Source organism: Halichoerus grypus, chromosome 5 (genome assembly GCF_964656455.1).
Source record: "Halichoerus grypus chromosome 5, mHalGry1.hap1.1, whole genome shotgun sequence".
NCBI lineage: Eukaryota > Metazoa > Chordata > Mammalia > Carnivora > Phocidae > Halichoerus > Halichoerus grypus.
The window spans coordinates 109,728,578-109,843,427 of NC_135716.1; the positions used below are offsets into that span (position 1 = coordinate 109,728,578).

At 45.7% G+C, this 114,850-nt stretch overlaps 1 protein-coding gene, 4 long non-coding RNA genes, 1 other non-coding gene and 1 pseudogene across 8 annotated transcripts in view; 4 read left to right on the forward strand and 3 right to left on the reverse strand.

Moving 5' to 3' along the window:
• Positions 1 to 6,708: 6,708 nt before the first annotated feature.
• Positions 6,709 to 22,365, reverse strand: LOC118554840 (uncharacterized). Of its 2 annotated transcripts, XR_013448043.1 has the most exons (4): positions 22,099 to 22,365; positions 9,345 to 9,536; positions 8,844 to 9,213; positions 6,709 to 8,325 (listed from the first exon to the last, which is right to left on the reverse strand). It is a non-coding gene; the product is annotated as an uncharacterized LOC118554840 (long non-coding RNA). The 2 variants fall into 2 exon arrangements; XR_004926671.2 differs by having other exon boundaries at positions 6,709 to 9,213.
• A 2,510-nt stretch (positions 22,366 to 24,875) lies between these two features.
• On the forward strand, positions 24,876 to 33,257 carry LOC144381897 (uncharacterized). Of its 2 annotated transcripts, XR_013448045.1 has the most exons (5): positions 24,876 to 25,233; positions 29,079 to 29,211; positions 30,177 to 30,328; positions 31,225 to 31,353; positions 32,940 to 33,257. It is a non-coding gene; the product is annotated as an uncharacterized LOC144381897 (long non-coding RNA). The 2 variants fall into 2 exon arrangements; XR_013448044.1 differs by lacking the exon at positions 31,225 to 31,353.
• On the forward strand, positions 25,420 to 27,812 carry LOC118554852 (KATNB1-like protein 1 pseudogene; annotated as a pseudogene).
• On the reverse strand, positions 33,077 to 50,668 carry LOC118554842 (uncharacterized). Its single transcript, XR_013448046.1, has 3 exons — positions 50,564 to 50,668; positions 35,658 to 35,999; positions 33,077 to 33,204 (listed from the first exon to the last, which is right to left on the reverse strand). It is a non-coding gene; the product is annotated as an uncharacterized LOC118554842 (long non-coding RNA).
• A 46,232-nt stretch (positions 50,669 to 96,900) lies between these two features.
• Positions 96,901 to 97,005, forward strand: LOC118554856 (U6 spliceosomal RNA). Its single transcript, XR_004926692.1, has one exon. It is a non-coding gene; the product is annotated as a U6 spliceosomal RNA (small nuclear RNA).
• A 12,500-nt stretch (positions 97,006 to 109,505) lies between these two features.
• On the reverse strand, positions 109,506 to 110,242 carry LOC118554848 (uncharacterized). The gene is made up of 2 exons (XR_013448047.1): positions 110,034 to 110,242; positions 109,506 to 109,733 (listed from the first exon to the last, which is right to left on the reverse strand). It is a non-coding gene; the product is annotated as an uncharacterized LOC118554848 (long non-coding RNA).
• A 108-nt stretch (positions 110,243 to 110,350) lies between these two features.
• The window catches only part of F3 (coagulation factor III, tissue factor), an 11,601-nt gene continuing 7,101 nt past the window's right edge, over positions 110,351 to 114,850 (forward strand). Inside the window, exons 1-2 of the mRNA XM_036122697.2 lie at positions 110,351 to 110,644; positions 111,810 to 111,921. Coding sequence (XP_035978590.1) covers positions 110,545 to 110,644; positions 111,810 to 111,921 — 212 coding nt within the window. The 5' untranslated portion in view covers positions 110,351 to 110,544. The remainder of the gene's footprint in view (positions 110,645 to 111,809; positions 111,922 to 114,850) is intronic.

Genomic DNA, 114,850 nt, shown 5'->3' on the forward strand with positions numbered 1-114,850 from the left:
GTAGTACAGTCAACTTTGGATTACCTTCTCAAAGAGAACCAGGTTTTCTTATTGGCCAGAGCAAGGGGTGGTAGATTGAGAAGATGTTCCTTACCCCCTTTTAAAATCTAAAGATTTTCTTAAAATTACAATAATGGATATCATTTACTGTGCACCTACTATGTGCTGGCTGCTCGGCAAGCATCTCAATTCTCCTGCTAATCCTACTCCCCACTAAGTTTACTGTCAAGGGAGGGGATATTAGTGCCATCTACTTATGGGAAAACCAAGGCTCGAAGAACTGTATACTCAATGCTTACAGTACCTGAACACAGTAGGTATTCAATAAAGATTTGTTGCACAACATTAACCTTCTTGTTAAAGACCATACCACTGACCCCAGAGCCGAAGGACTTGAGGAAAAACCAGTGAGCACAGGGAAGGAAGAAAATATGTGACTTGGAATTGGGGCAAGCGGACCTCTGACAATTTATCTGACTCTTCCATGAGGTAGACCAACATGACCAACCTTGAAAAAATTCCAATAATTCCAACAGAGTTTGTCAGCCTCTAGTACAGCTCCTTGAAAATGACCTTGAGCAATTAAACCACACATTCTAGCAGATAATAGCTCTAGTTCTAGTTGACTCAGAAATTCAACAGCCCCATTCCTGGCATGCTTTTGAGCATAATTTTCTCCCCGTTATTAACTCATACTCAGAATGCTTTTGTCATAGCTGGTAAGATAGGGACAATGTACGTTTTCAGAGCTGTGTGGTTGTCCTTTGATTAACAGTGTTCATTCAGTTGGTAGGGGATGGAGGGGGAGGAGGAGGGTTGGTTATTGATTTCACAGATGTTACGTTGTTCAGCCTCAGTGAGATGTTTTTCAAGGGGCTAAGATTCTCCCTAGTAACTTATTAGCTATATTTGGAAGCATATTAAGTCTTGGAGGTCACATGATGCTATTGATGTTCCTTAGCAGTGATTCACGGCATAGAAAGGAACCTTAATCACTTTCCCGAGGGTCTTCCCAACTTTCAACCCAAGGGCGACTTTGCACCAAGAGCGTTGGACTTGAGCATTCCTGACTGCCTCTCTTCCCTTCCACTTTGTTCTACTCCCTTCCAAGGCTATGAGGAGTCTGTTTTTCATCATCAAAGAAAATAGATGGATTAATTTTAAAAGGAAATTTAGCTATTTCATCTGAGCTTGCCAGAAACTTGATAAGGAGATGTCAAAAAGGACAATTCAATTATTTTAGGCAATTGGTGAATATCAGAAAGGAGGAAAGGTGGGAGTAGTTTGAGAAAGAATATTCATCCAGGCAGAGGCCCGGGGAAATTCCCTATTGTCTAAAACCGACATGAGTCATGTTATACAAGAAAGGTCAATGGTTGCTCCAGGCAGGGACAGGTTGAGGGGTAGCCTTGTCCTTCAATCTAAAACTGGAAAGTGAAGCCAGAGCCTTTGTTTGAGGTCATATCTCTCTAGGATATCATGTCTGCCTCTTCTGACCACTGCTATCACTACCACATTCAGCCGAATTACCGTCACCTTTCCGCTGGGTTACTGCAAAAGCCTACTTCCTGATCTCCCTCCTCTCCACAAGTCTTGCTCTCCCCCTTCATGCACTCTCTTCCAGTCACACTGGTGCCATTGCTCTTTCTCTAACTCTTTAGGCTCTCTGTGCCCCAGGGCATTTGTACTTGCCGTTTTCTCTGCGTGGAATGTTCTTCCCCCAAATAATTGCATGGCATGCCCCCTCATCTTTAGGATTCTGCTCAAATGCTTCTTTCTTAGGATGCCTTCCCTGGCTATGCTCTTTACAATTGCAACTCCTGCCTACCCTCCCTCCCTTAGTCCTCCCTTTCTTGATGTATTTTTCTCACTAGCATTTGTCATGACCTAACATACCATATATTTTATTTACTATGTTTTACCAATCCATAAGGCCAGGATTTTTTGGTCTGTTTTTTTTCACAGTTGTAGCCCCAGTGCTTAAAAGCATACTTAGCACACCCTAAATGCATATTACGTATTTGTTGAGTGAAGACATGAATGAATGAAGCATTAAATGAACAACTAAAATATGCCAAGCCTTGAGCTGCATGTGCAGGATGAAGAAGGCACACTGCCTGTCCTGAAGAAATTCATAATCCATTTTGAAAGCCAGTGCTAAGAGAACTGGTAGTCAGTTGTTTTTGCTGGGAGACACAAAGACTCACTCGAAAATGCCCTCAGAAATTGAAGTTGATTTTAAGGATACCTGTGGGTTAAACTTGGCCTAAGAACGAGCAAGCCACCAGGAGCTGAAGGCAGCACAGGGAACCTCCCCCTTTCCTTTTCTCCCACAGTCTCCCTCTGTGGTAGTGTTTCTGGCCCATCTCCAAGGTACCTGGTTTGTTCTGCTCACCTGCCATGTTGCCCACCGCATTCCCAACTCTCTTGTCTAGATCCCAAAAGAGCTGCTCTGCCTGATGTTCATTATCCCCCCTGTAGGGCAGAGCCCCTCACATCTCATGGGTCACTGGGCCCACCCGAGGGTGAGCTGTCCTTGACCGGGTACCCACTCTTAGAACAGCCTAATTCTGGTTCCCTGAGAGGGACCCAGGGTCGGGTCACTCAGCCAAGAACAGGAAATGAATAGTAAAAGACAGTTTGGAATTCACTGAATTTTTACATGGATTACTTATAATTACAGAAAAATGTAAAGTATAGATAAGAAAAATAGTCTAAAATCCTAGACACTATTAACATCTGGTATACCCTTTCCCTTGTGCATACGTATTCTTATCTTTCCTATAAAACACTATACCCACTATGCATATTATTTTATGTTTTTGTTTTTATCACTTATCAGCCGTAACTCATGAACATCATTCCATGTCTTATCTAGAGGTATATTGGTATTTAATTATTGAATTGTGTTTCATTTTAAGGGTGTATTATAATTTATTCAAACAATTTCCTATTCTTGGTTACTCAGACTATACCCAGTTTTTGATGTTATGAAAAATGCTGAAGGAATAGTTTCTTTTTTTTGCTGGGGTTTTGTTTTGTTTTTTAGAGACACAGAGAGAGCACAAGCACAGGGAGGGGGAGAGGGAGAGGGAGAGAGAATCCCAGGCAGGCTACATACCCAGCATGGAGCCCAACACAGGGCCTAATTCCATAACCTGAGCCAAAATCAAGAGTCAGATGCTTAACCAACTGAGCCACCCAGGCATCCCTGAAGGAATGGATTTTTTTTATAGAAACCCGTGATAACTTTCCTAAAATGAATTCTTAGGAGCAGAATTTCTGGGTTAGAGGGCATAAATATTTAAAAAATAATAATACTTAACATTTATTGAGTAGTTGCTATATTCTGATTACACATAAGAGTAACAACACACGTGAAGTAGACACCCTTATCCCATTTGGCAGATGAGGAAACATGCGTGGAGTCACGAAATGACTTGCCTAAGACCCCACAGAAGGTAAGTGGCAGAACCAGGATTTGAACACAGGAACTCTAGCTTGGAGCCCTTAACTTCTACACGGTTTTGCCTTCCTGAGAGAGTAGGAAGGAATGTTTGTAAAAGAATAGAACCTCTTAGGGCCTTGAAGGAAGGACAGCCTACCACAAGCAGGACTTTAACCCAATAGGCCGATGGATAGACCACTTGCTATTGGTGGACAGATTCATTTATTTGACAATGACATCATGACGGCCACCAATGAACCACAGTCCCCCACTGGTGACTTTGAATGCAGCGAAGATGTTTCATTTTTGACCCTTTCAAGGTAGAATTTTCTTGCTGCCCTCTTGAGCCCAACTAAAGCTCCTTGGTTGAGAAAGTGTTGCCTTTACTCATGAAAGGATTGGTAATTTGGCTGGAGATATGACTCATTTGTCTTAGTAACCCACATTTCTGGAAAATTACTAGGCTGTACCTAACTATTATAAAAACTCACTCTTAAATTTTCAACATAAGGTATATAAGTTTTACCTCAGGTGATAGAAGGGACAAGAATCAGAAAAAAGGGGACTGGGAGTGGCTTTCAGGGAGCAGGCTGTGGGGGAGGCCAGGTGGCTTTCGGCTGGCTCTCTGGTGGCTGAGTCATACTAGACAGGTGTGTGCTTGGGTCAGGATAACAAGTCTAGACTTTACGAAATAACAGTCCTCCAGTCATCAGTGGTGGAAAGACTAGGTGTGACCCAGAAAAGCAAACATTTGCTTTCACCTGTTGACAGTTTATGACGATGTGAAAACTTCACCTGAAAGCTTTTAGCTTCCTCATTGGTGCAGGGACCACATGTTGCCAATTAAGAATTGGTGCAAATGGTCTGACATATAGTTGTCTGAGTCAGAGTAGCTAGAAGACCATTTCTGGGGAAACTAGTACAGTTAGAGAGTACCCGAGCGTTTGACACTGAGAATTCTACCCCCTCCATCTTTTTAAATCCATTTGAGATCTATACATTAAGGTACTTATACAGTTAAAAGTATAAAATTATTTTACTTTTGCAAGCATATGCGGAAAGGACATCCACCACCCAATTTCCTAGAACAGAGCTCTCCTTACCTGTGTAGGGAATGAGTACCAGACGGCAGCACCCCTGAGAAAACACTGTGCCTTGAGTTTATTGACTTGTCCATCACTTTCCATCCTACCTGGGTCTTCAAACCTGCGACACTTTCTCAGGCATGTGGCTTTCTTTGCAGTGGGCACTGTTAGGTTGCTTTCTGCCATGGACCTGGTGCCCACTGTCCTTCTCAACTAAACCACAATTCAATTCAGTATCCCCTCCTTGGTGAGGACCCTGTGCTTCTGGGGGGCTGGGACCACCCCCAGCTTCCAGAGGGGGGCTCTTGGTGCAGTTAAGCCAATCCAAGTGACCCCCATCCTTTTGCTATTCCTAGACCAAAGCCTGAACATGTGATTAAATTCTGACCAATAAGAAATGAGACGATCCTGGGGGAGGGTTCAGAGAAAGATTAGTTCCCTCTTCAAGAGAGGCAAAGGGATATTTCTTTTATTTGACATTTTTGTGTTTTCACGTGGTACTTGCAGCCATGGCTGCCATTTTATAACCACAAGTTGATAATCTGAAGACAAGCCAGTAGATTTGCAGAAAAGTGGAGAGAAGCTGGGTTCTTGATGATGCCACTAATTAGGGAGCCATTCTATCACAGAGCTTTTTGTTTTGTAAAATAAGAAATGTTCCGAGTTGTATAAGGCTTTTTGAGCTGAGATTTTCAGTTCCTTGCAGTCCAAAGTATTCTAATACAATCCCCCAATGTTTTCATACCCAAAAAGTTTCTGACGAGCACTAGGTGATGTTGGAAACATCTAGCATCTCCTCTTCCAGGGAAAACATTCTAAAAGGCATCCTGGCAGGGCACCTGGCTGGCTCAGTTGGTAGAGCATGGGACTCTTGATTTTGGTGTTGTGAGTTCAAGCCCCACGTTGGGCATAGAGCTTACTTTAAAAAAAAAAAAAACAAAAAAACTGGATTTACTTTAAAAAAAAACTTAAAAGTCATCCTGGCTAGGAGTACAAATTAGACCGAATTCCATCGCTCCCTTTTGGAGGTGAAAGAAGTGGAAGTTGATTGATACACACTCCCAAGTCACCAAAGTAGTTCTAAGAACTGTCACCAGTGACTACATAACCAGAAATCTTAAAAGCATAATTTGGAGCTCTAGACTTAAAATGTTGGTAGTAAGACCTTAAGAATGATAATTTTTGGCATACCAAACGTTTCCAGGCACCAATCTATTCCACTCTGGGAGTGCCTGGAAATTGCCAATGAATTTCACAAGTTCATTGCAATAGCACGTAGTATTTCAGCTCAAGACAAGATTAGTAATAATAGATGTAAGTGAATAATCTGGCTGTAAAGCTCACAAAATCACAAAACCAGTTCCTTTTAAGGATAGGCAAGACTGTTTGGATTAAGACATGACCCAAGTTTTATCCAAAATGATCATGAAGTTTTGAAAGCAAAGAATTTTTCCATGACTTAGAATCAAATTTTTTGTTAACTTGCAAACTTCTTTATCTTCCTTATATTTAATTCATATAGAACCTAGATATCTGATACATTGTCATCCCCTGACTAGAAGATAAAGACATATTTCCTAATTTAATGTCCAATAAAATAACCCAGAAACAGCTTTCTTCTAAAAAGCTCCAGAAATCTAGTATATTATACTCATGACCTAGAAGTAGTTTTACTTTAGAAGATAGCCAGATCTGTGACTTTTGTAGGTCAGGTGTCCAGGAAGTTCCCCAAATCCCTAAAATTAACCTCCCTTAGCCCATGTGACCTAGGACTTAAAAAGGGCAAATAGAATACAATAGCATGGATGTTGCCAAAGCCAGCAGCAGGCCATGTCCTGGGACTTGTGTATTACTGCTAGGAAAACCTGGGTGCACATACCCTCTCTGGGCATTGAGGAGAACAGATCATAGTTTGGGGGAGATAGGGGCTCAGAATTGTTATGATTTGGACATTTTAAATAAAAGAATGTGATTTTGGGGGTGCCTGGGTGGCTCAGTCAGTTAAGTGTCAGACTTGATTTCGGCTCAGGTCATGATCTCAGGATCGTGAGATTGAGCCCCGCATCAGACTCCACGTTCAGAGTCTGCCTGAGAGTCTCTCTCTTCCTCTCCCCTGCCCCTCCCCCCACTCACACGCTCTATAAATAATAAAGAAAGAAATAAAGAAATAAAATCTTTAAAAAAATGAAAGAATGTGATTTTTATTTTTTAATCAAGGGGTGATGCACTGGATAGTCTCCATTTGCCCCTTCAGATGGATCTTCCTCTCGTCCCACCATGCTCTGTGCCCCAGGAGGCGGAAGATTTGCATCAGCAGGCTCCTTTGTCCTCTGACCTCTGGTTGGGTTTGCCAAAGAGGCTCTAACAAGAGACTGGAAGGCTGGAAGACAGCGAGGTCTCTTTTATTCTATTGTAGGAGACCAGAATATGCCACCCCAAAATATATCTCTGTGGCATCGGGATTTTTTTGAGTTGATTATTTTGAAAAACAACGACACAGGCGAAGCTCTGAAAACAGAGAAGTTACCCTTTTGTAAGGGAAATGTACATTAATAAGGAGATCTCCATTTCTAAGGATGTCTCCTTCTCAGTACCAGGAAGAGAAATGTGACTAAATCACTGGAGACTCATTAGGGGTGAAAGCACCAACTTAAATGTGCATAACAAACTACTTCTGTTTATTGTCCTTTTCCTGGCCACCCCATAACTGGCCTCCCCACACCTTCTTCCTCTGGTTTAGCTGAAGAGGGTAATTTCTGAATTTAAGCCCAAATTTTAGCCACCTCTTTGAATTACTCATCCCTGAATTTCTCCTGTGTATGCATGAGACATACATGTTTAAAAAAAACAAAACACAACTTTATTTTTTTCTTGTTGATCTGTCTTTCATTATAAAGATCTCAGCTGAGAATTTAGAAGGGTAGAAGGAAAACTCTTCTGCCTCCTCTACTCTGTCATCTATCTATCCATCCCGTTGGCTGTTTCTCTGGAGAGCCCTAATACTGGTGACCTCCCTCAACCACTGAGGCCCTTGCTAAGGAGTGCGGCCAAGCCAAGGCAGGGCAGGCTGCCTCCCAGCGGCTGGACAGACTGCCATATAGTCAGGAGACCTCGTGGTGACAGGCAGGAGTCTCGTGCATAAAACCTTCCTGGTGAGTGCTCCCGGACAGAGTCTAGGCTTTCTCCGGGCACCTGGGAGGGCTTGATCACCACCCCCACCCCAGGGACTCTGCTCCCACCGGAGGGGAGTTACAAGGCTTAGATGTCACAGTGTGGTATGTGCGCGCCGAAGTGAAAGGTTGGATGTTTATTTATGGAGTTCTAGAACTGACCAAACACACCCCCCCCCCCCCAATCCCTTCATGCTTGCTTGGGTGTCTCTGAGAGGCTGAAATGGGTCCAGAGAGCAGGCACGGCATGTGTGCACCGCGTTGCGGCACCAAGGGCCCGACAAAGTCGAAAGGGAAGCAGACCAGGGCTGCGCCCCTCGCAGGAGCCCGCCGTCTCTGGAGGATGAGGCTCCGGCCCTCAGAAGGCCACAGCTGAAGAGCCCCTGGTTTCCATAGCTGATATGGGGTTGAATGTCATCGTACACAGAATTACTGCAAGTCACAACGTGGGGCTGCCATTGACGACGGGCGGAACCTTGCCGGAACCCCTTTCCTGTGCATGGGGCGGGGCCCAAGGGAGCAGCTGGGCAGAGGGGGCCGGAGGGGTGTCACAGAGCACCCTGCAAGCCAGCTGTGAAGGGGGCACACCCAGCTTGCAACCGAAGCTGAGGCAGAGGAAAGACTGTGGAAAGAATGAAAAGGGTGGAAGAAGAGAAAAAAGGGAATTTACAAAAAGAATGAAACGTCCTGCACTTGACTCTGGGCACGGCGCACGCATTTCTCACTGACCCCTCACCGCGGCACGGGCAGGTGCGCGCTGTTAGTACTCCCGAGACAGGCAGGGCGTCCATGGGAAGCACGTGGCCAAGAGACCTGCCCACAGTCACCCCGCGAGGATTCGACTGCAGGGCCTGGGTGCCGGGGGGGAGCAAGGACGCGAGGTGGGGGGACAGAGGACATGCTGAAGGCCGGGAACCCAGGATGACGAGCCCCTGCGTGCTGGTTTCTGGGGTCCAGGGCTGGGGACAGGAACAGGGGATGCAGGGGCAGCTCCTCTAGGGTTAGAGAGGGCAATTCTTTAGCATCTAGGGTGGGGACTCCAAACAACCACTTCATGTTTTCTCTGGATTCTTCTGCCTGGATACATGTGCTCTGCAAGTTGCACTCTTTCTTACTGAGGTTTGTCTTCTGTTTATTTACCTGTTCCCTTGGAGCTGCGAGGAAGGGCTGAGGCCTGTGGTTACTGAGTGAGACGAGGAACGGGAAGCAATGGAAGCAAGGAGGGAGGGGGCTGTAAGGCCTGCTGTTGTCCCAGGAGAGTCCTCAAAGCCTCATGGGAAATTGGCCCCCACCCACGGCTGCCCTTCCAGTAAGTGGAGCTTTTGCTATAAACAGCCGACCCAGAGGCCTTTCTGCAGGCCCCTTGCTGTGCAATTTCAGTGGGCTCACATGCTTCTCCTGAGGCCTGTGCCTTTGCCAAACGGACACAGGATCCTGTGGCCAGAGGGGTAACCGGAGGTGCGTGGGCCAGGCAGATTCCATCTCGGACAAGAGCAGCAGTTGGAAGAGCCTGAAGAAGATTTCAAAATCAGGCAAGGCAACGTCTGCCCAGCATCCCCCCGTCCCTGGGCCCTAACAGCCCCACCAAACACCCGGAGCCCCAGGCTGAACCCACGTGGAAACAGTCTTATCTTTACGCACTGCCTGGAACAGCCGGCTTTCGGCCCCCTGGCTGGGTATTTCGCACTCTCTCAGGGAGCAAGGAGGCTGTGATGGTGGCGCCGTGGACCAACGGCCTCTCCCTGTCCCTCTCCTTTCCTGAGTGTGAAGCACCTGGACTTCCACCACGCTGTCTTCCACGAAGGCAGGCAGGAGACGAGGGTCAGCCAGGGCCTGGGAGGAAATGCGGTCAGCCCGGCCGGGAATCAGGTGGGCGAAAATGAAAATGGATTGTCCTCTATGACCCTCTTTAGTTTCTTCTCGTGGTATTCCTGAAACCAGGGTCAGGAGGTTGTCTAGTTCATCACCCAGGACCGACCCACTCCAGAAGACTGTAGGGACCAGTGGGGGAGGGACCGTGGGCTCTTTCATGGTGGCCCGCCCTGGAGCTGAGTCATACTTTCCAACAACAATGAGGCAGGCCTCCTGTGGAGGTGGACCCTCCTGGGCAGGGTCCTTCTGCCTGCTCAAAGCTGGCTAAACACGGACTCCTGAACCTTTGCGTGTGTGGATATGCTTTCACGAGTTGCTGAGATATAATTCATATACCACACAATTTACTCTTTACAGTGTACAAGTCCATGACTTGTGGTATAGTCAACAGGGGTGCAACGATCACCGCGAATTCTGAACGTTTTCATCACCCCCAGAAGAAATCCCACACCCCTCAGCCACGACCCCCTCTAATATTCCCCATCTCCCTGCTCTAGGCAACCTTGAATGTGCTTTCTGTCTCTCAGACTTGCCGATTCTGAACATTTCCTCTAAATGGATTCATATATGTGTCTTTTGGGACTGTCTTCTTTCACTTGGTATACTTTTAAGGTTCATCCATGTTGTAGCATGTATCATTACTACATTCCTCCTTATGGTGAGTGATATTCCATTGTGTGGATGTAGCACATTAATTTAGCCACTCATCGTGGACTTTGGGTTGTTTCCACTTTTAAGCTATTATGAACAATCAGCTATGAACATTTACGTACAAGTTTTTGTGTGGACGTGTTTCTAGGTCTGCTGGGTATTAAACCTAGGAGTGGAATTGCTAGGTCATGTGGTAAGCTCTGTGTTTAACCTTTTGAGAAACTGCTGGAATGTTTTCCAGTGCACCGTTTCACCACACCATTTTGCATTTTTAGTGGGTTATATATTATCATATGTTATAAATGTGCTATAGCCAGCCTAGTGGGTGTGATTTTATATCTCACTGTGGTCTTGATTTGCATTTCCTTGATGGCTTGAAACTTGTTCTTGATAGAATAAACAATAAACCTATTTTAGAACTTTAACCTTTCATCTTTTAACCCAGACTCCAGATCTTTGCTCATTTTGTCAGTTAAAGAGGAGTAGAAACTTTTCTCTGGGCCATGAGAGCATCCACTCACTGACCACCTTGAAAAAAATGTGGGTTCGTTCCAGCATTTTCTGAGATTCCTTATCACTAATCCATTGTCAATGACTATTCTTTGAACTTCTCACATCTCTCTTTATAAAAGTAAACAGAAAAAATGAGGGAATATTGTTCTGAATTTAAAAACACAAAAATACAATTGACTTCATGGCTCAGTCAGTTAAGCATCTGATTCTTGATTTTGGCTCAGGTCATGATGTCAGGGTCATGAGATTGAGCCCAGTGTCTGGCTCCACACTGAATGTGGAGCCTGCTTAAGATTCTCTCCCTTTCCCTCTGCCCTTTCCCTGTCCCCTTGCATGCATGCTCTCTCTCTCTCAAAAACAAAAATTAAAAAAAAAAAAAAACACAAAAACACGAAAGAGACATAACCAAATCTAATGTGTACATTGTATTTGTATCACGATTTGAACAAACCAACAATAAAAAGACATTTTGGAGGCATTCTAAAAAAAACTGAGTATGCACAAAGTATATTTTGACACCATAGAATTGTTGCTAAATATGTCAGGCATGATGATGGTGCTGTGGTTAGATAAGAAAGTGTTTTTTTATCTTTATGTTTTTTAGAGGTATCTACTAAAGTAAGTAGGGATAAAAATGACACAATATCTAAAATTTGCTTTTAAATATATCAGAAAGGAAGAAAAAGAAGTAGATGAAGCATGGATGGCAAATTTGGATGATGGGATATGGAGGCTCACTCTACTTTTCTCTCGACTTTTATATGTGCTTGAAATTTTTCATAACAATAATAAAAATTATGGAGAAACTCCAAGATTGTAATGTAAACTGTGAAGTGAAAAACTCCATAAAATACTTGGGTCCTGGTCTGTAGAACGCTGCCCATCTATGTTCAGTTGAAATCTTCTTAGGTCTAATACATGAAAAGTAACAATTGATTCAAACATATCTTATGTATTGTATTTTAACTTAAAACCAACTGTGTTAGTCAGTGTTTTGATATCCCAAGCTAAGGCTTTTTTTCTTTTGAGTAGGGGTCCTTCTGTTTTTGTTTTTAAATTTTATTTATTTATTTGACAGAGAGAGAGAGAGAGAGCACAAGCAGGGGGCAAGGCAGAGGCAGAGGGAGAAGCAGACTCCCCACTGAGCAGGGAGCCTGATGAGGGGTTCAATCCTAGGACCTTGGGATCATGACCTGAGCTGAAGGCACACGCTTAACCCACTGAGCCACCCAGGCATCCCAAGTATGGGTCCTTTTGATTGGCATTTGTGTTGTTTCTTTTATAGACTACAGTCAGAATGTGTCACCTACGATTTTTAATTATGGCCTCTTCAAAGTGGAACAAGAAGATATAGACAGTACACAGCAATCAGAGTATAGAATGTTTCTGTATTTTTCTTATTTGTTACTAAACACCAACATTTATTCCATACAGCAAAATCAACTGCAAATATTTTTAGGAATTTAGTTTTGTTTATTCCTTACTGAGCATTTATTTTGTTTTTATATAATGAACAACTCTCTTCTGTGCACTCATACTTAATTGATTTATATAATATCCAAGTCAATTACATCACCTCCACGACAAGGACTGCTTTAAACAGGCTGGGGGACAAGCACGGCTGACTCTTGGTAAACACAGAGCTCAGCTGGTGGGAGCAAATTGCATGGTGCAGCCTTCTAGTGTGGGGCATCCACCAGCATATCTTACAGGAAGATGGAAAGCATGATTAATATAGTAGGCTAAAAGGAAGTCAGTTTAAAAAAAAAGCTTCTATTCTACTTGGAAAAACTGGAATTAACTGACTGAATTTTTCATTGAACATCATGTCCTTTGAGTGATGGAGAGCTGGCCAACAAGCATGCTGAGTCTGGCGAAGAGTTAGCATGGTGTTGCAGACAGCACTTCGTTCCACATGCAGGAACATGGCCAGGACTGAAAGCAGCAACCAGGGCAAAGGGAGGTGGGAGATGAAGTAAGGAGGGTGAGTTTTCAATCCAGTGGTGTTGGCTACTGTGCTTTCCTCCCCAGAGGTTAAATTTGATCCACTGATTCCCACAGCAAACTTGTACTGAGAATGGGGGCTAGTGACCACATTTCAAGCTTTCTAGACTGAGTTGCAGCCACTTTAAATGTCAACTCATCTCCCTCAAGGTTGGGAGTGGCTGAGTATATGTTCCATGCTTGGCAGCCATGTCCTTATAGAACACAATGAGCTCTTTGTGGGGGCAGAGATAGAATGATAATCAATCAAGGAACATCTGAGTTGGGAGGGGCCATAGTGGCCTCTACTGCAACTATCCCATTTTACAGATGAGGTGATTGAGGTCTAAGATAGATGCAGTGGCTTATCACTGCTCTGACCACCAGGCTGACCATGTTCAGTGAACACAGATATGCTAAGTACATATTAATTTTAAACTTCTGCCCCAAATTCTCTGAAGCTCAGAGGGACACTGTATCACTGGATGATAATAAGAGGAGCAGAGTGATCACTGGAAGTGCTGACGAGGTGACTATAGAATATAAAAAAGACCCATTGCTGAGTGAGAAAGGATCTTCAGTGACCATGTAGCCCAAAGCTTTTATTTTGTAGTTGAGGACAGCAAAGCTCTGAGCAGGTAGCAACAGAATTATCTTAAACGTGGCCTAGAAGAAGTAAATATTTTTTAAAATCATGAAAATTCATCAATTGAAATATGTAAGAGCTACTAAGAGCGCCCCTGTTGCTTGGGTTAATTTTATCTCATGCATCTCTATCTCTAGTGCCTGCCACAGCACATAGTAGGTTCTCAATAAATATCCTTGAATTGCATATACGAAGCTTATCATTCAAGTCAACACAGCTTGAGGCACAAAGATTAAAAAATAGTCTAAGATCACAGCTGGTTGAAAGGGTAGGAAAGGTTCCTGGAGGAGAGAGCCTTAGGGTGGGCCTTGAAAACGGATTGGGGGTGGGGTGGGTGGGAAGTAGAAAGAGTGTGTTCTCCGCAGAGGGAATGGCGCGTTATGGATGTAGAGGGCAGGGTGCCTAGAGTTTGGGGAACATCAGGACATCCAGTTGGCTACAGTGTAGTGCTGGGGCTGAGAAGTAGGAGTGGTGGGGCTTATCACTGAGGGCCCAGAACTCTCTGTCATTAATTCTTCATGAAGTCTGGGGAGGCTTAAGGTTTTGAGGTGGGGAAGGACATATAAGACTCATCCTTAGGAATGAGACCTTGCAAGAAGCTGATACTCAGTTCAGACACAGGAATTTTCTACATTTCATCCAAATGCTTTGGCTCTATGGAAAGGTCAGAAAAACATTGGTGACTGTCTTTCTTGGGAAATATTTCAGATCACTGAAGTTGTTAGGGAGATAAACATCCTTATGATGGTTCGGTCAGAAAAACATTAATGACTGTCTTTCTTGGGAGATATTTCCAATCACTGAAGTTATTAGGGAGATAAGCATCCTTATGATGGTTCTCATGATCCAGGCCCATTCTGGCTCAGAAAGTATAAGGACACCCAAAGATCAAATTTGTTGGAGGAACGTGTTTGCTAAACATTCTGTTTTTCAGAAAAGTTCAGACTCTGTTCAAATTGGGGGCCGAGGTTTGAGCCAATCTTGATTTTATCAGCACCCATGTGCCCCAAGACCTTAGAGAAAAGGTAGTTTGTATTAGTTCTGATGATGCCGATAGAGGAAACAATAATGATCATCTACTGAGTGTCTCCTATGAGGCACTCTATTAGGCACTCACAGTTTCAGAGGTAGACAGCATTAGAGGTATGGGGTAGGTATCGTTGTTGACAAGCTTTCCCAGCACCCTGGCATTGGTGGTCATATGACCAGGGACTGGCCAATCATAATTGCTCATCCCCCCTAGACAAAACTGATTGGACCAAGGAGTGGGCCTAGGCACCTGCACCCATCAGTCCTTTCCTGAGACGGATGCCTTTGATGCTCGGAGTAAGGAGCACGTTCTGAGGGGTTAAGCTGGGGGTACGGTGGCCATTGTGACAATGGCCCTGCGGTGCAGCCTCTACCCCTCCCTGCCCAGTCCTGCTTCCTTTTCTCGCTCACAGATGTGGCGCCGGAGCACTCGCTCAAATACCTTCCTGCTTGCTAACCACTTTCTTGGAATGGTCTTCCAGCGAGCAGACCAGAGAGGAAGAGGAGGAGGAGGAGAGGGGTGGGGATGGAGTGGTGATATCTGATTTTACAGAGAATTTTCCTTCTACTGCATAATATAACTTAAATATAAATACAAGCATTCAGGAAGCACCATCCAAAATCTTTTTCCAAGGAAGGCTCAATCCAGCCACCTTTCCATCAGCTGCAGGGAACGCCAGCGTAGTGGAGAGGTAGTTTTGCCTAAAGGCCGAGAGTGACCCAGATGGCCTCTCAAGGATGCTTCCAGCTTTGAGTTTCTATCAATTATGCCTCACATATCTAAGAGCTGTCTCGAATAGATGATTTCAGAGACATTTGCAGTTTGCATGGGTTAGATTCAATGCCCTTTTTGCTGAGTGGACACGCATGATTTATGCCTCTGAATAAGCAGGGTTAACGCAGCCTTTGGCCAGCCTGGGAGCTCCGTCACCCTCACTGCTCCGTCACTGATCACTGTCCTCAGGTCTCTGGTGGGCAAAGCTAGAGCAGGCATTCCAAGAGCTAAGGCATCAAGAATGCTCTCCAGAGCAGGACAGAGACCCTCTCCCAAAGCTGTGCGGCCAGGGGCTGAGGCTGCCTCGCACACCACGGCTGAGGGGCCAAGGTAGGGTGGAAACTGCCTGCCCTCTGCTTGCTGAGTGCCGGGACTGGGAGACGCTGTACCCCACCCGGGAGACAGGACGCCTTTGTCCAGTCTTCACATAGGCACCGCACTGATGGGTTTCTCCCTGCCAGGAGCACATCTTCCCTCCTTCCAATCCTTTTCCCACCTTAATTAAAAAGCAGCTCAGGACCCCAGCATGAAGGATTGCCAGGAACTGGGACACACCTGTACTGGGCAGGTTTATTCACAGTTCATGGGGCATAAAAACTTGATTCACTTTCACATTAAATAGGCTGATTGGATATGACAACTAAATCCCTCATTGTCATTTCAATGACAAAAATGATTTGGAGCACTAGGGGAAGAACTTACTTCATTACTTATTATTTAACTTTTCATGCAGACAGTTCACAGAGTTTACTTGCGATCTTAGCTTATAATCAGACAAAAAGATTAGAGCTGGGCACGTAGAGTTTACGGAAAAGCTTAGAGTGAGACCAAAGATGGGCAAATATAACTTTCCTTTCCTTTTTTTTTTTTTTTTAAGATTTTATTTATTTATTTGACAGAGAGAGAGAGAAAGAGAGAGAGAGGGAGAGCACAAGCAGGGGGAGCAGCAGAGGGAGAGGTAGAAGCAGACTCCCCGCTGAGCAAGGAGCCCTATGTGGGACTTGATCCGGGACCCTGAGATCATGACCTGAGCTGAAGGCAGATGCCTAACCGACTGAGCCACCCAGCTGCCCTCCTTTTCTTTTTTTTTATGCCCAGGCCAAAATGCGGGTATTAGTCAACATCTTGAAAACTTTCCTGTGGAGGTAACTCTACCTTCCTGTACTATAAGTACCTGAAGATGAACGTCAGGTCCTGCCAGAGGCATGTGGCAGCTCAGACCTCATGGCCAGAGCCTCTTGGTCACCCTGAAGGGGCAAAAAGACCTTAGTAAGGGGCAGGACAGACCATTTCTGGGAGGTGACAGACCCGGCAGTGAGACATGGGCTGGGGGTCCTGGCTGGTGAGAGCAATTAGCATATTCGTGCCCTAAATCCTGGTTCTGAGTAGGACAGGAAGAGCCTCTCTAGAGATACCAGAGTCAATGAGAAAAAGAACTGGCCTTGAGTTGTTCTCCAGACCCATTTGGCTTAATGTTAATACAAGAATGCATACAACTAAATCACAAATGAACAGGCTAGCCTGAATGACAGGCTCAGTGGATATCACTTGCTTGGTGTAATTCGAGCAACTCTTCTTTTGAGTTTAACTTGGCTTTTACTGAAGAACTTCTTTCTAACAGGAAAGGAAAGTAGTAACTCACTAATACTTGAGCAAGAGCGAGTTTGTCATGCGGAACCAACAGAACAAGAAGAGAGGTCTGAGAGTTGTAGGGAGGTTGGAATGAAGGTAGGTGGGAACTTGGAAGCAAAGGGAGAAGAGGGCCAGAAGGCAAGTTTATTCTCATCCTGCAAGCTCACCTTTTCCATGAGCTTGGTCTGGGTTAAAAGGAAGGGCCATACCCAGTCCTAGCCTGTTTTGGAGCACTGTGTTGGGACACGTGTATTTCCCTATGTTCCGCACAACAGGGGTGCCTCAGACTTCCAGACGTAAACAACAAATCCCACAGCCTGATGCTCCTGACTCAGGTCTGGGCCACCGGCCCCCACAAGGATCAGAGAAGAGCTAGTTTTACTAAAAACTGAGCCTCCCTGTGCAAATCTGTTTTGAATTCCAAAGCTAGCATGAAGCATCTAAGAAAATAAATACAGGTGGAAGTAACTGTTATTAGGAATATAGCTGCTCTATTTGTTCTGTGGGGTTAGGTACCTAGAGAAAGTCCTCCTCCTGCAAACAGAAGAGCATGTAGGATTTGGAGAAAAAAGCAACAAAACAGCCAGAGAGGGTGCAGCTCTGGATTATCTGCATTCCTTGTATTCCAAAATGTTCTTCTGCACAAAAGATCTTAGATCACATGGCAGTCCAACTATCCACCCACCTATCCATCCAACCACCCCCCATCATCCATTATCCTCCAATCCATCCATCCATCCATCCACTACCCATCCACTGTCCATCTGTCCACCCATCTATCCACCTATCCATCCATCCATCCATCCACTACCCATCCATTGTCCATCTGTCCACCTATCCATCCATCCATCCATCCATCCATCCACCAAACACTACTTGATACCCATTTCGTATGCCAGGCTAAGGACAATCAGCCACAGATACTCATGTCCTCACTGGGCAGTCAGGAAGTCAGTAGTTCTTTTCTTTAGTTAAGGGAATAACTGACAGATGTAATAAAGCCCAGTAAGATGCTGTATAATATAGATGTAAAGAGCACAGACTGTGGAGTTAGCTGTGTTTTAACCATGATTCTGGCCCTTTCTGGCCATGTAGGAAAGTCATCTAGCCTTTTAGTGCCTCAGTTCCCACCTCTGTAAAAGTTAAAACCTAGGGTTTTCTCAGTATGTTTGTCTTCATGTTCCCAGAGGTCCAGCAACAGTTCAAGCCGATGGTCCTGCCAAAATGAGGGACTAATCATAGCTCTTATCCTGCAGGCTTGCTGGAAGAACTGAACGAGACAATGAATGTAAAGTGGTTAGTACAGTGCCTGGTACATGTAATGTGCTGAATAAATTTTAGCTAGTATTATTCAAAATAGGAAGACCATAGTGAATTCTGCAGAGTCTAAAGGGTAGTGGGGGGAGGGTGCTTCCTAAGGGCAGAAAGATGTGTCAGAGACCATGACCAGGCTCTGAGGACACTTTACAAATGCCCCAGAGCAAGTTGGTTGGTGGGGAGAGGGCTAAGTTAAAACCTAGGGTTTTCTCAATACGTTTGTCTTTATGTTCCCAGAGGTCCAGCAACAGTTCAAGCCAATGCTTCTGCCAAGAAGCATCCTGGCAGGGAGAGGCAGGGGATGGAGGAATGTCCCCAGGAAGAAGGGGGGGTGGGGCAGGTCAGAAGACCTAGGTGGCAGAAATCTTGCAGGATCCCAATAAGGGCAAACCCTCAGCCAGGGAGTCTGCTGAGACTTTGAGAGACAAGACAAATGTAAGCCTGTGGGGCCCTGGCTCTTTACTATTAAATATTCGCCAAGGAAGCAGCTGATAAGGAGGAGAAGTTGGAAGGGAGAAATATGTCAGGTGTAAGGCCAAGGGGTTCCATGGTCAACATAGCAACTTCTAGAAACCCATAGAGTGTCTGGAGAAGGAAGAGACCCTGGCTAGGAATCAGACATCTGGGTGATATAGAGAGCCCAGATAATGCTGTGTCTGGCAGAGGAGAGAAGTAAACACCCTAAAGATGTCCCACATGCTTCTTTTGGCTAGCTCGTCTCTGGAACACGGGAGTCAGGGTTGGGATGGGGAGAATGCTGTGATTCATAGGAAGAGCCTCCCTCTGATACTGTGACTTGCAATTAAACTTCTCTGGAACTCTTTCTGTATATCTTGAAGGTGGAGGGGAGGTATCTGGACACCCCCTGCAGATGGCAGTGAGGGCCACCACCTGCCCACCTCCAACTCAGAGGGACACGATAGATGGAAGCCTGATGAAGGCTGGAGACCCAGAACAAAGGAAGGAGGGACTGCTGAAGAATCCTGGCTGCTGGCCCCGAATCTGCTCTGGGAGAGAGACAGGCTAGGAAGAGGGTGGTTATCTCCAAGATGATCCACTACAGAGCTCACTGCTTTAGGGGCACACCCCCCTGAGATCCTGGCAATGCTGCCCCAACGATGCTGGGACAAACTGGCCGCATTGGTCCAGGATGTGCCGCGCGCATGACACCAGGAGAATCTCACATTGTCCCTTAAGACACATCAGGCTGGGCTCAAATAGCAATTCATAGACTGATCAAAAATACAAATCACCCCCTCAGACATCTGCAAATTCTAAGGAGGCTTGTTCATGATCAGCCTTGGCTCGGAGTTTCTGTCCCCAGTGAATTCAGTTTCTAACTCTGCTTCCTGTTCTGTAGATGCTTGTCTGGTTTCACACCAAGGCAACCCATATGTGGAGCTCGGCCCTTTCCTTGGACTTCCACCAAACCTGTGTGAATGCCCGTGAAACTGGCTTTCCTGGAGGGGTGAGGGTGTGGTGGGGTCACATCACAGCAGAACAAATGATCGCAAGTTGTCAAGTAGACTGCCTTGTTCTTAGCAGTGAATTGTCCCCCCAACCATGTGGCTTGTCATCTTTTCTTGCCAGCCCCTCCACAACTAAACTTCTGCTCTCCTCCACCCCCAAGTTCCTGTTAAATCCTAATTCACAAAGATTCAATTATTAATTAGATTAATTAAACATTAATTAAGATTCAATTATTAAATAATTTTTGATGTGCCTCTCTTGAGCTAAGGCATGATTCAGGATCTCACTTTCTATCCTTAGATATTTATCAAGATTTACTCTTCAACAAAGATAGGCCCCTCTAAGAGAGAGTTAAACTAATTTTTGTTGTGCTTGCTGGGCCCCATTGAAGGTAGACCACAGAAGGGGAGGGACACTGCTTCTCTTCAGGCCCTGGAAGAGCTAAGACTTGTTTGGTCCTGTGAAATGTGTGCAGCTGATTCAGGAGGCAAAGGTGGCCTGATGAGGCCCTCCTCCTTCCTCTGCCTGGGGAAACATTCCCCGTGCAGGTAGGAAGAATTACATGTTGGCTTCATCTCCAAAGATCAAGGAGTAACCTTGGACCACAGTGACAGGTGCTCTTTCCAGATCAGATGCTCATCAAAGAAGCTAACCCAACACCTGGAGGTCACCCCTGATGAAGGTACTTCTTTTAGTAAAAATCAAACAAAACTTTAACCTCCCTGGAAAAGTAATGGGGTGGTTCAGAGTAGTTGCTATGACTACTGTCTTGCTAAGCTATCCCTAGAAAAGAGGAAGTGAGCCATCTCTCCCCTGTGCATTCACTGTCCACCCGGAGAAATACACAAGGGAACAGAAGGGACTTGATAGTTGCTGACGGGTCCAGCAACTCTTCCCTCAGCACAGACTGGTCCTGGGTGGAGTATCTTGGATGTGCAATCCCACTTAGTCTTCAGAGAGAATCTTCAAAGATTCTCTGAGAGATGTATCTCCACTATATGGATGAAGAAACCAAGGCTTGGACAGGTGAAGCGATGTACCCAAAGCCTGAAAGCCAGCAAGAGGCAGATGTTGGTTTGAAGTCTGTTCGCCTTCCTCCAAATCCCGGTGGCTTTCTATGATCATCCCCACCCCCACCCCCATCCCACAGTGACTGCTGTAGAGGGGAGCAAAGCTGAGAAGAGCACAGGAAGATGCCTGCAGTCTGCAGAATGCAGAAAGGAGCGGTAACACAGAGACCCCCAGAGGGCCTCTGCAACCACAGTCTGTGTCTTTAGCTCTTAGATTTCCTTTGGTTCTTGGTAAGATTGCCTTGGGAAAACTCTAATCTGTCTCAACTGAATGAAAGGCAAAGATACGTTGTTACTGTCTTGTCAGGAGGATGGCAGCTGGGACTTTGAATACCCTCTAACTTTTACTGCGAATGCCAAATATGATCATGCCTTTTCCCTCCGAAATTATACCTCAGAGACACCTGCTGCAGAATCTTTCTTTACAGCATACAGGGTACTTCTTCAATCGCTTTATTTTGAACAACAAAATGAAGACGTATTAGTCTTAAGCCATCTAAAGCGATGCTGATGTGGGATCCTGTGGACGACTCCTAGCAATATAGGAGAGTAGGGGAAGGAGAAATATGACACACATTTGGCTCTTATTCCTGGGGCTCTGCCCCCTCAACTGTTGGATGTTGGAGACCACAGTGAACAAACCATATAGAGATCATGTTAAAAATCGATATTACCACATACTATCTTTTAAAAATAAGTGGTTATCGTGTGAAATCACAAATAAGGATTATTGTAACTTGGAGTACATTTTCCAATGACAACATCATTCCTAGATTTAAAAAGTGCTGAAGGTCAAGCAACCTGGATGGATCTGCAGCTGATAAGCTCTGAAAGCTGGTTTGAAGACTGAGACCCCGAAGCATAAGGCACGTTGGAAGAGTTTGATTAAATGCATTGCATTGTGCGTGGCTAAAGGCCACATGTCTGTGTCACAAACATGATGTGATTTTTAAATATATCCCTTAAACTATTAACATACTAACCAGGAATAGTGAACACTACACCAAAAACTAATGATGTACTATGTGTTGGCTAATTGAGTTTAAATTTTTTAAAAAAGGAATTTTTTTTAAAAAAGCGGGGGAGGGGCAGAAGGAGAAGCAGTGGGAGAAGCAGCCCCGATGCTGGGCTCCATCCCAGGACCCTGGGATTATGACCTGAGCCCAAGGCAGACACTTAACCAACTGAGTCACCCATGCACCCCACTTAAACTATTAACATGTTAATCAGTGTTTATAAATTAACAAATAGCATATGTGATTTTAAGTATGTATAAGTAATTAAAATATATTAACTATTAACTATTATATGCAGTTTTTCTCTTTCATTTCTATCCTGACACATTTTTATATTCACAACAACAAAGTCCTCTCTTAAACGTTCACTGGGTAAACGGGGATGCTCTACTATTCGGAGTCACCTCACACGTGGTACTACTCAATGTCTTCCATCCACGACTTCACTATCATCGAAGGGATGGCGATATCCTAACTCATACCCATTTTAGCCTGACACACAGTCTGTCCTCAGTCAAACGTTGTCGAGTTGTTGCCGTCGTTTTAGAGATACAGAAATAAAGACACCCCTGGGATAGAAGACCGGGCCAAAGCCCACAGCTGATAACAAGCAGAGCTGGCTGTTTCTAGAACAGTTTCCTGACACCCCAGCCAAGGCACAAGCCACTATCTCAAGCTGGAGAGCAAGGAAACGTTTCCTCCTCGGCTGGGATCAGAGCCCCAGCACTGGGCAAAGACTGTCCAATGGCTTGGCTTGGAAGCCACAGAGCTGGAGGCCATCTGGAGACACGATGCTCTTGGATCTGGCCACTGCCCCAGGCAATGCCACACACGTATATTTGGCCTTTTGCTAATTGGTTATCCATTCTTGATGGCTGCGAAGCAGAACTGACAACATTTGGTTTAGAAATTCCCACCTTTTTTTTTTTGTCCATTTCAGACCTTATCTGTTCTCTCTCACATTCCTTTCATCGCATGATAGGAGCACTGCAAGCTGCCCGTGGGCTCATGTGAGCAGCACTGCCTGGGAACTCACTCCCAGCACTTTTCTGGAGGGGACAAGTGCCATGGAAAATTTTCAGATGTGTGGTAACGCACAAAATACTAGGAAAAGGACTTCGCAGAACAGGCATTGCGGCGAGGTTGCTAATGTTGCAAGTTGGCATGTGTTTTGGTCACTGACACTAAATTTAGTCATGTTTAGAGGAAGTTTTTTTATTTTAATCACATTTTATTGAGACATGGAGACATATTCTCCACAAGTTAAAAAAAAAATGTGGTCTCCCAATATAATTTTAAGAACAACACTTTAAAGAAAGGTTAACATTCCCTTAACTAAGAAGCGTAGGGAGCGTGTGTCTGTGTGTGTTTCGATCTTCCTCAGTTCTGGGCAAGTCAAGCTTTCAACGGCAGAACTGTCTCTTGGCGGGGTCATGCAGCAGTCGTAAGAGGTGTTCTGGCCTTGCTGCCTTCCCACCACGAGACTGATCAAAAATCCTTCTTGACATCCCAAGCTTTCCTTTCCATGCCCTCCCTCGGCCCCAGCTAGCTCTGAGTTTCCACCATAAACATTCCTCCTAGCGAGTCAGTCGGGAATGGCGTGCCTCCTTCCAGGCACTTAGGTCCCAGGAGGGTAGGGAGAGAGGAGAATTCAATGGGTCCTCTGGGGCAAGGCCTTCATTGTTGCCATGGAAAAAGGCTCAAGAACCAAAGGCCTCAGTCTTCAGTAGAGACATGTCAGTTCAGACTCTGAGAATGCTGACTGGAGGTCCCTCGATGGGCCCCAGGAAAAGACAATCCTGACCAAGGGGCCAGATCCCAGCACCACTCTACTCTTTGCCTTACCTCTCCCCCTACCCCCTGCCCCCAAATCCACCTCTCTGAATGGGCCTCAAGGGGCCCACCTCTGAGTTTGGCTAGGCAGGGAAGAGCATTCCGCTAGGCAGGGAAGAGACTGCTGGCAGGGGTGGGGGAACACTTTCACTTCCTGAGCTTAAATCACCATTGTCAGGAACAAACATTTACTATGCCCCCCTCTGAGGGACAGCCTTTAAGTTACTACAAATTTACTGTTTCAGAGAGACCAAAAGCCAAAAGATCTAGAATTTGTTGGCATACACATCATTCTTTTCTTCCCTGATTTATACACACGTATCAGTCACCACCTAAACCCTACAAAGGAGTCTCATCATTTCAAAGATAAAGTCCAGACCTATGAAGGGCCCTCAGGATCGGACCTTGCTTACCCCTCTGGCCTCACACTGTACCACTGACCCCTCTTTCTGCGCATCCAGCCATCTTGTCTTCTTCCTGGGGAGACTTTCCTTGATCCTTCAGTCCTAGCTGGACCTCTATCCCTGCCCCAATTCTGCACTCTCCTAACAACTCAGCAATCCTGGCAGGACTTATAGTATTATAGTCAAGCAATTAACTAGTTGGTTATTTATTCCTCATTCCTGAATGTCAGCTCCCAGAGGGCAGTGACCATCTCTGTCTTACCCACCCACCCACCCCAGGACCTTAGGACTGTGCCTTGCACAATTAATGAGTACAAAATATTTGTTTGCATGAATGATGAATGTGTGTTTGAATGAAGAATGGGTCGAGGTGTCGGAATGTCTGGGCAAGTGCATGGAATATGGGGGTATGTGTGACTCAGCTGACTAGCTCCAGGGGCCAGAAGCACACAGCCTGGATGGGTGGTAGTGGCAGCCAGAGGACAGGGACAGGGCAGTTCAGCCATAAAGCCTTTCATAAGACCTCAGGCTGCCCTGCTGGCTGGGCTCCTCCAATGTTGAGCAGAGAGAGCACTCAGCGATTTGTCTTTCTGGTTCCATGTTTTTCCGAGCAACCCAAGATTGGAAGGAAAAACGGTTTAAGAGGAAGTCCAACATTCTTTTATCCTTGAAAATCTGGAAGTCCTCATGAGGAATAGGACAAGTCTGAGGGGCCATCTTCATTTTTCACCCTGCACAGCCCAGAAGGGACCCTGCTCATGAATCATGCAGGGGTTTGTGGGTCTCACTGAAAGAACGTTGCTGGCTTTGGAGTCAGAAATACTTGGGCTCGAATCTCTGTTTCCACTTGCTAGCCAGGTGAACTCAGGCAAGTGACTTAACCTCTCCTTGAACTTCAATAGCCTTATCTGTAAAATGGGCATGATTACTGGGTTACTATAGGAACAAACAGATCATAAGTGAAGTGTCTGATGCAGGGGAAAGTAAAGAATAGCTAAAATTACTGTGGGCTTATTGGACGTTTGGCTTTGGGTCACTGTGAATTTTGACCTTTTTTTTTTTAAAGTTGGGGTTATATAATGATTCACTACAAGGCAGGAGTTTATATAGCTGTTTGTTTCTCAAATAATAGAAGACATTTTTTTTTTCCTTTTAACGGGTCATTGGTCGAATTTAATCCAATTACAGTGCTGCTTGGGAAACTTTACTGTTAGGATTATCTGCAGCAATCAATACTCTCTTGGCTGAGGGAGAAGAGGAGCCCACTCCATTTTGCTGTCCTGGAAACGCTGGGCTCAGGTGTGGAGGCCCACTGCCAGGTACGTTTAGAAGGAACACACACGGAGACACACATTCCTGAGCCATGAGTGTGGGGCTCTTGTCTGCTCCTTATAAGGAGCGAGTTATCATCAGTCCTGCAGAAAGGTCACTGGTATTTCTCTGTCCTCAAGTGCCTGAAATCAGTTTTCCTCCGAGGGATGGGGCGGTGAATAAGCAGGGTAAATATGTCAGCACTTCACATATCCAATTATGAGGATGTTGACAGACCCTTGCAGCAGAGCTGGGTTTGGGGTTTTTGTCTGATCCTAAGGACTCTCAGGAGACATACTTGGATGCGTCCCCAGCCCCTCCCTGCCAGGGGCAGGTGAACCTGAAGATCCGCTTTTGCAGCTAGAGAGCCAGCTGCAAAAGTGGGCCTGGTTGCAAGTGCTGGAGCTGGGGCTGTTCTCGGGGCTCCGCTGCACCATCTCGCACCCTGGGCACAGTCTGACATTCCACCGTCCTGTGTGGATCGTGGTGCTTTCCTGGGCCCACTGCTCTGGCCCCCCCGCCAAGACCACAGGCCCCTCCTAAGCAGATACAGCTTGCACCTCCTCTGCAACCCTGCAGGGCCCAGCCCAAGGGCTAGGTATTAAATGGGGAGAAGCTTGTTGATGACTTGATGGAAAGTTGATTATGTTCCATGACCCAAAAAGCCTGGATGATGCCCTCCTTTCTATTCTTTGTTGAGAATGAGCCCAAGGTTGTTGAGAGCTGCTTATCTGAAGGCATTTAGGTCTCTTCCACCTGACACTTGTTCCTAGTTATGCCTGGAGCTGACCAGGCCCCAGCATTCCACTGTCCCCTGTCCCTTCCTCTTGCGGCCGGCCACTTTTAAATCCACTTTTAGATTCTCCCCCAGACCCATGTGAGCGAGCCCTGCTGAGCGCCCAGCACTGTACTCAGACATCAGGGCAAGGGAAGTCGAGGCGCCATCCTGCCCAGGGAGGCTTTGTGTAGCTCAGGAGTGAACACCTCCATCCGTGCCCGTCCCCATCTACCTTTCTTCTATCCCTGGGGACTTTTTAAAGCTTTTAATGTATCAATTTCCTGCTGTCATTTTCCATGTACCCTTTGTGGCTCTCTGACATCTTTTACAACCTTCTTGTCTTTTATGGGTTTTACTGTCAATCGCTATAACAGCAAATAAGAGTAAGAGGCATGAGGAAGTCACAAAGGTTCTCATATCTTTCCTTTTAGCCACTGTTGGTAAAAGGTAAATTGGTGCAACTTTTATGAGCAGGAAATTGGCAGTATTGCCTTGAAAAAGTCATCTGCTTTAGCTCTTTCCCGTCCGTCAGATGTTTATGACCTGAGAAGGGTGGGGCGGGGGCGGGGGGAGGGGCGGGCAGCCGAGTGGGGCGGGGCCGGCGTAGCCCATGACTGTCCCTGCCTGCAGCTTGCTGCCCTGAAGTGGGACCTGGCCGGGAGCGAGGCGTTGCTCTAGGCTGCAGGGCGCCATTCATCAGCTCCAGGGCTGGGTTGGGGAGCCAGTATTTAAGAAATTATGGCATCTGAGCCCATAATGTTAAAAAACGGAACTTTTGTAGTAATACTGAGGATCACTCCATCGATGTTACAAAAAAAACCAATAAAACCAAAAAACAATGTCTAATCTCTCTAATAAGAACATGATGAAAGTTAAGAGATTTCCAAAATGGTTGGCTGCTTACATAAATAGAACAGTTAGGACAAGCAAAACAATGCCCAGATAAACTACATGGGTGATCTATGGCAGAAAAATAAAAGTTCATCCTTTTCCAAATCCTTGTCACAGAAAACAGTTTCCTAGAAGTGCGGTCTGGGACAAGGCAGAGAAAAGGAACTGGCTTGTGTCGGCCACCTGCCTGAACAATTACCCCATGAGAATCCAACAGATTTCGTTAATTCCAGGGATCCTTCACCGGCAGGAAGCCCATCATCAAAATATAGTGGGTGTTTTCCCCTGAGGTTTCTCAAAACTGTGAGACAATGGCCCAAACTTAGCCAGAATTTGAGACTGAATGTAGCTTTGACTTTCCAAAGAATGAGAAGTACAGGGGAACTTGTAGCTTATTTGGTGATGATAAGAGCCCTCCTGTGCTCACCAAGAACTTTCGGGAAAGAAAATACATCTCACTGGACTACTGGGTGGACTTGTTGCCTCTAATAAAGTCACTACTTAGAAGCAAATTAGAAAAATATGTGATAATTGGTTTCATGGGGCTTCAAACATCATAAAGGTGGTAGTTAGAATAATCATCCCAAACAGAAATTATAAATAGAAATATTCAGATTTTAAAACAAGAGTTAAGTAGATTGTGGGAATAGGAAAATCATTTTACTTTTGGTTTCACGATATACTGGTAGTGTCCTGAGAATGCAAAATGCTTACTTATTACAGCTGCATTCAGACACTTCCTATTTGTTATTTGAAACATCCCCGGACTATGAGACTTCCAGAAACATGTCTCAAATGAAAATTTTGATCTATGAAAGAAACCAAAACCATTGTTTTTCTTGTAAAAAAAAAACACATCAAGAAACCACTAATGAAATCTTAACAATCTTTTTCATATCGAAGTGGAAAAATATCTAAAAGGAATAGCTTCAGATTCCACGAGGAAAAGTGCCCTATGAAGATTGTTACTTTTGCAGCATTTGAGATTGATTCATATAGTTATTTGGTAACATTGTTGAAGAATTACTGGGTCTTAATACAATACTGCATATTGCTTAAGGATATAATTTATACTGTGTGAAAAAGAGTAAGACAGGACGTGTCACTAGGAACCACAAAAACCAGTCGTCAAGATTGTGCTTCAGAAGAAGGCACCGAAATGTGTGCAGAGATTTTCTCACGTTGAGAAGACTTTGAAAGTTTAAAAAGGTCATAGCAAATAATATTAAAATTTTTTTGTCCACACGGATACTGTGAATGTAAATATCTTCGTTATTAGTAAGCCAATGTGTTATGATACCAATATCTGTTTTAAAAAATTAAAACCAGCCATGCTTCTGGCACGATAAATCATGAAATTAAACTAAGGGTTTATATTTAGGTCAAATGTTGTGGTTGAAACTTAGTTCATACAATTTTTGAAAGTTAAGAATATTTTTAGTGTCTGGTTTGTTTTGTTTTGCAAGAATTATGATGTCATGTATGTATGTGTTGTCCCTATAGAAAAGAAAAAAAATACATTTGTATGATGATGATGCTTAACTGGAAATGTCTGTGAAGTCGGTTAATTTATATTCCATTTTTATTGTATATAGATTTCTAATATTTTCAGTCCTGTATTATTTAAGCTTCCTTCAAGTAAACTTACTAAGCTTTTCTTTAAAAAAAAGTTCATGTGTTTTGATCAATCCAGCTGCAAAATTGGAGATGAACAGAAAAATATGAATTAAAAACAGATTTCTATACAATATTAATGATTGAAAAAAATCTATTATTTTGAAACTTTTGAAAATGTTTTTAGGAATTTTTAATGATGTGAAAAAATGCTCAAAATATGTTAAGTGAAAAGAGAAAAGAATGAATACATTCCCAATCACAAAATGATAGGACATATATGTGTGTGTGTGCGTGTGTGTGACTGTGTGTGTTATGTTAAAGTCTACCAAGATGTCAACATGTTAACAGTAATTCTTTCTGAGTGTTGGGACCTTAGGCAATTTTTATTCTCTTTTTTATGTTTTTCTGTGTTTTCCAAAATAGCAATCATCAAATTTTCTACATGATCAGGAAAAAACTTAATTGGAAAAGAGAAAAGTGTACTTGGAAAACAATGAAGAACTTAAAACAGAGGGCTTACTTACTTACAACAGGGCTGGGGTGGGTATTGGTGTCCCTGTTTTCTAGATCTAGAAGATTCCAAGGCTCAGGGGGTTAAGTACCTTGTCCAAGGTCACACAGCTCTCATGGATGGACCAGGATCCGACAGCACCCCGTCTCATCAGAACATCTCAGGCACGAGCTGCTTACCTTCCCTTGGGTAAGATGGGCACTCACTCCCCACTTCCTGCCTCCTACAGGCTGAGCCCGCCCTGGTCCAGAGGGACCCTGCCTCCCTGGGAGCTCCCTGCCAGCAGGAGGACCAAAGATGCTTTTAGAGCAAATAAGTATGAATCTTGAACGTGCCCAGGCCCCAGCCTAACCCTGCATCGCCCCCATCTCTATCCCCTGCGTACCCTTGCCCAGCCCATGCAGGTCACAGGGGAAGGGCACCAATACCTGTATCTTTTCTCTGCCTGTGGTCACATTCTTTGGCTTTGACAGTTTTGAACTAACCAGGTGTTGGGGAGAATGTCTTCCCCAGCACTTGGCTCTCAGGAACCCCACTAGATTGTGTAGGGCCTGGGGGCTGGGAGTGGTCGCAGAGCAGCTCTGAGGGCTCCTTCCTGGCTGCCCCTGGGCTGGTTGTGGAGAAAGTGCCAGGGAGCCTCGGGGCCCCTGGAGAGGACAGTCAGGAAAACTCAGCAGGAAAGCGCCCGCCGCTCTCCCGCGGGCCCGTGGGCACCGCACCTAGCCTTTCTGAGGCCGGCCAAGGGGCCCCAGAGACCACACACGGGAAAGCACATTGTAAACCGGTAAGCTCTACGTACGCATCAGGTGTGACGAGCCAGAAAGGGACAGGAATCAAAGGAGCCGAATAGCGAGCAGTGGGCGTCTTCTCTGCTTTATTAACTGCTGGCTCCCCAGCACCTAGGAAGCTGCCTGACGCACACTTGCACTCAGTACAAACTGTTTATATGAATGAACAAAGGGTCCCTGGCGGCTCATCCCCTCTCTTTCAATCTGTGGCATTTCACTTATGTGCCAAGAAAACAGGTGCTGTGGGAAAATGGGAAAAGGCACTGGAAGGGGATGGTTTCTCGCTGTGTGAACTTGGGCCAGTGCTTTGTCACTTGGGGCCTCAGTTGCCTATCTCTCAGGTGGGAATAATAATATGATCCACAGATGTCATCCCAAGTGACCAGCGAATGAAAACACAGAGGATTAAAAACTTCGTGTATGTGGTGCTTTTTACCAGCACCCAGCAGCCCAGGCAGGACTCTTAAAAGACCCCTCTAGATCCTCACCTAGGTTCCAGTGAGAAGTCAGTCTCTGAGGTAAAGAAAATCTTTTATTTATTAGAAGTTGCTTGTATTAGAATGAGTCAAGTTATCTGTGTGGGTAGAAATGTGTTTATTTAGAGATTGAATTCCTGATTTGTGTCCAATATTTCCTAATGATCCATTTAAGGGAAGGGAAATACGCCCATACAGAACCAGTTAAAGTCTCGAGAAACCAATAAATCTCTGCAAATGGGCCAGCTCCTGACTCAGCTTCCTCAGGTCAGGAGCCTTGAGGGAACGCAGTGAGCCTCCTAAAGAGATAAAAAAGCTCTTATTTCATCACTGAAATACCTTTTCTGGAAGGCAGTGCTGAGCTGCAACATGCAAACTAGCTTGGCTGCAATCCTCAGGGTCCCAAAGTGCTTGCAGTGATGGCCTCCCTATTATGTATATCAGATTTTCCCAGGGGCTCTCTTCCCTCCTGTGCTCACTTGCACCCCTGCCCCTTCCCCCGAATCCCTCTCTGCTTGCTGGCTGGGCCTGGACTCTCTTTGATGAGGACAGAGTTTTCCACTGGTGGTTAAAGAGATAGCCTAAATAAACATACATGGTCAAGGGTCAGTAACTGAACCACATTTCTGTCCTTGGCTTCTTCATCAACATAGAGTAGCCTCCCTCATTATCTGCTTCTTGAACCCAGAGACACAAGAGGAAGGTCTACAAGAAAACCCACACCCTAATTTGCCTTTTGTCCATGAAGGCCATGGATGTAAGGTGCACAGCATGCTGTGCTGAATAGAGCCAGGAACTATCTAGGCATTATTTAGCTTTGGACAAACCCCTTAACCCCTCCAATCGTCAGTTTTCTCATCTGTAAAATGGGGTGGTTAGACTGGAAAATTTCAAGTGCCTTTCTAGTCCTCAAAGAATGCTGCCCGTACGTTCCCCAGGTCACCTGCTCCTGTGTGAATTCACTAGAACATCAGGGATTCTACCTCTTGCCCTCCTGGAGTGAAAACAGACCCAGGGACACCTGATAACAGTGCTCTGGGGCTCTCCCTGTCTACACTCGATTACATGTGAGTCACAGGAAGAGTCAGATCTATGTGGGTTCTTGGTCTTTGCTGCTTACTAGCTGTGTGTGATCTTGGAAAATCTTTGCACCTCTAGATCTTTATCTCCAGAAGTGAGTGATACACCCTATCTGGCAGAGTCCATGGGAAGTTACAGCTTTTTGTTTGTTTGTTTGTTTGTTTGCTTAGGATCATGCCTGGCTCATCACAAGGATCCTCTTGTTACTGGCTCCCTTCCTACCTTCTTGCTGAGTCTTATTGGGCTGGATGTGTTAGGAAGAGGGAAGCCAAAGAACAACCCCACAGGTGCATCAGTTAGGCTAGAGCTGAAGCTGCCATAGCAGAGAGACCCACAAATACAGTGGCCTTAACTTGCCCAAGCTTAACTTCCCTCTTACTAACAGAGGTCATAAGTAGTCAGAGGTAGGAGGTTGGTAAGCCCCTCTCCTCCATGAGACCCCAACTTTCCACATCCTGTTCTTCTTCAAGACCAACTCAGAGCCCACCTCCCTTGGAACAGCCCCCCCCCCCCCCTCCACAGGGATCATGCAGCTCAGCTCCTCCCAGGGGGCTCGGCAGGCCCTGCCTCACAGCGCCAGGTAACTTTGCACCACCAGACTGGGGGCCAGTTGTGGTCAAGGGTCATATCTACCCCGATCTCAACTCAGCTTCAGGAAAGTGCTTAGCTTAGTGCTTGGCACATGGTAGGCTCTCCAGGAGGGTTTGATAACCGAACCCCGCCTCCCCCGCCCCAGTGATTGCATTCCTGGAGCCATGAGCCAGCCACGATTATGAAAGCTGAGGTGTTTGCTTAGTCATCACTGTCTTACATATTTTTTAGCTTAATTACCATGCAATTTCTTCATATCCTCCAATAAATGAAAGACAAAATATGTGTATCTTTAGGGGGAGGGAGGATGTGTAAAATTCATTCTCATGAAAGTCCTTGACTCATCACGAAAATTCAAGAAATGTGCTTCTTACACACAGACACAGGGATATACCAATTTTCCTGTAATGTGCAAATTAGGAACCCTTGGGCGGAAGAGCTGACTGGGATGCTCAGTGGAGTGAATGTCTGAATTACTGTAAATTTTAGAGAATCAAATTTTTTAGTGGGAAAACTTACCATAGTCGTAAGTTTGGGTAACTGCTCTGATTTGAGTGGCTTATGGCTAGCAATCCCAGAGAGCAATGGAATTCAGTCATCTACCTCAATGTTTATTTCACAGTTTGTGCACTGAAGGCCAAACCACACTCCCAAGTGAGCAGATGAGTGGAAGTTCTACTGAGATGTTTTATAGCTGGCATGTGGGGAAGGACATAGTTTGTTTTACCTGCTTTAAAAGTTTTCAGACAAACATACGTGTGGCCATTCCCTGTGTTAGATCCAACTTTAAGTTATTTCTAATGCATCTTGGTCCTACCCATGGCTGCCTCTTTTAGCCTAGCTCTATAGTAAGTGAGATATGTGTTCTTTTTTGGCACTGGAACTTTTATAAATATGTGTACTTTTTATACTTTTACAAATATATCTGCTTTGGCTACTGGTTAAAGCCTATGACTCTACACTTATCCAACCTCATAAACAGGAATGCCTCGTACAGTTGTGCAGGTTGTGCACTGCATGGCTCCAAGATGTGCTATTTACGTGGACCATGATGGCACCTCCAAAGCTTATATTGGTACAACCTCCATAATACTCCAGGAAAGCCTTGTCTCATGGATTACCTGCAAATTTCTCAGCAGATGCATGCTTGAACTCTCTGCCATTTAGTGTTCAACGAAAGCTTGATTGAGAGAAGCTGTCCCAAGAGCCATGAAGCATGTCTGTTCCTGGGTACTGAAGATTTGTTCCTGGAACAATCCAGATTAATAAAAAGCTGTGACTCTGGACCACATTGTTCTGACCCTCTGTGCAATTGCTTTTACTTAATTAGGCTCTGGCATAAGGCATCAGCCACATCAGAGAATGTAATGAGAGATATCATGAGCCTTGCTGTAGTTCTCTAAATGTTCTGGTGGAGGAAATTGCTCACAGTATACAACCTCTTCAGAAAGGCTCATGGGAGAAATTTCTCTCCAGTCCCAGTATCAGGAAGAGTTATGATTTTCCTGAACTGTTTGATCTGATAGACAGGCGTTCTGACTCATGTAACTGAACTGTTTTCATATGTGTTACTGAATGTTGGAAAGCTGAGGGGCAAGTTGGTGGCCCAATATTAACTAGTGTAAAGACCTCACAGCATGGGTTTTATGTTCTTGCCTCATTCCTGGCTTCATCAACATTAATAGGTTCAACAAAAGCTTTTGAGTGCCTACCACACACCAACCACTCTTCTAGATCCTACCCTGAACAAAACAGACAGAAGTTCCCATAAGGAAACTTACATTCTAGTGGAGGGATACCTGGTGAACAAATTACAAATGGATATTGGTAATATTGTCTATGTATTACATATATAATTACCTATACATGCCCATGTATATAGGTAATATTACATATATGCTCATGCAATATTATATATGTATTATAAAGAATTATCTAGGGCGCCTGGGTGGCTCAGTTGGTTAAGCGACTGCCTTCGGCTCAGGTCATGATCCTGGAGTCCCAGGATCGAGTCCTGCATCGGGCTCCCTGCTCGGCAGGGAGTCTGCTTCTCCCTCTGACCCTCCTCCCTCTCATGCTCTCTGTCTCTCATTCTCTCTCTCTCAAATAAATAAATAAAATCTTTAAAAAAAAAAAAGAATTATCTATGTGTTAAAAAAAAGTATTATCTATTATACACATATATGTAATATCATATATATTATATATGCATATAGGTAGTATAATATTAGTATGGTAAAGAAGTAGAAAATAAATCAGGGAAGGGGAGATGGTGGGAGAGGTGAATTTTAAATAGAGTGGAGATCTGAGAAAAATGCTCTGAGAAGATACCATTTGAGCAAAGCCTGAGGAGGTGAGGGAGTGTGCTGTGTGGATCCCGGGGGAAGAACATTCCAGACAGAGGGAACAGTAAGTTCAAAATTCCTGAGGCAGGAGTGTGCTGGGCATGTTGAAGAAACAGCAAGGGGGCTGTTGTGGCTGGAGAGCAGTGAGTGAGGAGCGAGGTGGGACCCTGAAGAAGAACCGCGGCAGGCCTGGGCGGGCTCTGATGCACTTGGACCCTGCGCCACATAAGATGAAAAGCATCCGAGGGTTCTCAGTGGAGGAGTGACTAATTCCCAAGGGTCACTCTAGCTAATGAGCTGAGGGCAGACAGAGGAGACAAAGGCAGACCCAGGAGGCCAGTTAGGAGATAACTGTAGGAGTTCAGAGGTGATGGGGCCTGAGTCACCTGGTAGGGGGCAGGTGAGAAAGGGGCATATTGTCAGTGTATAGTCAACCCTTCAATATGGTAGTGGAATAGGGGCATAGTAGGTTCGGACATGCTAAGTTGGAGGGGCTGGCTAGACACCAAGTGAGGATGAGTGAGCTGGAGTTTCAGGCAGATATCCGGGCTGGGTGTAAGCAAGTGGGGGGTGCTTGGAGCCATGACACTGGAGGGGGAGATCACAGGGTGAGTGCGGGTAGAGAGGAGGCGCCCCAAGGACAGAGCCCTGGGGTACTGCAAAGCTAAGAGTTCACCTAAGTGTCCTATCCTCATTTTTTTTAGGCTGATATTCAACAAATTGTATTATTTTTAGTTCTATAAACCTCCTTACATTCTACTCAGAACAAAACAAACTTAGTTGAAACCAGTGTTGTAGCACCGACATCCTGTCATTCGTGTAAGACGTGTTTACTCAGAGCCGATTACATGTCAGGCATTAGGAGCTGGGGATGACCAAATTTTCCGGCCTCCTGAAGCTTGTGTTACAGTTGAGAACAAGGACAGTACTTGACATGTAAATAAACACACAAGATGGTTTCAGATTGTATCAGGTGCTATAAGGGAACTAGAACAAATAGAGGGTAACTCAGGACAGGAGCTGTGGCTTCACTGAGGACATGCTATGTGAACTGAACCAAAATAGAGAGAAGGAGCCATGCAGGGTTCTAGAGGAAGAGCATTCCAGGCAGAGGGAGCAGCCAGTGCAAAGGCCTGAGATGGGAATGAGCTCGGGTTGTCGGGTGACAGAAAGTAGGCTGGCTGGTGTGCCTGGGACAGAGTGAGGGGGGAGCGGTGCAGAGGCCAAAGCCAGGGAGGGGGAGGGGGCCGCTCATGTTGAGTCTTGCCAGCATGGCAAGACCTTTGGGTTTTATTTTCAGTGCATTGGGAAGTCACCACAGAGTCTCAGTGGGGCAGTGCAGGGATGTGACTTACCCTCACTGTTGAGCGTAGCGTGGACCGTAAGGAGCAGAGAGACTGGCTTGGAGGGTGTCACGGTGGATGAGGACCCAGTGGGGGCTGGACTAGGACGGGAGCAGTGCAAGCGGGAGAGGGTGCAAGCGTATTTGAAGGCCTTGCCGATGGACCAAATGAAGGCAGAGAGAAGTCTTCGATGACTCCTGGGTTTTGGCTTGAGCAACTAGATGGATGTCATTCCGTGGACAAGAGACAGGGTACACTGGAAGAGGGTCAGGTTTCCCCAAGAAATGAAGAGTTCCTATCCAGCTGTGTTAAATTTGAGATGCACGCTGGTCACTTTGCAATTCTTTGTGTTACCTACAAAGAAAGTCCCACATTCATTCAGTGTTACACCCCCACCGACAATGTTTCAGAGTTTCACCTTGTCCACACCCTCATGGACACTTGTTATTCTGTGTTGTTATTCTAGCCACCCGAGTGTGCATGAAGTGATACCTCGCTGTGGCCCTGATTCACATTTTCCTAATGACGTGGGATATCTCTTCATCTGTCAGTTTCTGGCCTGCAGGGTTTTGGGTCCCCAGGCTGGGATGCCGGGACATGGCTGTATTTAGAACATGCTGTTGACCTTCCCATCAGATCTAAGGAGGAGCATGTTTCATCAGGGTGTGAGCAAACATCGAGGCCATTTCTAAAAACAGATGTGGTTTTTGCCTGAGAGCCTAGCAAAGGAAATTAACTTTGAAAATTTAAAATTATTTCACAAACTAAACGAGTAAAGGGGAAAAAAAACTAGTATGAATAAGATCTAAGGGAAACTCTATTAGAAGAAAATATTATTATTTAAGTACTTGCTTGGAGGATATTTATTTGCAGTGAAACCCCCTGCCTCCTCTCACCCAGCTATGCTAGGCAGGCCAATACCACTGTCCTGGACATCCAGCGATCCTGTAATATACACAGATAAATGGTACTTTCTTAGGACCAGGATTTCTTCCTTCAGAAAGATCTCAGGCCAGCTAGCTCACACACAAGATGTGTCCAGACTGCTGAGAGGTTTATTTGAAGTCCTCAGTTGCTCAATCACAAGATACTTTGTGTTCCCAGCCTGCCGTTTGGGGATTAGAGGGCTGACTTTCTGGTGGCTTGGAAGAAGGATTACATCACCCAAAATCTCTTAGCCTAAACTTGATTGGAAACAAATTTGATCTTCACTTATAGTGCAAACCAGGAATTCCCTAAAAATGAGCCTGCTGATCCAGCAGCAATCCTACTGAGAAGTCCCACCTTAGTTAGTTGGGAAATCTGATTCCAAACCTGAATGTCTCTCTCTTCTTCCATACACATTCTCTCATCCTACGAGTAAGTATCACAATGAATCACTCAGCTTTTTAGAGCTCAGAGTAGTAGAAATCTCAAACCAAGGCAGATTAAACAAACACACAAGTTTGCGATCATTTCCACGATATTCTATTTCCTAATGGGACTTTTGTCAGACCCTGGTAGGTAGAACAGCTTTGCCCCTCTGGAAAGCAGGTAGCTGGACAGACAGTCGAAGAGGAGGAAGGAGGGCCGGCGGCCAGATGCTGAAGGTGGCACTTGTGTATTTTGTAAAGACCTGGGCTTCAGCACTTCGTAGCCATGTGGTTTCGGGCAAATTACTGACTTTCTATGAACCTCCCTCTCTTCCTCTGGAAAACTGAGCTAAGTTTACTTACTTGGGAAGGCTGATTTGAGGCACAAATAAACAGTGAGGTGTGAGCACCTGGCCTAGTAAGAAGTCATCCAAGAAGGACACTGGCGTTATGTTGTCTTTTTCTCTAATTCTCAGCAGGAATTTTCTTTCATTTCCTTTTCAAACCCCCTCCTAGATGCCAGACCCCAACCCCAGGAATAATTCCAGACATTCAGAAGTTATTCAGCAGAAGTTGTCTGAGATGAAACAAATCCAGGTTTTGGATGAACAGAATATCGAAGAGATAAATGGATTTGATCATTTAATAAATACTTGTTGGTGCCTATTATGTTCCAGAGACTGTTCTAGGTACCAGAGAAACAGCTATGAACAAAACAGACAAAAATCCATGCCCTCATGGAGCTTTCATGCTAGCTAGAAAGGAGAGAGAGAGAGACTCTGAACAAATCAATCATTGAAACACATTGGAGGGGCGCCTGGATGGTTCAGTTGGTTAAGCGTCTGCCTTCGGCTCAGGTCATCATCCCAGAGTTCTGGGATCGAACCCCATGTCGGGCTCTCTGCTCATCTGGGAGTCTGCTTCTCTCTCGGATCCTCCTGCCCCCCCCCCCCAATCTGGCTCATGCACTCGCTCTCTCTCTCAAATAAAAAAATCTTTAAAAAAAAACACACCGGAGGTGAACTGGTGCTGAGTGCTCTGGAGAGAAACAAAGCAGAGGAGGAGGATGACGAGTGGTGGGGTGAGGTGAGGCTGGAGATGGGTGGGGGTGTTCCTAAGGGCTCCAATTCTCAGTTCTAAAAGCTGAATTCTTTGGGGGTGGGTTAGCTTTCCTGGGCTCATTTCTAAAGAGGCATCACCTTCCTTCCAGGGCAGCCAACACCCAGCAGCCAGGCTGAGGGGCAGAAGCCAGGCTGCCACAGTGAGGGAGAGCCATGTCAAGGCAGGCAGATGGCAGGAGACTCTGGGCAGCGCTACACACCCCCGACCCTGGGAATTAGATCACCTTGGGAAAGATTCTTCCACCTTGGCTCTGGGGAAAAAAGCCCTGCGCTGTGCTTCCTTAAATAGCACTGGACAGGGACCAGTTTTGTACACTTCAAAGCCCTTCCCTGTTTGCATTGTATGAAGGATGCATTCCTATCTAAACTCATCCAGACTAACAGCGGCTAATTTCCTAGCAGCTCCACCCTAACAGTTCTGGCATGGAATGGAATGAATGCTAGCACAGAACTGGGAGTTTATACTCCAGGGGGAAAAAAAAAAAACCCTTCAAAATTCTTTCTACGTGTCTGCCCTACTACTCAATCTCCACCTCCAGGCACCATCTTTGACCAAGTTCAAGAGGTAGTTCCCTTCCTTTAGCAGCTGTTAGGACCTGTGTGATAGCAGCGCTGAGAGCACTCGGCATAAATAATCCTACAGCTGGTATTTACACTGAGCCACCTCAGGCTATTTCTTGACTGTATGGAATCATCAGTTTTCTGCCTCATGACAACTTTAGTAGGAAGCCTGGACAAGTCTATACAGAAAGGGATTTAGAATCACATCACGGGGTGCCTGGGTGGCTCGGTCGGTTTAAGCATCTGCCTTCGGCTCAGGTCATGATCTCAGGGTCCTGGGATCGAGCCCTGTGTTGGGCTCCCTGCTCAGTGAGGAGTCTGCTTCTCCCTCTCCCTCTGCTGCTCCCCCTGCTTGTGCTCTCTTTTGCGCTCTCAAATAAACAAATAAAATCTTAAAAAAAAAAAAATCACATCGAGGGAGGGTAAAACGAGATACAATAGGGGGGCGTGCCTCTTGGGGATTTGCTATGTCTGACCTAGTCCCAACTTCTCATGTTACAAATGAGGGAACTGATATTCAGAGAATTGAGGTGACTCTATCAAGGTCATACTGCCAGGGAGAAGCCAAGTCAGACCTAGAGTCCAACCATCTAGATGCTCCCCTGAGAATTGCTTCCCCCCAACCCCTCCGGGGCCCCAGCCTGTCTCCTACTCCCTCTGCCTCCTCCCAGTGGGACTACTCACCTCAAGCTATCTTGGACCCAGCAAGAATGAGGGGTCCTTGCCTTGCAGAAATCTACAGTGATTCACAGGAGCTTGGACGCCTGATGCTATTCCCTTCTCTCTGCCATCATGTTGCCCTCAGAATTCTTATTATCCCAGTTTGGGTGGGCTCAAACTTGGGATAGGATGCACAGAACCGCTTTCCTTTTTTTCCTCAGAGTGATGCTGACACACACTGCATTTATTTAAGACTTAGCTTACATGGCTAAGAATAACTGATGTATTTGATGAGAAAATACATTCACCTGTAGAAGTCACTAGAAGGGAAAAGGGACCAGAAAGTTTCTTTTGTTTTTAATTTATCATGAGATACCTTTCTTTTAAAAATACAATACAATACAATACAATACTATACAATACAATAAGCCCTAGTTCGACTGATGATGTGCCTTTCCCTTTGGCCCCCAGCTCCTGGTCTCCCACCAAGCTCCCCGCTGGTCATCCCCTCCTCCCGAAATGCTCTGTTCTTGCCGGGCAAACCCTGTCCTCCCCTTCAGTATCTAAAGTGCTCCTTTGTCTTGGGGTAAGAAAAGAAAGTTTGTTTAGTTCAACAAACTTGTTGAGTATCTCAAAAGTGCCAGGCATGTGCCAGGCACTCAAGATTTAGAAATAAATGCAATAGGGCCCTGCCCTTGGGAAATTTAACTGGAACTTACAATGATCCAAAGAAACACAGCGTAGAGCCGGTGCCTTTTAAGCTTTGCCCTAAATCTACTCTTCTTATGGTCATGCACTGTGACTCTTTTGGTTCCCACTCCGTCCCAAGCCCCAAGCACAGTGCCTGGCACATGGTGCCAGGAAAGACCAGTGACTCACTGAATCACTGATTCCTTATGACCACCCTACAAGGCAGACAACATTTTTCTCCTTTTACAGATAAAGAGCTGAGGCTGCCGGCAGCTAAGGGCCGTCTCCCAAAGTCTCCTGCTAGTGATGACTCAGGCATTTGTTTACAAACCCTTTGCTTTTTCTCCTGTGTGGCACATCTTACCACTTCCCTTTCTAGACGTAGTATTCTCATCTGTAAATTCAGAGGAGCAGCCCAGATGATCCCACAATCCCTTCCAGCTCTGAATTTCGTCGTCAATGTCCAAAATCGGTGCTAGCCTGCATACCTGTTTTCCCTGGGAGGCTTCTTAACGTGTTTTTTCTGAACATCCATTTCTCCTGCCCCCATTATACTACCAGGTTTTTGAGTTTAATATTTCACTTTGTAACCTATTTGTAGCACCCCCAGTTCTGTATTCTATGCTCAAGGACTTCTCATTTTTTTAAAGTCCATGGCTCTGTAAACCTGCCTTCTCTGGACTAAGTAAGTCACATGCTTTACTTCCCGACACCACTAATTTCTCAAGGACAGTAGCCAGCTTGTGGCACTCTGTGGCAGGTCTCAAAGAACCCCGTGACTTAAGATGGACAAAATATTCCTTGGAAATGACAACTCTTGATCTTGAAGCGAAAAATGCAGACTTTAAAATTTTGTGGGATCCTAAAACTGCAGTTCTATACACTAGCGATGAAAAATCAAAAATGAAATTAAGAATTTCATTTGCAATAGCATCAAACAGAATAAAATATTTAGGAACAAATTTAACAAAAGAAGTGCAATACTGGTACACTGAAAATTAAAAAAGCATTGTTGAAGAAAACTGAAAACCTAAATACATGGAAAGATAGCCTGTGTTTGTAGACTGAATGACTTAATATTGTTAAGATTGCCACACTCTCTAAATTGATCCACAGATCACACACAATCCCTATCAACATCCTGGCTGGCTTTTTTACAGAAATTGACAAACTGATATTAAAATGTATATGGAAATGCAAGGGACCCAGAATAGCTAAAATAATCTTGAAAAAGAACCAGGTTAGAAGGCTTATACTCTCTGATTTCCAAATTGCAAAGTATAGTCATCAAGACATTGTAACACTGGAATAAGGATAGATATATAGATCAGGAGAGTAGGATTGCGAGTGTAGAAAGAAATTCTTACATTTATGGTCAATTGATTTTGACAAGGGTGCTAAGACAATTTGATGAGGTAAAGAATAGTCTTTGTAACAAATGGTTCTGGGACAAGTGGATATCCACATACAAAAGAATGAAGTTGGACTCCTAGCTCACACCATGTATCAAAATTAACTCAAATGGACCAAAGACCTAAATACAAGAACTAACAACATGGAACTCTTAGAAGAAAATAGAGGTGTAAATCTTCATGACCTTGAATTGGGCAACAGTTTCTTACATGGGCCACCAAAAGCATAAGCAACCAAAGGCAAAAAATAGAAAGGTTGGATTTCATCAAAATTGAAAACTTTTGTACTTCGAAAGACACTAATGAAGAAAGTAAAAAGACAAGCCCCAGAATGGGAGAAAATATTTGCCAATTATATTTCTGATAGAGGTCCAATATCCAGAATATATAAAGAGCATTTAACAAGTCAAGAATAAAAAGACAAAGAACATGTTCACTATACTTTCTGAGTTGTCCTACATGCAAGTACATGTTTTTAATGTTGTCTGTCTTCTGTCCTGTAAGTTTGCTATTAAAATATATTAAACTATATAAAAAAAACACAAAAACACACAACTTAAAAATGATAAAGGAGGGGCGCCTGGGTGGCTCAGTTGGTTAAACGACTGCCTTCAGCTCAGGTCATGATCCCAGGGTCCTGGGATCGAGCCCCACATCGGGCTCCCTGCTCGGCCGGAAGCCTGCTTCTCCCTCTCCCTCTCCCCCTGCTTGTGTTCCCTATCTCACTGTGTGTCTCTCTCTCTGTCAATTAAATAAATAAATAAAATCTTTTAAAAAAAAGATAAAGGATTTGAATAGACATTTCTCATAACAAGATATACAAATGTTTAATAAGCACATGAAAATATGTTCAACATTAGTCATCAAAGAAATATAAATCAAAACTATAATAAGATGTCACTTCATACACATTAGGATGGCTATAAAAATAAAAGGTACTAACAAGAATAGTGAGGTTGAGGAAATACTGGAACCCTCCTTCATTGCTGGTAGGTATGTAAAATAGTGCTCAAAAAGTTCAACATAGAGTTACAACATGATGCAGCATTTCTACTCCGAGAGTGGTGTGTGTGTGTGTGTATGTGTGTGTGTGTACATACATATATGAAAACATTTGAATGCACAAAAACTTGTACATGAATGCTCATAACAGCATTATTCATAATAGCCAGGAGGTGGAAATAGCCCAATACCCATCAACTAAGGAATGGATAAACAAAAGATGGTATATCCATGCAATGGAATACTATTTGCCCATCAAAAGGAATGAAGTGCTGATTCGTGTTACAATAGATGACCCTTGAACACATTATGCCAAGTGAAAGAATACATTCCCAAAGACCACATTATTACATGATTCCATTTATATGAAATGTCCCGAATAGTCAAATCCACAGAAACAGAAAATAGAACAGTGTTTGCCAGGGGCTAGAGGGAGCAACAATGGGGTGACTGCTAATGGGTACAGTTTTTTTTGGGGGGGGTTGGTGATGAAAATATTCTGGAATTGAATAGTAGTAATAGTTGTACAACTCTGAAAGTGGTGAAAATTAGGATGTATAAATTATATCTCAATAAAGCTGTTTAAAATAAATCTTGTGGGAAATTCAATAGGAAAATGAGCGAGGCTAACTGAAAATCCCAGGCTAGCCCCCATTCTCAGCACCTAGAAGGCTCCCCACCACCACTGTGGCAACATCACACCCACAGAACTCTAAATCTATGGATTTTCAAGGTCTGTCTTACCCACTCAGCCGATGATTCCTCAACCTCTCTCTGATATCCCCACTGGGTGATTCCCTAGCTATGCTTGACTTGGCTGTTTTCCCCTGCTCCAAGCTTTTGTTGAGGGTCTACTGTGCACTCCATTCTGGGCTAAACATTGAGAATACACTTTGTATGGCTGTCTCTGTAATGTAACAAACATTTATTTGAATATTTATAATGTATCAGGCATTCTACTGGTTTCTATTCATTTTTGTTTATTTGTACCTCTTTTAGTTTTGGTTCTCCCAGAAGCAAATCCTGAGACAAAGATTCAAGTGGAAATAGTTTTGGGGGAAGTGCAGGCAATCCTTGGAGGGGAGTGGGAAGGGATCCAGGGAAGAAAGGAAGCCAAGAAAACAGCTCCCACAGTGAGCCACTAAAGCTTCAGCCTGAAGGGGAACTCTCGGGAAAGGTGTAAACGTGTCTGGAAAAAGTCCCTGACCTCCCAAGGGCCAGGTGGCTGGGAAATGTATAGGATACTAAATCCGGACTCCCTGGTTGAGTGCATGCTGGGCATATGTTAATTTCTCAGTATCTCTGCTGCCCACGGACGCATAAGTTATGCATCCTTCCCCAGATCTGAATTGGGAGAGGGGAGAAAGAACCCTTGGGCACAAATGCACATTTGGGCAATTGGTAGTTGGCAGGACCTGCGGTCCAGGGGATGTGGGTGGGACACTGACAACATCAGCCACAATACTTTCCTCCTTCAGGGTGCCTGGGTGTCTGGCTCTTGATTTCGGTTCAGATCATGATCTCAGAGCCGTGAGATTGAGCCCCGTGACAAGCTTCGGGCTGGGCACAGAGCCTGCTTAAAATTCTCTCTTTCCCTCTCCCCTCTGCCCCTCCACCCTCCATGCTCTGTCTCTCATAAAAAAATTATTAAAAAAAATACCTTCCTCCTTCCACACACTGGAAATGGTGTACAAGGATACACAAAACACATCATAATGCCATGAATTAGGTCAAGGTAAAGGAAAATAAGGTAAGGCAATGAATATCCTCCTAATCAACCCGGAAAAACAGATGCTATTTCTCAGCATATTCTTTGTCAAACACTGGATCTCCAAAAATACCTCCAAAACTACCTTTTGAAAAGGCAAAACTGAGTTGCCAGCTTATCGTGATAAATGCGGTCACAAACTTGCCAGAGTCTCAGTAGAGGTGATTATTTTTTCCATTATGAGAGTAATAATGCTCATTCTAGAAAATGCGTTTGGAGAGCAGATTTGTGGATTTTGGTGTTTCTGAAGTAAAACCTTTGGTCCATTCTTGGGGGAAAGTGACTTCATCTTAAAGGAATGAATGCTCCTAAAAAAGAGCTGTGTCAAGGTCGCAGTGGTTTCATGTTTCTAAGAGAGAACTGGACCCTTTTCACTCTCCAAGAGGGTAAATAAATTTTTATGTTCTAAGGGCTTGATTTTTTTGACTTAACAGGCCATCGTGTCCTTTCCAACAAGCTGTCAAGCCTTATTGCATAAGAGAAGGAAGACAATGAGAGTCATTGTGCCCAAGAGCTGGGGTGGGGGGCAGTGCCCAGGGGGAGGGGCTCACTAATGGAGGCCTCAGCTGCCAGGACGCCTTCCCCGAGGATGGTCTGAAGGAGGGTTTGCTGTCCTCAAAGTGCCCAGTGATGGCATGGGATGGGGCGAGGGCACTAGTGGAAACATTCTGCTGTCCAAGGGGCTTTGCGGGACTTGTGCCTGCCCCTGCCCCAGGGCCTACCTAAGCCGTGGGGGCCGGCTAGTGAGAGCAAGCACCTGATTGACTGATGCAAGTGTGAGGAAGTGAAGCTGCACCCTCCTTTTCACACCTCTCTCTACATCCCGGGACACCTGGCAGGCATTCCCATTTCGGTGTCTAGAGGCTGGACAGGAGCTGCTGGTGCCTCCCAAGCCGAGAGGTGGGGGACGAGACACAGAAATGTTGCAAGACTTCTGCATGCTTTCCCATCCCTGCAAGCACAGTTAAGGGTGCTGGCGCCCCAGTCTCTGCAGAGCCCTTCCCCCTCCACCCCTCCCGGCAGTTGGCTCCAGCTCTCTCCCCCTCCACAGGCTGTGGTACCTATACAAATGCAGTTTTTTTTTTTTTTTTTAGATTTTATTTATTTATTTGACAGAGAGATAGAGAGCACAAGTAGGCAGAGAGGCAGGCAGAGGGAGAGGGAGAAGCAGGCTCCCCGCGGAGCAGGGAGCCCGATGCGGGACTCGATCCCAGGACCCCGGGATCATGACCCGAGCTGAAGGCAGCCGATTAACCAACTGAGCCACCCAGGCGCCCTACAAATGCAGCTTTTAACCAAAAGATTCCATGCTCTGAGAATGGTGAGCCTCGATGCTCAGGAACACTGGGGGTGGCATTCACCACCTTCCTTGTCCCCAAAGTCAGCAGCATCTCGGGCACCAGAAACTGGTTAAAGCTGCCTGGGCATTTGGGCATTTGCAGCAGAAGATGCTTATCAGTGGAAAGAATAAGTCTGGTGTCAGAGCAGTGAGTGCCCAAAAGTGGCAGTCCCGGGGGTTCAGGGCCCCTTACCTCTGTGGGGGGGCGGGGGGAGTGCAGGGTGATGTGGGAAACAAAAGCAGAAGAAAAACTATTAAATTTCCTTACTACCTAGAGCCCACTGACAAGTCATTGAAACAGGCACTCAACTGCCTCAATGTTAATACTTTGCTAAGGGCAAAAGGTAATCCTAGCCCGAACCCGCCCCACCCCTCCCCCCACCAGGATCCTGTAAGTCTACCTTAACATATAAAAATTCCTTTGGAAACTTCCTTTATCTCTAAAACCCCCAAGATACATGTTGGCAATCATCCCCCACCTCGCTTTGGGGAGGAAGTAACCTTCCCCTGTGAACACTGCCCTGGTGAGAACTTGTCTTTCTCTTCCCCAGGTCTCTGCTTATATTGCAGAACGGAGCGGAGGTGAAGGTTGCAGGGAGTCGGCAGGGCCAGCCTGAAGCCTCTTCTAAAGCATGGAGTGAGTGGTCTGGCCCTTCTTTAGAATGAGGGGCTCCTAACACTCTTGTCCAGTATGGCATGGGCCTCCATTTTCCCATGTAACTTCCCATTCCAGCTGCCCTTCAAAAATCCCACCTTTTGGTGATGCCTTTTCTAGAAATCTCCTTGATCAGTTTTAACAACCACCACCCTGTTAAGACAGAGGATCTGCAATGCAGTTCCCACAGAAGTGGGAAATTTCAAAAGTTAAATTTCAGCCCCACAGAAGTGGAAATAGAAAAGAACCGAACAGTTTTACTAAATATAATAACTTGGTATCTGGGGTGGAGAGAAGCTAAGCCTATGAGCCTGAGGCACCCCTGAGGAAAGAGCCCTTCCCATTCTCTGAGCTTCAAGCTGCTGAGAGACTGATTCTGGCTCTGGGTGGAGTCACACTAGGGATTCCGTGAGCCAGCTCCTCAGGCCTCACCAGTTACCTGGTGTGGATGAGGCCACATCAGCAGTGATGTGTACCCACTTGTACCCTCTCACCTGCTCCTACAAGGCTTTCTCCCAGGAACCACCTCTCAGTCCCAGGGGTCGCTTGGGCAGGTACACCTGGACAGTGCAGTCACTGTTCTGAGCGCAGCTCCCTGACCCACCGGAGACACGAGTGGTCGCCGCAGAGGGGTGGGAAAACGCTTCTTTCCCCTCCTCACACACCGATAAAGGGTCCCAGAGTCGTGCTACTTGTGCCCTGAAGTCTTAGAGACATTCTGGTGTCATCTAACCAATGCTTTGCTCTTACAATATTCCAAGCGGTTTACAAACATTAACTCACATGACCTCATAGTAACCCTCTGAGCTAGGAACCACACACGGAGGGCTCTGTGAGAGAGGGAGCCGGCCTGGAAGGGCTTAGGTAGCTCACCCAAAGTCACTCAGGGAGTGGTGGGACAGAGCTGGAATTTTTTTAAAAAAAACATGTGATTCTCTACCTGTGTTTTCCTCCCAGCCCTTCTCCCTGTGGCCCGGGGAGCCTGGCTGAGGACAGACTCAGGCTGAAGTCAGAATCATGCCTGGCCTCACACCTGGCGCTCTGCTCAGCGTGATTCACCGTGCCCAGCTGTCTCCCTGGAACGAGTTCTCCAGAAGGGTCCTATACCCCCTTAAAAATAAACTGCTATCAGGCAGCCCAAGCAGCACCAGAGAGGCCTGAATTCCCAGCAGAGGAGGAAAAAAAGCTTTGGCTCTGCTGGGTGCGGTCCCCTTGATCTGATACAGAATTTGGGATCTAACGCTGACTGCTTTCCTCTCAGGCAGGATCTTTAGAGAAGGACCATTTTTTTCTTCTGGCCAGCGGCTGCTGCCTTCTCAACCCAAGAGGCTATGTTGGCCTGAAGAAGAAGAGCAAGGAGGAACATCACAGGCTCAGTAGGTCAGGCTGGAAGTAATAGCTCATGATCCCTGAGCTGGAGGAGGCTCACCTCAGAAAGGTCCCTGGGCTCCTCCACCTGCTCCGGGAGTGGTGGCCCAGCCCCAGACTGAGCGCTTGGTCAACAAGGGAAGATTCACCCTTCCTTTGCCCTCTAAGTGCTCCTGATGAAAACACTCAGGTGTGATGCAATTGAAAACAGAGTTGAAAAGACACCTGGTGGTCTCAATCTACGCTCCGCGTGAGGATGAAGGGGCTTTACACCTGCATGTTCCCTTGCCCACATTCAGAACCTGGGGTGGTGGGGGGTGGGGGGAGCTGCCTGCCAGCCACGGGCCACGGCATGTGGCACCACAGAGTCGGCGGGCAGGACAGCAGCTGGCCAAGCACCCAACTGTGTAGACGAACAAAAGCTGGGCACTGAGGAGAAGACAGCCACCCTCCCCCACCCTCCTTTCCCGCCAGGGTTTGGGCTGATTTCTTTCAGTGCTAATAAGCAGCTCATAAATACGAATAAGCTCTTTGGCACCCGGAAGCAGGCAGAGTGACTTCCCGAGTGAACTTGGGCCAAGGTTAGCCCCCTGGTGCAGGGCCAGGGTGTTGCAAGCCCCTGCCGAGTCGGGGTGGCCTGAGCAGGGCAGGAAGACTCGCCACTGTTCCCAGACAGAGCCAAATTGGCCATCCCACAGACACATTTCTCAGTCACAGAAACTTCCCCGACAGATGGGCAGGAACACTGGACCCACCCCGATACTCATACATACATATCTATGCGGCAGCTTCCAGAAGGTCCAAGAGAGCCCCGGTCTCAGAGAACACTTACATGCTGATGAGAAGCAGGAACCACACCGACATTCCTGCCCAGCCCCCCACTACAGCTGTGTGCTAAGTTGGTGTAAGAATTGCACGGGTGGTGCTCTGAGCTTGTACTCGGGCCACGGACGCACCGAGGAAACGTCATAACATCCATGCGAGGCTCATTCAAGCCCATTTCCCTGAGTACTTACGTGTTCATAAAGAGAGAGCTGTACAAAGCAACACCCCTGCCCCCTCCCCCACTCCCTGCCCTTGCCGGGGAGAGGCTGAGAGGCCAACACCAGTGGGGCTGCATTCCTCTCCCTGGGGTTGGGTATTCATTGTGCCATTCCCACGCAGCCTGCTGGGTTTCCTCTGGTCCTTGGAATGTCGGGCCTCCATCTCCCTGCCTCGTCTCCAGGCCTGGGCCTGGGTGGAGGAGGCAGCCACGGGGCTACCTTACCCACGCCTACCCGTGCTTCCCCTTCCACAGGCCTGCGCACTCTGTGACTCTGCCTGAGGGATTTCTCTGTCCGCAGCAAGGTGCTCGGTCCCCAGGCAGGCCAGACCAGGCTTGCTGGGAGTTCCTGCCCTCCACCAGTGTCGGAGGGAATTGGCAGGTGCATCTCCCAGCTTCTGGCCCCGTGTGTGGCGGGGACAAGGCCAAGCAAACTCCATCCCATCTCCCAGACGTCCCCAGTGGGAAGGAGAGCAGGGTAACCTGCTCATTCAATGCAGTCTGAATGTGTTTCCTTCCCTTATCAGCCCACTGAAACCCACAGTGGGTAAGCAGTGTAAGAAAGAGTGAGAATCGAAGAGACAGGGCCTCCTTTGGGATTCCGTCAAGCTTAAATCAAGGAGAAAAGCAGACCCTCATGGCGTGGGCTCTTCCCGCCATCTTGGGTTAGTAATTACATCAGCAACCACAGGGTTTGGGGCCCCTGGGGACACAACTGTGGCACACTCATCCTTCTTTCTATGGTGCCCGGCACAGGTGTGGCCCTTCGTAGGTTCTCAGTAAATGCTAAACTAGGCAGAGCTCACCCCAGGCAAGTTCATTTGAAAGGAGCTCTTCAAAGACCTCCCTACCCAAGGAGAGAGAAGGGCTCTTTGACTTTCTAACCATCTGAAGCCCTTAAGGAACAACAGTTTAGACATCGTGCCATCCCATTTTCCTCTAGCACTGGAGGAGTCAACTTTCACTGCAGGGCTCATGAGCTGACTTGGGACTCCTTCCTTGGGTAAGAACCGGGAGGCAGTCTGCAGGGGAGAAGCGTGGAGGGGGGGCCTGCCCTCCGGGGCAGGAAACCAAGCCATCCCCTGCACAATGCCCTGTCCCTCTAACAGTGAACAGGACGTGCAGGGCTCCTTTACAAGCTGTGTCTACAAAGCCCACGCTGGGCACTGCTCCCACGAGGTGATAATATTTGGTCATGGCATTTATTTATTGCACATTATTGGAGGGCAGGGAACCAGGAAGATGTTGAAAAATCCTGGTGAGAGCTGAGCTTGGGACTAAGCTAGAGGAGTGCTGTTTCTTAGAACCCTACTGAAAGAGTGCCTAAAAAGTGAAAGAAGGGAAAAGAAGAGAAAAAAAGCTGCAGACACTTGAAATGAAATCAAGTGATATTCGTCCCCCCCCACCCAGGTCTCAGACAGCTGGTCCCCAGAGACTCCCAGTTACTGCCTTGAGGTCTCAGAGTCTATGCATGCTGCCGAGTTAGTAAGCACGGGTTAAGACCTGGGGAGAAACTGACGAACCACTGTGTCTGGGCTTTTCACTTCCTTGGCCTGAGTCACGTCAAGCAAGCTCACCTCTCCTTCCCGAGCCACGCGGAGAAATGGAGAGGGTGCGCAGACCTGGGTGTGGTGTTGCTGGGATCTAGCCAGCCCCCAGATTCTCTGGCTGCGGAGCAGCCTGGCCAACTCACACAGGTAGCACCCCTGTGTTCTTGGAAAAGGAAGCACCAAACGGAAGGGGAGGAGGAGGCAGGCTAGTCAGGCCCCTCTGCCCAGGCATGAGAAGTTTGCTAGGAAATGGCTTTAAATGTCACGGATAATATACTCCAGGGGGGACCCAGTGTCCGCTGGACTTGGCCCCTGGGAAGTATTCAATATCTGCCGGCTACTTTTTATTTTTCCACAACTAAACTGTACATCCCTTGAGGGCAGAGGCTAATTCTCACCGTCTTGATTATTTTCCACAGGACTTGCAAATAACACATAGCCAGGAATGTGCTGATCTTTGATCTTCTATTGTGTAGTCCCATTTCCTTCAGGAAAGAAAAAGCTGTGAAGTCATGAAACTTGGTACAAATTGTGAAAAAGTCACTTTGTCCAGTAAAATGATTTCCAATCGCATATTTTAAAATAATTAACCTGGATGTCCATACCTATAGTTTGTCCTGAAATGTTTAGATGGGGATAATAGCTGAAAGCTGAAATAAGCAGAGCAAGCAAGTAATCTAGAGACATCTATCACAAATTTGCAGCCAGTTTGGGTGGACATCACAATGGGTCTTTAGGGGAGCATGCACAATTATACTTTCAGAAAACAAACCTTTGCCTGAGGCCTGACTCTTGGCAGACAAAATGATCCAGACAGGCATCTGCCTGCCCCAAGGATGCACCTCGGGCAGCTGCTAAGTGATGCCTGGGCAGACCATGGCGGGCAAGCAAGTGCTCTGTCACTCTGTCTCAGCTCCACGGCAGGGTACAGTATCACCGTGGTCAGCTAAGACCAGACCCCTCTGCTCTAATGTCCCCTCACACCCGGTCTTGCTGCTGTATAATGGAAAAGGGGCTAGATGTGGGTTTAGGAGGTGGCCTACATTCATGTTCCAGCCTGGCCACTCACTAGCTGTGTGACCTTAGTCGACTCCCTCAACCTCTCTGGGCCTCTCTCATAAAGGCCATACGCCTGTAGATTTATGGCTGGCAACATCTATAAAATGAAGAGGGTAGGGCCAGACAGCCTGTGAGGCCAGTTCCCACTCTAAATGCTGGCATCCTCTGAGATGTGGGAGAGGGGGGTTTGAGGAGGCAGCTCGGCTGCTGGCAGCACACGGCAGGTGGGTGCTGGTGCCCGGGCGCTCTCAGAGACCGCGTTCACGTTCCTTTTTTGGCCACTCCCAGGATGTACACACAAAGGCGCGTCGCAGAGTACCACCCCTGGGGATAGATGGCAAATAGTCATTTGAATCACCGAATAGTATTTGCTGAGGACCTTCTGCAGAACAATGGGTCATGTTGTGAGGGGTGCGGAAGCTGGACACAGTAAGACCCTTGCCCTCAGGAAGGTCAGGTCCAAACGCCAGCTCTGTCTGCGGCAGACCCTGGGGCCCTAGGCATACAACGACCTCTCTAAGTGCCCTTCCTCATCTGGAAAACAAAGAAGATGAAACCTATTTTGCTTGTTGTAAGAATTAGAGAGGATATGCGTAAAGCACATTAGACTGTTCCTAGGACTGGATTGTTAAGAAATAGATACTTCGTGGTAAGCTCCTAGCACGGTGCCTAGCACATGGCGGGTTTGAAATTAATGGGAATTACTGTAGTTATTATTAACATACTCTCATCATCATTTCCAGTATGGGCAACATTAATTAATGCTTCTCGGAAGAGAGGAGACCGGGGAGGGCCCCGAAGGAGAAACGGGGCTCAGTGGATGGTAGGTGAGTTGCAATCTGAGACATCTCATTCCCTCCTTGACGCCCAGCTATGCGTGGCACATCTCACGTCCATCATTCATTCTTAGGAGCCCTTAGACCCACCCTCCCACAGGGCTTTCTAACAGGAAATACAACCGTCAGCGGGTTTTTCTTTTTTTCAAGTTAAAATCAAGTTCAGCCCGCATGCATTTCTCTATGTATTAACCCTACACCGCATGGCCTCATGAGCAACTGTCTCCTCTTCTCTGAAAGAGGCAAACCCTGATCTCTTCGTGCCTGTCCAGGAGGCAGCTTTGTTATCCTCAGTTCAATCTGGGGGCTTTGGAGGCTCTGCCCTTAAATGGGGCTGATGCAGGCTAAGTCTACTCCACTGCCCCCAGAGGAATGTAAGAAATCCCTTAGATCTCTAAGGAATCTGGATTAATAGGGCTTCTTGGTGGGCAAGGAGACCTGCTATAAATTCTAGCATCTTAACTCAAAGGCTTTCAAATTCTTGCTTCGTAAAGCTATTCCTTCAATTAACTCCATATACATCGCCACATTTTTTTTTCTTTTTTCCTATGCTCCTATTTTTCTCTGAAACTATATGACAAAATATAACAGTATTTTGTTAATATTAATAAAATAAATTTGTAATTGTAGGAAGGGTTTTTTCTTCTTTGGCCTCACCCCTCCTCTCCCCTTCTTTCTCTCTCCCACAAAAGCTTTATTTTCTCAAGTGCCTATGCTTCTTTCTGTAGTGATATTCATCATAATAGTTGCAATGTATTGAGTAATAAATACATTCCAGGAATGAGCAAAATTCTTCACTTACTTTATTTCATGTAATCCTCTCAATGACCCCCCTGTCCTAATCTCCTATTATGACTGTTCCTATTTTATACCTGAGAATGGTAAGATAAGAGAGGTTAAGTAACTTTCCTAAGGTCACACAGCCAGGAGAGTAAATCTATGGCTTGAATCCAGAATGCCCAATGACTGTTCTCTTCTTTATCATTCTACTACATTCTCTAAGTTTCTAGAGACCATCAAGAATCCTCTATATTGCTTTTGGTGGTCCAAATGATTATATTCCTGAGGGCTGAGCAGTTGCTCCATTCTAGATAAATTATTATATCCAAGGAAGCAATTATAAGACACCTTAAAGCAGCTGCCCAGGCTGGCGTTTTGATCTAAGTGTACTTGAAAGTGAAACAGTCAGCCATGTGGCCTCGCAAACATTGTGGAAACCACAACTTAATACTCTTAGGATAGCAGACCTGGACTGGGACATCCCACGTATTCCCCCACTGAAACCAGGTTCTGTTATCCCTCTAAAAAATCCTTCAAATATTTTTTTCTCAGTAATAGGATAGCCTAGCTAATGACAGTTTCCACCATTAGGGGCCCCAGACAGCGGGATCACCAGGAAATAAAACAGCACAACTGGGAACAGGCAGAGTCGGGGAAGTGCAAAGTGGACGCATCCGCCAAGGTCATCTCCTCCCCACACCTCCACCCCAAGAAGGGTTTCGCAAGCTGCGTGTTGCTCCAAGGAAGGGCTACTGCTCTCTATATCTTTTTGACTCCACACCACTTCCTAGGCTTCTGCATTTCTGGAACTTTTCCTCCCCACGGAATAACTCTAAAGTCTTAATTCTAATGTACCAGGTCCAGAGTATTTGTATGTAATTTAGTAAGACAATCAGATGGACGGTGGTTGTGAATGACATCCCAACATACCTGTTATATCTGCCTGACAACCAAAGAGATGAAAGGAACATGTCCATGGCAGGAATGGATGGTGGCCTACGGGTGGGTTAGGCGTGGAACACTACATCAAAAACTAATGATGTAATGTATGGTGATTAACATACCATCATAAAATAAAATTTAAAAAAATAAATAAAATAAATTAATTAAATGAGCGACCGTTAGACTAAGGTGGCTCTAGAGTCATGGCAGCCTACGGAAGAAACCAAAATCTAAGCTTGTAAGTGCCTCGGGATTATGAAATCAAACCCTAAGGACAACCAACCACAAACAGCCAACGAGGTTGAAGCTACGGCCAATCAAGTAATTTCCTTTCTTTGCTCCTGCACTTTTTCTATGAAGTCCCCCCAAACACATACACCCTCAGCTCCTGTCCTTGAAGAGCTCCTGACAACTTCCTGTTTGGCACTGCCCCATTGCAATCAATTTTTTGCTCAAATAAACTCTTAAAAATTTTGACTATGCCTCAGTTTATCTTTTAACACTTAACCCTCTGAGTTCCCAGAGCTCACATCTTCAGATCCAAAGAGGCAATCCCCTAGCAGTTATCAACTAAGAAAAGGGGACAGTACCTCTTGAAGGACCCTTGGAAATATGAATGGAGATATGGTTGTCACAGTGACTGGGGGGTGTTGCAAGCATATAATGAAGGGGCCAAGGATGCTAAACATCCTGCAGTGAGGGGACAGTTCTGCACTATGAAGAACGTTTGCATCTCAAATGTCAACGGCACTCCTGTGTGGGACCCTGCCCTCAGAGTGGTGCTCAGCTCTGGATCCGGTCTGGAACTCTGCACAGCTAATCTGAGCTCTATCTTCAGGGGACTTTGTTGAAAAAGGACGGATGTCATCATCATTCTCATCCTCAATAAATGTATAGAGAGAGCCTGTGACCAGGAAGGCAGGGTGCTTACCTAAGGGAAAGTAGGGAAATGCTTTGAAAATCAAGTGGGCTCACAAACGGAACTGTCAGTCTGCTACAATTGTCCAGGAAGCTTGCATTTAATTTAGGAATGTAATATGCACCACCACCACCACCACCACCCCCCCCGTTTTTTTTTCTCTCTCCTTCTAGATAAATGAGGGTTGGCTCCATGAAGCCAGGAAAAGCAAAATCCTTACATACACATTTCCAGTAGCAGTTTCAATCACTGTACTCTCTTCTCATGTGTTGTACTTTCAAGCCTACAGATTTCTCAAAATAATGAAAAGACCCTTGATTTACACAAAATGTTGACAAGGCTCTGCTCGGCAATACAACTTCAGTCTTATCATTTGAGTGGGCATTTTGTTTTGTTTTTATTCCAAATTTTGCCCATACAAAATTACACATAAAAATTATGTAATTCTCTGACATTCTGAAATTATTTTCAAAATGGAAACTATTTATAATGCTCAAAATTGCTGAAGGTATTTTGCCCTAAATACTCACATTTTCTTCAACTGCTGAAGAAATTGATGAGTTATGCAGGAATAATATGTTTTATGACTTCAACAAAAGTCTGCATTTTCTGAAAATCGATGTATATACTTGAAGACACACCTACTCTGTGTTCTAAAGTAAACTTTTCTGCATGAGTTTTCCCTTGAATGACCCTGGTGCTAACTCATCGTCTTTTCCAGGGCTCAGTGCTAGTGCCCTGCACTTGGTTCCTTGCATAGGCTTCTGACATCTTTCACCTCTATGTGTGACACCTAAAGCTGCATTTTCAGTTCTAATCTCTCACCAAATACCTAGTGTCACATCTAATATTGACTAATGTGCCTTTCGAATGGAAGCCCTATTTCCTTTCCAACAGACAATATCCCCAGACCACTTCTCCCTTCTACTTACCCAGTGTTGTCGATTCTCTGGGCTCCTTCGTACCCTTTCCAATGAGAGAGAGATTGAGGAGAAGGAAGGGAAAGAGAGAGGGTGGATTTAAGTGCAATTTTTAGTCCATAATGCCTACACTGTTATTATCAGCACCCGCTCCATCACCACGCCCTGCTGCCCCATAACAAAACATGAAATCTCTGGGGCTAGATGTTTCTTTTGTCCCCGGAATCCACAATTAATGAGCAGTCCATAAGTTTGACAATGATGAAGACAATGACCTCAATCAAATTTCTTTTGATGATAGGGAGCAATAACTTGAATAATACATAACAAAATTCTAAAAACCCAATTCAAAGTAGATTAAGCAAAAGCAAATTTATTAGCATAATAAATTGAAAAGTCCAGGCTTCTAGGACATAGAGCACCAGCGGACCTGGGTGTCCAAACATTATCATCAAGGACCTTCTTCAGCTCTACTTTCCCCTGTATCAGTTCCATTCTCAGACCAGCCATCCTCAAATCAAGCAAAGACAATCAGCAGCATCTCCTACAGCTTTGCACCACCACCACCACAAAGAGAGCGCCCCTTCCCCACCGTTCCCTCCAAAGTTCGGGAACTGACTCCCATTTGCTCTGATTGGCCCAATGTGGTCATCTGACATGCCCACCCCTAAACCAATCAGAGATGACATGCCTTCATTGGCTAGGTTTAGGTCTAGACCCCCCCAGAGCCAGGGTGTGGGGTCAGCCTCAGATAAAACCCATGGACTTGGGTGGAGGAAGTGATCCCCTAAGGAAATGGAAGGTGCCCAAAAAAAAACAAATGGACACCAGGCTGGCAAAAACAACAGGTTTTTACCACAATTCCTAACAATGATACCTACCCACAGAGTTGTGGTAAGAATTAAATCATATGGATTCAAGAAGTTTGTAAATCATAGAACAATTATATCTAAAAGGTTTTTTTATCATTAAGTAGATAATTCTGCGTTTCCACACAGAAAAATAGAGATGGGTTGCATCGACACTACAAAGAAAGGCAACAACCATTGTCTGCACTGCTGTTTGGTCAAGGAAGACTCCAGGGGCAGGAGAAGGCATGCTGGGTCTTGTGGACTGAGTCTGGGGTGGTGGGAAGGATCTTGACCATGCAGATGTGGACTCTGGTCTTGGCTGCATCTTCTATTGGCCACATGAACTTGTACATGGCACTTAGCCTTTCTGAGCCCTACTTTCTTCAACTGTGACATGAGATCCATCAGACTTTTTAACACCCCATTCCTGTGAGTGTTAAAATGTATGCAAAGCACACATGGTGCCTGGCACAGCACAGATAGTCATTCAATATTAGAAACGTTTACCCCTTCTGTCTCCCCTGCCTCCAGGACTCACTATGTTGCTTTATTGCTAATGAAATTTCAATAACATAAGACATCTTAATATTGAAATCTGGAACCCAGAAAATCTTTTTTTTTTTTTTTTTGTAGACAGAAGTAAACCAAGTTAGTCTTTTTTTGCATTGCTATTTAGACATTTTCTAAATCTCCCAATTGATGGGGGAGGGAGATCTGGAAATGGAACCAGGAACTTTGTCTTAAATATCCATTAGCCCAGGCCCTGAACTTTGGTTTCGGATGTTGTTATCACACTCTTAACACACCAGCTCACACAGTGCACAGGCCAGGGAGCAGCTGTGGTATTATGAAATGACTGCCCAAGGTGCAGAAGAGCAGCCTTTAAGGCAACTTGTGAGTCAGCAAGGGGAGTGAAATGTGAGTAGGGAGACCATCACCGATAAGGAAGAAGTGACTAAGCGAACAAGCCTTTGTGGGCATATTTTCGATGGATACTTTGTGCAAAGTTGTTGGGGATGAGGTCACAGAAGTCACCAAGATTATAAAATGGGGGTTTTCTTCCTGAAGGTGATAAGGAAAATCTGTGTCCTAAGATGGCCAACCAAGCCAATGAGAGAGTCCCAGTCCTTGCCCCGGGGCTCTTCCAGGTTCTTCTCCCTGCCCCGCTTCATGCGAGCACCAGTCCGGGTCCTTCTCCCTGCCCCGCTTGTGCACGCACCAAAAGTGCCAAGTATGCAGAAGTAGAAGTGTATAAATTGCCCCCTTTGTTTGTGCTCGGGGCTCAGACCTTTGGAGATCACTCTCCTCTGAGCCCGCCGACGTTAAATAAACCTCCTATCCTCCAAGATCTGCGAGTGCCACTTGGTTCTTCCGTCGGGCTATCCAGTCTAGGTTCCGTAACAAAGGAAGTCGGGAGTTGCTCCAGCAAACACCCACACCAAGTCCTTTCTGCTAACCCCTTCCTTCCACCGTTCCCTCTATGCTCTGAGAATCAGCCTCCTGGGAAACACAGACTGGCTTTACTCAGTCCTGCCACTCTCCTTGCTTTCCTTCCCCAAAGCTGTCCATAAATGCCAGGGCTCAGGAAAATATTCCCTCCCTCCTATGCCCTCCCAGAGTTGCAGAACCACAAGGACCCACCTTAGGAGGCCACGAGATTCTCCCAGGCATTTCCCAGAAAGATTCTGGCTCATCCTTCTTATAGAAGTAGTGACAAAAGGAATTCCATACTGCATGCAGCAGAAAGTTTCCATGCTGGGTGGATCGCCACCTACCTGGAGTTGGGACACCCGTACAGATTGGCCACCTTCTCTCTCCCATCGCCTCCAGCTGGCTCCGCCTCACCTTGTGCCTCCAGAACATCAGACGCTAATGCATACAGTTTCCCCAGCTGGAGAGGAAGAGGCTGAAACTTTTGTCCCTGTGGAGGACGGAGAGTAGGTCACCCAGCTGTAGGACACTACGGCTTTGTGATGTTTTCTGTGACCGTGGCCAAAGGTCCAGCTCCTCAGTGCTGATCCCCCACTCTCAGGAAATCTGCAGGCTCCTTTTCTCAGTCTTGGGAGGGGGCAGGGAAGGGAGCCAGTGCAGGGGTCGACAAGAGAAGGGGCTCCTAATCAAGCCCCTGTCCAAGCGGCCCAAGAAGCCTTGTGGTCATGGGCAGACGCTTCCCTTTCTGCAGCTGAATCCCTGGTCCGCTTGTCTACCAGGCTGCCATAGTTCACATACAGGCCAAACGCCCCAATGGTAACAGCAGCTGATGCCTTCCAGAATTCACCAGCTTGCACCACCTGCCCCCTAGGTCTGCCTGTCTTTGTTCCCCTAGTGTTTCCCAGGAGACCATGTGTGGACCTTCACCTGCCTGCCTAACTAGACTGGGAGCTCCCGGAAGGCAAGGGCCTCATCCCATTCCTGTCTCCTCCCCAGCTCTCAGCATCCTGCTTAGGGCAAGGCTTCATGACCACTTATTGATTGTTTACCAAGTACCCACCTGACCAATTCCAAGTGAATCTTGAACTTTCAAGGAGCACCTGGCCAAATGCATGTCCAAGTCACCAGACTTGTCTTGATGCGGCGGATACGGACATGAACGTGGTTGGCTCAGTCCTGCCATAGCTGGAGCTCTCTCACCTGACCCTGCACGCTCTTGGGTGAACAACCTGGCTGGCTGGAGAGGAGGGGCTCAGGGAGGAGAGAGGGGAAGCAAGAGGAAGAGAGGGATTAGGAAAGAGATCAAAAGGAGGGAGGAGAGAGAGAGGCAGCCAGGTGAGCAGGAAGGGACTAGGACAGGAGACAGACCGAGAAAGAGGGAGAGAGACAATGGAGAGAGAGAAGAGCAGGAAGAGCCCAGGGAGGCTGGCAGAAAGCTCATGTGGGCTGGGTGTCACCATGCCATAACTTGTCCTAATTATTGAGTGCCTACTGTGTGCCAGGAAATGGTCTATGCCCTTGGGGAAACAGCGGTAAACGCTAAAGAAGACAAGCTCTTTCCTCAAGGAGTTTATATTTTCACAGATGACTGATGACAAGTTAATATATAATAAAAGTTGTTAAAGAAAAATAAAGCAGATAATGGTCTACTCTCAAGTAGAAGTGAGTTTCAGTTCAATACTACTATATTAATGTGAAGACCAAATGCACCAGACAGTTAAAGAGATGCTTTCATTCCAGAGATTGCAATAGGGAGAATGATGGTAAAGGTGGAAAGTCTCAAAAAAAAAAAAAAAGGAAGGGGTCCTGGGGTTTTAATTGGGCTGGTAAACAAGGGCTTCATCTTTAAGTCTTATAGGAGCCTTGAAGAAGGATGCAAATGGGTCTTATCTTGAAATACTAGAAAGCGGGGCAGTCCTTTGAGGCTTAGCCTTGGAACAGCAAAGGATAGCAGATTTGGGGGGACAAAAGAGTAGGGGATTTCTTAAATATTGCTGTTTCCCAGGAGCACAGAGCTGAGGTCAAGTTCAACCTTGCCACTGACTGTGTGCCCTCTCTCTTATTCTAAAAACCAAATATGATTGCTTCTCACCCACACCTCAACTTGGGAGTTCCTACAAGCTGCACACAGCCCTCCGTGATCTGGTTCCTATCTGCTCCTATCTGCTCCATTAGCTGACGTGAGAAAGCCCAGGGAAAGGCACATTCAAGAGGATCTTCTGGGTCAGCCCACCCATCATGTCTGCACACCTTCTGTCATAGGGCCACACTTAACTGCGAGTGGGGCTGTGAGCCCAGGAAGAGGGAGAAAATGGATGTTTGGGTCACAGCTAGCTGGCTTTGTCACACATGCTTTTCACGCTACTCCTTTTCTCTTTGGGAACACCCCTCTGCCTCCTTCCTGGCCCTTCTCTGATTAGATGGCTCTGTGTACCTTTCTGGAGACATCGAGGCATGCCTGCCCTTAGGAATTCTTTCTGGGCCACCAGTGTGGGTCAGGTACCCCCTGAATGCTCCTATAGCACCTGAAGACCTGTTACAATATGAATCACACTGTTCTCCAATTGTTTATTTTCTCATCAGTCCACCACACTAGGTCTTGGGGGTCCCTAATGTTAGGACTGTGCCTTTGGCTCTCCATCCTAGATGCCTAGCACTGCCTGGTGCTGGGTAGGTAATCAATAATGTTTGTCAGATAAATGAGGGGACTCTCGTTCACTCCTGAACTGCCAGGATCCCCATGTATACTCCAGAGTGATAATTTCAACTAAAAGGAGACCGGGGGCTCCCCAGTAATAGTCGTCTAATAAGAGGTCTCATTTGAGACCTGGGTCTGGATCGGTTCTCACACTGAGACTGGCCAAGAAGATACTAAGCATTGTTGATATTAAAAATGCAAAGAGAGCTAGATGCCTGATTTCGAGTTCAGAACTGTGGCCTCAGCTCCCTGGCAGGAGAGGACAGAGGACAACAGACTCCCACTGTATGAACTGGTGTAAGACAGCGGCCCTTTCGGAATGAAGGCGAGGGGCTGGTATGGCCGGTTTGCAGAGTCTCAGGTAAGTCAGGTAAACAGTGACACATTAACACAGTCGGACACAGCTTCTACCATTCCTGCTCTGCTCCTAGCCAGTCTGAGTCAGGACCAAAGACAGTTAAACCTTACTAACGTAAGAGAGAAAGGCGGAGTCATTTCCATGGTGACTGGCTTATGGCAGAAATCATTACCGAGACCAAGAATGAGAAAATGGCGCCTCTTTTTATGTTGAGTTATTGGCTGGGGCCTCATTTTTATAACTTTTGAAGAAGGAATTATATAGCTCACACATCCAAGAACAAATAAAATGGGGAGATGACCTCATGCATGAGTAACCAGACAGCAATGTGACTGGAACCTAAGAGCTGAGCAGCTACCTAGAGCTACCCACACTTCGTACCCCATGGCCACCACGCTAGGGGGATGAGGAACACCCTGGAGGAGTTAGTGTCTGCACTCGGGCCTGCTGAGTATCCTGCCACCTCCAACACTTGTGTTTGCGATTCATCAGGGCCAAGTGGGTGAGAAAAAGGAACAGAACCTAAACAAATTTCCTAACCTTAAATGGTTGACTTGAGTTCTATGATTGGTGAAATCAATGAAATAAAGATGAATCACGCCTTTGAACCATATGCTTTTCTATATGTTCTGGTGTGTCTTTTCCTGGTTGGGCTGGTTCTTATTTGAGCCCTTTGGGGGCCGTGGAGGGTGTCTGAGGGCACAAGGACAGGCATCTCAGGAACTACCCAAAAAACCTCAGGGACACTGTGGCCTCAAGACAGTAATTCCTGAAGGCTCTGCAGTCTTTAGCTATCCTCACAAGAGTGGATAACCTCTGAGCTCTCTCTCCTGTGGACTTATAGGTATGTACGTGGGTTCTGCAGGAACATCGTCGAGCACTCAGATGGCGGTGATGGTGATGGTGATGACAGCTTACATTTATTAAAACATAAAGTGTACTGGGCACTACACTGGGGGATTTACATGCGGTGTCTTGTTTAATTCTCACAATCACTCTATCTTTACATACTACGTACACTTATCGTTTTAGGTGGGCAACATACTGGTGGGGAAGATGCTGAAAAACCCAGCTCCAAAATGAATCAGACTGAAAAAACCCACCTAGTAGTCTTGGCAAAGGTGTGCCCCTGGGTGCCGTCATCAGGGCCGGTTGTGCCCCTGGGAGCCAGTGCAGGCTCTTTCTTCACACTCTTTCAAACTTGAGCTCTTACCACCCCTGCTATTACTGCTTTAATCCAAGCTACCACCATCTCTCACCTTGACTGCAAGTAATAGCTCATGTTTGTTAAGCTCTTCTTGGGTGCCAGGCATTGTTCTAAGCACGTTCTCTGTGTTTGACTGTTTAACTCAATGAAATCATTGTTAAGACCACTGTGTCGCACAACTCCAAGTGGTACCATTCACACTGTGTTCACTAGGCTCCAGGGGTAATTCCACCTGGAGTTGTACAAGGTAGCCGAACTTACTATTATCATCTCCGTTTGACAGATCAGGAAACTGAGGCCCAGAGGAGTTATTTAACTGGGCCATGTTCACTCTGCTCCTTAATGGCACAGGCCCCAGCAGGCTGGCTCCCGAGGCTGACCCACTCTGTAACACTGCTTCTCCTTCTCTTTGTTAATACCCTAAGAGGCCTCTCTGCTCTGTTTTGCTCTTTCATATTCTCCAGTAGACAGACTGATCCTTTTAAAACACATAGACAATATTGTGACTCAAGCCCTCCAAAACTTTTCATCCATCCTAGTATACACTCGGAAAAAACTCCTTAGCATGCCCCACAAGGCCCTATGTGGCCTGGCCCCTGGCCATGCCTCTGGGCTCATCACCAACAACCTTCTCGCCAGCTCACTCTGCTCCAGCCACACTGGCCTTTTTGTTATCTGAAGATCACACCAGTCCTGTGTCCCACCTCTGGGCCTTTGCACCTGCTATTTCTTCTGCCTCTGCCACATACCTTCTCCAGATCCTCCCGTGGATTTACTCCTTACCTCATTCAGGACACTACTCCACCTTCTCTAGAGGGTACTTCTCTAGAGAGGTATATTTCCACATAAAATATCCCCCACCTGCTGGTCTCTATCCCATTACTTTCCTTTGTCTTCATAGCACTTTACAGGACTCGAAATTTTACCATAGAATTATTCATCTGTTGGTTTATTACCCCTCAAATGTAAGCAGGGACTTTGTCATCCTTAAATACTGAGTCTCCAGGGCCTTGAAGAGAGCCTCATACATCATAAGGAGCTCAATAAATATTGATTGAGTATATGAATGAGCAAAATTTCTGGAAAGCAGGGCCACAGGAGCACATATTCAGTTCTGGAGGACCAACAAAGCAGAGGAGGATGGAAAAAGGAGAAGGAAGAAGGAGGAAGAAAAGCACTATTCAGATTCAATTTAACTACATTTATCTAGTTTTTCTTGTGCATGAAGCTTAGTGATGCATAGTATCTCATTTAATTCTTACAACTGCTGCAGCAAGTAATTTTAGCGGGACAGGGGAAATAAGAGAATAGTGGGCAGAAACACATTTACATCAATTCCTTGACAGACTTTTTCTAAACAGGAAAGAGCCTATTATTAAAGAAACAGACTCTGAATTGCTTATCTTTATGTAGCCTGAACCACAGGATTTTGTGTTTATTTTTCTTATGACTCAATTCCATGAATCCTGTAGCCTATTTATTTTATTGAGTTTACTTTTATTGTAGCTTCAAGATAAAAAAGGTTTATTTCTACCATCCACTGTTCTCTCAACTCAGCTTTTAGAATCCCCCCCTCCCCAGGTTTATGTGGATTAATTCAATTCACTGGACAACTGTGAGTTATCTCCATAAATTGTTTTGCCAATTTTTGTGGAGGAAAAGCCTAAGGTTTTCGAAGGATGTGTCCAACTAAAATTTTTATAATAGCATTACACCACCATTTTAATCCACTGTTCATTTTAATCACATGTTGGAACAGTGACCTAACAGCTTGCAAGACAAAATCTTGCACAGTGTCCTAATCTGAAATCCTGGGGCCACTGATCCCCACCCTCCAAAAGAACCCTCCCTCCATATTAAAAGAAAGCACTCTTCAGTGGGTCAGGTCCCTCCTTGCTTCCTTGTCTAGCAAGGCACAGGCTGTTTTGTTGGTCTGTGGTTAAACCTCATCTTACACAATGAGTATATGGCTTCTGTTGCAGGATTGTGCAAAATAGAGGAATCTTATGAAGCTGGGGCTTTGAGCAGAGTCCCAGGTTATGTAACAACAGTTCCAGCCAGAGGCTGATCATCCAGCTGACGAGCCTGACTGCCCCCTCCACCGGCCCTCTGTGCGGTGGTGGGAGCCTATAAATCCAGATGGGGGTTGGGATGAGGGTCAGAGGATTATGGCTCACACCCACTTGGTGCTGATGCAGCCCACATGCTGCTCTCCAGAGGTGTCGGGAGCCCTTCAAGGGCTATTAATGCTGAGATAATAACACAGCCTTGCCCGGAGATATTTAACGATCCCTGTCAAAAAGAATGAAATGGTAAATCGATGTAACTTCTGAGAGGGCTTTTGGAAGCTCATTCCCTTCTTCCTGTCCTGATGAAAGGAAAGGGAATTGGCATATGCTGCGGAGCCCCAATGCTCATCTACCAGTGTCCTGGGGACTCAGCTTCATGGTAGGAAATTCTGGGGAGATTCCTTCTCTTTAGAACCCACCTGCTCCATCTGCCAGAATCAACAACTCTCCACATCACTGAAAACTTACAAGTGCTCTAGACAATTTACTCTTGCTTAAATATCTGTGTGAAGCATTTTTGATTTCCTCAAATCTCTTGTGTACCCATTGCTTTCTGAAACGAGAGCAATAAGGATGGGATCCCATTTGCCTTGCTGACCTAAGGTCATTGGTATGAAAACCAGCTATGAGACCATTCTGAGTTCTGCATTGCCCCCTGGGGCTACCGAAGCATGTTGGCTGTTTGCCCCTGCCCTCAGTGGGTCTGGTGGTTGTGATGCTTCCGTGAGCCATTAGTGGCCCTGGATCGTTGCCTGGACAAGAGACTGAGGATGTTGTATAAAGTGTGGTACCCACGTCTGGTGTTGACATTAGGGGTCTCTACCATGGAGAGAGTTGGGTTTGCTTAGGCTCGCTTTCATTCATCTTGCTTGTTTGTTATGTGGAGTCAAAAGATCAGAATTCAAATTCTGATTCTTTTTCTTGCTATCCAGCCTCAGGTTGCCCAGGTCCAGCTCACAGGTCAACCAGCAGTCACATCTTTTCAATGACCTTTTCCAACAACCCTCCCAGGGCCCATCTAGGGTCTTCCATGGAGTAAAAGCTTACCACGTATTAGCTAAAGTAGAATGAAACCATGAGTCCACCATTCTTGAAGAGAAGCAAGGGGGCAGGAAGCTGGAGGGAAATGAAAATCGCTCTACTTTTTACCCCTTCCCGCCCTTTCAACACTGCCTTTGACATTTTTCCTCTCTGCTCTGCCATGCTGGCTTTAGCACCAGTGTCCAATGGCCAGAGCCATGTGTCAGTGAAGAATCAGGTGGCTAGCTAGTCGACCAGACTCCTGGCAAAGCAACTGGACTTTCAGCAGAGCAGGCAGGAGACCCTGGAGCCATCTCCCAGACCACAGGGCAGATATTATCCTAAGTTCCCACCTCCTCCCATTCCCATGTCCTTACTGCTTCTTCCCTCTGGTATCACTAATATCTTCTGTAGACAGAGTTCAACTGGAAAACTCTGGGCAAGTTATTTAATATCCATAGCAGAAATTGCTCATTGTTCAGCCCAATATCCATTCTTTACTCCCTCAGTAACAGAAGCTCTAGGAAGCTCTGATAACAGAAGCTCTGATTTTTAATGGTTGCCTAGAATAAAGGTTGCATTTCCCAGTTTCCCTTGTGGGTAGGTCTAACCATGTGACTAAGTTTTAGCCAATGAAATATAAGGGAAAGTAGTATGTCTGCAACTTCCAGAAAGTGTCTTTAAAGGAAGAGGGTGCACCCTTCTTCAGCCCTTCCTCCTTCCTGCTGGCCGAAGCTTAAGCAGCCATCTTGCACCATGAAACGGAAGCTAGTGCTGAGGATGGCAGAGCAACCAGATGGAAGAAGTTCGAGTTCTAACACTATGTAATACCTTGTAAGTTCTGGGTTGTCTATCTCCAAACTTCTTTCAGATGAGAGAGAAATACCCCTCTATCCTATTTAAGTTATTATTATTTTGGGTTTTTCTGTCACATGCATCCAAATCTAAGCCAATCTGAGATATTTCTGAGCCTTGATTTCTTTCTATAAAAACTACCAATGTTGTAGAATTATTCAGAATGCTAAATGAGAAAGCTCTTTTAAAATGTTCTTCTTTTAAAAAAATTAATTAATTAATTAATTGTTTAGAGTGAGCAGGGGGAGGGGCAAAGGAAGAGGGAGAGAGAGAATCTCCAGCACATTCTGCACTAAGCGTCAGCCCGACTCAGGGCTCGATCTCACCACCCTGAGATCATGGCCTGAGCCAAAATCAGGAGTCAGATGCTTAACCGACAGAGCCACCCAGGTGTCCCTAAAATGGAAGTAAATAGCTGAAAGCTGAAGGAGTGTCAACCCCTTGAAACAGAAATGCCCTGACTTGGGGGCCAAGGGCACTGTCAGGGAGGGGAGCCTGGGGGCACCTCTAAATTGTTCACGAAAGCTTTTCAAGAGATGGAGAGCCAGCTTAGATGACTGGCTGGTCCTGAAAGGTGAGGCCAGTTTATGACGATCCCATCTAGGAAGTGAGATTTTCCTCCCCCCTGCCACCCCCCTACCCATGGGCCAGCCCCAGAGAGACTGAGGAGAAGCCAACCAGACCACCACCCAGCTCCCCACAGCTGAATTCCAGTCCACAGGCGGCCACTGGAGAAGGAGACGGGGTGTGGCCTCTTATCGGGTTCAGAATGTTGACTGCTCTTGGGGACTAGACAGGCTCATTGCTGGGTGGAGTCAGCACTTGGAGCCTAAAATGACTCTAGGATTGTCTCTTACCCTAAGAATAAGCAACAACATTCTGGGGCCCTGCTGGAGTTCTTGCACAAGAGCAGGGAAGGCTCAGCAGTAGTCACAGATCATAAGGAATGCCGAGAGACGACAAATAAAAGTGCGCTCTGATTGCTTTATGCGTCCGCCGGGCAGCCGAGGCAGCCCTTGTTTATGTGTTGATGTCTACCCAAACACAGCTGCGTGGCCACAAATCAGAGGCATGTCCTCCCTCAGGAGGGCCTCTGGTGTCACGCCATCAGAGGGAGCCACTTGGGGCTGGAGATAACATGAGGAATGTGCCTGGCCTGCCGGGGGAGGAGGCAAGTCCTCCATGAGGGGACAAGACTCTCTGTCCATTTTCTTCCAGTCCTCCAGGAGGCCCAGAAAGGAGCCTCTACAGCTGGTGGAGGCTGGGCCCAGACTATTCAAAAGTAGCCCCGGGCAATAAGACTGAAGCCCTTGACATCAAAATCCCAAGGTCAGTAGATATTATGACTTGAGACCCATGAAACTGTAGAGTGCTCACCGGGGTCCCTCATGTCAAGTTTATCAGAGCTTTCCCCCTCAGAGGACTGCCCGTTCCTCTCTACTCTGCGGGGGTAATGGAGATGGGAGCCCCTGCCTCTGAGCTGCCTTCAAGGAAGGATCATGGAAAGGAATCGCTGTTCTTCCCCTTGATAGCTAACTCCGTCCCAACTCGACAAGGCGCTCCTCCGTCTGGGCCAGCCACCACCTGATAGTCCCTGGGACTGACCTCGTCGGGTGTAGCAACACATTTACCTCACCTGAAACAGGGTCTTTAACGATACGTACAAAGGCTGAAATAAATATGAATCGACCAAAAGAAAAATATTTACACGTGGAAGGAACTGCAGGGCACAAGGTTGTTATTCTGGAATAAGCAGCCTCCAGCCACACATTGGCTCAGCTGCTGACACAGCTTCTGCTCCTGGGTTCTCCTCTTCAGTAGCTCCTGAGAGACCGCATTCCGGAGCCCAATTTTTAGTCCAGAAAGATGGAGTTTGGGGGAAGAGGAAGGAGTCCAGCCAAGTCCCAGTTGGAGAGGGGAGTTGCTTGTGGGAAGTGGCGGAGGCAGGGGGGAGGATAAAAGAAACTCAGGCGCTTCTGGGAGACACTGGTAAACAAAAGGCGCTGAATAAGGTGCCCTCTCCACAGGCATCCTGCCTTCTGTTTCCTCTCATCTCACATACCTTGTAAATGACTACATGTGTTCATCCCACAAACATCTCCCGGGGACCGACTGTATGCTGGACCTGGGCTCTGTTGGTGTGGAAATAAATAAGGTTCAGCTCCTGTCCTTAGGGAGCTCAGTCTAAAGGGCAGGACAGTCACCTACGGAGAAGGTCTAAGGGAGAATGTGGCAGTTGAGCCCCCCCACCCCCGCCCCGGGAAGCCGACTCAGACAGAGCTAAGCATGCAGGGTGCCCTTGGGATTGACCTTACGGAAGGGCAGGGGAGGATGCAGGATGGGTAGGCGGAGATGTCCAACTGCCCCGTGGGCCTGGTGATGGTCTCTGCCACCCACAGGGAGCCCTGGTGCTCGAAAGGCCTCGCAGCGAGGCAGGGAGAACGTCACACTCTGCACTCGTTCACCTTTGGTTGGGGCCACCAGAGTGGGGCATGACTTGGGCAGCGGGGCCGTCCCTGGGGAGCAGGGCAGCTGAAGTCTGTCCCCCAGAGTACTTCCAGAGGCTGGCGCACCACGTCCTCTGATTAGGCGGAACTGGGTGTGGGCCCATGGTGCCCACCACATCACCCAGAGCTCTCTGGGAACAGGGAGGGGAGCAGTCACGAAGGCTTCGCTGACAAGAGTCTGGGGGCATGAGAAGAGCTTTCAGGCAGAGAAAGGGTAGTGAATTTGAGCTGCGGGGCCTGGGGGGTTGTTGGCTAGCAGAGCGGGGAAGGGGCATTGAGGGGAAGCGAGAGGGTAGCTCTACTCACCCACCACCAAGACCTGACTTCATCCCCCGTGTGAAGCTGGGGAGACTGGGCCTCTCCCTAAACACCAGATGAGCATAACTGTGTGGGTAAACAGTAAGCTGCTGTGACAGGAAAGAAATCTCATCATGACTGGCTGGTGAGCAACTCCGTGGGACTTCTTCATCTGCAAATTTTTAGTCTATTAATAAACACCAGTACCTGTGTCACTGGTCCCCTGCGTCCTCCCCAGCGGCGCGGCAGAAGCCTGGCAGCGGGCGTGGAGGGGACAGAGCCACTCATTTCCTGTGTGACCTTAGCCCGGTCACTGCACTTCTCTGAGCTTCGAGCCCATCATCTGTAGAGCATAACTGACACTCACTTCCCAGGGTTGTGTGGCTTCCATGAGATCAGGTATACAAAACTGTGCTGTCCCGGGGCAGGGGGTCCCTGGCATGGCCTTGCTGCCTTGGACACCTCGTTAGGACTGCAGGAAGGGACCCGGCCTGCCTCCAGGCCATGGCTGTTCTGTCACTCTGTCCTGAAAGCCAGTATCGCCACCAGAACAAGCCCGAGGACGGCGGTCCACATCCAGTCTGTTCAGACAAAGCTGCGACTGGTAATGAGCAGAGACTGTGAAATAAGTGGCCTGGTTCTTTCTCATCCTGCTCCCCCGAGGCTGGGGCTGGAGACGGTTGCTTAGCAACAGTGTTAATTCATCTTTGGGACCATCCCCCTTCCCACTAGGGCACGAGTGTCACCATGCTCATCAGGACTATTGTTTTTGAGGATTGTTTGGACACTTCTCCCTGAAAGGGGTTTTCTTCTGAGGTAAACCGGGGACACTCCGATGGGCATTACCCTGGGATGATAGAACAGCTATGGGCGGGGGGAGAGGGGAGCTACAACTTGGGGCCCCTGCCCACTCTTCGTGGGGCAAATTATTCCGGAACAGAGGCAGGATGACCAAAGAGAAGCTGCACAAGCGGGCCTCTGTTTTGTGTTTGGCAGGCAAAGAACAGGACTCTTTTTTCTCTTTTTAAGCCTTTTTAAGTCCCAGCCATGTGCTGCCCCCAGGATGGAATTGGGATCCTGAGCCTCTCAGAAGGGGGGGTGAGAGAGATGAGTCAGAGCACCTCAAATTAGGGTGGCACCCGCAGTGGCCTGGGAATTGGGAACTTGTGAACTGTCCCCCAGTCAGCCGGCCTCCCAAAGTTGTCTGGTCCCCTCCACACTGGGGAGGGGACACACGGTTTATTCCTTCAGCCCTCTGCCCAGATTCCAGTTGCTTTTGCAGGCTGAAATCACCAAGCAGTGAGGCCTTAACAGTCAGATATTCCATAAGGCTGAAAGGAACAAACGTTCAAAGAAAACATGATTTCCTCGGTGAGTATCAGCTTCAAATGCTTCTTGAGGCAGAAGACAGTGAAAGAAGCACAGTCAGGTCAGCCTTGGCTTGTTTTAAATTCATCTCACAAAGCAAGTGTACAGTGAGAAAACTTTGTAAGAGCAACCAACCGAATAAATCAACTTTCAGTAAGCTTCCAAGTGCAAAAAAGCCATAAAACATCCCTTTATGCAACACAACCCTGCTTTGCAGATAGAAAGGCGACAAGCACACTGGGGGACCCTGGCCAAGTTCCGGCAGCCCTGCTCCCCAGCAGACCCGGGTGCCTCGGCTGTTCGCGTGCAGGGACGGAATTTGTACCCATCCCACTGAGGACCGTCCCATCGGATCAGCCAGCACCAGCTGAGCTAGAAGTGCCCTAAAATTCAGCACTGCTGCTTGGGCCTTTTTTTCTTTTAATGCCCGGGAGCCTGATAACACAAAATCAAAAAACAGTCAGTGTTGCAAGCTGATGGACCTTTTCTAGTTTCTTCTTCTGCAGTACAGAAATGCAAAATGCCTTCTGGAGGAATTCTCTCCTCCCTGTCCTTACAAATCACAGAAAGAAAAAGCCATGAGAATCAATGACCTCTATTCCCCCTAAGCCATTTCTCACCCAGAAGGAGGGCCCTGTCTACAAACTGCTAAGGGAATGGAAAATAGGAGAGCGAGGTACAGTTATTTAGTCCTGTAAGTTAGAGATGTATCAGTCTGAGGCCTGGAAGGCTTGTGGTGTCACTGATGACTTAGCAAGCTCCGTCAGCACCAAGAAGCCATCACAAGAATAATCTGAGATTCCCCCCACACCTGCCCCAGCCACTGGGGGGAGAAAAGGGAACAGTGTGTACATCTCCTCTGACTTTTCTGGGTTTGGGGTGCAAGAAATAGATATTTATTCAGGTCAAATCAAAAGAAGGGAGGTTTTCAGGGTGCCTGGGTGGCTCAGTCGGCTAAGCATCTCTCTTTGGCTCAGGTCATGATCCCAGGGTCCTGGGATAAAGCCCCACGTTGGGCTCCCTGCTCAGCGAGGAGCCTGCTTCTCCCTCTCCTATTCCCCCCTGCTTGTGCGCACGCATGCACTCTCTCTCTCTCTCAAATAAATAAATAAATAATCTTTAAAAAAAAAAAAAGGGAGGGAGGTTTATTATAAGGAGTGCACAGAAACCCAGGAAAAGAAACAGAATATTCAGGAAATATTCTCAGCTATTCTTTTTCTGTTCTTCCACCTTCTACCGTGTGCTCTCCCAGTGTTCAGTCTTATTTCTCCCCCTGGCTGGTGATTAGGGTCTCACTCCTGCTCACCCTTCACTTTGGACACTGTGACCATGGGCCCCACATGGTCTTGGCTTCATCCACTTCTGAACGTGTCCCATTGTGGTTCAGCTCCTGGTGCTAACTCATCCCCTTGATATTTTCCATTGAAATTCCTGGGTGAGCTCATCATGCTGAGCTAGGTCACGTCAGAGGTTGCTGGACAGACGATTCATGACCCTGGGTCAACAGCCCATCCCAGGCCATTTTCTGTGGCTGGAGAAGAGCCTCGGGGAGGGAGGGAGGGAGGGAGAGAAAGAGGAGGCTGTATGCCAGATATGGCTAGGGCAGACCCTTCCACGGAAGCGCACCATTAATACGGTGACCCCTTGGTTCTGGCTGACCAAGACAGTGCCAGGTTTTGACAATGTGCATTGAATAGGCAAGCATCCTGAGAAACTATTTCATTTTGCATGAAATCTGCTTCATATTTAAGGGGACAGATATGGACAAACTGTGAAGGGTTTTCAGGATTCAATGAATTGTAGGTCTCTGTGAAGGACAAAATCTAAGCAAGGTGCTAGTTTGGGAGGTCACACAAAATTAATAGGCTTAGAGTATCTAGCTTTTGACACAGGAGTCCTAGTCAGACAGGGAGGACCTCTCCAGCTCCGCTTTGAATTCAACTTCACATAACTATGAAGACCTCTAGGCCTGGGTCGTGGGAGAGGGACAGCCGAAGCCAAGGGTCTAGCTGAAGGAGAGCTTCTTCCCGTCCCCCATGAGCTGCTGTACTAGCCAGCCAATGGCCTCTCCATGCTGCCACTCCTCCTACTTACTCAGCCCCAGACCTTCATCAGAATCCTTCCTCCATGCCTGAAGGCACATCTGACTAGGACTATTTGCTTTCAGAAAAATCAGACTTGGGGGCTTTAAGATCCAGCCTTCCTGTAACAGTTATGCTCCCCCCATCCTCAGCCTGACCGCAGAAGGAGGATCTTTGTGCTTTGTAAAAGAGAAAACCTGTGTTGCTCCTGTCAGCACTCCACTCTCAATACTTCACTTCTGACTCCCAGAACACTTCACTTCTGGTCACCAAACATGTGTGGGTTCCCCCAGCAAGATATCCTCAGACACCAGCTTGGTGTCCTATGATTTAACTCAGTTCTGACACTCTACCTAGAGATAGCATCAGATCTCTCAGGTCAAGGGCTCAGCCCCTACAGATGTCAGTCCAAAGTCCAGGTTCTGACCTGATCTTCTGACCAATAGGCTCTAAATCAGATGTTACCACAATTCTCCTCTTGGGTTCAATCAATTTGTTAGACTGGTTCACAGAACTCAGAAGAGTTTAGTTACAGTCTAATGGTTTATTATAAAAAGATAGGATAAAGGATACAGACGAACACCCAGATGGAAGAGATGGGTAGGGCAAGGTACGGGGGAAGCAGTGAGGAGCTTCCATGCCTTCTCCGAGCTTACCACTCTCCTAACGCCTCACCTCTTCACCAACCCAGAAGCCCTCCAAACCCTGTACTTTGGGGATGTTTATAGGGGCTTCATCATGTAGGCATGATCAGTCACTAACTCTATTTCCAGCCCCTCTCTCTTCTCAGGCCATTTTCTATGGCTGGAGGAGAGCCTTGGGGAGGCCTCCAGTCATAGAAAATGGCCTGGGATGGGCTGGAGAATGGAGTGGAGGTGGGATGTGGGGCTGAAAATCCCAAGTTCCAATCATGGTGTGGTCCTTCCAGCGATCGGCCCCCACCAGGGAGCCCACTGAGTCACCTCCTAAGAATGAAGGACACTCCTCTTACTGAGGGAATTCCATGGAATTTAGGAGCTCTAGGTCAGTCAGGAACTGGGTCAAAGACCAAATATTAGAAAAAAAGGTACTCCTAGAGCTCTTATCACTTAGGAGGAAATTACAAGGGTTTTAGGGGCTCTCTACCAGGAACTCATGGCAGAGACCAATCTATATTTTTTTCTATTATCTCACACCATGCTTCTGACAAACTGGCTGTGAATCAGAGCTTCCCACAGTCCTCTCCTTGGGCTCAGTCATTTGCTAAAAAGCTCCCAGAACTCAGGAAAACATTTTACTTACTATTTTGCCAATTTATTGTACAAGGATAGAACTCAGGAAAGCCAGATGGAAGAGACGCACAGGACAAAATTATGTGGGAAAGGGCACCTCCGGATGTTCAACAACCTGGAAGCTCTCCAAACCCTGTCCCCTGGGGTTTTTATGGAGGCTTCATTCCATAGGCATGGTGGATTAAATCATTATCAGTGATTAACTCAACCTCCAGCCTCTCTCTCCTTCCCACTTGAAAGTTCCAGCCCTCTAATCATGATTGATCTTCCTGGCAACCAGTCCTCATCCAGCGGTGACCTAGGGGTTTTCCAAGAGTCACGCCATTAACATAAACTCAGAAGTGGTTAACAGGGGTTTATTACAAATAACAGAAGAGATGTATTTCACATTTATCACTCTGAAGCTATTTACAAGAACTGAGGACAAAAGCCAAATATTTTAACAGAAGATGCCTCTATTGTTCGCATCAGTTAGGCAATGACAGGAGATTTGGGAGCCGTGAGCCAGAAAGTGCAGATGAAGACCCAAATATATACTTCTTATTATAAATCACAGCATAGCATGCTTCTCAGCAAAAGAGAGAGATGAGTAAATTGTAACGGACCATCACTGTTGGGGGACTGAGAGGTCCTGATACCACAGCGACTGTCTTGCACGAGACTCAAGCTGGCTTGAGAGAGGAGCTTGCTTCTGCCTAAGGAAGCTGGACAGCCAGAATGTTCACTGCCTTGAAAAGCCAACTCCTCCTGAAATTTAAGGGCCTTTCCTTGAGGAGTTTTCTTATTTTACTGTTTCTGTTATTTTAAACAATCAGTAACAACTTGCAAACCCAATTTTCAAAAAAATAATTTTCAAACCAGTCATAACTACATTCGGTCAAGAGATACAACAGCCCTGTGATTTCTCCAGAGCAGGAATTATTAACCCTGTTTGGCAGATTTGGAAATTGAGGCTCAGAGAGACTAGAGGGGAGGGAAAATATGTTTTCCCTGGCTGGGTCTGAAAATTAAACTGGCAAAGTCAGATTCGCAGGAGAAAAGCATACAACTTTATTTAACGTAAGTTTGATGTGACGTGGGGGCCTTCATAAGGCACTGAGAACCAAAGAAACTGTTCAAGCTGAGAGATTTCTATGCTAGGTTTGATGAAGAGTGGACAGTTGTGGAGAAACACGATGACAGGCTAAGTGTAGCAGACTGGGTGAAACTTAGCATGGCCTGTTTGTCTGGATTTTTCTTGGTGTCCCTCCATATTGAAGATAAGGGTGTTCCTTTCCTCTGGGTGTAGGGACGGCATCTCTCACAGAGGTGCTGCTTCAGAGGAGAGAGGCAGGAGAAAGTCACAGAGACCTCCTCACTTCTACCATTTTCTCAAACTCCTTCAGCTTAAACTCTTCAAGATGCCCTGGTATATGTTGTTGTATCTGGTACCAAAAGGTATTGTATTTGGGGGTGGCATGCTCTGAGCCCCAACGTCTCATATCTAACACGGAGCACAATTAGAATTTGAATCCAGATTTAAGGTCCAGGGCAATGCACTGTATTCTGCCAACTCCACACACGGTATTAATAACACATCACAGAAGCTGAAGCCAAAGGCAAAGCTGATAACCGTTTTATTAAAATATAGAAGAAAGGATTACTTGTTTGGGCCGCTAACCCATCATTAAACGAGGCTAGAGAGAAAAAACTTGCATCAAGCAGCTTCTGATCTCCTATACTTTGGAGCATGAGACCTGCCATATGAAGAATTTGTACCACAGGCATCTGTTTAAGAATTTAAGATGATACTCTTGTCAAAATACAGTTTCTTTTTTAAAGGGATTTTGAAAAGGCATTCTTTAAAGCTTTGCTAAGTGTCTTGGATGTATATAAGTGTCTCAAATTATATTTCAGTAACTTTCAACATTAGTAAATAAAACAGAGGGATTCATTTTTTTTCTTTAAACATAATTTTTTTTGAGAGAGAGAGAAAGAGCACATGTGAGTGGGGAGAGCAGGGGAAGAGCAGTGGGAGAAGGAAAGGGAATCTTAAGCAGGCTTCATGCATGGAACTTGACGGCGGGCTCGGTCCCACAACCCTGAGATCACAACCTGAGCCAAAATCAAGAGTTGGATGTTTAACCAACTGAGCAACCCAAGCGGCCCTCTTTAAACATAATTTTTAATCCAGAAAAAAATATACAAGCTAACTTCCTTTTCACATTTTTTCAAGACTCAAGTATTTTTAAACTGCCTCAAGATATTCCTTCTGATGAACTCAAGATATGTCCAGATTCCCACATCATGACTGGCAGAAAACAACTTTTTGCATCAATATTGTTCTTTTGTTGAACAAATATCAAAGCGAATCAATGAATTTATTTGCTTTTCTTTCTTGCTTATTAAAAATCATGGGACAACACTGATCATCAACCAATCAGTATACAAACAAAGAACAAATAGAACATTTAAAGAACCCCTAGCCTTTCAATGCTCAAAAGGCCTTTTTGTGACCTGTGTCCCCGCATTCTCGCATCCGAGCTACTCCAGTTGCCCTGTAAAATTAAGCGACTCTACAAAACCACACATTGCTGAGTAAAGTACACAAAAGCCACGCTAGCTGATAATCACCAGTGCAATCTCACCATAAAATAATCGGTATCTTCCTAAAATCTTTGAGAACTAAAGATATCGTTTAGCTGATAGCTCACACGACTCCCGCAGAGGTAACTTCAAAAGTTCATCATTCCTTGCCTGTCAACAATGTCCAAAATCCCCAATACAGAAATCTGCAAACCGTTAGGTCTCCAACAATCACAGACCCCTGATGGTGTTTACCAGGGATGCCCTCAGGGAAGGTTTTGAAAAGTCTGGAAGGGCTTTCTCCAGACAGAGTTGTCCGTGCAGAAAGGGCCGGAGATGAGGTGAGGGATGTCAGACTGAAATCAGAAAAGATTTTGGCCAAGGAACGGAGACTCACTTGCTTTCCGTTAATCATTTTTAAAAAGCTTTTTAAAAGCTTTTTAATGAAATGAAGTATACAGAAAGGGTACATATTACTAGCGTACAGGTTAATGAATTTTCACAAAGAACACAGCAAGGTGACCAGCACTCAGAACTGCAACAACAACAAGAAAACCAGAGTGTCACCAGCACCGCCCCCCACCCACAGAACACCCTCTTAGACCTCCTTCCCCAGAGGGAGACCACCTGATTAGTTCGCCTGTTTCTGTGCTTTATACAAAAGAAAGTGAACAGCGTCCACCCTGTAGTGCCTGGTTCCTGTCGCTCGACGCCATGGTTATGAGAGTCACCCACACGGTGGTATTCTCAGCAGGCGGCCCCTTCCCACCGTTGCGATGCCTTCCACTGCGTTGAGTGTGGCTCAGATTATTCATTCTCTTACTGATGGGCATTTGGTCCATACGCTGTGACCCAAAGGTTATTATTGTCTGTCTTGGGAAGTTTTTAAAAGATAACCCCATGTTTGAGTGAGACACTCAGGGGATTTTGTGGCAGCACAGGGAAAGAAAATAGGGAGCCATTTCATTTGCTGAGACCTCTGGCTCTGTTCTGTGTTGCTTTCACTTACCCCCATCCCCTGGCTCAGGAAAAATTGTGAGTGTAACTGTCACGAGCAGGGTGAGATTTGGAGTCCCAGAAAATGAGGGAGAGCCTGGGGTCTGCAGGGAGTGGACACAGGAAGGTGTGCGTGTATGTCCACTTCAGAGACGCCTCTGGTCATGGCAAAAGTCCTCCCCAAATATCTCAGAGCAGCTAGGACACCTCCGTCAACCCCAGGTTATTGTGACTTTAGTCTGGCATCTCAGCAAGTATGGATACCGGGCCATTTCTTACCCCCGAAGTTCTCAAGAAAAAATGAGATCATGAGCTGTGTATTTGATCCAATGAGGCTTAAATCAAGCCCTAGCACATTAACTTTCCTGTTTTTAATAGAGTTCTGACCAAAAGCTTTCTCTAGCATGTAGCTCAGATTGTTCTCCCTCCTCCAAGATCACAGCTACTCTGCTTCAGATCTCTTTGGGGATTCTAAAATACTAACTGCTCACTAAGTTTCCAATAATTTGAGACAAAGCTAGCGTATTTTCAGACAGTTTCCCTTTATCTGGGTGCAAATAATACACTAGTTTCCCCTCATCTGCGATTTCAGTTACTCACGGTCTGGAGCTAGATGATCCCCCGATGCATCATCAGAAGGGCCGCAGCAGCCTAACGCCGCAGCACAGCACCGACATCAGCCGCCTCGCTTCATCTCCTCCCATAGCCATCTTACCATCTCACACCACCTCAAGCAGAAGGTGAAGGCGACGCAATAAGGTACTTTGAGAGAGAGAGAGAGCCCACATTCACATAACTTTTATTACAGTTATTTTATTACAATTATTATTTTATTTATTTACAATAAAATTACAAATTTATTATTACAAATAATAAATTTACAATTTACTATTTTATTACAATTATTATAATTGTTCTATTTTGTTATTATTTATCACTGTGAATCTCTTACTGTGCCTAATTTATAAATTAAACCATAGCAGAGGTGTGTACGTATAGGAAGAAGCACAGTATATATGGGGTTCAGCACCATCACTGTGCTTTCAAGGCATCCGCTGGGTGTCCTGGGACATATCCCCTGTGGCGAAGGGAGACAACTGTATTCCTAAATACTTAAGAGAGGAGACTCTTAAAATTTGACTCTCTGATCATCAGTACATAAATTCAAAGTGGCTTTTGGATCTAAAGATAACAAGAGTCCTCATTTGAAGAAGGAAGCCTGGGAAAATAGAAGGAAGTGAAGTGTTTAGATTCACTGGTTTGGAAAGACTTTTAAAATATATCAGTATCGAGAACTTATTTATGTTTTGGCTTTGTAGAAATTACATGTAAATCCTCAAGGATTTTAAGCATTATTTCATAAAGAATGTGCTACTATTTATAAATACAAATGTACAAGATGAGAGCAAATATTTTTTAAATGAATTATGACTTTCAATGATCTTTTTTTTTTCCTGAACTTCTTTGACTGCATCCATCTTTTGACTTGTTTTTTTTTCCAAACTTTGTGAGCCCTCCAGTGATGACAGATGCTGGTTTATGGGACTTTCTAAAAGGACATCTAAAAGACAAATTAATGACTTCTTGGGTTGCTCAAGTACCCATGGTTCACAAGCATCCAAGACTCCTGATTATGTTAAAGTACAAAGGCTTAAAGTATATAAATATGACAATAATATTTAAAATAATTATAATAATCATAACATTATAAATAATTATAAAAATATAATAATTATTATTGTTATAATAGGGTGTGTGGATCTTGAAAAACTAAAAGAAACAGAAGGTTATTCCTGCCCATGACTATAAGTTCTTCAAGCTAACATTTTCTGTGCTTTTAACTTTTGTGCCCGCCACTGTGTACTTTCATGCCTTTTAAAAACTGATCTTCAGGGCACCTGGGTGGCTCAGTCATTAAGCATCTGCCTTCAGCTCAGGTCATGATCCCAGGGTCCTGGGATCGAGCCCCACATCGGGCTCCCTGCTCAGTGGGGAGCCTGCTTCTCCCTCTCCCACTCCCCCTGCTTGTGTTCCCTCTCTCGCTGTGTCTCTCTCTGTCAAATAAATAAATAAAATCTTTAAAAAAAAAAAAACCTGACCTTCACAATGACTCTGTAGGGCAGGTAACAGTATCAGCCCCATTTTACAGATGAGAAAACCGGACGTCAAGAGGTGAACACCTCGCCAAAGTTACAAGATTGTGAATGAGAGAGGCAGAACTTGAATCCAGCTCTGGCTACAGCCTGAGCCTCCACCCGCTTGTTATCTGCTGCCACCATGTCCAAGTTGTCCACGAAGGCTGATGCCAAGGCAGTTAGCCTGAACATCATGCTCTGGGGAACCAAAGGCTTAAATTGTTAACTCCAAAGGTGAGGACAATTTCCACTGAATTTGTTGAAAATAATGAGATCTAGTTCTCCAACAATTTAAGGGAGAAAGTCAGTATGAAAATTGCGTCTTGATTTTGTCTCTCTTTTTCAGCAGGTAACATGAAGAAAATTCCATTTGGGGAATGAGGACTATGATGTCCACTGAATGTCTGTTCTGTGCTGCGTGGTACTAGGAATAGAGAACTTAACAAAATGTGGCTCCTGCATCAGAACGCAGTAACATGGGACTAATGCATCTGTGACACCAGGCAAACGAAGGTTCTGCATCGTGACTCTGCATTTACTATGAATCTCTTTAGGATTAATAACCCACAGTGGACCCCTCTTTGTCTAACCTGCTAAAGTGAGTTCTTTCTTACCATATGAGGAATTCATCAATAGCATCATCAAAAGACAGCGTAAGAATGCAAATATTTGGTTCCTTTAAAGGCTCATTTCCAAGTTTTTCCCCCAAACATTTACCCCAAGTATGTATCTCTCTCCTCCCATCTTCCCAACTGGAGTAGCCTTGTGCTGAAATCAGCATTAAAAATACAAATTCTTCCTTAGGCAGAATCCATACTCCACTCTCTGTGGAGAATTCTAGAAGATGAGAGACAAAGTGGTAGAACTAACCATATAGAGCACCTGATCTGTCCTTTCTTTTAAAAATGGAATAACTAAGACTCCAAGAAGCTAAGTAGCTTGTCTATGGTCAGAGGGAAATAAACAACAAACCCAAGACTTAAATTCAGGCCATTTTTCCTCCTACAACACTGCAGTGCATGCCAACGCCAGTGCGTTGGTCAGAGAAGTTTCTGATAAGAGCTCTGGCTCATCACTTTGCACAATGCTCAGAACAAAGCAGATTCTTGGTGAAAGTTGGTTAAGTAAATACATGTGAGGGGACTCTCAGCTTCTGGTCTACCCCTCATTACCTCCCCACTAGGCCTGTCCTACACTGCATCTTCCCTTCCTTCCTGAACTACATTGCCCAACAATGCTAATACCACTCTTGTCTGAGCAGCAATAGCGGGGACAGCATCTCTGGAAATATGTTTATTACACAGTCAGAGATGGAGACCACTCAGAACTCTTTAGTCGGTACATTAACGAGGATATATTTTACTAGTGAACCCCCAGATGTGCCACATAGAGCTGAAGTAAGGATGTTTTAGTAGTAGGGGTCAGTGACAAATCCAGGGCCTAGAGGATAGAGAGAAGTGAAAGAATACAAAATCTAGAGAAAATCAGTGAGTTAACAGACTTGCTCAAGGTCACACAACTAGTTGGTACCAGAGTGGGGACCTGAACTCTGGCATTGAGATTTCTCTGGAAGCTCCACACAATGCTGCTCTCCCAATAGACCAGAAGCCACTGTGCCTAGTTTGAGGTGTTACAGAGGAGTAAAGGATGGCACACAAGCCTAAAGGACAGGGACAAAAGAGGATGCATGTCATCAATAGAAATATCTATGGAGAACCTACTTATTGTGAGTTAGACACTTGTTATAAACTGAATTGCATCCTCCCCCCCTCAACCATTCATATTGAAACCCTAAGACCCAGTGTGACTGTATTTGGAGACAGGGCCTTGAGGAGATAATTAAGATTAAATGGGGTCACAAGTATGGGGCCCTAATCCAATAGGGCTGGTGTCCTTATAAGAAGAAGAAGATGCAACAGAAGCATGTGTGAAAAGAGGAAAAGCCGTAAGAGGACACAACAAGAAGCCATCTGCAGGCCAAAGAGAGACCTCAGGAGAAACCGAACCTGTTGGCACATTGATCTTGAACTTCAAACTTCCAGAACTGTGAGAAAATAAATTTCTGTTATTTAAGCCACCCAGTCTGTGGCATTTTGTTATGGCAGCCTGACCTAATACAACAAAGATGGCCAAAGTGAAGGGGCTGCTGAAGACTACCTCAGTCTCCTTCTGTTCCAAGCTTACCCAGGCCCAGAGAGAAGATGGGGAACTGACGCACAGTTGAAACTTAACCAGGTATTTTCAAGTTAACCAGGCCCATGTTAAAACAAAAAGCAAAAAGACATAAATAATGGTGAAAGTTGTAGACAGCCATGAACAATTTCTCTTTTTTTCCTGTGACTTCTCTGTCTGTACATCCTTTAATTGCCTTGTTTCCTTGATATTTATTTATAAGAACAAACATTTGTCTCAGAAAACTCATTTCCCGACATTTTAGAATAAATCTAAACTATTTGAGGCCTTAAGTGGTCAATGTTTAGAAAATGTTTATGCCAAGGAAAGATAAATTCCATTGAAAGAATCTGTGGAAGGACATTAGCAAAAGTGGCAGAGAATGGACCTCTGAAAATCTCCGTAAAAGCAGTGAGAACACTTGCAAAAATTGTCAGAATTAACTTTTTCAAAACTCTGAAAATTAATCAAAGGTTTATGGCAATCTGAGAAGAGTCTATTCAAGAAGAAAGGCTCAATCTCAGTAAGACCAGCAAGCTTTGTGACATTTTAACTTGCTCTATCTCCATTTCTCCTCTGCAACCCAGAAGTAGACTTGATAACCAGTGGCCCTCAAGCACAGTGGAAACCAGCAGTGTGGCAACCACTGGATGGGGCAGAATGGGGTTGGAGCTCCTTCAAAGCTCTGTTCTCAGAGAATTGGCATTATTTGGTCTATCTGGTCATTCTTAGAAGACCCCACTCACAAAGCTATCTTTACTTGGATTGACTTGGAACTTATCCACTATGAAGAGTCTTTTCCCAGAATCGTTAGTTGTAAACATTACAGCTGCCTAGAGTGGCAAATAAGAGTTGGGTCAAACAACAGGCTAACCAAAAGAAAAAGGTGGGGACTAAGATATCTATAGGGAGCTTTGAAAAGCTTTCACATATTCCTGGGAATCCAGGAGGATTCATGCATGGCCAGGGTCATGAACATGTTCAAAAAAAGACCTGAGAAGGGGCCTAAATTCTCACCTCTGGCTGACCTTGAGGCTCTGCACAAGCAGGAAGTGAAGGCTAAGAGTTGGAAACTGCCAGGGTGCATGGGTGGCTGAGTCAGTTAAGTGTCTGACTCTATTTCAGCTCAGGTCATGATCTCAGAGTCGTGAGATCAAGCCCCATGTCAGGTTCTGTGCTGGGCATGGAGCCTGCTTAAGTTCTCTCTCTCCCTCTCCCTCTGTCCCCCTCTAAAAAAAAAAGATTTGGAAATTGCCTATCTGAATGTTGAAGGTGTGCCCCCAAATACACAGAGCTCCTCAGCAATGTCCTACACATTTAATGAAATTTCTGTTGAATCACTAACTGGCCACTAAGCTAAATGAGCAGAGAATTCAGTGGCCACACATGACAAAGTATACAGAATTAAACTGCAGACTTAGTTCAGAAAAGCCACTAAACAAATCAACAGCAACAACACATGCTGGGAGAGGACAGAATGATTTCCAGTGTTACCACATTATATTTTTTAAATATACAATTTTTAATAAAAAATATGAAACATGCAAAGAAACAAGAATACACGGTCTATATGGCCTTTTTTTCAGTGGAAAAATGCAGTCAGTAGAAATCATCTCTGAAGAAGCTCAGATGCTGGACTTACTAGACAAAGACTTCAAACCAGCTATTTTAAATATGTTCAAAGAACTAAAGAAAACCATGTCTAAAGAACTAAAGGCAAGTATGAGAAGGATGTCTCACCAAATAGATAGGAATTATAAAAAAGAACCAGGTTCTCTGAAGTTAAAAAATGCAGTAACTGAAATGTAAAAATTCACCACAGGAATTCAACAGCATATTTAAGTTGGCAGAAGAAAGAGGCGATGGATTTTAATATAGGTCAACTGAGGTTATACAGTCTGAGGAAAAGAAAAAAAAAAAGAATGAAGAAAGATTAACAGAGCTCCCAGAGACCTGTGGGACACCATCAAGCATACCAAGATATGCATAATGACAGGTCCTGAAGACAAGGACAGAAAGGGATAGGAAAAATATTTGAAGAAATAATTACAGAAAACTTTCCAAATTTCATGAAAAACATAATCTACACATCCAAGAAGCTACAAAGAAAGAAAGAAAGAAAGAAAGAACAAAAATAGAATAGACTGAAAAAGATTAACACTTAGATCATAATCAAACTGCTAAACTCTAAAGACAAAGAAACAATCTTGAAGGCAGCAAGAGAGTCTTGATAAGATTATCAGCTGATTTCTCATCCGTGACCATGGAGGCCAGAAGGCAGTGAGGGATGCCATATTCAGGGATGATATACACAGAGTACTGAGAGAAAGACATCACAAGAATTCTATGTCCAGCAAAACTATCCTTAAAGAAATTAGGACATTCCCAGATAAAAACTGAATTTGTCACTAGTAAACCTGACCTACAAAACATATTCCTTCCTTCAGGCTTAGGTGAAAGTCCTCCAGACAATAACTTGAATTCATATGGAGAAATAAAAAGCACTCATAAAGATAACTGCATTGTAAATATGACAGACAATATAAATGTATTTTTTTGTTTGTAACTCATTTTCTCCTATTTGGTTTTTCTTAAAGATTTATTTATTTATTTATTTGAGAGAGAGTGGGGGGGGGGAGGCAGGGGCAGAGGGAGAGGGAAAGAGAGAATCCCAAGAACACTCCCCACTGAGCCTGACACAGGGCTCGATCTCACAACCCTGAGATCACAACCTGAGCTGAAAAGAAGAGTCAGATGCTTAACTGACTGAGCCACCCAGGTGCCCCTTCACCTATTAATTTAAAAGACAACTGTATAAAACAATAACTATAAATCTGTGTTTATAGGCATACAATGTATAAAGATGTAATTTTTATGAAAATAACAGTGAAGGAGTGGGGAGAGAATGAAGCTATAAAGGAACAAAATTTTTATATACTTTTAAAAGTAAGTTGTTATTGGGACACCTGGGTGGCTCAGTCATTAAGCGTCTGCCCTCAGCTCAGGTCATGATCCCAGGGTCCTGGGATCGAGCCCCGCATCGGTTTCCCTGCTGGGCAGGAAGCCTGCTTCTCCCTCTCCCACTCCCCCTGCTTGTGTTCCTGCTGTCGCTATGTCTCTCTCTGTCAAATAAATAAATAAAATATTTTTTAAAAAGTAAGTTGTTACTGTTCACACTTAGAACACTTACAGAATGTTATAAGTTGTCAATTGTAATTCCCAGGGCAACCATTAAGAAAATAACGTGAAAGAATCCGTGGTACAGATGGTTTAGTTAAATCCAGCAAACTTTACTGATATATAAAACAGGGCTAGAACCAGTATGAATTAGTAAAATCTCTGAAGAAAGGAAGTTCTTCACTGAGGATGTCATTTTTATTGATTTCTCAACACATGGTGACTAGAAGAGCAAACAAAGTGTCCTTTCATTCACTTTAAATCGATGTACTGTGTGGGCCTATTATGTGTCAGGTTCTGTTTGATGCTGCAAAATAGAGGCTTAGCGGAGTCTGTCTTAATGAAAAGCTCTCTATTTTTGTTATTTAATTTCCTAATGACTCAGGTCTCCCTTGATCAGCTCTCTTGTTAATCACCATCATACTCAATCTAATCTATTTATCCACTCAGCAAAAACGCATTGAGCTCCTGTTATGTGTCACCCATTGGAGATACAGTGGTAAGCAAGGCAGACGGAGTTTTTGCCCTCCCGGCCTCAGGGAATTTATATGTAATATGTAAGGTCATGTAGTATATATAAGGTAATAGCAGGGGGTGAGTGTGCTAGAAAGAAAAAAAAAACAGGGTATAGAGTGGGGATGCTTTTAGATAAGGGGGGTCAGGAAAGAACTCCCTAGATAAAGAACTTCTGAGGGATGAACAGAAACCTAAATAAAATGCAAAGATCTGGGGAAGGAGAGTTGCAGGAAGAGAGGACAAGTACAAAGCTGAGGTGGGAATGAACTGGGCCTGCGAGGTGAGTAGGGAGGCCAACATCAGTGGAGTCTCTTCTCTCAATCTATGCCTTGGATTCAGTGTGCCCTTCCATGCCTGCTGCCACAACCCCTATCCTGACCCGTGGCACTCACGTGGCACTCACATCTAACTTTCTTCGGGAATCTTCTCATTGTTCTTGCCCCAAGTCTGTGTCCCACACAACTCATCCTAAACCCGCTGCCAGAATGGTTTTTCCAGAACAATTTCATCATGTCACCTCACAGTCAAGAAGTTGGCTTCTTAGGTAATGGCTTCTTAGAGCTGCTAAGCCCTTCAGTTCCTCCACACGCATTTACTGGTTTCCTACTATACCTCAGACACTTTTCTAGCCACCGTGCATGCATTAATGCACAATGAAAACCAGGTCCCTGCTCTCACAGAGCTTATGTACTTGAAGGATAAGACAGACACCAAACAAGTACACCAATAAACATCAAGATAATGTTTAGTGCCAAGAAAAAAAACAGAGAAATAGGGACCAAGGGAGTAATCTGAGGTGGTCTGAGGTGGTCTGGGAAATCCGGGGCCAGGGTCTGTTCCAGGAGTGGGAAAGCAGGTACCAAGGCTCTAACATGGGCCCTTTAGGGGGAAGGGATAGAGCGCTTCCTGTGGGAAGTGTCCCCAACACACCAGGGAAACAAGCCACCTCGCCTCTGAGTGACCATATTTCTATTTGTGTGCTTGTCAACATAGTCAAGTTTGTCTCCCTCTGATAGGCTATGGGTCCACTGAATATAAGAACCATATCTAATTCATATTGTGCCTGGAGGACTGTCTGTCACTGATAAATATCTGTGGATGTGAAGTTAATGGAGCTTAGGGTCCTAATGTGGCAGATAAAGCCATCCATTACTGAGCTCTAGTCCAACCTTCACTCACATTCCTGGATCTTGTTAAGCCAGTGTCCTCACGCCCTGGTTCTCTCTGGGTAAAACCTGACCAAGTTGATGAACTTTAATAAATCAATACAGGTATCCCCTGCGTTCTGAAAGTTTGCATTGCGCCACTCTGTTTTGAGGAAAGACCTATATTAGTGGAGGATACGCTTGGCTTTATGCCATTTGGGCTTATGAAAGTTTCATAGGAGCACTCTACTTTCTAAATAGCAGAGGATACCTGCATTACATGAATATAAAATTCTGGAACACAGATTATTATTTACCTGGTTAGAATCACTTTCTTCTCAAGAATTAACATGGTTTAACTCCTGGATTGAATTAGTTGATTATCTCTTTCAAAAATAGTTTAAGCTTTTGAAATTGATACCAATCAGTTTTATCTTGATTTAGTAGTTTTGTTTAAAGATGTTGTTGAAAGACTGTCACTGATCTATTCATCCAATTAATATTATTAGTAGTCAATATTATTTTACATACTTCTACATGCTAGGTATAATACTTGTTCCTGGGTATAAAAGGGTGAATAAAATACATATGTTCTGTTGCCCTTATGGACTTTATAGTCTTGTCAGGGATACAGGTAAGAAACAAAAAACCAAATGAATGTGTGACTACTACTATTCAAGAAACAAACAGCATACAGGATAGAGAATAACAGGGAGAATTTTGCATAGTGTGGTCACAGAAGGCCTGACATTTAAACCGTGATTCAGCTGTGCAAAAAAGTCTTACAGCTTCTAATAAATTCTAAATAATTTGCTTAATTCTGACAGGCTGTTTCCAATGTCCTGTGGCCGTTAAACTTTCCTATGTCCTTACAGAAAAAGATTTTTGAGGTTTGCCCTACACGAGGGAGAAGTCACTGTGTTGTTACCGTGTACCGTCAGCGGAGAGAGCGAGCGCTTACCGAGGAGATGACGCTCTCTTCTCGGCCCCCCTCGAGCGTGCGCCTTATCACTGAGCGCAGCTGGCCTGAGTAGCAGCACCTGTGGCTGTGTTTCCGAATGACAGCCAACCCTCGGAGTAGGTCCAAGCGTGCAGACCGCCGTGAGCGCACACTGGCCCAGGCCCGCAGCCAGCACATCAACCCGTGAGGTTACGTGGTTCACCTGGTGAGGACATGATGTCTGGGGCACACGGGGGGGCGTGCAGGTTGGATCCTGGTGACCTTGTCAGTCCCAGGGCCACGTGTCTCCTTCCACCCCTGACCAGCGACTTCCCCGCTCTGTGCTGCGGGCCCTGGGAGGGGCCTTGCCAGAGTGTCGACTAATTAGGGTAGATGCTCCACAACCTCACAGAGTTAATCCCGTTAGTTATAAAGCCAGCTACGCGGTTCATTCCGAAGCAGGTCCCGGAATCTGCTCGGCAGCAGGACAAAGGACATGCAGAAGCTGGAGGGGCGCGAAGCAGCTGCCGATGGCTAAGGCTGTGTGCGCGCCGGCCAGACAGGAAAGTAAGTGTGAACTCCAGAGACCTGCAAACCAAATGTGGAGCTTTCCCACCCCCCACCCCCTGCAGTCCTAAAGGGAATGTATGTAAATACTGATTAATAAAGAGAAGGACGGTCAGTCACCGGGCAGGAATTCTTTGACCAAGATTATTGATCTGGTTTTAAGCAATTTGAGGGGCTATGAGCAGGCCCCGCCGGCCAAGGAGCACATCTAGGACTGTTCGGTGACTGCCGATCTGTGATTCATCAAATGAAAACACAGCATGTCTAATCTGGGCCTGTAACAGCTGAAAAGCGATAAGAACGGCAATACGGAAGTCGGGGAGAGAGACCCCGAGTGGGGCGGGGTGACCTTGGACGAGGTGCCATCTCATTTCTGCTCAAAGGAGTTATTAACCACTGGGGAAACACTTGCTTGGTTCCAAGACTAAACTCAAATAAGGATCTTAAATATAATATAAATCTATCATTGTTATGAGAGCTTATAATACCTGTAAGCATTTCTTACCAAGTTGGAGTCCTTCTTTTATTCATTCACCAGTATTTGATAAACACCAGCTATGGGCCAGATAGTCTTGCCGCTGGGACCTCAGCGCCTCCAAAGGAAACAGAGGAAGTCTAGTAGGGTGGGGCTGGGGAAGACAGAAAATGAACTAGTAAACAATCAAGTGCTATGAAAAGCAGTAAGGTAGGTAATAAGTGGGTGAGGATGCCGAGTGACAAGAAGGGGGCCTCAAGAGAACCCTTCTTTAAGGATTATTATATAGAATGGTCAAGGAAGGTTCCTCTGATAAGTGCCATTTGTGCAGAAAGTGCATGGTGAACCCTGGGAAGATGGGCGGAGGGGGAAAACATTCCAGGCAGAAGGGGAGAAGCAAGTGCAAAGTCCCGGGGGCAGGAGTGCGCTTGGCATGGTCCAGGAACAGCACCAAAGTCATGTGGCTGTGCAAATGAGGGACAGAATGGTAGGAAATGAGACAGAGATGGAGGCAGGGGCCAGACTGTGTGGGGCCTTGTAAGCCACGAAAAGACTGAGATTGGCAAACGGTGGAAAGGTTTTGAGCAGAGAAGTGACGGCATCTAACTTAGACTTGATATCGATCACTCTGGCTGTGTGTGCAACGTAGAGGGGAAGCAGGAATACTCCAGGGACGACGTTAGGGTGGTAGATCATTAGCACATTGTTAACATGAGCTTCATCACCCATACCGGGAAGTCCTAGTCAAGGTGAGTTAATAATGCCTTCCTTGAGTTGGAATTCGAAACCATGGAATTTCAATGAATCAGAAAGTTTGTGGGATGGAGTAGTCTTATTACTACACTGTTTGACGTAGTACCCACCAACCACATGTGGCTATTGGGAACTTACAATGCAGCTGGTCTGAATAGAGATGTTCTAGAAGCATAAATTCACTGAGTTTCGAAGACTTGATATAAAAAAAAAAACCCAAAACCAGAATGTAAGGTATCTTATTAATAATTTGTATATGACTACATATTGAAATGCTAATGTTTTGGTTATATTGGGTTAAGTAAAACATACTTTTTTCCCCTCTCCTCAAAACCCTTATTACATATAGCGTATATGTCACACAATTAGCATTTTATTAGATATTATTTTGTTTTTTTCTTTTTTTAAATATTTTATTTATTTATTTGTCAGAGAGAGAGACACAGCGAGAGAGGGAACACAAGCAGGGGGAGTGGGAGAGGGAGAAGCAGGCTTCCCGCTGAGCAGGGAGCCCGATGCGGGGCTCAATCCCGGGACCCTGGGATCATGACCTGAGCCGAAGGCAGACACTTAATGACTGAGCCACCCAGGCGCCCCTGTTTTCTTTCTTCTTTTTTAAAAAGATTTTATTTATTTATTTGAGAGAGAGAGAGCATGAGCAAGGGGAGGGACAGAGGGAGAAGCAGACTCCCCACTGAGCAGGGATCCCAATGTGGGGCTCTATCCCAGGACCCTGGGATCATGACCTGAGCTGAAGGCACTTAATCCACTGAGCCACCCAGGTGCCCCTATTGTTTTCTAACAAAAGCCTAATTTCAGCAAATGACAAGGGCTTGTTTTTTTCTTTAGACATTACAGGGCCCAATACACCCTGTTAATCACACAACGTGTGCTTTGTAAATGCTTGATCTTATAACAAAAGGAAGGCCATGAATGCCAAGCTGTTGGCAAGCTGCTCTTAGAATTCTCAGGATCCAGTTTGTCTTACCATGTATGGTCAATCCCACAGCAACCTCTAGACAAGTTGCAATAAAAAGAATAATGTGGCTTCTCTTCTCAAAGGAGTCAATTTGGCAAAGCAATGATAAAGGAAAGTAATCTCACTTGTAAGTTAGGACCACATTTTCCAAATGAAGTTAGAAGTTTTGATTACAGGCTCTTTTTCTTCTTCTACCTCTGGTCCCCACGGCCTGCTAATCATTCCTTGTGCCAGGATTCAGTCCTGAATTTCCCCTGCTGTCGGTGATAAATGTAGACAACACCTGCCTTCGGGCCCATGGAATCCAGATATTAGGAGTCAGGTTTATCTCCACAACAGGGAGGAGGAAAGTTCTGCTCAGGACTGGAAATTAACTTCATCTGTTTCTTTTTACTTTTTTTCATATTTTATCTCTTACTACAACATATAACAAAAGTAGGTTGGGAATTTTTTTTTTTTACTTTTTTTTTTATGTGGCTACTAGAAAATTTTAAATCACATTTGTGGCTCACATTGTATTTCTATTTGGACAACAGTAGTATGATAAACTGAATTGTACAAACAAATCCTTTGTTATTTCAAGACTTGATGAAAATGTTTCCAAGTGTATTGTCTGTTTCCTAGTTTTAATAAACAGAATCATACAAAGTATAACTAATGTGATTAAATTTACTTTCATTAATGTGGTGAGTGTGTCAGTTATCCTGCATCATCAAAGCTTCATTCTAAACATTATTCAGTGGCCCCATTGTTGTGAGGATGGTAAAAATGGCTCTCCCACATTGGCTCTGCCCTTGGAGAGGCCCCTGGCTTGGGGTCCTTAACTTCACAGGTTCAGAACATGAACTTGATAGGTTTCTTGGCTGAGATCACAGGGACGTATTTTTCAAGAGTTGGTGTGAGAACTGTGACTTCCCAGAAGGACAAGCTTTTCTGGGTCATTCTATCTGTCATCTTGCTAATTCAGCTTTTCACCTCCCAAAGGTATATATGTCATGGGTTGGGCCCCAAACTCAGGCGGCGCAATGAGAAGTACAGGGTGGATCCACTGCACAGGGGCTTAGAGGTTCTCAAGGTGGGAGGGTTTACACAAGAGAGGCTGTGGTATGGGAATGGGGTGGGGAATCCACGCAGAGACAGCCACTACACTAATGTGAACCCCTGTCAGGTCACATCTCTCTCAATCCTATGGTGACTTTCCAGTGTCCCAGGAATGATCCAGCTCTAAAGGAACAAGCTGAACTCACTAGAGGGGAGTCCACCTCACTGGAGGTAGCCTTACACACTCAAAAGACAACTTCCTGGGGGTGCCTGGGTGGCACAGTCGGTTAAGCATCTGACTCTTGGTTTCAGCTCAGGTTGTGACCTCAGGGTTGAGAGATCGAGCCCCATATTGGGCATTACGCTCAGTGCAGTCTGCTTAAGACTCTCTCTCCCTCTCCCTCTGCCCGCCCCCCCCCCAGTCTGTCTGTCTCTCTCTCTCTAAAATAAATAAATAAATCTTGAAAAATAAGTAAAAAATAAAAAGACAACTTACTGATTCATAGGAAGAAACTAATCATCAGGGATCAAAACATTTGGGTCAGAGAGTCATTTTGCTTTGCTTTCTGTGGGAGAGGCTGCTCAGGAGGAAAAATCCATCAATATTTGGAGCTTACTTAATAGGCAAAGACAGTGAATAGGGGAGATAGAAGGGCATCCCAAACATTTGGAAATGACAGAAGTCGATACTCTCTGAAGAGTTAGACTATAAATTCAAATGACCCAGTGGTTCAGAGAAGAGCCATTTGGACTGATTAGCTTGGAGTGAACACTCATGCATGTTTTATCTGAGTTGGTGAGACAAAATGATTCCCAGGCCAGAACAAGACTTGACAGGAACATTAACATATTTCACAGAGGAATGTGTTAATCATCCGCAGAAGGACAGAAAAAGGGGGATTTTCAGAAACACATTTGGCTGGCCCATCCACACCAACCCAGGAGGCCAGGAGGGGTCCTAACTGGAGGTGGAATGGAGAAAGACACATTGGCTGTCAGAGTGTGGGCTATCCAACATCTGAGTCCAAGAACTAAGTTCCCTGGTTCTGAATCCAGCATCACTAAGCTGATCACTGTCTTCCCAGGTAGCTTTTCAATGGGAGAGACCATGCTAGTGAGCTTGGCTTGATTATCTTGTCTGCCTGGGTTATGTTTTTCCAGCCTGGTAAGTTAATTGAATTTATGATTGGAGATAGCAGTCTCTTATGAATTTTTAAGCATGGAGTTCACTTATGTAATGAAGCACGTAAATGAATTGTGCTTCCCAATCTATAAGACTTACTCAAGTGGCAGATTCACCAAGTCCAGCTAGTGTATCCCTCCTATTGAGAGCCCTCTGTGTTCCTAAATTCCACTGCCTCCAGTACAATCTTCGGCAGTGAGCCTAAAGAATCATATTCCAATCTGGCTAAGATGCTCAACTTGGAATCTGCAGGTCCAAGCAGCTGACCATAGCCCCACATTATGGACAGCTGTATAGACCGTGGGTTTAGAGAAGGAACAGACACGGAGCTGAATTTTTAGTTACCCAAAGACAACCCTTGAATGTTTTTTAAGTATAAGTCTCTATTATTAGCCTTTTGATATATTAAAAACATAAAATCGGGATTGTGGTTTATTCACTCATGCAACCAACAAATATTTATTGAAGATCTGCTATATTTCAAGCCCCGTTCTAAGTGCTGGGGACATGTGTCATCAAATAAAACACACAAAGATACCTATTCTCAAGGAAATTATAGTCTAGGAGGGTGGGCAGGAAAGAGACAATCAGCTAACAAAATTAAAAATATATACGTAGTATTTTGGAAAGAGATAAGTGTTATTTAAATTTTTGAAAATAACAGTAGAATCGGGGAAGAAGAATCCAGATTGCTTAAGGGACAGATTGCAGAACTAAAAAGGTTCCATCGAGTGCTGTCTGGTGTAGGCCCATGAGAGTGAACACGTGACCACACGTGTTCTTCCAAGGCTCATTTGCAAACCCTGCAGCCTGGGGAAGAAAGCTGAAAAGAGAATCTAAGTACATTCATCACTTGGGCTTTCACTGTGCTCTCATTAGGAGCTTCTTTAGGACCCATCCCCACATAGGTGCTGCTTGTTGAATTATTGTTTCAGAGTCAGCAGTACTTTGGCTCTGCTGCTGGTTATCAATAGGCATTCCCACAAACCAGCAACTCCTCACACCCCCTGGCCAACCTTTCTCCCCACTCCCCTTCTCAAAGGGCAAGAAGGAGAAAGGCTTCTTTCAGCTGTCCCAAAAGTCCCTTGACCACCTCCCATGGTAAAAGTCCCTCTTTGACAAGGGTTGAAGTTCTGTGCCTCTTAATCTGAGAACATCTCAGTCCTTAGATCTGTGATACCTCATTGGCAATTGCTGTGCCCCAGATTCTTTTCCAGCCATGCCTTTCAAATCTATGCAAATCAGCACTCACTCAGAAGGGTGGTTGGCTACATGGGATTCCTCCTCCTTCACGTTCCCATTCATCTACCTGGGTTTGCTTTTTAGATCGTAATGTGGTTTGACTGGCTTACATTTCCCCTTTTAAATACTGAAAGCCCCGGCTAACAACATTTGACAGTTATTAAATAAAATTAAGTTAGCGGTGTATTTTGCCCATTCCCCCAAAGAGCAGAAATTGCTTCCTTTCAAGAGAGCTCAAAACAAAAGCATAACCCTCATATGATGCCCTCCAGCTTAGAGTTTGGTCAAGCCAGAACTTAGACTACATCTCATAACACAAGAGCCCTGTCTAGTCCTTCAAGGTCAGACATTCAGGACCTGGATTCCTGTCAACACCATCCAATATTTACCAGGTCTGAAATCAGAGCTATACAAAGTTAAACATTTCTTATCTCTTCCTTTTGATATCCTACTTGCAAAGAATAAGCAATCGAATGTGTTTAATAAATAGGCAAGGCAAATAAACACAGAAAAGAAATAAATTAAGGAGGCTGATGTTTTCATGGAAACAGAATTCTTATATTCTTTAAAAATGCTTTGGTTCTGGGTCACTCCTGAGCCTATCTGAATATGGATAGGAGCAGGCTTTGCGTTCTTGATAGACCCTACAGAACATGTATTACTTCACATACAACATTGATGGGAAAGAAGAAGAGCCAGCTCTCAGTAGCCAAGTCTCAAGATTTGTAAACTCTGATTGGGGTCTTAAGACAGATCTTTTTCTTTGAGGCAACCATCTAATGTAGAGCCTGATGTAAAACTTTCTTCTCTTCATTTGACATTAGAAAAAAAATTTTTAGGTTTAGAGAAGTTAAGAAATTTTTCCAAACTTACACAGCTCAGGAGACACAAAGCTGGGATTCAAACCCAGGTGTAACTGGCCCCCAAAGCCATGCTCAGCCCAAACCCGTATCCCTGAGTCACTTGCCAGATACCTTGGGAGAGCTACCCGAAATAGAGGTTTGGCTGCCCACTGACATCCCAAGCTGAGAGGATAAATGGCTTTGGGACAGGTACAAGGTGACCCAGCACTGAGTGAGTGACAAGTCATGTACCACAGCTGCCTCCAGGCTTAGAAGCCAAGCAAGACCATTGTCAGGGGAGTGCTCCTGCCTCTTCAACCGGGGACCTTTCAAATAGTAACTCCAGTAGGAATAGAAATTAAATTTCCTTTAGCAAGCAGAGAGTATCTGGATGAATGCTAATTAATGACATATTGCACTTACCTATAACTTACCAGCCACTCCAGGATCTCAGAGCTCTTCCACAAATAACTTATTATGACACTATCTTGTGAGGTAAGTGCTTCATTCCACAGAACAGTTAGAAGAAAAGTGAGGAGCCCACATGAAGTCAGCAGTAGTATTTGCATGCTGTGTCTATTCAAGTCTAGTCAAAAACCAGAAACCACTCTAGGTTTCTCAAACAGAGTGGATTTAATACAGGAAATTGGGTACAAAGGTCAGGGAAGAGCTGAGAAACCAAAGAGGACATAGGGAAGCAATCTCAAGAGGAACAAGAGCAGATATCTGCTCCTATCCCTGGGGATAGAGAGACAATAGGTAGTGCTACCAGATCCCAGGGGTCGGACTGCCTTGCTGGGTCCAGGGAGGAGGTACAGTCTACAGGGGGCACACTGACCAAAGTGGGGGCTAGGGATGGAGAGAGATGCCCTGGCTCCTCCCTTTCTCTCGCCCTCTGGTCTTCTACCAGCAACTCTCAATGACTGAGCTAAGAAGCTAGAAGGGAGCTTGGGAAACGTACTTCCCTACCATACAGGGCTGGACAGAGAAGGACTATTCCGAATCTAACGGCGAATACTCGCTATGCAGAAATCAACAATGAGGTGGTGAATAGGCTGCAGATATGGCAATGGGTGGGATGGGATGGGGAAAGGAGAGACTGAAAGTATTACCACAGGCCACTGGTTAAAGAGGATTAGGTAGCACCCAAGGACTTTTTCCTGCTCGTTCCTGGCAAGCGTGATTATCCAGTATCTTTTTTTATTTTATTTTATTATGCTATGTTAGTCACCATACAGTACATCATTAGTTTTTGATGTAGCGTTCCATGATTCATTGTTTGTGTATAACACCCAGTGCTCCATGCAATACCTGCCCTCTTTAATACCCATCACCAGGCTAACCCATCCCCCAACCCCCTCCCTTCTAGAACCCTCGGTTTGTTTCTCAGAGTCCGCAGTCTCTCATGGTTCGTCTCCCCCACCGATTTCCCCCCCTTCATTTTTCCCTTCCTACTCTCTTCTTCTTCTTCTTCTTCTTCTTCTTCTTCTTCTTCTTCTTCTTCTTCTTTTTTTATTATCCAGTATCTTAAGGCATTTTCAGGAAAGTGAGGAAGGGGGCCATAAGAACGGGCGGAAATCCGGGAAGCATGAACTCCAAGGGAGTATTAAAGAATAATGCACGCTTGCGTTGCAAAATAGAAGATTTAGAAGCAGCACAGAACTAACTTCCTGTAGACACAGCTCATTATAATAAAGCTGGTCTCGAAGGATAGAGTTTGAAAGGAGCAGCTGACTAAGGAGCCACAACAGTTAAAAATCAGCCCCAGTGCGGCAAAGGGTGGACAGCTGTACGTCTGGACTCCCATGCGTCTCGCTCCGGGATCGCAGAGGCGAGGTCCTCGCTTCCCTGGGGGCGAGGAACCGTGATTTTTTCCTTCATTCCGCAGAAGCTCACGGAACCCCTGCAGTGTACCAGGCACTATTCTCCGCATTGCTGAGAAAAAGCAGACAAATAGGAACACCGCAACCCTTCCCGTGAGCCAGAGCAATACGATCCCCTGCATGTGGAGGAGAGGGAAGGGTGTTGTCCTGGCAGGATATGGTCGGAGAGAATCCGAAACTCCTACTTCCTCTGTTATTCCCGGCTCCGCAGGACAGATTTGCGGCAGTTAGACATGCAGTGGGGGACACCTCTGTTTCATTAATAGAGGTCTTACTATAAAGAACAATGAGATTTCCCCCCTGGGTTCTAGTCTGTTCAGTTCAACACAACAAACATTAATGGGGTGTTCATTGTCTGCCTGGAACTGGAGCCACAGAGATGAACATTTTATTAGAAAAGCAATGCACCTGCCCTCTGCAGAGTAAGATTGGCGCATCCGTGCAATGGCCAACGCAGAAATTGCTGCTAGAGCCCTGAGTCCTCCACCGATCAGGTAGAGGGTGGAGGTTGGTTTCCCCACCAGGGCAACGTGGTGGTGATGCGGAGCAGGGCAACGCAAACCTGACCCGAACCAGCTCTGCAGCCCTCCCGTCCCTGAGGGATGATTTTTCACAAGGGAGAGCCTTTTGGATTTTGCCTCTTGAGATGTACAGCGCCCTCCTCGGCAGCACATACACTGAAGCTATAAGCATATAGAGGAGATCAGCATGGCCCCTGGACAAGGATGACATGCACTTTCAGGAAGCATCTCCTCTTTTTTGTGATTAGGTTGAAACACAGAGGAGATTTAAGGTAATGAAATACTCTATGAAACCATAATATTGGATACATATCATTACACATTTGTCCAAACCCATAGGATGTACACCACCAGGAGTGGACCGTAACGTCAACTCTGGACTTGGGATGATAACGATGTGTCGGTAAGAACAGTACCACCGTAGTGGGGGGTGCTGGGGGTGGGCGGGGTATTTGGGAAATCTCTGCACCTTCTGCTCAATTTTGCTATGAACCTAAAACTGCTCCTCTTTTTTTTTTTTTTTTAGGCTGGACAGTATTCTATTTTATTATGTTATGTTAATCACCACACATTACATCATTAGCTTTTGATGTAGTGTTCCATGATTCATTGTTTGTGTATAACACCCACTGCTCCATGCAGAACGTGCCCTCCTTAATACCCATCACCAGGCTAACTCATCCCCCCACCCCCCTCCCCTCTAGAACCCTCAGTTTGTTTCTCAGAGTCCATAGTCTCTCATGGTTCGTCTCCCCCTCCAATTCCCCCCCTTCATTTTTCCCTTCCTGCTATCTTCTTCTTTTTTTTTTTAATATATAATGTATTATTTGTTTCAGAGGTATAGGTCTGTGATTCAACAGTCTTACACAATTCACAGCGCTCACCATAGCACATACCCTCCCCAATGTCTATCACCCAGCCACCCCATCCGTCCCACCCTCCACCACTCCAGCAACCCTGACATATCAGATAAAGGGCTAGTATCCAAAATCTATAAAGAACTTATCAAACTCAACACCCAAAGAACAAATGATCCAATCAAGAAATGGGCAGAAGACACGAACAGACATTTTTCCAAAGAAGACATCTAAATGGCCTAAAACTGCTCTTTTAAAAAAAAATAAAGTCTTGGGGCGCCTGGGTCGCTCAGTCAGTTAAGTGGCTGCCTTCGAGCCCCGTATTGGGCTCCCTGCTCAGCAGAAAGCCTGCTTCTCCCTCTCCCTCTGCTGTTCCCTCTGCTTGTGCTCTCGCTCTCTGTCAAATAAATAAATAAAATCTTAAAAAAAAAAATAAAGTCTTAATTTTTAAAAAATGACTAAAAAGAAGAAAGAAGTTGAAGTAGGAAAGCAGCTGAGTAAACTCCCAGCCAGACACATATGAGACGGGCCCTTGAGCTGCTCTGCTGGGGCCCAAAGAAGTTCCAACAGTCCCGAGGGGCCAGGGAGGCCTCAGAGCCCTTCTCTTCCCATCTGGAGGGAGGCAAGTAGTGGAGACCAGTGTATCTGAGTCTAATTTCCTCCTTTTATATGAATGCCTGGCAAAAATACACCTAAGTAATTTAACTAGTCTGGTACTATAATTTATTTTTTGATTTATTAATTATTAGGAGGAAAAATACATCTGAACAAGATTTCTTACATTGCAAATCTTTTTTTTTTTTTAATGTGTTCCTCTGATAAGGAAAAATAAAAACTCCATTCCTTATTTAAGATTCTTGTCTCTCCTGGTATTATGCTCACCTGGGACAGTACTGTTTGTTATCTTAAAAGTTTCTGTTTCATAAGAGAGAATAAGTCGCGGCGCCTGGGTGGCTCAATCGGTTAAGCGTCTGCCTTCGGCTCAGGTCATGTTCCCAGGGTCCTGGGATCGAGCCCCGCATCAGGCTCCTTGCTCATTGGAGAGCTTGCTTCTCCCTCTCCCTCTGCCCCTCCCCTTGCTCAAGCACTCTCCCTCTCTCTCTCTCAAATGAATAAATAAAATCTTTAAAAAAAGAGAGAGAGAGAATAAGTCATGTCCCAACCTGGACATCCTTGGTGTAGAATCTCTGCTTCCCTAAATATCTGTTTGTCTTGAGAAGTTAAATTTTTAAGCATAATCAAGGCCTTAGCTCGCCATGCCTGTTTACTCAGCCACAGGATGTTGGGTATCTTGTAGCAATTTGTACAGTGCCCTCAATCTGTTTGTGTTCTCCAGAAAGGATGAGGGCTGCTGGAGGCCTGCTGGGGGGGCAGGGGGGCTTCCCTAACCCCCACCCTCACCCAGACTTGCAGTCTGGAACTCAGATGGATTGCCCACGAAACACCTCTCCTCCGTTCTGACCCAGGGCAGAGCTGCTCACCCACCCCACCCATGGCTTCCTGCTGCCTCATTCTCCGTGAATTTGTCTAGGAAACAAAGTTCGGCCGCTTAGACGCGTTTCTAAGTAGCATTTTCATCATGACTCTCAACTAAGGGGTTTTGTTCCTTTCAACACCTGGAGACATCACTGAAGTTTGGGGCTTTGTCTACACGCTCAACACAGTGTCACTGCTGTCATTGGCTAGAGCAACCCAGTCCACCTTATACATTCATCCTTAAAGGGCAACTTAAAGGGATAAACTTGAAGCTGGGTGGATTTTTGGTTTGTTTGTTTCTCTGGCTTGCTGATGGAAGCTGCTGGAGTAGTTTAACAGGTATGGGCGGGCAGGAACGGCTTCAGAGCTTGCCCATCGTCCTCCTCAGCATTAATTAGAAAATTTTATATCAAGGTTAATGCCTTGGGAAGCAGTGAAGTTAGCTGTTGAAGGAAGCTGAATTCACCCGTAGGTGGAATACATAACACAAGAAAAAAGTTTAAAAAAAAAAAATAATAATAATAAATAAATAAACAGAAGGGCATCCAAAACTGCCTGCCACTCACCAGGGGATGCAAATAAGGAAAAATTTTATTTAAAGCCATAAAATATTTTTTTTCCTGTTTTTGAGTAAAGGTACTTTTCCTAGTTTTCAAAGTCTGAGTCATCCTTTTAATACACAAAAATTCAAGTTGGCCAGGTGAGATCAAAAAGATAAAATAGTTCCCCACCGAGAACCAACGACTCCTTTCTCGGGGGCTCTGCAGCACTTTTTGCTCTTCCCGAGTCACGGACCCAGGAAAGTGTCACCTACCTTATAGCCTTCACATCCCTAGGCCCCATTGAGGGCAGCGGGAACATCATGACCTTCCTAGTGCCCCAAGCTGGTGCATAGTGAGTGCTCAAGATGAGGCGCCAGCAGGCTGGGTCATGGTCAAGTGTACACGCTCTGGAACTAAGCAACCTGGTTTGAGCCCCGAGCTCTGCCCCAGCCCAGTGTGTGTTCCTAACCAAGTTCCTTAAGCCTAGCTACGCCTCCCTTTTCTCAAGGAGGAAATTACAGTACCTGCGTTCCAGGATTTTCATCAGAAGAAAATTAAGATCATCCTAGTACATGGTTATTGTGACTAAATCATGATGATCTAGACAGAAAAGTTCATCAATGCTAGTAAAACAATTTCTTATTTAGGAAGTGTTCGGGCAAGAGAAAACCTACTCGTTTGTGTGGCCCTTAGTGAAGATGGGAGTGTTCAGAGGTGGGTATTGGGGAGAAACCACCGACTTGTCCAGTGTCATCAAGAAGGCTTTGAAGAATTGAGGTCTCAGGAGCTCTTAGTTGAAAGGAGAATCCAGTGAGTTTGCCCAGAAGAGTCTTAAGAGGCCAGGAGGAGAATCTCAGAAAATTGTTCTGTGCCTCACTCTCAAGTTCTCTTCCCCCAAAAGCCCTTCTCAGAAGGCACCTCCCTGCTGACCTTGGAAGAGCTGGACACTGAGGAGCAGGTGCAGAGCTTGTCACGCAATCAGCTGCCACCAAGCCTTCCTCCAGGGCATCACCCACCCAGTCCCCTCTGGGTGATGTGCCCTACAGGTGTACCTGGTTAACTTCCTTGCTCCAAGTGTTGTGCATCCATTGTGCACCAACAGCATGTCTAAGACTGTGATAACCATAATATTGCATGCGCCAATGTTAAAATAAAACATGCAGACCCACAGGTAAATGGTCTTAATATCTGAGTGATTGCCAGTGACAAAGAAATGGTGGGTCTGAACTTGGTCTCAAAATCCCACAACCAGTTTAGGTCTGGAACCATTGGATGCTTTGAACTAAATCAGTTTAGGAGGTACGTTCACAGAAACTATAAACTATTATCCTTAGAAGAAGGTAAATGTCCATTTAAAATCCTTTTAAAAATTGGAAATAGTAACTATTTGATACAACAAGCATAGAGCAGCTATGAAAATAAGCTCTGGTCCACATGTCTGTCTCTAAGATAGCAAAACAAAGAATATGAGATCTGGACCACTGATTCATTGTGCCCATTTTACAGACAGGAAAATGAAAACCCTGAGAAATCAAATGGCTTGTGCACACACACACACACTCACCACATAAACTTCTCCCTCTTAGTGGAAGGAGTAGGCGCCCCTTTTCCACGACCACTTTTGATTTTAAGACTTGGCTATTTCACATGGCCTCAAAACCCAGTGCACTTTGCTCTTGGATTAACTGAACTATTTGAACTAAAGGCTTAACTTGTTCTTAATCTTCTCTTTGAAATGCTGACTTAAAGAAGTAGTGCCTTGCCCAACAGGTCACAGGCGCAGAAGGAAGCAGGGAGCCCGCATGCACCCTTCCTCAGCGCCACAGAGGTCCTGGTCAGAGATCCGGGACCAGATTTTCTTGGAGCCTGGGTCAGATCCAGCATACCATGGTTAGAGACCCAAACGGAGGCAGAGATAAGTGGAGGCTATCTGGAGAGGCACCAGATACCATCAGGAGAGCGCATGGTGGCCTGAACTGAGGCTACACTGTAGGAAGCAGCTCTCTGGGGTAATTCAGTGTGGGCGGAACTCTCTGTGGAAGACCCGCAGAAATGGCATCTTTCCCACACGCGGTGTTCTTGGTGCCCATCACCGCCTGATGGTGTGGTAACCATCCCTATCCCGCTGGGCTAAACAGCAACTGCGAATCAGAGTCTTTGAGGACTGCCTGGTAGCATTAGCCATATCTCCAGTTATAATTTTCTGCCCCACGTAAAAAGAGGCAAAGTGACTTCCTCGGCTATGGGACAAGGTGCTCACATACCCCGAAGTACCTCTTGGAGGGCTCCGAGGCGGCTGCAGGGAACCTGGGGTTCATGTCACATGGTCAGATCCAGACTCCTCCCTATTACAAAACACAGAGTTCTCCCTATCTTCCCGCATAATCCCTAACATCACACACGCTGTCTCACTCAACTCCTGCTGCCCCCGTGGCATTTCTGTCTCGTGGACACCCTTAGTGATTACTGGAACCTGACTGCCAAACGATACAAATGTGTCCAAGGAGAGGCAGGAGAGTCCGTGGTGATTTTTCCTGGGATCGGCTTCCGGGATGGGTTCTCAGATACCATCATTTTTCCAAGATGCTTTAAAGGTGACGTGGAAGTGACCAGATAGGAAAGGCACCAAGATAGTAGCTGTTCAGCTAAGAAAGGCCCCCGTTACCCAGGCCCTGATGCCACCTGACCTGCTTCCAGAGGCAGGCTCACAGGTCAGCATGAGGCAACCTGCAGTAGGTCTGGGGAAGTGAGGGACCGCGGAAGAGTCAGGTCAGGGGTGGAGATGGCCCCTCCTTCCCATAGGAGGGAGCTCAACTGCCCGAGCATCCCTTCTGGGCTCCCAAGGATCATCGTACACATAGACCGGTGGAAATGTAAGTGACTCTGTGATAAGTCCCATCTTGAGCCTGGACATGTGTATCACGATGACAATTAGGATGTGAATTGACACGTGAGAAAAGGCATGTGGAAAGTTGATAAATCAGTGGAAGTGATTCTGGATTCAACTAGCTCATCGGTTCAATTATGGCATAAGCAAGAAGTGAGTCAGAAGGGCTGCCCTAACCTAAGCTCTAGTTTAGTCATTATAATCATGTCCCCTATTTCTTAATGAATAACGGAAATACGGAGGAGCATTTGTTTCATGTTGTCAGGGGGGAAATAAGGCATTTTTAGGCCAGGGTCTCCTTTTTTTTTCCTGCTCCGGAGAGAAAAAAAATCTGGTTGTCAAAAAACATTAAGGACTGAATGAGTTAGAAACAAAGCAAAAGAAGGAGCCCTTTATTCTCAACTAAGGGCTGGTTTTGGCTTGGCTTTCTATTGGAAATTCCCCTTATTTCGAAGCCAGGAACCCCAGAGAGGGCCAGCTTCACAAGTCAGGAAACCCTGGGGAAAAAGGAAAAGGGGCTTAGATCCGTGCAGTGGGAAATGTGCACACCTTAATGCCATCCCTGTGACAGGTGGCATGCTGATACAGTGGTTGGGGAGGTGTGCCCTGGAGCTAACCGCCTGTGTTCGAATCCCAGCTCTGTCACCTCCCAGCTGCGCAACCCTGGGTGAGTGAATTAACCTCTCTGCGCTCTGGGTTAACTCATGTGCATTAAATTCTACCTACCTCTCACAGGACTGTGGTGAGGATTGAACAAGTTAATACCTAGAGGCTGCTAGACTAGTATTTTCTGGCTATTTTGACTGGCCATGAATAATAGAAACAGACAGCTCCTGAAAGCTGCTGAAAGCTTCCTAACGATCATTCGCTTTTCCACTGGCAGCATGGCATCAGCTAAAGGCTAAAGTAGAGAGAACATGTCATTTTGCAGATTTCCTGTATTCTCAGAAAACAGCCTCATGTCAGGGCTACGTATAGTTTGTCATTCTCTCATTTGGCAACTATTTGACAACAGCATCTAAGCGTTAGAGGTTCTGGCCTTCAGCACGGGACCAAGGCAGACACATGCCCGCCCGCATGATGCTTAGACCAGAGCAGAAGACAATGACCTCACGATTAACTTCAAAATGGAGCAATGATTGTGGTAGAAGGATGAGTACGGGATTCTGGCCACTGACCAGGTGAAAGGCTGGACCCCCCCAGGTACCCAGCACAAGTACACAGCAGGTGCTCTGTAAGCCTTCCTGGGATTAACAGACACAGCACATACCGTGCTTTATCGTTTGTCTCATGTTGTCCTTCATCACATAATCTTCGGAGCAAGAACACATCTCCTTTATTTTTGTGTCCCCAGCACCTAACCTCGTGCCTCGCACAGGGTGGGGAGGGGGCGGGGAGTCGGCAACAAATGTTTGTTGAATTGATCTGAATGACTGAGAAAACCTAATGTGTCTCTCTCCTACTCAACTGTGCAGCTCTTTCTAGCTTCCACCCAAAGAAGTGAGAAACTTGGCAAGATCGGTAGCCAAGTTAATTTTAGGAATTGGGTGTTTTAGCACCCATTAAAATTACATACATAGCTGGTCTTCTGCTCACTCTAGGCTGCCATGACCCCTTCTTTCTTATGAAAACTCTCCTTCTGTAGTATTAGGGTCCATCTGTCCTATCCCAGCTCTCTGGACTTTCCTCTACTTTTTTCCCTGTCATCTTCCTCCTCCAGTCACAGTCCCGGGCCCACTGGTAGCTACTGTTTCTGTCTGACTGCTAACTTTCTCCATCTGCTCCTTCCAGGAGCAGACCCACTCCCTGGCCCCAGGAGGGACACATGGCCAGGCCTGATATTCCTCTGGCAACGGTGATTGGCCAAAGGATGGGCATGTGCCCCAAAGAGGGATAGTCAAAGTCCTTCCCCTGAATGACGACTGGACCCCGGTATGATGGAGCAGGGAGAATGTCCTCTGTGCCCTGCCATGCAGAGTCCGCGTGCAGACACAAAGGGAGACCAGCTTCAATGAGACATGGGAGGAAGAACAGGCAAGGGCAAGAGAGAGACCCAGGCTCAGAGGCCCTGGTTTCTGTAGCCCTTCCACCAGGCTATGAGCTTCCAGACTCATAGACTTACACATGCCCCTTTGATTGGAGCCAGGCTGAGCAGGCTGTTGCTGCTGTTGCTTGCTACGGCATTTGCTGTCACTATAGACCCTCCTTCGGAGACCTTGTCTACTTTTACATCTTTGACCAAACCTCTAGGCAAATGTCTCCCAATTTCTAGCTCTAGCCTCAATCTCTTCCCAAGCCTTGGTGCCCCGTTTCCAACTCTTCGTGCTGGGCATTTCTCTTAGTGGTCCACTGCCCCCTCACCTTCAACATGTGTAAAATTGACAGTTTCTGAGCTGCCAACCTTCTCTTCCAGGCTCTATCCTAACCTGTGCTGCCACCTTTCTCTGCCCCAAAACCTTACCCCTCCGTCTCCTTCCTGCCCCCAGCCACAACCAGTCACTGAGTCCCGCAGCTTCTTCCTTCGTACTGTTTCCTGCAGCTGTCCTTCCTTTCCATTCCTCGGCCGCCATGCGGGTTAGGGGCCTAGCTTCCTGCTGCGCCCCCCGACTCAATTCTTCTGAAAAACCATGACCAGAAGAGTAAGCTTCTTAAGGTACTGCTGCTGAGTCAAGTCCAGACTTCCTGGTGGAGCCCACAGAGCTGCCCATGAGCCAACGTTCTGCTCGCACGGGCCCCAGCCCTTGGCTCATCCTTTCTCCTCTCAGCCATTCCCCTGTGGTCCAGATCAGACAGTGCTTTCCTCCAGGGAACCTTCTCTCATTGCCCCAGTGAAAAGTAAATTCTCTCTTTGGAGGTCCCAAATCCCTTCTCTGTCTTTAAACAAGGCTTTATGGGTGTGGAGGACATACTACGTGCCAGGCACTGTGCCAGGCACTGGGGATATTAGTAAAGATAAAGCAGCCTCTGCTGGCACAGAACCCTCCATCTACTAGTGAGAGACATGGCAACAGGTCCCACTTCACTTATCCTGCCTTCTCCTGGAAGCTTACACATTTGCCTCAGCTCTCTGACTAGCTTGCAAGGTATTTCAGCAAAAGGACGCACAAGACAGTTCCTGGTGTGTTGCCCTGCACATGGTAACCCCTCAGTAAGTATTTATTAGTCTGTAGAAGGCAAGATCTTGATTAACAAATCCATAAAGGAGATGTAAGACAACTACAGTTCTTAAAATCAAGGGCCAGGGGCGTGCCTGGGTGGCTCAGTCAGTTAAGCGTCTGCCTTCGGCTCAGGTCATGATCTCAAGGTCCTGGGATCGAGCCCTGCATTGGGCTCCCTGCTCAGCGGGGAGCCTGCTTCTCCCCCTGCTTGTGCTCTCTCTCTGTCTCTCTGAGTTGAAGATACCTATTTGATGGACTGACCATGACATGCCTAACCTTGTATTTTTTTTTTTTGGCATGGAACAAAATTTATTAATAAAAAAACATTCTTTCATATCCAATCCAAAATGCTGACAGGAAATCATTCAAACAATTAAAATCAGGACAGTAAGTAGGAGTGCTGATACATTTAATAGGAAAGGGACTCCTTATCTTATTCTGTATACCCAAAGTCTAGAGAGAACTCAGCATCAGGGTGATAATTCAACTATTTACTGAATGAATGGGTTTCTGTTCATCAAGTTAGTGCATATGTCAAGTATAAGGAGCTATAGAAATTGGGAATTAAGGGATGCTTACATAAAATGATACCATATTAAAACTTTAAAATTATATGTGTTATATTCATGAGGCCATACATTAAAAGTTTTCGTTTTAAATGACTTTTTTGTTACTAAAACAATATCCACAACTTACATTTATGATTTACATATTTTGTCAACATTGTATGTACAGAATAATATTTACTGTCCATCAAAATGGAAGTTGACAGACTGTTTGATAAGCCTTAGGTTTATAAAGATAGTTTTGTGCTGAAAATAGTAATCCTGTCTAAGGTTTGAACTGGAAGTTTTTTCTTTAAAATTTTGCTTTTTAAAATACGTGCTTTGTGATAACTTATTTAGTAAAGCTTCCTGTAAACTATTTTAGACAGCTAATAGAATTTTTGAATGACGAGGATAATAAATTTCATTGTACAGGCTTTCCACTATTTAATTTCAGTCTAAATGTTAACTGTTGGACTAGTACATGATTATTTTCATAAAATGCACACTCATGACTGCCAATTTTTCCATGACTAATTATACCCTGCCAGATGTTTTTTAAGTTCTGCTAAGTCATATTTTCTTTTTCCAGAACTCTATGTTCCCACTCTGAAGTCCCTCTGGCCTTTTTTCATAGTTTGCTTTTTACCTGAATTTGGGGTAAAATGGATTCACTGCTCTTTTTACCATTTTTATATGAATATAATAGCTTTATGTAAATTACTCTCAAGTTCACCTATCCTAAAGCTTAACCTATCCCCTTCCTGGGGAGATATACATTTTGTGCAATTTATTCTAAAAAGTCAGGAAGCCTTTCCATGCAAGAACAGCCTCCTCATATGACTGAAAATCTTCTGAATCACCCTGGAATCCAGGCTGTTAGAAAAATGCTAACCAGTTCCCAAACTTCCACATTTGTTTCCTGCTGTTCAGCTACCTCTCCTCCTGCTTACATTTTCTGGCTGTAGCAAGAATCACTAATGACTACTTAGACAGATGGAGCTTGCTGTCAAGTAATACCATGCGACCCATGATGGATTTGCATTTTCTTACCAATCTGAGCATTATGGAACACTCACTGCCCAGCACTAGACAGAAAAATTTCAATGACAAATTTTGCCTTTTGAATACAATGAAAATAGTCGGCTGCATGCACAGCTCCCAAAAAGGTGTTCATTGATTCAAATGTATTAAAAGCCTACTATGTGCTGGTAATTGTGCAAAGGGTTGAGAGATGTAAAGAAAAAAATCCAGTCCTTATTGCCCCAAGGAGCTCTAGGGGGAAGAAAGATGACAAACACACAGTTGAAATCAAGTGAAGAACTAGATGAAACCAAGTCAGTGCAGTTAGTGGGGGGTACAGAGGAAGGGCTGCAACGCTGCCCAGTCATTTCCAGACTCCTCATCAACCACAGTGCATCACTGTTTATGCAAAAGCAACGTGACCTCTCCTACATGGATCCGTGCACGCATGCGTCAAGGAATAACCATCGGGATATTTCTACTGGAGAACAGTGCGTTCTGCAAACTGCAAGCATTTTCTACACCTACTGCAGAGCATTATTGAGTGCCTATGGATGAGTAAATGAATCAAGTAAGCCTGGGTTTATGACCCAATCTTACATCCATGTATTGGGAGTAGAAGGAAGCATAGTTGTGGAAAGAAAGTCTCTGAAGTCAGAAGACCAGATCTGCATTGTGAGGCTGGCCGTGGGCTCCTCATCCCTAGAAGGATGTCTGTGAGGTCCCCTCCAGCCCTCTGATACTCTAAGATCTAATCATAAAGGGACTGGTCAGGCCAGCCTGATTATCATTATAGTTTAGGAATGTTTCACGCTTCTCAGAATCTTCAGGATACATCATGTAGGAGGGAGCTTTGGTAACCGCTAAGCTCAAGGTCACTGAAGGAAGTTAAAAAAAAACAAACGTAAGAGTAGGGAATAATTTTAACAATCAATTTGTTTCTGTGCAATAAATATCAACAGTAAAACTTTAGGAATGTACTCTTAACAGTGCCAAGCACCAGTGATCTAGAAATCGTCTGGCTACAGTCTGATCGACGGTGATAACACAGAGATATTATTTACTATAGCCAGTCTGCTTCCTCTTTTTCTTGAAAGTAGTAATAATTTTTTAGCATTTTTCAAACTCTGAAGATGTAATTACTTTTTTTTTTTAAGATTTATTTATTTATTTGACAGAGAGAGAGAGCACAAGCAGGGGGAGCGGCAGGCAGAGGGAGAGGGAGAAGCAGGCTCCCCACTGAGCAGGGAGCCTGATGTGGGGCTCGATCCCAGGACCCTGGGATCATGACCTGAGCTGAAGGCAGACACTTAACCGACTGAGCCACCCAGGTGCCCCTAAAGAATGCAATTCTATATTTACTCAAAAACCTCCGTAGCAACCCAACCAATTCCTCTCTTCCCTATCTGATAATTTTAGTGAATATATAAAATAAGTATTTATCTAATTTATCAATCTTTACATCACTTTTTGTGTCACCATCTAACGTTAAACATATTTTTCTTGCCAAATTGCTGACCCTGACATCACTTAAAGCCCTTTATGATTTCAGGACAGTCAGTGTCTCCAAATGGAACCAATTACTCTGTAGACAAAGCAACAATTCCCTGGGTCTTGCAAAGCAAGTGTAACATTTTCTTCTAGGTACCTTCAACTCCAGTGCAAAGAATCACATCCCAGGCTGGCTAAAGATCTGTTAGGGAAAATGACTCAGGCCCGGAGACTACAAAAAGGAGGCTTGCATGGTCTCGTTTTGCAAATATAAATCCTGTGGGTTTTAGAGCTGGAAGAGAGCTCAAAGAGGAGACCAGCAAGTGCAGATTTCAGCTTCCAGGAAAGATGGACAAGAGCTAAACCTGGATGTGCTATTTCAGTTCAGACACAGGGAGAAAAAAAATTTTGCAGGGTTTTATTTCCTTTAACATGAGTGTATTGCTATGGCTTATTCCATAATGTTATATGGAAATGTGTATGCAGTATGTACTAAAAGGCAAGGCTGACTTCCCTAGAAAAAAAGTAGGAGACTCTGCTCTCTCCCTAAAACCCATCCAGTCTGTCTTGGAGGCAACTACAGAGTAATAAAAACGGAATGATGGCAGGTACTTTGACAAGACCTTATACAGTGCCACTTAGAATAAGAATTAACATTCTCTTGCCTGACAATTTTACAGGAAAGCCCAAAGAGGAAGCCAGAAATAGATTCAAAAAGCCCAATGCTTATGACAGGCACAAAAAAAAAAAAAAAAAAAAGTCTGATGATAATTTTTTAATTTCATTTTTGGTTTCTCTACACTTGGGCGGAAGTAACTCAGTCCCACGAATGTCTTCTTCAGCGTGAGAACAATCCTTTCTGGAACCACAGGGCTGCAGATGTCATGCTGGAATTCTCCCAAGGGCAAACCGCCGGACTGGGGGAGCTCTTCCTCAGTCACTACCCCGAGCTGGGCTGGGCTGAGCCTGGGCTAACTGACCTCCGGACCTGTGGGCAGACACCTGCATTTGCACCACCTTTACAGGATGCAACCCTCGCTAAAGGCCGGGTGAGGTGGGAAGGCCTTCGCGGCCGAACCGCGGGCGAGCGGTGCTCACCGTCAGCCGCTACTTGGCCGCGGATTCCGAGGCTCGGGCCCCCCACCCGTACCCCCCGTGCCCGGAGCGCCGGGGCAATGCTCTCGGCGGCCCCAGCGAGCCCGGAGCCGCTCCGGGCCGTTCAACTTGTAAGTGCTGCCGCTCCCGGCCGGGACAGCACCGTAACCGAACGGTACGGGAGAATCCTTGCCTCCACCTCGAGAACTCCTTCCAAAGCGTCCCCGCTTTCTTCCCCACAGACCCGCCCACTCAGGCCGGACGTCGGGGTCGCCGGCCTGGGTGGCCCGGGGGTCAGGGGGCCGGGAGGCCGGGGAACCCGGTTCCCCGCCGCACCTGGAGCCGCCGGGGCCGAAGGGAAGCGTCGCGCTCCGCAATTGAATCACGGTGAATCACCCCTCGGAGTTTCCTCCCCGGAGGAGGCGGGACAGGGGAGGGGACTGGCCGGGGGCCGCCCACCGCGACGGCCAGTGACCGGGCCGGGAGCGGGAGTGGGGAGGAGCGGCGGGGGCGAGCCGGGGGCCGGCGGAGGCGCGGGCGGCCGCGCAGCTCTTTAAAGCGCGCCCCGGCGCGGGCTCCCCCAGACTCGGGTTTCCCCGCACTCCTTCCCGCTCTCGCACGCTGCCCATCGGCGCCTCCAGCGCAACCTCCCTAGTTTTCGGGGCGCAACGGAATCCTCCCGACCTCGCCGCCAGCTCGTGGACATGGAGACCCCCACCTGGCCCCGGGTGCCCTGCCCCGAGGCCGCCGTCGCTCGGATGCTCGTGCTCGGCTGGCTCCTCCTGCAGGTGGCCGGAGCCTCAGGTGAGTGGCACCCGCCCCCGAAACCCAGCGGCGCGCGGGCGGGAGAAGGGGGCTCGCCCTGCTGCCGGGAGGTGCCCCGCACCCGCCTGAGGCGGCCGCTCTCACGCAGCGGAGTCCGAACCAACCCGGCCCCCGAGGCGCGCAGGCGGGGGAGGAAGGGTAGTGGTCCGCGACCCCTTCTGCTGGAGAAGCTTAGTCCGGAGTCCGTCGGGATGGCCTACAGGGATTTGTGGCTCCCGCTTTGAGTTTAGGGAAAGTGTTTCCCAGTAATCTGCAACCTTGAAGGTGGTGGACACGGATCCGCACCTGTCCTGGTCAGCGTGCCGTGTTTGGATATTATCCTTCATTGCACGTCCACTTTCCTTGATAAAGAGAGGCCCTTGTGGTCTTTTCTTGGACGTCTTTGGTTTAGATTGAGTTAGAGGCAATCCTGTTGCAAAAAGTCGCTTGGATTGGAGCACCACATCGTGCATGCCCCATATGCTTATAACGTGTGTGGGGCAGGGCAGAGACTGTGACCCGCTGAGTACTGGCGAAGCGGACCTTAATAATAACGCATCCTAACGGAACACATCCGACGGTGTGACAGGCCACACTTCTGCCTAGCTGTCCGGAGGTTTCTATATAGAGACATGTTAGATAAAAATGGGAAAAGTCAAGATTTGGCTTTCTTACGGTGTGCAGGCCTAACCTCTCTCACACGCGTGGGATCTGCCCCTTTCCATAACTTACCCAAAACCCTTCTTACCTGGCCTTCCCTGGTGAGTTGAACCTCTGAGTCCTACACTTCCTGGGCTGGGCCTTAGACATCGCAGGAGGCTGAAGGCTCCTGAGCTGTGTTTCCAGGTCAAGTTATCTCAGGGCTTCCCACCACCCCCCTCCCCCACCGTGAATAATTTCAAACAAGGATTTTGAGATCCTTGCGTCTTTTCTTAGATTACAAGATCGATCTTGCCGTGAGGATGTTCAGAGACCTTAACTAAGAAAATTAAAAACTTGAAAATTTTTTTTTTCTTGACAATTCAGTAATGAAGCTTTTGTGGTTGGAAAAAAAATTAATATGAGATTAATGGTGATGTTGGGGGGATGGAAGATGTTTTATACCATCAAGGTGAAATCGTGTGCTGAGCCCATGTAATGATAGCTGTTTCTCTGTTGTTTAAAGGGACTACAGAGGTAGTAGTAGCATATAACTTAACTTGGAAATCAACTAATTTCAAGACAATTTTGGAGTGGGAACCCAAACCCATCAATCATGTCTACACTGTTCAGATAAGGTAAGCTAGGTACAAAAGAAAAAGAAAAAGAAAATTAAAGTTTTTAATGTTTCCATTTCCCTGTGCTGAATACAAATGTCTTTAAAGCTGGCGAATGGATGAGAGTATTTAACAGATGACAGAGGGCGTTCCTGGTCATTTGCAGACCAGAGCCTTACTCCCTGAAGGCTGCAACATGGCCACAGCTTCAACTGATAGAATGTTTCACTTGTTTTTGGACACAGATGGGAAAATTCCTAAGTGGAGTCTAAGCTGGGGGTAGGCGAACCTTCTTGAGCCGGCTGTGGCAGCATGGGAAGATGTTTTCCTGGATGGAGGCTAATGTCATCTAAGCACGCACGTCTTTTTCCTCGCTGTCTAGACTGTGAGCCGGATCTAACATGTTGTAGAGGAAGCGGGGAGGAGTCCAAATGTATACATTGCCCTAAAGCAGTGTTTGATTCACTCGTCTTTGGACACTGACTGAAAATTCGGTTGCATGCATGATCTCGGAGGAGGTCAAATTCGTGACTCACCAAAGCCCAGAAGAAATACTCCTGTCTGTACAGCGGGTTGTGAGGGCTGCGCTGCTCGGGCGCCCCCCTCTCTGACCGACAGCTCCCTCCGAGAGCTGGTAGGTCGGCATTTTCAATCTGAGGGTCGGACGCCTGCCGCCTATCTTCCTTGATGCTTTTCACCATATTCTTGGTGAGTTTATGGTTTCTGAAATGTTCTAGGAGGCTTGCCAGAGATCTTATTAAACAGGGGAGAGCTAATTGAATAAAGGCACAATAGAATCACTGGCTAAAAATTCAAGGTGTTTTGCTCTTTTGCTTTAGCTTGTGTCAAGCCTTTTATATGGTATTAGAAACACAGCTCCTAAGGACGGAGTGGGCCTGTGAGGTGGATGTTCTTGTTTTTCAAAATGAACTTCACGACGACTCTTGGTAAACAGGGAAGAGAACTTGTGTGTGTACATGCTGTGCATATAGTTATATAGAGAGAGCGACAGGAGTTTCAGAACCCCAGGTAATAATTTTGGTTATGATCCAACTTGTCCATTCAGCTTCCACTAATTGAGAATTAGTAATTAATTCCTCTGATACAGAACTGAAGTTTACCTAGTAAACCATCTTCATTCTGGATAATGAAAATAGGATTTCAGGAGGAATGCTTACTTCTAAATATATTCGATCTTATGTTTGGTGAATATGTGGAAATGTTTACGACCGACCTGATTTTTAAACATAAGCCTTGGTGAGCTCTAAGTTCTCGGACTTTCCAAGGCTGCTTCTGTTTCAGTAACACATCCTAGCAGAGCTGGGGCTTGTGGGTGCCTGCAGCTGGGGATGAGGGGTTCCTGCCAAGAGAGTGACCTCCCCACACTCTTGCCCCTGTGCTAGAGGACGTGTGGGCAGCCCCCCACCCCCGCACTCTTCTTCAGCCTCCCCATGGATAAATACGATTCCTGGGTGACAAGGACCATGGCAGTCCTATTGGAGAAGAGGAAACTTGCCCAGGGAGGTAAGGGATTTATTCGTTCGTGACTGCCCTGATAGTGAGTGCCCAGCCAGGTCTGGAACCAGGGTCTCCCCAGTACCTCATACCACCATCTGCTTAGGTGGGTCTGCCCCAGTCTGATATGAGGCCCCAAAGCTTGTTGGGAGGAGGAAGGAAGGCCATCCCCTCTGTGGGCCTTCTTCCTTCCTGGCTTTCCATCCCTAGAGAAAGCATTCTAACCTGCTGCTCTTCTTCACCCACCCACCCTCGCTACCAGCCTGTCCCCACTCCCAGGGTACCACTGCTGTGCCTGGAGCCCCTAGTTGGAGCTCCAACTGCATTTGCCCGCCATGGGAAGTTTTCAGTGGTCGTTGGGAAATGCTATTGGCTCAAGCCTTAGCACCCAGCCAACACCTGTAATATTGATTCTATGGAAATATTCCGAATTCTAACACTAAACTTCCAAAGCTTCTAGAAAACAGCCTGCTTCTAGATTAGTGAATCTGGCTTCTGTTGGAATTTCTTAGTAATTCAAGTGGGATATTTATTATTTCTAAACCGGGAGGTTTTGCAATACCTAGAGTAAGCTTGAAGCCTTTTAAAGTGTTACTGCTGACAATAGCATTTAGAGGAACTTAGTACAGAACCCCTTCATTACCTTTTCACAAGACTTTACTACTTTTGGGGATCTAGGCACTTGTGCTAAATTTCACCAGAGAGTACTGTGATTTCTATGTGTGAGCTGGGAGGAATCGAATACCTATCTCTCAGATGGGAAGAGGCCACAGAGCCCAGCAGGCTTTCTCCTGTTAATCTGAACAATGTGTGTGCCATAGCAATGGAGAAGAATCATCATTTCTCACTCACTTTTTAGAATAGAAGTGATACAATTATTAAAAAAATGCATTTTGGTCATTCTGGAATTAAGACTGCCTCTCTACGTTTATCACAGAAAATTAGAGAAATTTAAGAAACTAAAATATTTCTGTATCAATCTCAGTTTGTGGATTTTAGGACAAAGAGTTATGTTTGCCCGTACCCTCTTAGCCTGGATATTTAGTTCAGATTTTTTTTAAAAAATATGTACTTATGGCTCTTATGTGTGAACTGAGACAGTTGAATCCATATGGCAGCTTGTTTTCCCCCCTGATTCAACCTGCACGTGCAAACAACCTAACACTCAGCAAGGCCTGGCTACTTGAGCCCTCCGTTTAGCCCTGCTGCTTAAGGGTGGGTGGGCCACAAGGGCATGGACCCTGGTACCAAGTTCGCAGTAAGTGTTTCAGTGGAGATGTCGATGCTGGCGTACAGGGAAGGGAGACGCCAATTCTGAGAAAGCAGATCTGGAGATTCCTGGAGAAAGCAGGATTGGAGCATGGTCTTGAATGATGGGCAAGGCCCTGTGGCGGTCTGTGATGCTGAAGGAAAGAGCAGTGTGGCTGTCAATTTA